The sequence below is a fragment of the Brachyhypopomus gauderio genome, chromosome 10 (genome assembly GCF_052324685.1).
Source record: "Brachyhypopomus gauderio isolate BG-103 chromosome 10, BGAUD_0.2, whole genome shotgun sequence".
Taxonomy (NCBI): domain Eukaryota; kingdom Metazoa; phylum Chordata; class Actinopteri; order Gymnotiformes; family Hypopomidae; genus Brachyhypopomus; species Brachyhypopomus gauderio.
The window spans coordinates 6246793-6389292 of NC_135220.1; the positions used below are offsets into that span (position 1 = coordinate 6246793).

Here is a 142500-nt window from a genome sequence, read left to right on the forward strand (position 1 = left end):
TACAAACGCGAGCTGAATATGACAATGATGATAATCAAAACATATGGATGAACAGCATCACAGACAGATACAGATATAGACCAAAAACGGACGAATTTTCCCAGATGTGTTTAGCCAGTTTTGCATCGGAGTACAGAATATTGTCAAAATCTGAAAGTTCAGCTCGTGATGCCATAAAGTTGGAGAAAAGCTTAGGATTCATAAGGAAACGGACACGAACAGATTCTGCTGTTGTGCGATACGCTCGCTTTTCACCCACAAAACATCCAGAGAAGCATTATCAAAGTATTTTGCAATTGTTTTTGCCTCATTATTTGGATTGTCAACTCAAGCCACCAACTTTCAACACTTATGAGGATTTTTATAAGACTGGGTTTATCAAATATTCTGATGAAGAAGTCCAATCAGTCAAAACAATAGTAGACTTAAATATGTCATATTTCGAGAAAGATGCTGACACAATAGATGAAGCCGAGGAACAGTTAAAAAGAAACGGTGCAGTGGAAGATGCTTGGGCGGAAATCTGTCCAGAGAATGAACGTGAACGTTTAGAATGTCTTCACAGAAAAGAAAATCCTACTGATGAAACAGAGCAAAATATTTCTGCTGCTGACATACCTGATTTATTACCAGCTGAACCACGCTGTGCTATAGGAAAAGAGAAAGGTATGCGAAAAGAGGAAGCAATGTATGTGCTTCGTTCACTAAACGAACAACAGTCTGAAATATTTTACAAAATTCGACATTGGTGTTTAGAAAAGACACTTGCTAAAAACCCGCAGCCATTTCATGTGTTTATATCTGGTCCAGGTGGTGTTGGAAAATCCATGTTAATCAAAGCAATATACTACGAATCATGTCGCATCCTGTCCCGATTGTCAGATAATCCAGATGAGACGCATGTGTTAATAACAGCTCCAACTGGTGTAAGTGCATTTAACATCGACGCTGCAACAATACACAACTGTTTCTCTATATCACCAGAGGTAACGCTGCCTTATCAACCGCTCGGAGATGAAAAGATAAATTCACTGAGAGCTAAATTGGGAAATCTACAAATTGTCATTATTGATGAAATCTCAATGGTTGATCACAAACTCTTATCGTATATTCATGGCAGATTGAGACAAATTAAACAACAAGGAGATTATTCTGCTTTTGGAAATGTGTCTATAATTGCAGTTGGAGATTTTTATCAACTTTCTCCTGTGAAAGGAAAGTCTCTATACACTGAGCCTAAAGGTGTAAATCTATGGCAGAACCACTTTGCATTGGTTGAGCTGTCACAAATCATGAGACAAAAAAACATGGAGTTTGCTCAGTTACTGAGTCGTTTAAGGAAACACAAAAGACAAGATAATTTGTCAGAACATGATGTGAATATGTTGAAATTATGTGAAACAGGTGGTGAAGGTGATGAACTGGACAGTACTGCTCTGTATATTTATGCAACAAATGCTGAAGTGGATGATCACAATGCAAACATGTTGAAGAAGGTATGTGCAGACATTACTATCATTCATGCACAGGACTTTGAAAAGGTTGCAAAAACAGGTCGGCTGGAAAAAATGCATGGACATCATGTTCATACTACCCACACGTCTTTACCAGAATCTCTTCACATCGCTGTAAATGCTCATGTTATGCTTCTTAAAAACATTGATGTAGCAGACGGACTTGTAAACGGTGCATTTGGTACAGTTGCTGAAGTGTGTTTTGATTCTGAAGATGACTTTCCAGCCAAAATATATGTCACATTTGAAAATGAAAGAATAGGAAATAAATTAAGAGCAAAACATCCTTGTTTAAAACCAGGATTTGAAAAAGCCACTCCTATTTTCCCTGAAGAAGAAAGAGTGACAAAAAGTGGTGGAATGCGACGACAGTTTCCCCTGAAATTAGCTTGGGCTTGCACTGTTCACAAAGTACAAGGTCTTACTGTGGAAAAAGCTGTTGTGTCACTAAAAAAGATATTTGCAGCAGGACAAGCATATGTGGCCTTGAGTCGTGTAACATCTTTGGAAGGGCTTAAGATAAAAGATTTCAAAGAGAGTGCTATTTATGCAAAAGAAGACATTGAACAGTCATTACATAACATGCCTCTATTTATTGAACCAGTGACAGAGCTGCCACCTCCCTGTGGGTCATACAAGATTCTTCTGCACAATGTTGAAGGACTAACATGCCATGTGGAAAACCTGAGACATGATACGAGGTACATGGAAGCTGACATTATCTGTGTGACAGAAACTTGGTTACAACCAAATGATTGCAACATTGATATTGAATTATCTGAATTTACATTCTATAGTAAACCCAGATGTTTTTCATATGACACTAGTCAGGTGATGTTTGCTGACTTGAAGGATCGACAACATGGTGGTGTTGGTGTGTATTATAAACGACATACTGGTTGTAGTATTGTTGATTTACCATGCATTAACATTGAATGCCTGCAGTTCATCCTACCTCAGCTGAATACAACAGTGGCAGTTCTGTACAGACCTCCTTCCTACAATCTGGTAATGTTTCAAAATAACCTGATACACTTGATTTCTCATATTGACAGGTTCCCAGGAAGAAAAGTGATCATGGGAGATTTCAATGAAAATCTTTTTGTAACAAGTACAGTCAGTAATACTATGCAACTCCATGGCTTTACTCAGGTTATAAGAGAACCAACAACTGAACATGGCACTTTGATTGATCATGTATATATCAAAGATGTTTCTGCAGAAGATGTCAGTGTTTCTGTTATGCCAACATATTTCAGTTTTCATGAATGTATTGTACTGAATTGTTTTCATTAATCTTCAATTTCAGGTACTTAACGTTTGCTGACGGTTTGCTGACACTTTACTGACAATTTGGTGACACTTTGAACTAAAACTTTTGATTAAGTCAGGCACAAATTGAAGCGTCCACGATGTGGGGGGCTGGGGGATACAGGGGGTAAACTTTCTGGACGGCCTCTTGTGGGAACAGACTAAGGAGCTGAGAGTGCCCTATTAACTGGTTCACAGCATTTTATTTTATTGTATGTATTATTTATTTTATTTTTTTATTTTATTATGAAATATAAAGGTATTAATATAAAATACAGGCCAAATGTTTAACAAAGCAAAACAGTTCTCAAATCATCTGTTAAAGGACTGTTGACAAATATCATACTTCAGGACTGAATCCACAGGTAATACAGTTTCCAAGAAGCAATAAACATGGACATTTAACTTCACATCTAATCCTGCACAAACCAAAATTCCTGATTAAAGGCTGGAGCTATTGGTCAAAGAGTGGTCAGTGCTGCCTACATGTCTGGGAACCTGGTGTCATACAGGAAAGCCAGGAATGTCCTTCTAAAGGCCAGGGACAAGTTGCAGTCAACTATCAAGGATGTGACATCAAGCACATATGGAATCACTTGCATGCTATCACAGATTACAGAGATGGACAGATTTGGTATCTGCTGCGTTCACCAGGTAAGATGTTCTATTGTAATTTGGAGACAAACATATCTTTATGTAAAGTTAAACTACCATTGTACTGTGACAGGTGCACATTAACCATGTCTGTGTCTGATGTGCTCAGATCTTTATGGAGGGTTCCCTTACACAAGGCATGTGGTCTTGATGGCATCAATGGTTCATCAGTGTGCACTGTAGGACCATGTTACAGTCATCTACCAATGATGTCACATCTAGCACATGTGGATTGGCATACACTCTATCACAGAATTAAAAGGTGGACAGGTCTGTGATACAAGTGTTGCTGCAGGTATGCTAAACATATTTCATATTCCTTTAGAGACCAGACAAACACCTTCACTCTAACTGTCACAGCTGCACCTTAACTATCTCTCTATTTGATGTGCTCAGATGATTCTTCAGGAGAATTCAGTCACACAAGTCCTTCCTACCTGAGGCTCAACTTCCATATTGGAGGGACTGTGACTACTAGCTGGGCCGCCCAATGGAGGATGGGTTCCCTTTTGAGTCTTGGTCCTCCCAAGGTTTCTTCCTAATCATGCCAAGGGAGTTTTTCCTTGCCACTGTCGCCCCTGGCTTGCTCATTAGGGATATGGACCCATGCGCTTGTAAAGCTGCTTGCATACTGCACATAGAGATATATAGATATCTACACATATTGTGATTACTAACTACAGGTCTGCTTTGAACTCAATAATGACAAAATTTTAATTTACAGTGGACTGTATTATTATCTGATGTTTCTTTTATTTGCTGTGAACCAGTACAGGGCACCTCAGCTCCTTAGTGAGGGATTATTACAATAGTTATACTATACATTATCATAAATTTTTTTTTATTATATTTATCTAGAGAAATGATCTCAAATAAACAGACTGAATGTCACAGTCCTGCCTCCCTCCTGTCGGTCATGTCTTCCGTTTGTCTTTTATTTTGAAATTCCTCATTGTGTCTGACTTCACTCCCCTGCCTTGTTTTCTGCCCCTCGTTATTGCTTTCTGGTGTGTCTTGTTAAGTACCTTCTTTGGTCAGTGTATTTAAGTCTTGCGTTTAGTCTCTTATGTGGTCTGTTATTGTAAGTACCACTTGCTTGTATGTTATTTGGTATCTTGGTCTTTTGTGTCTATAATACTAGTCTGTGTGTACTCCTTGTATTTTACATTCTCTGTTAGATGTACTTTGTGTGGTTTTGCTTGTTGTATTTTCTTTTCTTTAGCCTTGCCCACCCAGTTATTTCTGTTAGTGTTTGGTTCATATGTTAGATGTTTGATTTATTCTTGGTGTCTGTTCTGTGTGCTGTGTATGTATTCGTTTTGGTATTAAATCATTGGTCAGTCCGCACTTGCATTCAGCCTTCTCTCCTAGTTGTTATACTGAACATGAAAAGTTTTGCATTGTGTTGATTGTCAGTTATAAATAAAATACATTATGTTTATAAAGAGGTTCTCGTGTGTTATTATATTGACAGTTTGCACTGGTCTCAAATAGAGCCCAAATATGAAAATGTTTGTCAATATATAATGTTCTGACAATTTTATGCAAATGAAAATCACATACACTTGTTGTTTTTAGAAAATTGGGATTAGGGTTAGATACAAAGGCCATAGACCAAAGGCCTTAATCACTTTGAGCATGTGAGGTGAAATAATCAGAGGTGGACATTACAGGTTCAGAAAGTAAAAGTCTTCAGCAGGATTTTACTGAAGCTTGCTATATTTTCTAATTAGTGCAATGCAGGTAAAATGTGGAATCAACACAATCCAGGAGGACTGAGCAAAATCCTGCTGGTGACTTTTACTTCCTGAACTTGCAATGCCCACCTCTGGAAATAAGCCTCTTGAATGCAGATACTTAGTGCACATAGCCTGTATAAACAGATCTCCACATATGAGTGATCATGAGAACTTTATGAAAGAGTTTAAAAACTTTGACCTTTAAACAATGCGCTGTATTTTGGAAGGGAAAAGTCTAAAAACTATATGTGCATTTCAAATTTTGTCTCACAGCTCCATCTACTGGCCAAATAATTTGCAACTTTTGACACTTATTGCATGAAAGAGGTTTGTATACCTTTGGTAAATATATACAGTGCAGTGTAGTTAGTGTCACATGTCATCAATGATGAATATAAATCTTTAACAAAGCTGTTAGGACAGATTTGCACATTTTGACCTTTTGGCCAGCAGTGCCTTTTATTTCATATGATCAGAAAAGCAATAATTTACAATACAGGCAAAACGAACACAAGTACTCATGTTATTCTGTCCACAGAAGAATTAGGACATCATAAAAGTTCAGGACTAATCCACAGATCAGCAGATCATCCAACAGGAAGTAGACATGGACACTACTGCATATATAGATGGACCCAATCAAGAAATAACAGGCCATTGAGGCACTAAAGACAAAAATACATTTTATTGGAAAAAAAATTATTCAGATCATAGAACTAAATCGCATACTGAGATTAGCTTTGTGTGTGTATGAGTGTGTTTGTGTGGTGTTTCATGTGAGCAATAGTTTTCAGTCAGTTCCGGAATTTAGTATTACCATACTGATATTATAGTGACAAATAAGACATTTTAGTGAATTAAAAGGTTTATTTATGGTCAGGCAGTGCACTTTTATGAGATGTCATTTCAAAGTTAATTATTTCACTGTTCTGAATCATACAAGCCCCATTACTCGTCTGCATTCTGCATAACAGGATTGCATCACAAGTTTTTATGATTTCTTAGGTTTTTGGGTACTGTAGCGCCCTCGACAGGCCAATTTGAGGCACTAAAGGCCCAAAAGGTTCAAAAGAAATTGTATTGGCAAAATGATTTAGATCACAGAACTAAATCGCATGCTGAGATCAGCTTTGTGTGTCTTTGTGTGGTATTTCATGTGAGCAATAGTTTTAAGTCAGTTCCGGTGTTTGACCACTAGATGGAGCCCAAGTACTATCATACCGATACCTCATTAATCTCAGAAATGAAATAGGACATTTTGGTGAATTAAAAGGTTCATTTCTGGTCAGGCAGTGCACTTTTTGTTATGAGATGTAATTGCAATGTTATAGATCTCATTGATCTGAATCATACAAGACCAATTACTTGTCTGTATTCTTTATAACAAGATTGCAGCCTGAGTTTTTATGATTTTCTAGGTTTTTGGGTACTGTAGTGCCCCCGACAGGCCAATTTGAACCAAACTTGGCATACCTCACAGGGACCTCAGGCTATATAAGCAGTTCAAATTGCGAGTTGATCACTTACATGGTTTATGAGTTATAGCAATAAAGGTCATAAATGGCATGGCCACAATGATATAATGGGAAAATGGACCAATCAGATAAATAAAAATCCAACATTTTTTTAATCACTTTTTACCTACAGAGTCTACTGATTATGCTCATAGCAATTTTTCCATAATTGGATCAAATTCCTATGACTAGTTTGTAAATAGCTATTTTCAAACAACAGATGAATGTGACAAAAGTATGCATTTTTTAATAGGACTTGTAATTGCAAAGTTGTCAGGTCTACTGCAAGGAATAAAAAGAAACAAGTTGCATGTTCCTAAGTGAAAATTTGGAGGAGTTATGCATGATTTTCACAAATAGCGCCACCTAGTGGCCAAATGTTTTAAAACTGCACAGCATGACACATAGTCCTGAGATATGCACAGTGGTGAGGTTTGATGTTGTTTGGCCAATGGTAAGTCTGTCAAATGGCCAATTAATTCAAATAAAAATTAATTGGCTCATGGCGGCCATGTTTTTTGAGTGATGATGTCATCATTGTGTGTCTTGATATCACTTGGGCCCCTGATGATGCCTGTAAAGTTTTGGCTTGATGTGACTAATGGTTTCTGAGATACAGTTTTTCCCATGTTATAGCGCCCCCTATTGGACAATCGAGGCCAGCTTTGACCTATGACCTCGGAGTCATGTGCCCTAACAACTGTTAAAATTTTATGAAGATCCGTCAAAGCGTTGCTGAGATATGGCTGTTTAAGTAAATTTGGCCACGCCTTGGAGCTATTGATTGACATGTGACAACCAGACTGTATGCAAATCTCAAAATGTTTTTAAGCAACTTTGATAATGAGATTCTCCTGAATATTTTGACACCAAGGTTGTGGTGATCCGATGAAAAACCAAGGAGTAGTAGGAAAAAGTAGGTTTTGCATATTATGCAAATTAGCAAAAAATCTAAGTAGGCGGAGCTTAATGGTTCTTGAGGCTTTTTTGTTTGTCTGGAGCCAGGGAATCCACCTGAAGTGGAATTTTGTTTCTAGGACCTAAGGGGTGGGAGATATGGACCAAAACGCAAAAGGCTGCGCTATAGCGCCACCATCAGGCCAATGTGGGTGTCTGTACTTTAGCACGGTCTCGCAAAGAGACTACACCATTCTGCCAAGTTTGGTGTCTCTGGGCCTTACGGTCTAGGCTGCAGTATGCGTTTTATGCGGAGAAAAATAATAATAATAATAATAAATATAGCCGCAAGCGGCGATTGGCGGGTTCACACAAAAAAGGCAAAAAAGCCCAAAAGGTCTTTTAGACTAACAAATTGGCCTCTTGGCCTCAATAGGCAAAAAGAAGCCCATTAGGTCCTTTATACCCAAAAGTGAATAGAAGCTGTTTGAGTGGAAAAAATGCACAAATAAATCAATGTGACAAAACATTCAATTCAACTGAGGCACTAAAGGCCCAAAAGGATCACAATAATGTGTACTGGGAAATTGAGTCAGATCAAAAAGCTAAACCACATGCTGAGATCAGCTTTGTGTGTGTTTGTGTGGTATTTCATGTGAGCAATAGTTTTCAGTCAGTTCTGGAATATGGCCACTAGATGGAGGCCAAGTACTACCATACTGATATCTCATTAATCTCAGTAATGAAATAGGACATTTTGGTGAAATAAAAGGTTCATTTCTGGTCAGGCAGTGCACTTTTTGTTATGAGATGTAATTGCAAAGTTATAGACCTCATTGATCTGAATCATACAAGCCCCATTACTTGTCTGTATTCTGCATAACAACATTCCTGCATGAGTTTTTATGATTTCTTAGGTTTTTGGGTACTGTAGCGCCCCCGACAGGCCAATTTAAACCAACCTTGGCATACCTCAGAAGGACCTCAGGCTATAAAAGGCTGTCAAATTGGGAGTAGATTGCATACATGGTTTATGAGTTATAGCAATATAGGTCATTTATGGCATGGCCAGAAGGATATAATGGAAAAATGGACCTGCCTGAATATTTAAAAATCCAACATTTTTAAAAAAAATTTTTACCTCCAGAGTCTACAGATTATGCTCATATCATTTTTTCCATAATTGCATCAAATTCCTAGGACTAATTCCAAAAGAGCTATTTTCAAACAATTGATGAATGTGACAAAAGTATGCATTTTTTAATAGGACTTGTAATTGCAAAGTTGTCAGGTCTACTGCAAGGACTCAAAAGAATCAAGCGGCATTTTCCTAAGTGAAAATTTGGAGGAGTTATGCATGATTTTCACAAATAGCGCCACCTAGTGGCCAAATGTTTCAAAACTGCACAGCATGACACATAGTCCTGAGAAATGCACAGTGGTGAGGTTTCATGTTGATTGGGCAATGTTAAGTCTGTCAAATGGCCAATTAATTCAAATAAAAATTAATTGGCTCATGGCGGCCATGTTTTTTGAGTGATGATGTCATCATTGTGTGCCTTTATACCAATTAGGCCCCTGATGATGCCTGTAAAGTTTGGGCTTGATGTGACTAATGGTTTCTGAGAAACAAATTTCCCCATGTTATAGCGCCCCCTATTGGACAATCGTGGCCAGCTTTGACCACTGACCTCTGAGTCATGTGCCCTAACAACTGATAAATTTTCATAAAGATAGGTCAAAGCATTGCTGAGATATAGCTGCTGAAGTAAATTTGGCCACGCCTCAGAGCTATTGATTGACATGTGACAACCAGACTGTACACCAATGTCACAGTTTTGTTGATGTTCCTTGATAATGAGATTCTTGTGAATATTTTGACACCAAGATTGTGGTGATCAGATGAAAAACCAGGGACTAGTATAAAAAAGTAGGTTTTGCATATTATGCAAATTAGCAAAAAATCGAAGTAGGCGGAGCTTAATGGTTCTTGAGGCTTTTTTGTTTGTCTGGAGCCAAGGAATGCACCTGAAGTGGAATTTTGTTTCTAGGACCTACGGGGTGAGAGATATGGACCAAAACGCAAAATGCTGCGCTATAGCGCCACCATCAGGCCAATGTGGGTCTCTGTACTTTAGCACGGTCCCGCAAACAGACTACACCATTCTGCCAAGTTTGGTCTCCCTGGGCCTTACGGTCTAGGCTGCAGTATGCGTTTTATGCGGAGAAAAATAATAATAATAAATATAGCCGCAAGCGGCAATTACGGGGTCCAAGCGCAGGGTATAGGCACCATCTGGCACGCCTGAGATGCGTAAGCATGTGTGTGTAATCACTGGGTAGGTATGGGTGAAGCAATGTGTATATGAAACCTATAGGTAGGCCATTGCATGTGTGTGCATGTGTAAGAAAGATGTAGGGGTAATTCAGGAAATTCTAGTATAGCGCCACCTAGTGGTGCAATTCCCGTCATACTTGAGTATGTCTTAGAGGGTGTGTAGATGAACATAATATGTGAGTTTCATGTTGATTGGCATATGATAAGCTTGTGAAATGTGAACTGAAAGCTGATTGGTCGATAGCGGCGGCCATATTGGACATATGATGGTGCAGGTCAAGTACCTGTGTCATAGGTGCATATAGATGATGCGTACCAAGTTTGGAGTTATTTGGCCAATCGGTGTGGGCAGGAGAGTTTTTTGGCCGTTATAGCGCCACCTAGGTGTGCATGTCTGCCAAAATGTATGTACCGGTCTAGACACCCAATAGGTACATGTGTGTGAAATTTGGAGTGAATTCATGAAAGTATGCCTGAGATACAGCAGAATATGTGGATTTTTGGCGAAGGAATTTTCTACGCTTGACTTGTGATGCATGTGGCCACGCCCATGTGCAGAAATGTGCACTTTGGCTCCATAACAATTAAAGTTCAGACTCTTGTGAGCGCCTGGATACCACATATGTGCATGTATGTGAAAAATCCAGGGACTAGTACGCGCTCAAAAATGTGTGCAAATTTGCATATTATGCAAATTAGCTCGACATGTAAGGGGCGGAGCATATAGCTTCAATGGAACTTTTTTTAGATGAGCACATGCCTGATCAGGTGAAGTTTACATTTTGTCTCTAGGACATACGGTTTAGGAGAAACACCAGTTTAAACTTTTTCATGCGTTTTTGTGCGCTATTGCGCCACCTATGGTCGGATCGGGCTGGCGTGTTGCGCCTGAGTAGCGGAGAGGAGTACTACAAGTTGGCCAAAGGAGAAGTCTGTAGGTCTTACGGTTTGGGCTGCACAACGCGTTTTAAGGCAGAAAAAAAATTGGCATATGAAAAGCTTGTGAAAGGTGTACTGAAAGCTGATTGGTCGATAGCGGCGGCCATATTGGACATATGATGGTGCAGGTCAAGGACCTGTGTCATAGGTGCATATAGATGATGCGTACCAAGTTTGGAGTTATTTGGCCAATCGGTGTGGGCAGGAGAGTTTTTTGGCCGTTATAGCGCCACCTAGGTGTGCATGTCTTCCAAAATGTATGTGCCGGTCTAGACACCCAATAGGTACATGTGTGTGAAATTTGGAGTGAATACATGAAAGTATGCCTGAGATACAGCAGAATATGTGCATTTTTGGCGAAGGAATTTTCTACGCTTGACTTGTGATGCATGTGGCCACGCCCATGTGCAGAAATGTGCACTTTGGCTCCATAACAATTAAAGTTCAGACTCTTGTGAGCGCCTGGATACCACATATGTGCATGTATGTGAAAAATCCAGGGACTAGTACGCGCTCAAAAATGTGTGCAAATTTGCATATTATGCAAATTAGCTCGACATGTAAGGGGCGGAGCATATGGCTTCAATGGAACTTTATTTAGATGAGCTCATGCCTGATCATATGCAGTTTACATTTTGTCTCTAGGACATACGGTGTAGGAGAAACACCTGTGTAAACTTTTTCATGCGTTTGTGTGCGCTATAGCGCCACCTAGGGTCGTATCGGGCTGGCGTGTTGCGCCTGAGTAGCGGAGAGGAGTACTACAAGTTGGCCAAAGGAGAAGTCTGTAGGTCTTACGGTTTAGGCTGCACAACGCGTTTTAGCGGAGAAAAAGAATAATAATAATAATAATAATAATAATAATAATAATAATAATAATCGGAACAAATACAATAGGGTTCCAGCACCGGTGGTGCTTGGACCCCTAATAAGAAAGAAAAATCCGAGCAATAACAATAGGTTTCCCACACTGTGTGTGTGAACCCTAATAAGAAAGAAAAAACCCGACAATTACAATAGGTTTCCCACACTACGTGTGTGAACCCTAAATATAGCCGCAAGCGGCGATTGGCGGGTTCACACAAAAAAAGGCAAAAAAGCCCAAAGGGTCTTTTAGACCAACAAATTGGCCTCTTGGCCTCAATAGGCAAAAAGAAGCCCAATAGGTCCTTTAGACCCAAAAGTGAATAGAAGCTGTTTGAGTGGAAAAAATGCATAAGTAAATCAATGTGACAAAACATTCAATTCAACTGAGGCACTAAAGGCCCAAAAGGATCAAAATAATGTGTATTGGCAAAATGATTCAGATCACAGAACTAAATCACATGCTGAGATCAGCTTTGTGTGCGTTTGTGTGGTGTTTCATGTGAGCAATTGTTTTCAGTCAGTTTCGGTGTTTGGCCACTAGATGGAGCCCAAGTACTATCATACTGATATCTCATTAATCTCAGTAATGCAATGACATTTTGGTGAATTAAAAGGTTCATTTCTGGTCAGGCAGTGCACTTTTTGTTATGAGATGTAATTGCAATGTTATAGACCTCATTGATCTGAATCATACAAGCCCCATTACTTGTCTGTATTCTGCATAACAAGATTGCTGCGTGAGTTTTTATGATTTCTCAGGTTTTTGGGTACTGTAGCGCCTCCGACAGGCCAATTTGAACCAAACTTGGCCTACCTCACAAGGACCTCAGTCTATAAAAGCCTTTCAAATTGGGAGTTGATCACTTACATGGTTTATGAGTTATAGCAATAAAGGTCATTTATGGCATGGCCAGAAGGATATAATGGAAAAATTGACCAATCAGACAAATAAAAATGCAACATTTTTTCCATATTTAGTTAACTACAGTGTCTACAGATTATGCCTATGCCATTTTTGCCATCATTGGATCAAATTCCTAGGACTAGTTCTTAAAGAGCTATTTTCAAACAATTGATGAATGTGACAAAAGTATGCATTTTTTAATAGGACTTGTAATTGCAAAGTTGTCAGGTCTACTGCAAGGTATAAAAAGAAACAAGTTGCATGTTCCTAAGTGAAAATTTGGAGGAGTTATGCATGATTTTCACAAATAGCGCCACCTAGTGGCCAAATGTTTCAACACTGCACAGTATGACACATAGTCCTGGGATATGCACAGTGATGAGGTTTCATGTTGATTGGCCAATGGTAAGTCTGTCAAATGGCCAATTAATTCAAATAAAAATTAATTGGCTCATGGCGGCCATGTTTTTTGAGTGATGAGGTCATCATTGTGTGCCTTGATACCACTTGGGCCCCTGATGATGCCTGTAAAGTTTGGGCTTGATGTGACTAATGGTTTCTGAGAAACAAATTTCCCCATGTTATAGCGCCCCCTATTGGACAATCGTGGCCAGCTTTGACCTGTGACCTCTGAGTCATGTGCCCTAACAACTGATAAATTTTCATAAAGATAGGTCAAAGCATTGCTGAGATATAGCTGCTGAAGTCAATTTGGCCACGCCTCAGAGCTATTGATTGACATGTGACAACCAGACTGTATACCAATGTCACAGTTTTGTTGATGTTCCTTGATAATGAGATTCTTGTGAATATTTTGACACCAAGATTGTGGTGATCAGATGAAAAACCAGGGACTAGTATAAAAAAGTAGGTTTTGCATATTATGCAAATTAGCAAAAAATCTAAGTAGGCGGAGCTTAATGGTTCTTGAGGCTTTTTTGTTTGTCTGGAGCCAAGGAATGCACCTGAAGTGGAATTTTGTTTCTACGACCTACGGGGTGGGAGATATGGACCAAAACGCAAAATGCTGCGCTATAGCGCCACCATCAGGCCAATGTGGGTCTCTGTACTTTAGCACGGTCCCGCAAACAGACTACACCAGTCTGCCAAGTTTGGTCTCCCTGGGCCTTACGGTTTAGGCTGCAGTATGCGTTTTATGCGGAGAAAAATAATAATAATAAATATAGCCGCAAGCGGCAATTACGGGGTCCAAGCGCAGGGTATGGGCACCATCTGGCACGCCTGAGATGCGTAAGCATGTGTGTGTAATCACTGGGTAGGTATGGGTGAAGCAATGTGTATATGAAACCTATAGGTAGGCCATTGCATGTGTGTGCATGTGTAAGAAAGATGTAGGGGTAATTCAGGAAATTCTAGTATAGCGCCACCTAGTGGTGCAATTCCCGTCATACTTGAGCATGTCTTAGAGAGTGTGTAGATGAACATAATATGTGAGTTTCATGTTGATTGGCATATGATAAGCTTGTGAAATGTGAACTGAAAGCTGATTGGTCGATAGCGGCGGCCATATTGGACATATGATGGTGCAGGTCAAGGACCTGTGTCATAGGTGCATATAGATGATGCGTACCAAGTTTGGAGTTATTTGGCCAATCGGTGTGGGCAGGAGAGTTTTTTGGCCGTTATAGCGCCACCTAGGTGTGCATGTCTGCCAAAATGTATGTACCGGTCTAGACACCTAATAGGTACATGTGTGTGAAATTTGGAGTGAATACATGAAAGTATGCCTGAGATACAGCAGAATATGTGGATTTTTGGCGAAGAAATTTTCTACGCTTGACTTGTGATGCATGTGGCCACGCCCATGTGCAGAAATGTGCACTTTGGCTCCATAACAATTAAAGTTCAGACTCTTGTGAGCGCCTGGATACCACATATGTGCATGTATGTGAAAAATCCAGGGACTAGTACGCGCTCAAAAATGTGTGCAAATTTGCATATTATGCAAATTAGCTCGACATGTAAGGGGCGGAGCATATGGCTTCAATGGAACTTTTTTTAGATGAGCACATGCCTGATCAGGTGAAGTTTACATTTTGTCTCTAGGACATACGGTTTAGGAGAAACACCAGTTTAAACTTTTTCATGTGTTTTTGTGCGCTATAGCGCCACCTATGGTCGGATCGGGCTGGCGTGTTGCGCCTGAGTAGCGGAGAGGAGTACTACAAGTTGGCCAAAGGAGAAGTCTGTAGGTCTTACGGTTTAGGCTGCACAACGAGTTTTAAGGCAGAAAAAAAATTGGCATATGAAAAGCTTGTGAAAGGTGTACTGAAAGCTTATTGGTCGATAGCGGCGGCCATATTGGACATATGATGGTGCAGGTCAAGGACCTGTGTCATAGGTGCATATAGATGATGCGTACCAAGTTTGGAGTTATTTGGCCAATCGGTGTGGGCAGGAGAGTTTTTTGGCCGTTATAGCGCCACCTAGATGTGCATGTCTGCCAAAATGCATGTGCAGGTCTAGACACCCAGTAGGTACATGTGTGTGAAATTTGGTATGAATACGTGAAAGAATGCCTGAGATATAGCAGAATATGTGGATTTTTGGCGAAGGAATTTTCTACGCTTGACTTGTGATGCATGTGGCCACGCCCATGTGCAGAAATGTGCACTTTGGCTCCATAACAATTAAAGTTCAGACTCTTCTGAGCGCCTGGATATCACATATGTGCATGTATGTGAAAAATCCAGGGACTAGTACGCGCTCAAAAATGTGTGCAAATTTGCATATTATGCAAATTAGCTCGACATGTAAGGGGCGGAGCATATGGCTTCAATGGAACTTTTTTTAGATGAGCACATGCCTGATCAGATGAAGTTTACATTTTGTCTCTAGGACATACGGTTTAGGAGAAACACCAGTTTAAACTTTTTCATGCGTTTTTGTGCGCTATAGCGCCACCTAGGGTCGTATCGGGCTGGCGTGTTGCGCCTGAGTAGCGGAGAGGAGTACTACAAGTTGGCCAAAGGAGAAGTCTGTAGGTCTTACGGTTTAGGCTGCACAACGCGTTTTAGCGGAGAAAAAGAATAATAATAATAATAATAATAATAATAATAATAATCGGAACAAATACAATAGGGTTCCAGCACCTTCAGTGCTTGGACCCCTAAATATAGCCGCAAGCGGCAATTGGCGGGTTCACACACGAATAGGCCACTTGGCTTCAATAGGCAATAGACCCAATAGGTCCTTTAGACCCAAAAGAAGCTGTTTGAGTGGAAAAAATGCACAAATAAATCAATGTGCAAAAAAATGTTCAATTGGGGCACTAAAGGCCCAAAAGGATCAAAATAATGTGTATTGGCAAAATGATTCAAATCACAAAACTAAATCACATGCTGAGATTAGCTTTGTGTGTGTGTTTGTGTGGTATTTCATGTGAGAAATAGTTTTCAGTCCGTTCCGATGTTTGGCCACTAGATGGAGCCCAAGTACTACCATACTGATATCTCATTAATCTCAGTAATGCAATATGACATTTTGGTGAATTAAAAGGTTCATTTCTGGTCAGGCAGTGCACTTTTTGTTATAAGATGCAATTGCAATGTTATAGAACTTATTGATCTGGACAATACAAGACCAATTACTTGTCTGTATTCTGCATAACAAGATTGCAGCATGAGTTTTTATGTTTTCTTAGGTTTTTGGGTACTGTAGCGCCCCCGACAGGCCAATTTGAACCAAACTTGGCATACCTCACAGGGACCTCAGTCTATAAAAGCCTTTCAAATTGGGAGTTGATCACTTACATGGTTTATGAGTTATAGCAATAAAGGTCATTTATGGCATGGCCAGAAGGATATAATGGGAAAATGGACCAATCAGAAAAATAAAAATCCAACATTTTTTTACTCAGTTTTTACCTACAGAGTCTACTGATTATGCTCATAGCAATTTTTCCATAATTGGATCAAATTCCTATGACTAGTTTGTAAATAGCTATTTTCAAACAATAGATGAATGTGACAAAAGTATGCATTTTTTAATAGGACTTGTAATTGCAAAGTTGTCAGGTCTACTGCAAGGAATAAAATGAAACAAGCTGCATGTTCGTAAGTGAAAATTTGGAGGAGTTATGCATGATTTTCACAAATAGCGCCACCTAGTGGCCATATGTTTTAAAACTGCACAGCATGACACATAGTCCTGAGATATGCACAGTGGTGAGGTTTCATGTTGTTTGGCCAATGGTAAGTCTGTCAAATGGCAAATTATTTCAAATAAAAATTAATTGGCTCATGGCGGCCATGTTTTTTGAGTGATGATGTCATCATTGTGTGTCTTGATATCACTTGGGCCCCTGATGATGCCTGTAAAGTTTTGGCTTGATGTGACTAATGGTTTCTGAGATACAGTTTTTCCCATGTTATAGCGCCCCCTATTGGACAATCGAGGCCAGCTTTGACCTATGACCTCGGAGTCATGTGCCCTAACAACTGTTAAAATTTTATGAAGATCCGTCAAAGCGTTGCTGAGATATGGCTGTTTAAGTAAATTTGGCCACGCCTTGGAGCCATTGATTGACATGTGACAACCAGACTGTATGCAAATCTCAAAATGTTTTTAAGCAACTTTGATAATGAGATTCTCCTGAATATTTTGACACCAAGGTTGTGGTGATCCGATGAAAAACCAAGGAGTAGTAGGAAAAAGTAGGTTTTGCATATTATGCAAATTAGCAAAAAATCTAAGTAGGCGGAGCTTAATGGTTCTTGAGGCTTTTTTGTTTGGCCTGAGCCAAGGAATCCAACAGAAGTGGAATTTTGTTTCTAGGCCCTACGGTTTGGGAGATATGGACCAAAACGCAAAAAGGTGCGCTATAGCGCCACCATCAGGCCAATGTGGGTCTCTGTGCTTTAGCACGGTCTCGCAAAGAGACTACACCATCCTGCCAAGTTTGGTCTCCCTGGGCCTTACGGTCTAGGCTGCAGTATGCGTTTTATCAGTAGAAAAATAATAATAATAATAAGAAGAAAGAAAAAACCCGACAATTACAATAGGTTTCCCACACTACGTGTGTGAACCCTAATAATAAGAAGAAAGAAAAAACCCGACAATTACAATAGGTTTCCCACACTACGTGTGTGAACCCTAATAATCGGAACAAAACCAATAGGGTTCCAGCACCGCTGGTGCTTGGACCCCTAATAATAATAATAATCAGAACAATTACAATAGGGTTCCAGCACCGCTGGTGCTTGGACCCCTAATAATAATAATAATAATAATAAAAATCGGAACAAAAACAATAGGGTTCCAGCACCGGTGGTGCTTGGACCCCTAATAAAAATCGGAACAATTACAATAGGGTTCCAGCACCGGTGGTGCTTGGACCCCTAATAATAATAATCGGAACAAATACAATAGGGTTCCAGCACCACTGGTGCTTGGACCCCTAAATAGCCGCAAGCGGCAATTACGGGGTCCAAGCACAGGGTATGGGCACCATCTGGCACGCCTGAGATGCGTAAGCATGTGTGTGTAATCACTGGGTAGGTATGGGTGAAGCAATGTGTATATGAAACCTATAGGTAGGCCATTGCATGTGTGTGCATGTGTAAGAAAGATGTAGGGGTAATTCAGGAAATTCTAGTATAGCGCCACCTCGTGGTGCAATTCCCGTCATACTTGAGTATGTCTTAGAGGGTGTGTAGATGAACATAATATGTGAGTTTCATGTTGATTGGCTTATGATAAGCTTGTGAAATGTGAACTGAAAGCTGATTGGTCGATAGCGGCGGCCATATTGGACATATGATGGTGCAGGTCAAGGACCTGTGTCATAGGTGCATATAGATGATGCGTACCAAGTTTGGAGTTATTTGGCCAATCGGTGTGGGCAGGAGAGTTTTTTGGCCGTTATAGCGCCACCTAGGTGTGCATGTCTGCCAAAATGTATGTACCGGTCTAGACACCCAATAGGTACATGTGTGTGAAATTTGGAGTGAATACATGAAAGTATGCCTGAGATACAGCAGAATATGTGGATTTTTGGCGAAGGAATTTTCTACGCTTGACTTGTGATGCATGTGGCCACACCCATGTGCAGAAATGTGCACTTTGGCTCCATAACAATTAAAGTTCAGACTCTTGTGAGCGCCTGGATACCACATATGTGCATGTATGTGAAAAATCCAGGGACTAGTACGCGCTCAAAAATGTGTGCAAATTTGCATATTATGCAAATTAGCTCGACATGTAAGGGGCGGAGCATATGGCTTCAATGGAACTTTTTTTAGATGAGCACATGCCTGATCAGGTGAAGTTTACATTTTGTCTCTAGGACATACGGTTTAGGAGAAACACCAGTTTAAACTTTTTCATGCGTTTTTGTGCGCTATAGCGCCACCTATGGTCGGATCGGGCTGGCGTGTTGGGCCTGAGTAGCGGAGAGGAGTACTACAAGTTGGCCAAAGGAGAAGTCTGTAGGTCTTACGGTTTAGGCTGCACAACGCGTTTTAAGGCAGAAAAAAAATTGGCATATGAAAAGCTTGTGAAAGGTGTACTGAAAGCTGATTGGTCGATAGCGGCGGCCATATTGGACATATGATGGTGCAGGTCAAGGACCTGTGCCATAGGTGCATATAGATGATGCGTACCAAGTTTGGAGTTATTTGGCCAATCGGTGTGGGCAGGAGAGTTTTTTGGCCGTTATAGCGCCACCTAGGTGTGCATGTCTGCCAAAATGTATGTGCAGGTCTAGACACTCAATAGGTGCATGTATGTGAAATTTGGTATGAATACATGAAAGAATGCCTGAGATATAGCAGAATATGTGGATTTTTGGCGAAGGAATTTTCTACGCTTGACTTGTCATGCATGTGGCCACGCCCATGTGCAGAAATGTGCACTTTGGCTCCATAACAATTAAAGTTCAGACTCTTGTGAGCGCCTGGATACCACAAATATGCATGTATGTGAAAAATCCAGGGACTAGTACGCGCTCAAAAATGTATGCAAATTTGCATATTATGCAAATTAGCTCGACATGTAAGAGGCGGAGCATATGGCTTCAATGGAACTTTTTTTAGATGAGCTCATGCCTGATCAGATGCAGTTTGAATTTTGTCTCTAGGACATATGGTGTAGGAGAAACACCTGTGTAAACTTTTTCATGCGTTTGTGTGAGCTATAGCGCCACCTATGGTCGTATCGGGTTGGCGTGTTGCGCCTGAGTAGCGGAGAGGAGTACTATAAGTTGGCCAAAGGAGAAGTCTGTAGGTCTTACGGTTTAGGCTGCACAACGCGTTTTAAGGCAGAAAAAAAATTGGCATATGAAAAGCTTGTGAAAGATGTACTGAAAGCTGATTGGTCGATAGCGGCGGCCATATTGGACATATGATGGTGCAGATCAAGGACCTGTGTCATAGGTGCATATAGATGATGCGTACCAAGTTTGGAGTTATTTGGCCAATCGGTGTGGGCAGGAGAGTTTTTTGGCCGTTATAGCGCCACCTAGGTGTGCATGTCTGCCAAAATGCATGTGCAGGTCTAGACACCCAATAGGTACATGTGTGTGAAATTTGGAGTGAATACATGAAAGTATGCCTGAGATACAGCAGAATATGTGTATTTTTGGCGAAGGAATTTTCGACGCATGACTTGTGATGCATGTGGCCACGCCCATGTGCAGAAATGTGCACTTTGGCTCCATAACTTTTAAAGTTCAGACTCTTCTGAACGTTTTGATACCACATATGTGCATGTATGTGAAAAATCCAGGGACTAGTACGCGTTCAAAAATGTGTGCAAATTTGCATATTATGCAAATTAGCTCGACATGTAAGGGGCGGAGCTTATGGGTTCAAATGTATTTTTTGTAGAATGGAAGATGACTGATCAGATGCAATTGGAATTTTTTGTTTATGACATACGGTGTAGGCGTGACAATTTTTTGCGCTCTATAGCGCCACCTATGGTCGGATCGGGCTGGCGTGTTGCGCCTGAGTAGCGGAGAGGAGTACTACAAGTTGGCCAAAGGAGAAGTCTGTAGGTGTTACGGTTTGGTCTGCACAACGCGTTTTAGGGCAGAAAAAGAAGAATAATAATAATAATCGGAACAATTACAATAGGGTTCCAGCACCTTCAGTGCTTGGACCCCTAAATATAGCCGCAAGCGGCAATTACGGGGTCCAAGCACAGGGTATGGGCACCATCTGGCACGCCTGAGATGCGTAAGCATGTGTGTGTAATCACTTGGTAGGTATGGGTGAAGCAATGTGTATATGAAACCTATAGGTAGGCCATTGCATGTGTGTGCATGTGTAAGAAAGATGTAGGGGTAATTCAGGAAATTCTAGTATAGCGCCACCTAGTGGTGCAATTCCCGTCATACTTGAGTATGTCTTAGAGGGTGTGTAGATGAACATAATATGTGAGTTTCATGTTGATTGGCATATGATAAGCTTGTGAAATGTGAACTGAAAGCTGATTGGTCGATAGCGGCGGCCATATTGGACATATGATGGTGCAGGTCAAGGACCTGTGTCATAGGTGCATATAGATGATGCGTACCAAGTTTGGAGTTATTTGGCCAATCGGTGTGGGCAGGAGAGTTTTTTGGCCGTTATAGCGCCACCTAGGTGTGCATGTCTGCCAAAATGTATGTACCGGTCTAGACACCCAATAGGTACATGTGTGTGAAATTTGGAGTGAATACATAAAAGTATGCCTGAGATACAGCAGAATATGTGGATTTTTGGCGAAGGAATTTTCGACGCTTGACTTGTGATGCATGTGGCCACGCCCATGTGCAGAAATGTGCACTTTGGCTCCATAACAATTAAAGTTCAGACTCTTGTGAGCGCCTGGATACCACATATGTGCATGTATGTGAAAAATCCAGGGACTAGTACGCGCTCAAAAATGTGTGCAAATTTGCATATTATGCAAATTAGCTCGACATGTAAGGGGCGGAGCTTATGGGTTCAAATGTATTTTTTGTAGAATGGAAGATGACTGATCAGATGCAATTGGAATTTTTTGTTTATGACATACGGTGTAGGCGTGACAATTTTTTGCGCTCTATAGCGCCACCTATGGTCGGATCGGGCTGGCGTGTTGCGCCTGAGTAGCGGAGAGGAGTACTACAAGTTGGCCAAAGGAGAAGTCTGTAGGTGTTACGGTTTGGTCTGCACAACGCGTTTTAGGGCAGAAAAAGAAGAATAATAATAATAATCGGAACAATTACAATAGGGTTCCAGCACCTTCAGTGCTTGGACCCCTAATAATAAGAAAGAAGAAAAAACCTAACAATAACAATAGGTTTCCCACACTACGTGTGTGAACCCTAAATATAGCCGCAAGCGGCGATTGGCGGGTTCACACAAAAAAAGGCAAAAAAGCCCAAAGGGTCTTTTAGACCAACAAATTGGCCTCTTGGCCTCAATAGACAAAAAGAAGCCCAATAGGTCCTTTAGACCCAAAAGTGAATAGAAGCTGTTTGAGTGGAAAAAATGCATAAGTAAATCAATGTGACAAAACATTCAATTCAACTGAGGCACTAAAGGCCCAAAAGGATCAAAATAATGTGTATTGGCAAAATGATTCAGATCACAGAACTAAATCACATGCTGAGATCAGCTTTGTGTGCGTTTGTGTGGTGTTTCATGTGAGCAATTGTTTTCAGTCAGTTTCGGTGTTTGGCCACTAGATGGAGCCCAAGTACCATCATACTGATATCTCATTAATCTCAGTAATGCAATGACATTTTGGTGAATTAAAAGGTTCATTTCTGGTCAGGCAGTGCACTTTTTGTTATGAGATGTAATTGCAATGTTATAGACCTCATTGATCTGAATCATACAAGCCCCATTACTTGTCTGTATTCTGCATAACAAGATTGCTGCGTGAGTTTTTATGATTTCTCAGGTTTTTGGGTACTGTAGCGCCTCCGACAGGCCAATTTGAACCAAACTTGGCCTACCTCACAAGGACCTCAGTGTATAAAAGCCTTTCAAATTGGGAGTTGATCACTTACATGGTTTATGAGTTATAGCAATAAAGGTCATTTATGGCATGGCCAGAAGGATATAATGGAAAAATTGACCAATCAGACAAATAAAAATGCAACATTTTTTCCATATTTAGTTAACTACAGTGTCTACAGATTATGCCTATGCCATTTTTGCCATCATTGGATCAAATTCCTAGGACTAGTTCTTAAAGAGCTATTTTCAAACAATTGATGAATGTGACAAAAGTATGCATTTTTTAATAGGACTTGTAATTGCAAAGTTGTCAGGTCTACTGCAAGGTATAAAAAGAAACAAGCTGCATGTTCCTAGGTGAAAATTTGGAGGAGTTATGCATGATTTTCACAAATAGCGCCACCTAGTGGCCAAATGTTTCAACACTGCACAGTATGACACATAGTCCTGGGATATGCACAGTGATGAGGTTTCATGTTGATTGGCCAATGGTAAGTCTGTCAAATGGCCAATTAATTCAAATAAAAATTAATTGGCTCATGGCGGCCATGTTTTTTGAGTGATGAGGTCATCATTGTGTGCCTTGATACAACTTGGGCCCCTGATGATGCCTGTAAAGTTTGGGCTTGATGTGACTAATGGTTTCTGAGAAACAAATTTCCCCATGTTATAGCGCCCCCTATTGGACAATCGTGGCCAGCTTTGACCTGTGACCTCTGAGTCATGTGCCCTAACAACTGATAAATTTTCATAAAGATAGGTCAAAGCATTGCTGAGATATAGCTGCTGAAGTAAATTTGGCCACGCCTCAGAGCTATTGATTGACATGTGACAACCAGACTGTATACCAATGTCACAGTTTTGTTGATGTTCCTTGATAATGAGATTCTTGTGAATATTTTGACACCAAGATTGTGGTGATCAGATGAAAAACCAGGGACTAGTATAAAAAAGTAGGTTTTGCATATTATGCAAATTAGCAAAAAATCTAAGTAGGCGGAGCTTAATAATTTTTGTACCATTGTTTTTGGCTTGAGCCAAGGAATCCATCAGAAGTGGAATTTTCTTTCTAGGACCTACGGTGTGGGAGATATGGGCCAAAATGCAAAAAACTGCGCTATAGCGCCACCATCAGGCCAATTTAGGCCTCTGTACTTAAGCGTGGTCCTGCAAAGAGACTACACCATTCTGCCAACTTTGGTGTTTCTGGGCCTTACGGTCTAGGCTGCAGTATGCGTTTTATGCGGAGAAAAATAATAATAATAAGAAAAACCCGAGCAATTACAATAGGTTTCCCACACTACGTGTGTGAACCCTAAATATAGCCGCAAGCGGCAATTACGGGGTCCAAGCTGAGGTTTGGCAAGATTTTGCACCCACTGGCACAACATTATGTAAAGCTTTATGAAATGTACATGAAAGTATATGAAGCACGTTCGTGAATGAAGTACCTGCTCAAAAAACAGAATCTAAATGGCAGCTTTTTAAACTTATGGTGGAATACTGCCCAACGTTGGATTCGAACCCCCGTTGTCCACGTGCATTGTGGCTGGGAGCACATTGCTCTACCCATTGAGCTAATGGGTCTGACTGGATTACAGGCTCAACTCTAACTCTTTTGAGGAAAAGAATGACCTTTGATCTGCATGCATGTTCAGCATAGAAAATGAAAATATTCACAGTACAACCATTTGTGGATGGATTTGGCACAAACTTGGCAGATATCACCTCAGTGGTCTTCTGAATGTGTCTGTCCAGTTTCATAACAATCAGACATTATATAGGGGAGTTTTTGAAATATGCAGTTCATATGTCATGACGGTACCATTGTGATGCATATGAAAAATATTAAATTGCAAGAATCTTAGAATTTGTTCCACCAGTTTTGTATTTCACATGCTGCTGGATATTATAATATGTGATTTGAGGTGATGGAGTGAAAATCCTAGGACTAGTATGAAAAGTGTAAATTATATGTATTGGATTATACACAAAAATCTGTACTTTTTTGCAAAGCACTTGCAATTACAAAGTTGTTAGTGATTTTGCATAGAATCATATGAGATCATGATTGTCCTTCTACATGAAAGCATGTAGGAGTAATTCAGGAATTTCTAGTATAGCGCCACCTAGTGGTGCAATTCCCGTCATACTTTGATATGTATTAGAGGGTGTGTAGATGAACATAATATGTGAGTTTCATGTTGATTGGCATATGATAAGCTTGTGAAAGGTGTACTGAAAGCTGATTGGTCGATAGCGGCGGCCATATTGGACATATGATGGTGCAGGTCAAGGACCTGTGTCATAGGTGCATATAGATGATGCGTACCAAGTTTGGAGTTATTTGGCCAATCGGTGTGGGCAGGAGAGTTTTTTGGCCGTTATAGCGCCACCTAGGTGTGCATGTCTGCCAAAATGTATGTGCCGGTCTAGACACCCAATAGGTACATGTGTGTGAAATTTGGAGTGAATACATGAAAGTATGCCTGAGATACAGCAGAATATGTGGATTTTTGGCGAAGGAATTTTCGACGCTTGACTTCTGATGCATGTGGCCACGCCCATGTGCAGAAATGTGCACTTTGGCTCCATAACTATTAAAGTTCAGACTCTTCTGAACACCTAGATACCACATATGTGCATGTATGTGAAAAATCCATGGACTAGTACGCGCTCAAAAATGTGTGCGTATTTGCATATTATGCAAATTAGCTCGACATGTAAGGGGCGGAGCATATAGCTTCAATGGAACTTTTTTTAGATGAGCTCATGCCTGATCAGATGCAGTTTGAATTTTATCTCTAGGACATACGGTGTAGGAGAAACACCTGTGTAAACTTTTTCATGCGTTTTTGTGCGCTATAGCGCCACCTATGGTCGGATCGGGCTGGCGTGTTGCGCCTGAGTAGCGGAGGGGAGTACTACAAGTTGGCCAAAGGAGAAGTCTGTAGGTCTTACGGTTTAGGCTGCACGACGCGTTTTAGCGGAGAAAAAGAATAATAATAATAATAATAATAATAATAATAATAATCAGAACAATTACAATAGGGTTCCAGCACCGCTGGTGCTTGGACCCCTAATAAGAAGAAAAAAAAAAAAGAAGAAAAATTCGAGCAATTACAATAGGTTTCCCACACTACGTGTGTGAACCCTAATAATAATAAGAAGAAAATATAGCCGCAAGCGGCAATTACGGGGTCCAAGCACAGGGTATGGGCAGCATCTGGCACGCCTGAGATGCGTAAGCATGTGTGTGTAATCACTGGGTAGGTATGGGTGAAGCAATGTGTATATGAAACCTATAGGTAGGCCATTGCATGTGTGTGCATGTGTAAGAAAGATGTAGGGGTAATTCAGGAAATTCTAGTATAGCGCCACCTAGTGGTGCAATTCCCGTCATACTTGAGTATGTCTTAGAGGGTGTGTAGATGAACATAATATGTGAGTTTCATGTTGATTGGCTTATGATAAGCTTGTGAAATGTGAACTGAAAGCTGATTGGTCGATAGCGGCGGCCATATTGTACATATGATGGTGCAGGTCAAGGACCTGTGTCATAGGTGCATATAGATGATGCGTACCAAGTTTGGAGTTATTTGGCCAATCGGTGTGGGCAGGAGAGTTTTTTGGCCGTTATAGCGCCACCTAGGTGTGCATGTCTGCCAAAATGTATGTACCGGTCTAGACACCCAATAGGTACATGTGTGTGAAATTTGGAGTGAATACATGAAAGTATGCCTGAGATACAGCAGAATATGTGGATTTTTGGCGAAGGAATTTTCTACGCTTGACTTGTGATGCATGTGGCCACACCCATGTGCAGAAATGTGCACTTTGGCTCCATAACAATTAAAGTTCAGACTCTTGTGAGCGCCTGGATACCACATATGTGCATGTATGTGAAAAATCCAGGGACTAGTACGCGCTCAAAAATTTGTGCAAATTTGCATATTATGCAAATTAGCTCGACATGTAAGGGGCGGAGCATATGGCTTCAATGGAACTTTTTTTAGATGAGCACATGCCTGATCAGGTGAAGTTTACATTTTGTCTCTAGGACATACGGTTTAGGAGAAACACCAGTTTAAACTTTTTCATGCGTTTTTGTGCACTATAGCGCCACCTATGGTCGGATCGGGCTGGCGTGTTGCGCCTGAGTAGCGGAGAGGAGTACTACAAGTTGGCCAAAGGAGAAGTATGTAGGTCTTACGGTTTAGGCTGCACAACGCGTTTTAAGGCAGAAAAAAAATTGGCATATGCAAAGCTTGTGAAAGGTGTACTGAAAGCTGATTGGTCGATAGCGGTGGCCATATTGGACATATGATGGTGCAGATCAAGGACCTGTGTCATAGGTGCATATAGATGATGCGTACCAAGTTTGGAGTTATTTGGCCAATCGGTGTGGGCAGGAGAGTTTTTTGGCCGTTATAGCGCCACCTAGGTGTGCATGTCTGCCAAAATGCATGTGCAGGTCTAGACACCCAATAGGTACATGTGTGTGAAATTTGGAGTGAATACATGAAAGTATGCCTGAGATACAGCAGAATATGTGGATTTTTGGCGAAGGAATTTTCGACGCTTGACTTGTGATGCATGTGGCCACGCCCATGTGCAGAAATGTGCACTTTGGCTCCATAACTTTTAAAGTTCAGACTCTTCTGAACGTTTTGATACCACATATGTGCATGTATGTGAAAAATCCAGGGACTAGTACGCGCTCAAAAATGTGTGCAAATTTGCATATTATGCAAATTAGCTCGACATGTAAGGGGCGGAGCATATAGCTTCAATGGAACTTTTTTTAGATGAGCTCATGCCTGATCAGATGCAGTTTGAATTGTATCTCTAGGACATACGGTGTAGGAGAAACACCTGTGTAAACTTTTTCATGCGATTTTGTGCGCTATAGCGCCACCTATGGTCGGATCGGGCTGGCGTGTTGCGCCTGAGTAGCGGAGAGGAGTACTACAAGTTGGCCAAAGGAGAAGTCTGTAGGTCTTACGGTTTAGGCTGCACAACGCGTTTTAGCGGAGAAAAAGAATAATAATAATAATAATAATAATAATAATAATAATCGGAACAAATACAATAGGGTTCCAGCACCTTCAGTGCTTGGACCCCTAAAAACCCGACAATTACAATAGGTTTCCCACACTACGTGTGTGAACCCTAATTAGCAGAAAGCTAAATCATTCAACTCAGAAGACCTTTTAAATAAGGAGCACAGATTTTAGCGAATCACATCAGGTTTAACATGCCTAGGAGCTCTGCTCTTTTTGCACTTTGAAATACTAACACTTATCATGATAACTGTTGTCATGGTGACTATAGATATATATTGTTCTATGATTGTTATTTTCTGTTGACATATCTATCATATATATGACCTCAGTGACCCCTTGTCTCATGCCGCTGTTTGCGTTCCGGCATTGTTTGATTTACAAATTAAGCACTGTATAGCTAATAAGTGTAATGGCAGATTTTGCAGACCGGCCTCAGGGAGGACTTCAGCACAACACTAAGTGCTTGTGGGTTATATTGAACATTTGTTCTTGCTTTTTGTGTTTGTTTTTGGGACTTTTGTGAGGGAAATTAAATGACAGTAATATTAGCTAAAGCATTTAAATCAACTCCAAACACTCAAATAATAAGAGAGATTTCCCACATCCTGTGTGTGTGCCCGCTAATGACACTATATGCAAGAGGACGTGCTGATGCTCCTACCTGAGGCTCACCATCTACACCAAAGAGACTGTGACTACTTGGCCGGGGAACAAGGACCTTAAACATTATCTGTAGAACCATCCTGCGCACCACGGACTTGTGCTAACGGGCCGCCCAATGGAGGATGGGTTCCCTTTTGAGTCTTGGTCCTCCCAAGGTTTCTTCCTAATCCCCACCACCATAGGGAGTTTTTCCTTGCCACTGTCGCCTTGGCTTGCTCATTAGGGACCCATACGATTGTAAAGCTGCTTTGTGACATGTACTGTGAAAGCTATATAAATAAATTTGACTTTGACTATACAACAAAAATAACTTCTATGTTTAATTTACAGTAGAACTATAATCCACATACTTCTTTGAATGGTGTATTTTTAGGCACACTGAAACAGCATATATAATTTACTATAGCTATAAATTATTATACATCTAAGCATTCCTGCTTTTAACCTAGTAATGGTGATTATGTGTATAATTTTATGCAATGTATGATTTTTTAAAAATAGTTTGTCACTTGTACTACATCCCTATCCCACTAGTGGGCAGTATTTGACAGTGAGTTGTGTTGAGACCAGAGTGAGACCGTATGTACTCTCAGAGGGCCTAAAAATATTCTTAAAACATAAATATATATAAAATAATTTATCCAAATTTATTTTATCTACTTACAGTTTGGCAATCGACATCTAAACAATGACAAAAATATAAGGAAATACATTATTCAACCGTGTCTATTCAATCTGTGTTGGAAGGTGAGGGGTTAAGTGGAAGCCTGTGAGCCTGTGTCTCCCCCTATCAGGACTGTGATGCCCGCTGTTCGTTTACAGACAGCAAAATTGACCAATCATGTCTTCCCTCTTAGTGGGCGGGCTTAACTGTATGATAATTTCCGCCCGCTGTTGAAACGCAGCTGTCGTTAGCGTACCACCGCTAGCTAGTTTCAATTCATTCCTTTGATGTATATATATAATATATACGGTCTCTGGTATGAACCCTTTGGGTACAAGCCAGGCGGCATCAGGTTATTGTAGCAGTCTGGCTGATTTGGTGTTTTGGTTAGAAAAACTGGAAATTGTGATATCACGTGCTACTCAACTTTGGAATGTTTGGTTTAGAATGTTTGGTTGGGAAGGTGGAATGTTTGGATTCAGTTTTGATGCTGAAAAGCTCAGAACAAGTCGAAAGACATTTTGCTCTGTGAATTACAATACATACAAATCTAACAAATCTTTCTATTTCTTCTATATCTTTCTGTCTTTCTATTCTTTCTATTTTTCAGGTGGAGAATGAGTTTTTTCCCCAGGAGAACCGACCAGCCTAGGCCTAGGCAGGAACAGAACCACTTCATATACACACCAGGTTTTACCACTCATGGTGAGAAAAATACATTTTCATATATACTGTACATAATTTTATACTTCTATGTAAGACAGTATATTAATTCTTATGAGTATGGATTTCCATAGGCTTATTCATAATAATTAAAAGTTAAATATGTATACACATTTATATAGTAGGTTTCTAAGGTTCAGAAAAATAACCTGTATATTTATTCTACAGATGACTGTCAAGCTCTTTATTTCATGTGTACAGGATAATATAATTAATGGAGCATGGGTTATTTCTTTGATTTCTTTGACTCAGCACAATTTTCACAAATCCCACCATGTTAACATTGTCCATGTGGCCATGGAAAAAGCAAATAAAAATAAACATTTTTAAAAAGAAACAGATTTCTAACATGACCTCACAAATTCTTAAGCATTCTCCCCACATTCTAATGACATCACATGGCACCATAGCCCTTGTTATAATCACTTGTTCATTGGGAAACACTTACAAGACATTTGAGCCTCACTGGGAGGCGTGCTGGGTTTCACTTTACCTGCTGTGGGATTTTCAGGTGTGCCCTACAACCCCCAAGCGACAGTGATCCACACGGATCCCTGTGGACCAGCACCCTTCCCTCACGGAAGTACGGCGGGACCCTCAGATGTCGGCTATGTTAACATGCCTGTAGAAGGACCACTCCTCACTGGTACTGTGTAACACTGAAGATTACATGCGTATTCAACAAATCAAATAACCATGCATGATGAAGTATTTATTACATTTGTTTGTAAGGTCTGGCAGAGGTGCAGAACCATCAGCTTTCTGCACATGACCTGACCAGTAAAACATCAGTTTTATCAGAAAATATGACATCACATATTCTTCAACATTGTAATGAATTCACATGGCACTGTAGCCCTTCTTATAAACCTGATGATCTTAACAGTACATGCTCATGCTTCCTCTGTGCCCTGCGTTGGTGTTTTGCATTTAGGCCCTGACATGGAGAGGCAGAGACACCTTGCTCAGCCCCATGTTCAAGGCAAGGTTCTGAGGCAGATGGATCCAGTCTACCTCCAGCCTGCTGGTGGGTTCTTCATCGATAACTGTCTTCTTTCATATAGACATTGATAAGATATTTTTACTAGGCACGCGGACTGTTTTTACAAACATTTGTGAATGGGTCACTCTCAGGAGCTCAGTGAATTCCAGCGTGGAACTGTGACAGTATGCCACCTGTGCAGTAAATCCAGTCGTGAAATTTCCTCGCTCCTAAAATTCGACAGTCAGCTGTATTATAAGGAAATGGAAGTGTTTGCGATTAACAGCAACTCAGCCACTTGCTTGAATCATATTTCAGTGGCACTTTCAGATAAAGAAACATATGCAACGTAGTACTAAGGCACTGAGAAATGTTATGGTGAGGTCATTTCTGCTAATGGCCTTATTCGCCCATGCAGGTGAAGTTGGCTCCAGCAGGTGTCCCCCACTGCCTGTGCTCACTTCACGCACGACAGTCACCTCGTCAGGACTGATGAGGCCTTCTCCACCCACCTTCACAAGGTTGCCTCCACTCCCCAAACCTGCTGGCCGAGAGCCTCTCCGTGCCTTCAGGCCTGCCAAAGGTGAGCTCACTCTTTTGCTCTCCTGGAAATGGCATCCAAACCATTTGTTGCAGCAACAAAAAAAGTAAAAAAAATATATTTAAAAAGTAAAAACTGCTTTGAAAACCCTATAGGGGAGACCGGGTATAGTTGTAACATGGGGAGAGTTGTAACACCATCAGTTCACTCATCTGCTAGGCGGTTGTGTTTAGTATAAGGTGATAATGCTTCGAATCATTGTTATACCAGCATAGTATAATACTGATAATACATGTATATGGATTACAGATGTCATTTATCACTATTTTAGTACACCCCCAAACAATCTAAACAAAACATTGTCGTGCTGCTTTGCTGGCTTCTGATACCTCATCTGGACTGCTGCTAAAGCGTATATCTATTAATCTTTGTAATCTATATAACATGGCTTCTTTAAGTATTGGGTATCACCTGGCCAGCGTCAAGCAGCAGCAGTCTGTGTGATATAAGGAGTTTGTGCTTTGTACCTACTTCTGTTGGCAAGGGCAATGTGAGCTTACAAGCAAGACTAGACTTGAAAGTTTTATTGCAGTCAGTTGATTGTGCCAGCACCCCACTCCCCAGGCCTGCGCTGTTCCGATCCAGAGCTTTCCAGAACTCTCCCATAGCCACTTTTGCTCCTCACTGCCATCTGCAGATTTGATTATGAATAAAAGTTTTCTTAAATGTTATTCAAATTGCTCCTATTCATTAGCACATTTCATTTATCCACTTAATGCTACTCTTGATATACATTTGAGCCATGCCAAAATATCGATTATTATAATCTACTATTGTTATTTAAAATGCAGTATGATCTGCAGGTCTTAATTTCATATGCTGGTCTGAAGATTGAACGTGTCCTCTACAGTTCTGCCTGTGTTTCATGTCCAGGTTCAGTGGAGCCTCCCCAGCTCCACTCTCCAGGGTGGAAGAGAGAGAGAGTGGGGAGACTTCACCGGAGCGGCAGACATCTTCAACCCTTGCTTCCAGACATATTCGAAGCAGCTAACCCCAGTGATGCTGGCAGAGGTGACTTATTGATGTTGGCTTTACTTTATGTCATTGAAATACCTGTACAAAATGTAGAATTTATAATGTTGCGTAATTTGTTTTGTGTTAAAATATTGCTAAATACGATATTTGGGAACAAGGAGATCAGTTAGTCAGAAACTTCACTCAGGTGTCAAGTGAACGGAGCTAAACTCATGATCATGGATGCCCTTTCCCATGCAGGTTTGCCCAAATCCAGCCGCTTGCTGTCTGGGAACCCCCCCGGGTCTTTCCTACTGCCCTCCTACCCTCTGGCCACTCTTCCGGGAGTGCAGCTCACTCCCACTCTGCATCGTAGACGACACAAGCGAGACACGAGCCCTCGGCGCAGAGACCCGGGTCCGTGGAGGGACAGTACTGGTGAGCGCATGGCTACGTTGCTAAGAACGTGCTAGGCACACACAGTGAGGCATGGCCGGTTATTTGGGTGCCCGGTTAAGTTAAGTTCGTCTTGCACTAAGCTTGTCTTGCACTTGTTCCCACGTCAGTGGTAAAGTGATGAGCAGACCTAATTTTGTGGTGTCATACATACTACATGAATTTTATTTTAACCAAAAAATGTGCATATACTTGGATCATTTATAGTCACCACTTGTCAAATGTACAAAATACTCATACTGATGCTCTTCATCTGACATGATTTCACTCAGTAATGGAACAGTGTCTAGCAGAGGCGACATGTGCTAGCCATTAGCAGAGCTAGGCGGTACTGTAGTTTGGCGCTTCAGTATCTACCAGTATCAGAATTAAAATAATTTTGAATTGTGCCGAAATAATTAAATTGAATCAAATTGTATTTAAATGTAAGACTTCATGATGCAATAAACTAAAAGAATCACAACTAAGCTAAACTAAAACTGGGTCACACATTTACTGAAGCTCTGATAAATGTCTTCCTGCTTCTGGGCTCACGGATGCCCTGCTTTCAGTTCTTCAGTACTAATTCATTGTGCTGCCATTACATGAATTGTAGCAAGATGCATATGAGATGTTGCCGTTCTCGGTCCATCTTGCTTGAATCATATTTCAGTGGCACTTTCAGATAAAGAAACATATGCAACGTAGTACTAAGGCACTGAGAAATGTTATGGTGAGGTAATTTCTGCTAATGGCCTTATTCGCCCATGCAGGTGAAGTTGGCTCCAGCAGGTGTCCCCCACTGCCTGTGCTCGCTTCACGCACGACAGTCACCTCGTCAGGACTGATGAGGCCTTCTCCGCCCACATTCACAAGGTTGCCTCCACTCCCCAAACCTTCTGGCCGAGAGCCTCTCCGTGCCTTCAGGCCTGCCAAAGGTGAGCTCACTCTTTTGCTCTCCTGGAAATTGCATCCAAAATCATTTGCTGCACCAACAACAACAAAAAAAGTAAAAAAAGTATTAAAAGAGTAAAAACTGCTTTGAAAGCCCTATACTACAAACAAAAAGCCCCTGCTGATCCTCTTGTACATTGCTATGCCTGCACCCATGGACATGTTTTTCTGCACCATGAAGAAACCACTATGAAACCAGAAGTTATATTTGGGATTTTTGATGGAGTACGTGTTAATATGTATTGTGCTTTTCAGGATCTCAAGTGCAAAGCACCAGGGCAGTCCCTGCTGACGACATGTGTGAAGGAGTAGTTGGCAGAGGTTGGAATTGCTTTGCTGTTAACACTGCATTACACAACAATGTTTTATATCTAGTTCTCCATGTTGAATAATGTTTTGCAGTCAGTTTTCAAGCTGATTTGAACCAAAGTTGAGCTGGTAGCCCTAAAAGTCCTAGTCAGTTTGTTTGGGTTCTGGTATTCCTCTCTAGATGAACTCAAACCAGGAACTCCCAGGGAGGATCCCCATGAGCATCAGATTTTACAGCCCTTCTACAAACCAGACCTCGCTCTCGCTCAGAGCTTCAGACTGCTTAGCTCTGATGACTGGTAAGTCACACCTGCAAAATTCTGAAGCATTTGGCTAGGGCAGGTTAAACAGCAAGTCATTTATGGTGTTCTGCATATATGGTATGTATGCATGTATTTAGTGAAGTTTTTTCCTCTTTGTCCCTTTTCTTGTAGCATTTTTTACTTTCAGTAGCCGATGGTTACAGTGTGTGTCTATGTCCAATATCTTCATACAGGGAGAAGAAAATTGAAGGATTGATGTCAATCCGTAGATTGGCTCAGTATCACGCTGATGTGCTTGGCAGCAGGCTTCATGATGTCTGCATTGTTCTTATTCAAGAGGTAAGCCACTATATTTGCTGACTGTGTATCTGTCTTCTGAATTCTAAAATTGGCAGCCATCAGCATGTACACATTACAGGTGATGTTGCTGACAAACTCAAGTCAGAGTTAGCATAGTACTTTGAAATTCCTTTTTTATAAAAACATTTCTCATTTAATTGAAATTCAGATGGCATATCTAACTGTAATTAGTGATTAATGTATTTAGGCCTACATAACACATTGCAGTGGTGGATTATACTTATTAAGATGGCGGTGGCAGTGTTGGATGTGGCTGAAACGAGCTGGAACGTCGTCTTTCCTGCAGGTGCTGCACCTGCGCTCTGCAGTGTCCCGCATGGCGGTGGTGTCCTTGAGGGAGTTGTACTCCAGCCTGCAGAAAGGGATGGACCAGGAAGTGGAGGCTACAGCTAAGGTCCTCCTCCACAAAGCAGCGGAGTCCAATGGCTTCATCAGGCAGGACGTGGACACAGCTCTGGACAGCATGGTGCAGAACTGCACCCCCATTCGGAGCATGAACGCCCTTCTTGCTGGAGGACTCTGGTCAGTTAGCATGCAGTGAGCTTTAAACTGTGGCTTTCAGATAGCAACAACAGTAACAAGAAGCTAACACAACACTGATTATGGCTGCTGTTTTTACTTCTCCATTGTTCTTTCAAAATATTGCCACGACCTATATCAATATTTTTAGTTATTTATCCTCTTAAATATTTTTTTTTATTGAGTTCCATCTCCGCTCTGCTGATCCAAACTGCCCTTCACACCACTTAAAGAATAGGCTAGTTAGCTAGCTCACAGAGGACATACAAACATTTTCTGTTTAAAAAATACATATATACACTAACTGTTGCAAACTAAGCCATTGAATAGAATATGATCATTTGATTGTGCACGTAGATCATACATAAGGGTATTAAGTTTCTTTATAGAAGCAAAAAGTTGTACTGTATACATTGATTGGATGGATTAATAGTTATTACCTTCTTTTTTTGAATGCCCTAATTTTTTTCCTTCTGTTTTCCTCAAAAGTCATCTGAATGCTGCAGTAAGAAAGTGTACTGCTCGGCACTTGGCTACTTTGGTAGAGAAGATTGGTGCAGAGCGAATTATTCCTGCAGTCTCCAAGTTGGCACAGGACTCTTCCCAAGAAACCAGGTTAGTATTGTGATCAGAACGAGAATTCTACAAAGCTTATTCAATTTCCCAGATAGTAATAGATGCTGTGAGTCATGGATCCCTCACTCTCGGTTCTCTCCTGTTTTGGGGTCTGTTCCTTGTCTCAGGCGCTTGGGCCGGCGTATGCTGCTGTTCCTGTCCTCCCACCACGACTTTGATAAGATGGTGGAAAAGTACATCCCTGCCAAAGACCTGGCAACCATCAGGGACACTGTCCTCACTCTGAAATCCAAGGTGGCGATTCATGTTTGGATACATGATGAGGATTTTTTATCCCTTTCAGCAACTATGCCCCATGTTTACTCACTAAACAAAGCTTATTCACAAAACTTCTAGGTGAAACAGACTGCAATAAAAAAACATCTAAACTGTCATGGTAGACATATATTGTAAACAAATAATAAAGTACAGGGCAGTGCGTGACACCACACATTGTATTTACAGTAGGACATGCACAGTGGTTGAGCATGGTTCAAAATGAACCGGTTTGAAACCTTTGGGATAGAATCAAAGTATGAAGCAACATGTGGACTTCAATATCATCACTCCATGTTTTGTGGTGATTCGTACGTGTGTATTCCCAGAAGAGGACAAAGGTGTCTAGGATTCCAAGATATAAGATGCGTCAGCCTCGTCTGGAGCAGCAAGAAGCTCCAGCCGCACAGACGGATCGGCAGAACACGCAGCGAATGAAGCGCAGCCTTAGGCACACGGTGAAGGACGTGAGCCCAGACGACGCGGCACCTCTGAAAGGTAACGGCTGACCTCGGCAAACGCTCCCCTCCTGTTTCCTGAGAACTTTACCTTACCGCTTACCTATGAACCTCCTTCTCATCAGACCTGCAGCTGAACAGTAATGTTCCAGCCCAGACTAAGACCGATGTCCTCATGGATGATTTGCCCACGAGCCCCAGCAATGCACGCACCCCCAGAAGTCCCAGCCCCCCCACGGCTGTCCCTACTAAACACTTACTGCCACGACGCAGACGAGCTCCCAGTCTGATCAGAGCACGCCCGTCCCTTTCAAACAGTTCTGGTGAGTGTTGCCTGCTCTTCAGCTTCTTCATGTGTGATCACTGCGCTTGCACGTAAATTGCTTTGCTGTTAACACTGCATTACACAACAATGTTTTAAATCTAGTTCTCCATGTTGAATAATGTTTTGCAGTTACAAGGATGTAACTTTTTTTGTTTCATGTAGTGAGCTTCACTTCACGTTACACTGCGGGACGTCTTCTGGGCACAGGAGGATTCGGCTCAGTGTATGCAGGAGTCCGCAAGGCTGATGGAAAACAGGTGAGCATCAGCACACAATACAAGAATGATTGTGGGACCTAATTTCTATTTTAGATTGTGATTAGAACTTTGAGCTATGAGTTTTCCCTAGAGATCATTTGTTATTCACATGGCAATCAAGTGGTCAAGTCTAATGTACCTTGACCTTTTTCCACTTTTTGAACACAAAGATCCTGATTATACAATGTGATAAGCTTGGCAATCTGTGGATGAGTATTTATCAGACTCCAGATTTATGAGTTACCCGAGAAGCTGTGGCTACCATCTGAAAGCCCTTAGATATGTTAAATATACTGTCTGTTTTGTGTAAACAACTTCACTTCCTGTGTTTTTTATGTGACCAGATCGCCATTAAATTTGTGCCAAAGTATCACGCAGAAAGGTTCATCACTGTTGTAAGTCCAATACCTTTACTTATGTAATATTGCAACAATGTTTGAAACTTTTTAGATGGGTAAAACTGTAAAGGGACTATAAACGCAAAGCTGTTAATTTTCCATTCAGTGACTCCTCACAACACGAATGGAAAACAGTTCACATTTTATATTCAGGTTTCATCTAATGATTGGTACCAATCCAGATCCCTTTCATGTTAACCTGCTAACCATAATTCCACTATAAATCTTCAAACCCATACTAACCAAGTCTTCCTTAATTTTAGCCCGGCAATACTCGCCGTCTCCCCTTAGAGGTGGCTTTAATGGAGATGGTGTGCAAGCCACCTCGTTGTGAGCATATTGTGGAGCTCCTAGAATGGTTTGAGTGCCACAAGTGCTTCATCTTGATTCTGGAGCGACCCGTCCCCTGCATAGACCTGTTTGACTTCTTGAACTTGCACCAACGCCAACTGCCTGAGCCACTGGCACGACGGATCATGCGTCAGGTGGTTCAGGCTGTCCTTCACTGCCATGACCGTGGAGTTCTGCATAGAGACATCAAGGGAAAGAACCTTCTGGTGAACCTGGACACCCTTGACGTCAAGTTGATCGACTTTGGCTGTGGCGATCTGCTTAAGACCGGACCCTACAGGCACTTTAGAGGTTATTCACCATAGGAATGAAATGTGCACCTCAAGTTAAAAAATGGGATCAAATTAGAGACTATTATAAACATTTTATTTTGTTATTGATGATTCTCTCTCGTTGTCTCAGGCACCATGGTATACAGCCCACCTGAATGGCAGGTTGACAGGACGTATGAGGGCCGTCAAGCCACCATCTGGAGTCTGGGTGTGCTCCTCTACAGTATTATCTGTGGACATCTGCCCTTTGAGAAGGTGGAGGACATTGTTGAGGCACACCTGTGCTTCAGTGGAAACCCATCCAGAGGTGAAAAGGCAGAAGCATCTTCAAGATAACTAGAAAGTCTAAATTGCAAAATGATCATTTATGTAATTATTTAATCTGGTAATGTAATACACAACCACAGATTGATAAAATGGACTAATGAAGAATGGAGAATTGGCAATACAACATTTTGTAACCGTCTTAAAATGATAAAAAGTTTTGTTCAGTCTTTTTTGTTAGTGATGGAGGTTTCTGTACAGTTCTGTCATTTATAAACTTTGAATAAGCCATTAGAACAGTCAGATCAGAAGTTTCAGATGGTAATTGATTTTCTTTCTCAACTAATCCCGTTGCTACACACACAGACTGCCGCCATCTGATAACATGGTGTCTTCAAAAGGACCCTGCAAAACGTCCTGTGCTCGAGGATGTTCTTGCACATGAGTGGTTTTTAGAAGGACTTCAGAACTAACTCAGGTTAGACAAGGAGTATAAATGGAACATGTTTGCATACATGATGAGGATTTTTTATCCCATTCAGCCACTATGCCCCATGTTTACTCACTAAACAAAGCTTATTCACAAAACCTTTAGGTGAAACAGACTGCAAAAAAAAACCATCTAAACTGTGATGGTAGACATATATTGTAAAAAAATATTAAAGTACAGGGCAGTGCGTGGCACCATACATTGTATTTACAGTAGGGCATGCACAGTGTAGTCCCAGACCCAGTAGTTAAAGGACAGAGCATGGTTCAAAATGAACCGGCTTGAAACCTTTGGGATATAACCAAAGTATGAAGCAACATGTGGACTTCAATATCATCACTCCATGATGTTGATGTGGCTTTAGGATCTGGGTGAGATGCCTCAGGATACACAGCTCGAGGCAGGCGCTCCATCCCAGCTGTGGAGTCATGCGTACCTCCTCCTCAGTTTGCCAGCAGGTGAATATTTAAAATCAAACAACAACAAAAATCAAAACAACAACAAAAAAGTGCATCCTGATTGGAACTGCTTTGATGTTTGCAATTTTGATGGTTTTGATGTTGGTTTAATTTGATTGCAGCCTTGTTCATTTTGTGTTTCAACACTATAACCCAATCCTTGTGTTTTCTCTCTTGTGTGTGTTCAGCAAAGACAGCAGCAGAGCACACATCCTTAGCATTGCAGACAAGACGGAGTACGTCAAGCAGCTCAAGGCCCTGCTGGGTTCAAAAGACTTCAGGGAGCGCATCAAGTGCATTGATCAGCTGGTGGTCGACTGCGAAGACAACCCATATATGGTCGTGGGCAACATGTTCCCGGTAACTCATTTGAACTGAATTGATTTTTAATGTTTTCAGCAGCTTTCAGAAGTGATCTGTATAGGGGGTCATACGTTGGAGAACATTAAATGCTGGCACATTTTAAATGCTGGCACATCACACTGCTCAGATGTGCCAGCACTGCTCAGAGACAACCTGGCCCAAGTGGTCTAGATCTTAGTCCCAGCTATAGTGGACAATCACCTCAACTCCAAGAATAACGCCATCTACATGGCAACAATAGGTGCCATTCAAGCTCTCATCAATAACCTTGGTGGGTTCATTTCTCTCTTCACAAAACATCTTGAAGAACACATGCCACTGGGCTTTAGAAAAACAACAACAACAATGATTGTGTTCTGTTTTACCTTTGGGGAAAAGGTTCACACAAATCGGTAAAAGAATGTTCCTGCTCTTTGGCTAGATGTTTGTGGTGCAGATCAAATGGAAATTTCCTTTCATATTAAGGCACAGTCCAATATAAAGAGAAAAAAAAGACTGACAGGAGATCTTGCGTTATCTGACAGCAGATTGTTAAATAATGGAGTTTACAGTGGATGTGCTTAGGCTCTTTTGTTCTGCCTAATATGCACTCAAATAATTATGCATATGTGTTCCAAATGACCATTTGCAAACAGAGCTTTGTTCTCCTATCAGATACTGTTCATATATATTTAGTTAAAGTGTAACATTTTATGTGAATAATTAGTTGTTTTGATAAAGCAGGACACGTTTCTAAAAAGAATTACCATACTGTAAATATTGCTGAACTTGACCAACACTGTCCTTGATCTATCTTTTTTCAGATAACACTACTTCTTCAACTGTTTTGCACAAAGGCTCGATTTCTCAGTGGAAAAGCTAAAGTGGATCTTGTTGATAAAGTTGCAGGTAAGTATACAATATACAGTGTCTAATCTTTTGTGGTTGTGTATACAGAAATATTCTACAAATTCAAATACATTTATCAAAAAACAATTATTTCAGAAAGTCATTCCACTGATATGCTAAGAGATGCCAGAGATAAAAAAAAAAGATAAAAGATTTACCAGAAATACTATAATTCCTATATTTATTAATAATATTTATAATATTGATAATAATCATTCCAGAGAGTTACCATAGTTACCAAATACTGTCACTTTAATTGAATTAAATCTTTCTAGGTTAAGAAAATGCTTCTGCAATAACCCAGTACTTTCCAGGGTTGATTTATTTATCTTGTTCTTTTTATAGAGGTGGTTAGGGAACTCTACCCCTGCAAGCCACAACTGGTTGAGCAGAAGGTGCTTCCTCTGCTCTGGTACCTCCTGGGGACCTCCAGCAACAGTGGTACAGTCCACGGGAGGGGTGGAAGCGTAAGGGGGGCCACTGTCCACCTATGCCAAGCCGCAAGAGCCTAAACGAGTTTGTGAAGAACCTCTCGATCAACTGAGAGCTGCCAGCCAGACCTCCAGACCAAAATAAACCCCAACATGGTTTCTACTTGAAGATGGAGATGTTTGTGCATTTCTTATTGTGCCTGCACTTTAAATGAAAGAGAGAGGAAGAAAGTCAAATTAGCAGAAAGCTAAATCATTCAACTCAGAAGTCCTTTTAAATAAGGAGCACAGATTTTAGCGAATCACATCAGGTTTAACATGCCTAGGAGCTCTGCTCTTTTTGCACTTTGAAATACTAACACTTATCATGATAACTGTTGTCATGGTGACTATAGATATATATTGTTCTATGATTGTTATTTTCTGTTGACATATCTATCATATATATGACCTCAGTGACCCCTTGTCTCATGCCGCTGTTTGCGTTCCGGCATTGTTTGATTTACAAATTAAGCACTGTATAGCTAATAAGTGTAATGGCAGATTTTGCAGACCGGCCTCAGGGAGGACTTCAGCACAACACTAAGTGCTTGTGGGTTATATTGAACATTTGTTCTTGCTTTTTGTGTTTGTTTTTGGGACTTTTGTGAGGGAAATTAAATGACAGTAATATTAGCTAAAGCATTTAAATCAACTCCAAACACTCAAATAATAAGAGAGATTTCCCACATCCTGTGTGTGTGCCCGCTAATGACACTATATGCAAGAGGACGTGCTGATGCTCCTACCTGAGGCTCACCATCTACACCAAAGAGACTGTGACTACTTGGCCGGGGAACAAGGACCTTAAACATTATCTGTAGAACCATCCTGCGCACCACGGACTTGTGCTAACGGGCCGCCCAATGGAGGATGGGTTCCCTTTTGAGTCTTGGTCCTCCCAAGGTTTCTTCCTAATCCCCACCACCATAGGGAGTTTTTCCTTGCCACTGTCGCCTTGGCTTGCTCATTAGGGACCCATACGATTGTAAAGCTGCTTTGTGACATGTACTGTGAAAGCTATATAAATAAATTTGACTTTGACTATACAACAAAAATAACTTCTATGTTTAATTTACAGTAGAACTATAATCCACATACTTCTTTGAATGGTGTATTTTTAGGCACACTGAAACAGCATATATAATTTACTATAGCTATAAATTATTATACATCTAAGCATTCCTGCTTTTAACCTAGTAATGGTGATTATGTGTATAATTTTATGCAATGTATGATTTTTTAAAAATAGTTTGTCACTTGTACTACATCCCTATCCCACTAGTGGGCAGTATTTGACAGTGAGTTGTGTTGAGACCAGAGTGAGACCGTATGTACTCTCAGAGGGCCTAAAAATATTCTTAAAACATAAATATATATAAAATAATTTATCCAAATTTATTTTATCTACTTACAGTTTGGCAATCGACATCTAAACAATGACAAAAATATAAGGAAATACATTATTCAACCGTGTCTATTCAATCTGTGTTGGAAGGTGAGGGGTTAAGTGGAAGCCTGTGAGCCTGTGTCTCCCCCTATCAGGACTGTGATGCCCGCTGTTCGTTTACAGACAGCAAAATTGACCAATCATGTCTTCCCTCTTAGTGGGCGGGCTTAACTGTATGATAATTTCCGCCCGCTGTTGAAACGCAGCTGTCGTTAGCGTACCACCGCTAGCTAGTTTCAATTCATTCCTTTGATGTATATATATAATATATACGGTCTCTGGTATGAACCCTTTGGGTACAAGCCAGGCGGCATCAGGTTATTGTAGCAGTCTGGCTGATTTGGTGTTTTGGTTAGAAAAACTGGAAATTGTGATATCACGTGCTACTCAACTTTGGAATGTTTGGTTTAGAATGTTTGGTTGGGAAGGTGGAATGTTTGGATTCAGTTTTGATGCTGAAAAGCTCAGAACAAGTCGAAAGACATTTTGCTCTGTGAATTACAATACATACAAATCTAACAAATCTTTCTATTTCTTCTATATCTTTCTGTCTTTCTATTCTTTCTATTTTTCAGGTGGAGAATGAGTTTTTTCCCCAGGAGAACCGACCAGCCTAGGCCTAGGCAGGAACAGAACCACTTCATATACACACCAGGTTTTACCACTCATGGTGAGAAAAATACATTTTCATATATACTGTACATAATTTTATACTTCTATGTAAGACAGTATATTAATTCTTATGAGTATGGATTTCCATAGGCTTATTCATAATAATTAAAAGTTAAATATGTATACACATTTATATAGTAGGTTTCTAAGGTTCAGAAAAATAACCTGTATATTTATTCTACAGATGACTGTCAAGCTCTTTATTTCATGTGTACAGGATAATATAATTAATGGAGCATGGGTTATTTCTTTGATTTCTTTGACTCAGCACAATTTTCACAAATCCCACCATGTTAACATTGTCCATGTGGCCATGGAAAAAGCAAATAAAAATAAACATTTTTAAAAAGAAACAGATTTCTAACATGACCTCACAAATTCTTAAGCATTCTCCCCACATTCTAATGACATCACATGGCACCATAGCCCTTGTTATAATCACTTGTTCATTGGGAAACACTTACAAGACATTTGAGCCTCACTGGGAGGCGTGCTGGGTTTCACTTTACCTGCTGTGGGATTTTCAGGTGTGCCCTACAACCCCCAAGCGACAGTGATCCACACGGATCCCTGTGGACCAGCACCCTTCCCTCACGGAAGTACGGCGGGACCCTCAGATGTCGGCTATGTTAACATGCCTGTAGAAGGACCACTCCTCACTGGTACTGTGTAACACTGAAGATTACATGCGTATTCAACAAATCAAATAACCATGCATGATGAAGTATTTATTACATTTGTTTGTAAGGTCTGGCAGAGGTGCAGAACCATCAGCTTTCTGCACATGACCTGACCAGTAAAACATCAGTTTTATCAGAAAATATGACATCACATATTCTTCAACATTGTAATGAATTCACATGGCACTGTAGCCCTTCTTATAAACCTGATGATCTTAACAGTACATGCTCATGCTTCCTCTGTGCCCTGCGTTGGTGTTTTGCATTTAGGCCCTGACATGGAGAGGCAGAGACACCTTGCTCAGCCCCATGTTCAAGGCAAGGTTCTGAGGCAGATGGATCCAGTCTACCTCCAGCCTGCTGGTGGGTTCTTCATCGATAACTGTCTTCTTTCATATAGACATTGATAAGATATTTTTACTAGGCACGCGGACTGTTTTTACAAACATTTGTGAATGGGTCACTCTCAGGAGCTCAGTGAATTCCAGCGTGGAACTGTGACAGTATGCCACCTGTGCAGTAAATCCAGTCGTGAAATTTCCTCGCTCCTAAAATTCGACAGTCAGCTGTATTATAAGGAAATGGAAGTGTTTGCGATTAACAGCAACTCAGCCACTTGCTTGAATCATATTTCAGTGGCACTTTCAGATAAAGAAACATATGCAACGTAGTACTAAGGCACTGAGAAATGTTATGGTGAGGTCATTTCTGCTAATGGCCTTATTCGCCCATGCAGGTGAAGTTGGCTCCAGCAGGTGTCCCCCACTGCCTGTGCTCACTTCACGCACGACAGTCACCTCGTCAGGACTGATGAGGCCTTCTCCACCCACCTTCACAAGGTTGCCTCCACTCCCCAAACCTGCTGGCCGAGAGCCTCTCCGTGCCTTCAGGCCTGCCAAAGGTGAGCTCACTCTTTTGCTCTCCTGGAAATGGCATCCAAACCATTTGTTGCAGCAACAAAAAAAGTAAAAAAAATATATTTAAAAAGTAAAAACTGCTTTGAAAACCCTATAGGGGAGACCGGGTATAGTTGTAACATGGGGAGAGTTGTAACACCATCAGTTCACTCATCTGCTAGGCGGTTGTGTTTAGTATAAGGTGATAATGCTTCGAATCATTGTTATACCAGCATAGTATAATACTGATAATACATGTATATGGATTACAGATGTCATTTATCACTATTTTAGTACACCCCCAAACAATCTAAACAAAACATTGTCGTGCTGCTTTGCTGGCTTCTGATACCTCATCTGGACTGCTGCTAAAGCGTATATCTATTAATCTTTGTAATCTATATAACATGGCTTCTTTAAGTATTGGGTATCACCTGGCCAGCGTCAAGCAGCAGCAGTCTGTGTGATATAAGGAGTTTGTGCTTTGTACCTACTTCTGTTGGCAAGGGCAATGTGAGCTTACAAGCAAGACTAGACTTGAAAGTTTTATTGCAGTCAGTTGATTGTGCCAGCACCCCACTCCCCAGGCCTGCGCTGTTCCGATCCAGAGCTTTCCAGAACTCTCCCATAGCCACTTTTGCTCCTCACTGCCATCTGCAGATTTGATTATGAATAAAAGTTTTCTTAAATGTTATTCAAATTGCTCCTATTCATTAGCACATTTCATTTATCCACTTAATGCTACTCTTGATATACATTTGAGCCATGCCAAAATATCGATTATTATAATCTACTATTGTTATTTAAAATGCAGTATGATCTGCAGGTCTTAATTTCATATGCTGGTCTGAAGATTGAACGTGTCCTCTACAGTTCTGCCTGTGTTTCATGTCCAGGTTCAGTGGAGCCTCCCCAGCTCCACTCTCCAGGGTGGAAGAGAGAGAGAGTGGGGAGACTTCACCGGAGCGGCAGACATCTTCAACCCTTGCTTCCAGACATATTCGAAGCAGCTAACCCCAGTGATGCTGGCAGAGGTGACTTATTGATGTTGGCTTTACTTTATGTCATTGAAATACCTGTACAAAATGTAGAATTTATAATGTTGCGTAATTTGTTTTGTGTTAAAATATTGCTAAATACGATATTTGGGAACAAGGAGATCAGTTAGTCAGAAACTTCACTCAGGTGTCAAGTGAACGGAGCTAAACTCATGATCATGGATGCCCTTTCCCATGCAGGTTTGCCCAAATCCAGCCGCTTGCTGTCTGGGAACCCCCCCGGGTCTTTCCTACTGCCCTCCTACCCTCTGGCCACTCTTCCGGGAGTGCAGCTCACTCCCACTCTGCATCGTAGACGACACAAGCGAGACACGAGCCCTCGGCGCAGAGACCCGGGTCCGTGGAGGGACAGTACTGGTGAGCGCATGGCTACGTTGCTAAGAACGTGCTAGGCACACACAGTGAGGCATGGCCGGTTATTTGGGTGCCCGGTTAAGTTAAGTTCGTCTTGCACTAAGCTTGTCTTGCACTTGTTCCCACGTCAGTGGTAAAGTGATGAGCAGACCTAATTTTGTGGTGTCATACATACTACATGAATTTTATTTTAACCAAAAAATGTGCATATACTTGGATCATTTATAGTCACCACTTGTCAAATGTACAAAATACTCATACTGATGCTCTTCATCTGACATGATTTCACTCAGTAATGGAACAGTGTCTAGCAGAGGCGACATGTGCTAGCCATTAGCAGAGCTAGGCGGTACTGTAGTTTGGCGCTTCAGTATCTACCAGTATCAGAATTAAAATAATTTTGAATTGTGCCGAAATAATTAAATTGAATCAAATTGTATTTAAATGTAAGACTTCATGATGCAATAAACTAAAAGAATCACAACTAAGCTAAACTAAAACTGGGTCACACATTTACTGAAGCTCTGATAAATGTCTTCCTGCTTCTGGGCTCACGGATGCCCTGCTTTCAGTTCTTCAGTACTAATTCATTGTGCTGCCATTACATGAATTGTAGCAAGATGCATATGAGATGTTGCCGTTCTCGGTCCATCTTGCTTGAATCATATTTCAGTGGCACTTTCAGATAAAGAAACATATGCAACGTAGTACTAAGGCACTGAGAAATGTTATGGTGAGGAAATTTCTGCTAATGGCCTTATTCGCCCATGCAGGTGAAGTTGGCTCCAGCAGGTGTCCCCCACTGCCTGTGCTCGCTTCACGCACGACAGTCACCTCGTCAGGACTGATGAGGCCTTCTCCGCCCACATTCACAAGGTTGCCTCCACTCCCCAAACCTTCTGGCCGAGAGCCTCTCCGTGCCTTCAGGCCTGCCAAAGGTGAGCTCACTCTTTTGCTCTCCTGGAAATTGCATCCAAAATCATTTGCTGCACCAACAACAACAAAAAAAGTAAAAAAAGTATTAAAAGAGTAAAAACTGCTTTGAAAGCCCTATACTACAAACAAAAAGCCCCTGCTGATCCTCTTGTACATTGCTATGCCTGCACCCATGGACATGTTTTTCTGCACCATGAAGAAACCACTATGAAACCAGAAGTTATATTTGGGATTTTTGATGGAGTACGTGTTAATATGTATTGTGCTTTTCAGGATCTCAAGTGCAAAGCACCAGGGCAGTCCCTGCTGACGACATGTGTGAAGGAGTAGTTGGCAGAGGTTGGAATTGCTTTGCTGTTAACACTGCATTACACAACAATGTTTTATATCTAGTTCTCCATGTTGAATAATGTTTTGCAGTCAGTTTTCAAGCTGATTTGAACCAAAGTTGAGCTGGTAGCCCTAAAAGTCCTAGTCAGTTTGTTTGGGTTCTGGTATTCCTCTCTAGATGAACTCAAACCAGGAACTCCCAGGGAGGATCCCCATGAGCATCAGATTTTACAGCCCTTCTACAAACCAGACCTCGCTCTCGCTCAGAGCTTCAGACTGCTTAGCTCTGATGACTGGTAAGTCACACCTGCAAAATTCTGAAGCATTTGGCTAGGGCAGGTTAAACAGCAAGTCATTTATGGTGTTCTGCATATATGGTATGTATGCATGTATTTAGTGAAGTTTTTTCCTCTTTGTCCCTTTTCTTGTAGCATTTTTTACTTTCAGTAGCCGATGGTTACAGTGTGTGTCTATGTCCAATATCTTCATACAGGGAGAAGAAAATTGAAGGATTGATGTCAATCCGTAGATTGGCTCGGTATCACGCTGATGTGCTTGGCAGCAGGCTTCATGATGTCTGCATTGTTCTTATTCAAGAGGTAAGCCACTATATTTGCTGACTGTGTATCTGTAAATTCAGATGGCATATCTAACTGTAATTAGTGATTAAGGTATTTAGGCCTACATAACACATTGCAGTGGTGGATTATACTTATTAAGATGGCGGTGGCAGTGTTGGATGTGGCTGAAACGAGCTGGAACGTCGTCTTTCCTGCAGGTGCTGCACCTGCGCTCTGCAGTGTCCCGCATGGCGGTGGTGTCCTTGAGGGAGTTGTACTCCAGCCTGCAGAAAGGGATGGACCAGGAAGTGGAGGCTACAGCTAAGGTCCTCCTCCACAAAGCAGCGGAGGCCAATGGCTTCATCAGGCAGGACGTGGACACAGCTCTGGACAGCATGGTGCAGAACTGCACCCCCATTCGGAGCATGAACGCCCTTCTTGCTGGAGGACTCTGGTCAGTTAGCATGCAGTGAGCTTTAAACTGTGGCTTTCAGATAGCAACAACAGTCACAAGAAGCTAACACAACACTGATTATGGCTGCTGTTTTTACTTCTCCATTGTTCTTTCAAAATATTGCCACGACCTATATCAATATTTTTAGTTATTTATCCTCTTAAATATTTTTTTTATTGAGTTCCATCTCCGCTCTGCTGATCCAAACTGCCCTTCACACCACTTAAAGAATAGGCTAGTTAGCTAGCTCACAGAGGACATACAAACATTTTCTGTTTAAAAAATACATATATACACTAACTGTTGCAAACTAAGCCATTGAATAGAATATGATCATTTGATTGTGCACGTAGATCATACATAAGGGCATTAAGTTTCTTTATAGAAGCAAAAAGTTGTACTGTATACATTGATTGGATGGATTAATAGTTATTACCTTCTTTTTTTGAATGCCCTAATTTTTTTCCTTCTGTTTTCCTCAAAAGTCATCTGAATGCTGCAGTAAGAAAGTGTACTGCTCGGCACTTGGCTACTTTGGTAGAGAAGATTGGTGCAGAGCGAATTATTCCTGCAGTCTCCAAGTTGGCACAGGACTCTTCCCAAGAAACCAGGTTAGTATTGTGATCAGAACGAGAATTCTACAAAGCTTATTCAATTTCCCAGATAGTAATAGATGCTGTGAGTCATGGATCCCTCACTCTCGGTTCTCTCCTGTTTTGGGGTCTGTTCCTCGTCTCAGGCGCTTGGGCCGGCGTATGCTGCTGTTCCTGTCCTCCCACCACGACTTTGATAAGATGGTGGAAAAGTACATCCCTGCCAAAGACCTGGCAACCATCAGGGACACTGTCCTCACTCTGAAATCCAAGGTGGCGATTCATGTTTGGATACATGATGAGGATTTTTTATCCCTTTCAGCAACTATGCCCCATGTTTACTCACTAAACAAAGCTTATTCACAAAACTTCTAGGTGAAACAGACTGCAATAAAAAAACATCTAAACTGTCATGGTAGACATATATTGTAAACAAATAATAAAGTACAGGACAGTGCGTGACACCACACATTGTATTTACAGTAGGACATGCACAGTGGTTGAGCATGGTTCAAAATGAACCGGTTTGAAACCTTTGGGATAGAATCAAAGTATGAAGCAACATGTGGACTTCAATATCATCACTCCATGTTTTGTGGTGATTCGTACGTGTGTATTCCCAGAAGAGGACAAAGGTGTCTAGGATTCCAAGATATAAGATGCGTCAGCCTCGTCTGGAGCAGCAAGAAGCTCCAGCCGCACAGACGGATCGGCAGAACACGCAGCGAATGAAGCGCAGCCTTAGGCACACGGTGAAGGACGTGAGCCCAGACGACGCGGCACCTCTGAAAGGTAACGGCTGACCTCGGCAAACGCTCCCCTCCTGTTTCCTGAGAACTTTACCTTACCGCTTACCTATGAACCTCCTTCTCATCAGACCTGCAGCTGAACAGTAATGTTCCAGCCCAGACTAAGACCGATGTCCTCATGGATGATTTGCCCACGAGCCCCAGCAATGCACGCACCCCCAGAAGTCCCAGCCCCCCCACGGCTGTCCCTACTAAACACTTACTGCCACGACGCAGACGAGCTCCCAGTCTGATCAGAGCACGCCCGTCCCTTTCAAACAGTTCTGGTGAGTGTTGCCTGCTCTTCAGCTTCTTCATGTGTGATCACTGCGCTTGCACGTAAATTGCTTTGCTGTTAACACTGCATTACACAACAATGTTTTAAATCTAGTTCTCCATGTTGAATAATGTTTTGCAGTTACAAGGATGTAACTTTTTTTGTTTCATGTAGTGAGCTTCACTTCACGTTACACTGCGGGACGTCTTCTGGGCACAGGAGGATTCGGCTCAGTGTATGCAGGAGTCCGCAAGGCTGATGGAAAACAGGTGAGCATCAGCACACAATACAAGAATGATTGTGGGACCTAATTTCTATTTTAGATTGTGATTAGAACTTTGAGCTATGAGTTTTCCCTAGAGATCATTTGTTATTCACATGGCAATCAAGTGGTCAAGTCTAATGTACCTTGACCTTTTTCCACTTTTTGAACACAAAGATCCTGATTATACAATGTGATAAGCTTGGCAATCTGTGGATGAGTATTTATCAGACTCCAGATTTATGAGTTACCCGAGAAGCTGTGGCTACCATCTGAAAGCCCTTAGATATGTTAAATATACTGTCTGTTTTGTGTAAACAACTTCACTTCCTGTGTTCTTTATGTGACCAGATCGCCATTAAATTTGTGCCAAAGTATCACGCAGAAAGGTTCATCACTGTTGTAAGTCCAATACCTTTACTTATGTAATATTGCAACAATGTTTGGAACTTTTTAGATGGGTAAAACTGTAAAGGGACTATAAACGCAAAGCTGTTAATTTTCCATTCAGTGACTCCTCACAACACGAATGGAAAACAGTTCACATTTTAGATTCAGGTTTCATCTAATGATTGGTACCAATCCAGATCCCTTTCATGTTAACCTGCTAACCATAATTCCACTATAAATCTTCAAACCCATACTAACCAAGTCTTCCTTAATTTTAGCCCGGCAATACTCGCCGTCTCCCCTTAGAGGTGGCTTTAATGGAGATGGTGTGCAAGCCACCTCGTTGTGAGCATATTGTGGAGCTCCTAGAATGGTTTGAGTGCCACAAGTGCTTCATCTTGATTCTGGAGCGACCCGTCCCCTGCATAGACCTGTTTGACTTCTTGAACTTGCACCAACGCCAACTGCCTGAGCCACTGGCACGACGGATCATGCGTCAGGTGGTTCAGGCTGTCCTTCACTGCCATGACCGTGGAGTTCTGCATAGAGACATCAAGGGAAAGAACCTTCTGGTGAACCTGGACACCCTTGACGTCAAGTTGATCGACTTTGGCTGTGGCGATCTGCTTAAGACCGGACCCTACAGGCACTTTAGAGGTTATTCACCATAGGAATGAAATGTGCACCTCAAGTTAAAAAATGGGATCAAATTAGAGACTATTATAAACATTTTATTTTGTTATTGATGATTCTCTCTCGTTGTCTCAGGCACCATGGTATACAGCCCACCTGAATGGCAGGTTGACAGGACGTATGAGGGCCGTCAAGCCACCATCTGGAGTCTGGGTGTGCTCCTCTACAGTATTATCTGTGGACATCTGCCCTTTGAGAAGGTGGAGGACATTGTTGAGGCACACCTGTGCTTCAGTGGAAACCCATCCAGAGGTGAAAAGGCAGAAGCATCTTCAAGATAACTAGAAAGTCTAAATTGCAAAATGATCATTTATGTAATTATTTAATCTGGTAATGTAATACACAACCACAGATTGATAAAATGGACTAATGAAGAATGGAGAATTGGCAATACAACATTTTGTAACCGTCTTAAAATGATAAAAAGTTTTGTTCAGTCTTTTTTGTTAGTGATGGAGGTTTCTGTACAGTTCTGTCATTTATAAACTTTGAATAAGCCATTAGAACAGTCAGATCAGAAGTTTCAGATGGTAATTGATTTTCTTTCTCAACTAATCTCGTTGCTACACACACAGACTGCCGCCATCTGATAACATGGTGTCTTCAAAAGGACCCTGCAAAACGTCCTGTGCTCGAGGATGTTCTTGCACATGAGTGGTTTTTAGAAGGACTTCAGAACTAACTCAGGTTAGACAAGGAGTATAAATGGAACATGTTTGCATACATGATGAGGATTTTTTATCCCATTCAGCCACTATGCCCCATGTTTACTCACTAAACAAAGCTTATTCACAAAACCTTAAGGTGAAACAGACTGCAAAAAAAAACCATCTAAACTGTGATGGTAGACATATATTGTAAAAAAATATTAAAGTACAGGGCAGTGCGTGGCACCATACATTGTATTTACAGTAGGGCATGCACAGTGTAGTCCCAGACCCAGTAGTTAAAGGACAGAGCATGGTTCAAAATGAACCGGCTTGAAACCTTTGGGATAGAACCAAAGTATGAAGCAACATGTGGACTTCAATATCATCACTCCATGATGTTGATGTGGCTTTAGGATCTGGGTGAGATGCCTCAGGATACACAGCTCGAGGCAGGCGCTCCATCCCAGCTGTGGAGTCATGCGTACCTCCTCCTCAGTTTGCCAGCAGGTGAATATTTAAAATCAAACAACAACAAAAATCAAAACAACAACAAAAAAGTGCATCCTGATTGGAACTGCTTTGATGTTTGCAATTTTGATGGTTTTGATGTTGGTTTTGATTTGATTGCAGCCTTGTTCATTTTGTGTTTCAACACTATAACCCAATCCTTGTGTTTTCTCTCTTGTGTGTGTTCAGCAAAGACAGCAGCAGAGCACACATCCTTAGCATTGCAGACAAGACGGAGTACGTCAAGCAGCTCAAGGCCCTGCTGGGTTCAAAAGACTTCAGGGAGCGCATCAAGTGCATTGATCAGCTGGTGGTCGACTGCGAAGACAACCCATATATGGTCGTGGGCAACATGTTCCCGGTAACTCATTTGAACTGAATTGATTTTTAATGTTTTCAGCAGCTTTCAGAAGTGATCTGTATAGGGGGTCATACGTTGGAGAACATTAAATGCTGGCACATTTTAAATGCTGGCACATCACACTGCTCAGATGTGCCAGCACTGCTCAGAGACAACCTGGCCCAAGTGGTCTAGATCTTAGTCCCAGCTATAGTGGACAATCACCTCAACTCCAAGAATAACGCCATCTACATGGCAACAATAGGTGCCATTCAAGCTCTCATCAATAACCTTGGTGGGTTCATTTCTCTCTTCACAAAACATCTTGAAGAACACATGCCACTGGGCTTTAGAAAAACAACAACAACAATGATTGTGTTCTGTTTTACCTTTGGGGAAAAGGTTCACACAAATCGGTAAAAGAATGTTCCTGCTCTTTGGCTAGATGTTTGTGGTGCAGATCAAATGGAAATTTCCTTTCATATTAAGGCACAGTCCAATATAAAGAGAAAAAAAAAGACTGACAGGAGATCTTGCGTTATCTGACAGCAGATTGTTAAATAATGGAGTTTACAGTGGATGTGCTTAGGCTCTTTTGTTCTGCCTAATATGCACTCAAATAATTATGCATATGTGTTCCAAATGACCATTTGCAAACAGAGCTTTGTTCTCCTATCAGATACTGTTCATATATATTTAGTTAAAGTGTAACATTTTATGTGAATAATTAGTTGTTTTGATAAAGCAGGACAAGTTTCTAAAAAGAATTACCATACTGTAAATATTGCTGAACTTGACCAACACTGTCCTTGATCTATCTTTGTTCAGATAACACTACTTCTTCAACTGTTTTGCACAAAGGCTCGATTTCTCAGTGGAAAAGCTAAAGTGGATCTTGTTGATAAAGTTGCAGGTAAGTATACAATATACAGTGTCTAATCTTTTGTGGTTGTGTATACAGAAATATTCTACAAATTCAAATACATTTATCAAAAAACAATTATTTCAGAAAGTCATTCCACTGATATGCTAAGAGATGCCAGAGATAAAAAAAAAGATAAAAGATTTACCAGAAATACTATAATTCCTATATTTATTAATAATATTTATAATATTGATAATAATCATTCCAGAGAGTTACCATAGTTACCAAATACTGTCACTTTAATTGAATTAAATCTTTCTAGGTTAAGAAAATGCTTCTGCAATAACCCAGTACTTTCCAGGGTTGATTTATTTATCTTGTTCTTTTTATAGAGCTGGTTAGGGAACTCTACCCCTGCAAGCCACAACTGGTTGAGCAGAAGGTGCTTCCTCTGCTCTGGTACCTCCTGGGGACCTCCAGCAACAGTGGTACAGTCCACGGGAGGGGTGGAAGCGTAAGGGGGGCCACTGTCCACCTATGCCAAGCCGCAAGAGCCTAAACGAGTTTGTGAAGAACCTCTCGATCAACTGAGAGCTGCCAGCCAGACCTCCAGACCAAAATAAACCCCAACATGGTTTCTACTTGAAGATGGAGATGTTTGTGCATTTCTTATTGTGCCTGCACTTTAAATGAAAGAGAGAGGAAGAAAGTCAAATTAGCAGAAAGCTAAATCATTAAACTCAGAAGTCCTTTTAAATAAGGAGCACAGATTTTAGCGAATCACATCAGGTTTAACATGCCTAGGAGCTCTGCTCTTTTTGCACTTTGAAATACTAACACTTATCATGATAACTGTTGTCATGGTGACTATAGATATATATTGTTCTATGATTGTTATTTTCTGTTGACATATCTATCATATATATGACCTCAGTGACCCCTTGTCTCATGCCGCTGTTTGCGTTCCGGCATTGTTTGATTTACAAATTAAGCACTGTATAGCTAATAAGTGTAATGGCAGATTTTGCAGACCGGCCTCAGGGAGGACTTCAGCACAACACTAAGTGCTTGTGGGTTATATTGAACATTTGTTCTTGCTTTTTGTGTTTGTTTTTGGGACTTTTGTGAGGGAAATTAAATGACAGTAATATTAGCTAAAGCATTTAAATCAACTCCAAACACTCAAATAATAAGAGAGATTTCCCACATCCTGTGTGTGTGCCCGCTAATGACACTATATGCCAGAGGTGGGACCAAGTCAGTGTTTTGCAAGTCTCAAGTAAGTCCAAGTCTTTATACCTCAAGTCCCGAGTCAAGTCTCAAGCAAAGACACTCAAGTCAAGTCAAGTCTCGAGTCAAGACAGGCAACAGTCAAGTCAAGTCTCAAGTCTGAAACTTAGAATTTCAAGTCCTTTCGAGTCTTTTTTTTTTTTTTTTTACCAATGTTGCAGGTATATTTTAAATGTAAATAGTAGACATGCGTTCTTTTTTAAATCTGTATTCTCCTCAAATCTTGATAAAACGTGCAACTGAAAACACGAAGTATAAAAAAATTAAAATTACACCTCTTTATTGCACAGTTCAATTTGTTAAACTTAGCTGCAAAAATATTCAATTTTCCAGAAATAAATATTATGTGAAAAAGTCATAAGTAGAACTCCATGTTCAAATAAAAAGTGCTGATATTTTCACAGTACAATACAACGAACCATAACAGCATTTTCCCTCTCTTCTCTTATCTGGTTTCTTGGAGAACATGTGTGAGTGACACAAGACAAACAAATATAAGAACTGAACAATTAACAGGAATCTGCAACTTTAGACATTTCAGTAAACTATTCTGCATTGCATTTGCTGGCCAAAAGTCTGTATGTCATTTGTGCACGATGAATGATGTCCCCATAGCTGAAAACTCGCTCCACTTTTGTCAATATATTTTTTTCTCGACGTAGATGTCTTCAAATACACAATCCATGCTGAGATAGAACTGGATATTATGATGGTGACAGAGAGAGGCTCTCTTCCCCGAGTTCAGATACAGAACCCAGGGTTGCCAACTCTCACGCATTGAGCGTGAGACACACGCATTTGACCGTCTTCACACGCTCTCACGCCACACATCCGATTTCTCACGCCGGAAAAAAATCTAGTTTATTTACCTCTGATCCACATCTATGATTCAATGAGTTACTAGTTCGCTCTGGCACCAACCACTGGCGATCGATCGATCGCGATATAATACTTAATTTGTGTCCATTTTACACCCCGCCCGGTAAAAATTTACGTTCGCCAACCCCCCATTTGATTGGTTGTGCTGCAGCTCATGCACACACACACGTACAGAGTGTGGAAAAGCAGAGGACTGGTCTGCGTCAGAAGGACGGAAATGAAATTAATGGGGCGCACTTTATAAATATTAATATGCGTTTTAAAATTTAGATTTGGGGTAAAAAAAATGAAGTCTTTGCAAGTAAACAGGTTCAAGTCCAATTCAAGTCCCAAGTTATTGGTGTAAAAGTCCAAGTCAAGTCTAAGTCTCTGAATATTTTTTCAAGTCAAGTCAAAAGTCTTAATATTAATGACTCGAGTCTGACTCGAGTCCAAGTCATGTGACTCGAGTCCCCACCTCTGCTATATGCAAGAGGACGTGCTGATGCTCCTACCTGAGGCTCACCATCTACACCAAAGAGACTGTGACTACTTGGCCGGGGAACAAGGACCTTAAACATTATCTGTAGAACCATCCTGCGCACCACGGACTTGTGCTAACGGGCCGCCCAATGGAGGATGGGTTCCCTTTTGAGTCTTGGTCCTCCCAAGGTTTCTTCCTAATCCCCACCCCCATAGGGAGTTTTTCCTTGCCACTGTCGCCTTGGCTTGCTCATTAGGGACCCATACGATTGTAAAGCTGCTTTGTGACATGTACTGTGAAAGCTATATAAATAAATTTGACTTTGACTATACAACAAAAATAACTTCTATGTTTAATTTACAGTAGAACTATAATCCACATACTTCTTTGAATGGTGTATTTTTAGGCACACTGAAACAGCATATATAATTTACTATAGCTATAAATTATTATACATCTAAGCATTCCTGCTTTTAACCTAGTAATGGTGATTATGTGTATAATTTTATGCAATGTATGATTTTTTAAAAATAGTTTGTCACTTGTACTACATCCCTATCCCACTAGTGGGCAGTATTTGACAGTGAGTTGTGTTGAGACCAGAGTGAGACCGTATGTACTCTCAGAGGGCCTAAAAATATTCTTAAAACATAAATATATATAAAATAATTTATCCAAATTTATTTTATCTACTTACAGTTTGGCAATCGACATCTAAACAATGACAAAAATATAAGGAAATACATTATTCAACCGTGTCTATTCAATCTGTGTTGGAAGGTGAGGGGTTAAGTGGAAGCCTGTGAGCCTGTGTCTCCCCCTATCAGGACTGTGATGCCCGCTGTTCGTTTACAGACAGCAAAATTGACCAATCATGTCTTCCCTCTTAGTGGGCGGGCTTAACTGTATGATAATTTCCGCCCGCTGTTGAAACGCAGCTGTCGTTAGCGTACCACCGCTAGCTAGTTTCAATTCATTCCTTTGATGTATATATATAATATATACGGTCTCTGGTATGAACCCTTTGGGTACAAGCCAGGCGGCATCAGGTTATTGTAGCAGTCTGGCTGATTTGGTGTTTTGGTTAGAAAAACTGGAAATTGTGATATCACGTGCTACTCAACTTTGGAATGTTTGGTTTAGAATGTTTGGTTGGGAAGGTGGAATGTTTGGATTCAGTTTTGATGCTGAAAAGCTCAGAACAAGTCGAAAGACATTTTGCTCTGTGAATTACAATACATACAAATCTAACAAATCTTTCTATTTCTTCTATATCTTTCTGTCTTTCTATTCTTTCTATTTTTCAGGTGGAGAATGAGTTTTTTCCCCAGGAGAACCGACCAGCCTAGGCCTAGGCAGGAACAGAACCACTTCATATACACACCAGGTTTTACCACTCATGGTGAGAAAAATACATTTTCATATATACTGTACATAATTTTATACTTCTATGTAAGACAGTATATTAATTCTTATGAGTATGGATTTCCATAGGCTTATTCATAATAATTAAAAGTTAAATATGTATACACATTTATATAGTAGGTTTCTAAGGTTCAGAAAAATAACCTGTATATTTATTCTACAGATGACTGTCAAGCTCTTTATTTCATGTGTACAGGATAATATAATTAATGGAGCATGGGTTATTTCTTTGATTTCTTTGACTCAGCACAATTTTCATAAATCCCACCATGTTAACATTGTCCATGTGGCCATGGAAAAAGCAAATAAAAATAAACATTTTTAAAAAGAAACAGATTTCTAACATGACCTCACAAATTCTTAAGCATTCTCCCCACATTCTAATGACATCACATGGCACCATAGCCCTTGTTATAATCACTTGTTCATTGGGAAACACTTACAAGGCATTTGAGCCTCACTGGGAGGCGTGCTGGGTTTCACTTTACCTGCTGTGGGATTTTCAGGTGTGCCCTACAACCCCCAAGCGACAGTGATCCACACGGATCCCTGTGGACCAGCACCCTTCCCTCACAGAAGTACGGCGGGACCCTCAGATGTCGGCTATGTTAACATGCCTGTAGAAGGACCACTCCTCACTGGTACTGTGTAACACTGAAGATTACATGCGTATTCAACAAACCAAATAACCATGCATGATGAAGTATTTATTACATTTGTTTGTAAGGTCTGGCAGAGGTGCAGAACCATCAGCTTTCTGCACATGACCTGACCAGTAAAACATCAGTTTTATCAGAAAATATGACATCACATATTCTTCAACATTGTAATGAATTCACATGGCACTGTAGCCCTTCTTATAAACCTGATGATCTTAACAGTACATGCTCATGCTTCCTCTGTGCCCTGCGTTGGTGTTTTGCATTTAGGCCCTGACATGGAGAGGCAGAGACACCTTGCTCAGCCCCATGTTCAAGGCAAGGTTCTGAGGCAGATGGATCCAGTCTACCTCCAGCCTGCTGGTGGGTTCTTCATCGATAACTGTCTTCTTTCATATAGACATTGATAAGATATTTTTACTAGGCACGCGGACTGTTTTTACAAACATTTGTGAATGGGTCACTCTCAGGAGCTCAGTGAATTCCAGCGTGGAACTGTGACAGTATGCCACCTGTGCAATAAATCCAGTCGTGAAATTTCCTCGCTCCTAAAATTCGACAGTCAGCTGTATTATAAGGAAATGGAAGTGTTTGCGATTAACAGCAACTCAGCCACTTGCTTGAATCATATTTCAGTGGCACTTTCAGATAAAGAAACATATGCAACGTAATACTAAGGCACTGAGAAATGTTATGGTGAGGTCATTTCTGCTAATGGCCTTATTCGCCCATGCAGGTGAAGTTGGCTCCAGCAGGTGTCCCCCACTGCCTGTGCTCACTTCACGCACGACAGTCACCTCGTCAGGACTGATGAGGCCTTCTCCACCCACCTTCACAAGGTTGCCTCCACTCCCCAAACCTGCTGGCCGAGAGCCTCTCCGTGCCTTCAGGCCTGCCAAAGGTGAGCTCACTCTTTTGCTCTCCTGGAAATGGCATCCAAACCGTTTGTTGCAGCAACAAAAAAAGTAAAAAAAAAATATTTAAAAAGAAAAAACTGCTTTGAAAACCCTATAGGGGAGACCGGGTATGGTTGTAACATGGGGAGAGTTGTAACACCATCAGTTCACTCATCTGCTAGGCGGTTGTGTTTAGTATAAGGTGATAATGCTTCGAATCATTGTTATACCAGCATAGTATAATACTAATAATACATGTATATGGATTACAGATGTCATTTATCACTATTTTAGTACACCCCCAAACAATCTAAACAAAACATTGTCATGCTGCTTTGCTAGCTTCTGATACCTCATCTGGACTGCTGCTAAAGCATATATCTATTAATCTTTGTAATCTATATAACATGGCTTCTTTAAGTATTGGGTATCACCTGGCCAGCGTCAAGCAGCAGCAGTCTGTGTGATCTAAGGAGTTTGTGCTTTGTACCTACTTCTGTTGGCAAGGGCAATGTGAGCTTACAAGCAAGACTAGATTTGAAAGTTTTATTGCAGTCAGTTGATTGTGCCAGCACCCCACTCCCCAGGCCTGCGCTGTTCCGATCCAGAGCTTTCCAGAGCTCTCCCATAGCCACTTTTGCTCCTCACTGCCATCTGCAGATTTGATTATGAATAAAAGTTTTCTTAAATGTTATTCAAATTGCTCCTATTCATTAGCACATTTCGTTTATCCACTTAATGCTACTCTTGATATACATTTGAGCCATGCCAAAATATCGATTATCATAATCTATTATTGTTATTTAAAATGCAGTATGATCTGCAGGTCTTAATTTCATATGCTGGTCTGAAGATTGAACGTGTCCTCTACAGTTCTGCCTGTGTTTCATGTCCAGGTTCAGTGGAGCCTCCCCAGCTCCACTCTCCAGGGTGGAAGAGAGAGAGAGTGGGGAGACTTCACCGGAGCGGCAGACATCTTCAACCCTTGCTTCCAGACATATTCGAAGCAGCTAACCCCAGTGATGCTGGCAGAGGTGACTTATTGATGTTGGCTTTACTTTATATGTCATTGAAATACCTGTACAAAATGTAGAATTTATAATGTTGCGTAATTTGTTTTGTGTTAAAATATTGCTAAATACGATATTTGGGAACAAGGAGATCAGTTAGTCAGAAACTTCACTCAGGTGTCAAGTGAACGGAGCTAAACTCATGATCATGGATGCCCTTTCCCATGCAGGTTTGCCCAAATCCAGCCGCTTGCTGTCTGGGAACCCCCCCGGGTCTTTCCTACTGCCCTCCTACCCTCTGGCCACTCTTCCGGGAGTGCAGCTCACTCCCACTCTGCATCGTAGACGACACAAGCGAGACACGAGCCCTCGGCGCAGAGACCCGGGCCCGTGGAGGGACAGTACTGGTGAGCGCATGGCTACGTTGCTAAGAACGTGCTAGGCACACACAGTGAGGCATGGCCGGTTATTTGGGTGCCCGGTTAAGTTAAGTTCGTCTTGCACTAAGCTTGTCTTGCACTTGTTCCCACGTCAGTGGTAAAGTGATGAGCAGACCTAATTTTGTGGTGTCATACATACTACATGAATTTTATTTTAACCAAAAAATGTGCATATACTTGGATCATTTATAGTCACCACTTGTCAAATGTACAAAATACTCATACTGATGCTCTTCATCTGACATGATTTCACTCAGTAATGGAACAGTGTCTAGCAGAGGCGACATGTGCTAGCCATTAGCAGAGCTAGGCGGTACTGTAGTTTGGCGCTTCAGTATCTACCAGTATCAGAATTAAAATAATTTTGAATTGTGCCGAAATAATTAAATTGAATCAAATTGTATTTAAATGTAAGACTTCATGATGCAATAAACTAAAAGAATCACAACTAAGCTAAACTAAAACTGGGTCACACATTTACTGAAGCTCTGATAAATGTCTTCCTGCTTCTGGGCTCACGGATGCCCTGCTTTCAGTTCCTTAGTACTAATTCATTGTGCTGCCATTACATGAATTGTAGCAAGATGCATATGAGATGTTGCCGTTCTCGGTCCATCTTGCTTGAATCATATTTCAGTGGCACTTTCAGATAAAGAAACATATGCAACGTAGTACTAAGGCACTGAGAAATGTTATGGTGAGGTAATTTCTGCTAATGGCCTTATTCGCCCATGCAGGTGAAGTTGGCTCCAGCAGGTGTCCCCCACTGCCTGTGCTCGCTTCACGCACGACAGTCACCTCGTCAGGACTGATGAGGCCTTCTCCGCCCACATTCACAAGGTTGCCTCCACTCCCCAAACCTTCTGGCCGAGAGCCTCTCCGTGCCTTCAGGCCTGCCAAAGGTGAGCTCACTCTTTTGCTCTCCTGGAAATTGCATCCAAAATCATTTGCTGCACCAACAACAACAAAAAAAGTTAAAAAAGTATTAAAAGAGTAAAAACTGCTTTGAAAGCCCTATACTACAAACAAAAAGCCCCTGCTGATCCTCTTGTACATTGCTATGCCTGCACCCATGGACATGTTTTTCTGCACCATGAAGAAACCACTATGAAACCAGAAGTTATATTTGGGATTTTTGATGGAGTACGTGTTAATATGTATTGTGCTTTTCAGGATCTCAAGTGCAAAGCACCAGGGCAGTCCCTGCTGACGACATGTGTGAAGGAGTAGTTGGCAGAGGTTGGAATTGCTTTGCTGTTAACACTGCATTACACAACAATGTTTTATATCTAGTTCTCCATGTTGAATAATGTTTTGCAGTCAGTTTTCAAGCTGATTTGAACCAAAGTTGAGCTGGTAGCCCTAAAAGTCCTAGTCAGTTTGTTTGGGTTCTGGTATTCCTCTCTAGATGAACTCAAACCAGGAACTCCCAGGGAGGATCCCCATGAGCATCAGATTTTACAGCCCTTCTACAAACCAGACCTCGCTCTCGCTCAGAGCTTCAGACTGCTTAGCTCTGATGACTGGTAAGTCACACCTGCAAAATTCTGAAGCATTTGGCTAGGGCAGGTTAAACAGCAAGTCATTTATGGTGTTCTGCATATATGGTATGTATGCATGTATTTAGTGAAGTTTTTTCCTCTTTGTCCCTTTTCTTGTAGCATTTTTTACTTTCAGTAGCCGATGGTTACAGTGTGTGTCTATGTCCAATATCTTCATACAGGGAGAAGAAAATTGAAGGATTGATGTCAATCCGTAGATTGGCTCGGTATCACGCTGATGTGCTTGGCAGCAGGCTTCATGATGTCTGCATTGTTCTTATTCAAGAGGTAAGCCACTATATTTGCTGACTGTGTATCTGTAAATTCAGATGGCATATCTAACTGTAATTAGTGATTAAGGTATTTAGGCCTACATAACACATTGCAGTGGTGGATTATACTTATTAAGATGGCGGTGGCAGTGTTGGATGTGGCTGAAACGAGCTGGAACGTCGTCTTTCCTGCAGGTGCTGCACCTGCGCTCTGCAGTGTCCCGCATGGCGGTGGTGTCCTTGAGGGAGTTGTACTCCAGCCTGCAGAAAGGGATGGACCAGGAAGTGGAGGCTACAGCTAAGGTCCTCCTCCACAAAGCAGCGGAGGCCAATGGCTTCATCAGGCAGGACGTGGACACAGCTCTGGACAGCATGGTGCAGAACTGCACCCCCATTCGGAGCATGAACGCCCTTCTTGCTGGAGGACTCTGGTCAGTTAGCATGCAGTGAGCTTTAAACTGTGGCTTTCAGATAGCAACAACAGTCACAAGAAGCTAACACAACACTGATTATGGCTGCTGTTTTTACTTCTCCATTGTTCTTTCAAAATATTGCCACGACCTATATCAATATTTTTAGTTATTTATCCTCTTAAATATTTTTTTTTATTGAGTTCCATCTCCGCTCTGCTGATCCAAACTGCCCTTCACACCACTTAAAGAATAGGCTAGTTAGCTAGCTCACAGAGGACATACAAACATTTTCTGTTTAAAAAATACATATATACACTAACTGTTGCAAACTAAGCCATTGAATAGAATATGATCATTTGATTGTGCACGTAGATCATACATAAGGGCATTAAGTTTCTTTATAGAAGCAAAAAGTTGTACTGTATACATTGATTGGATGGATTAATAGTTATTACCTTCTTTTTTTGAATGCCCTAATTTTTTTCCTTCTGTTTTCCTCAAAAGTCATCTGAATGCTGCAGTAAGAAAGTGTACTGCTCGGCACTTGGCTACTTTGGTAGAGAAGATTGGTGCAGAGCGAATTATTCCTGCAGTCTCCAAGTTGGCACAGGACTCTTCCCAAGAAACCAGGTTAGTATTGTGATCAGAACGAGAATTCTACAAAGCTTATTCAATTTCCCAGATAGTAATAGATGCTGTGAGTCATGGATCCCTCACTCTCGGTTCTCTCCTGTTTTGGGGTCTGTTCCTCGTCTCAGGCGCTTGGGCCGGCGTATGCTGCTGTTCCTGTCCTCCCACCATGACTTTGATAAGATGGTGGAAAAGTACATCCCTGCCAAAGACCTGGCAACCATCAGGGACACTGTCCACACTCTGAAATCCAAGGTGGCGATTCATGTTTGGATACATGATGAGGATTTTTTATCCCTTTCAGCAACTATGCCCCATGTTTACTCACTAAACAAAGCTTATTCACAAAACTTCTAGGTGAAACAGACTGCAATAAAAAAACATCTAAACTGTCATGGTAGACATATATTGTAAACAAATAATAAAGTACAGGACAGTGCGTGACACCACACATTGTATTTACAGTAGGACATGCACAGTGGTTGAGCATGGTTCAAAATGAACCGGTTTGAAACCTTTGGGATAGAATCAAAGTATGAAGCAACATGTGGACTTCAATATCATCACTCCATGTTTTGTGGTGATTCGTACGTGTGTATTCCCAGAAGAGGACAAAGGTGTCTAGGATTCCAAGATATAAGATGCGTCAGCCTCGTCTGGAGCAGCAAGAAGCTCCAGCCGCACAGACGGATCGGCAGAACACGCAGCGAATGAAGCGCAGCCTTAGGCACACGGTGAAGGACGTGAGCCCAGACGACGCGGCACCTCTGAAAGGTAACGGCTGACCTCGGCAAACGCTCCCCTCCTGTTTCCTGAGAACTTTACCTTACCGCTTACCTATGAACCTCCTTCTCATCAGACCTGCAGCTGAACAGTAATGTTCCAGCCCAGACTAAGACCGATGTCCTCATGGATGATTTGCCCACGAGCCCCAGCAATGCACGCACCCCCAGAAGTCCCGTCAAAAGTTTGATTCCCCCGCTTCATCCCAGCCCCCCCACGGCTGTCCCTACTAAACACTTACTGCCACGACGCAGACGAGCTCCCAGTCTGATCAGAGCACGCCCGTCCCTTTCAAACAGTTCTGGTGAGTGTTGCCTGCTCTTCAGCTTCTACATGTGTGATCACTGCGCTTGCACGTAAATTGCTTTGCTGTTAACACTGCATTACACAACAATGTTTTAAATCTAGTTCTCCATGTTGAATAATGTTTTGCAGTTACAAGGATGTAACTTTTTTTGTTTCATGTAGTGAGCTTCACTTCACGTTACACTGCGGGACGTCTTCTGGGCACAGGAGGATTCGGCTCAGTGTATGCAGGAGTCCGCAAGGCTGATGGAAAACAGGTGAGCATCAGCACACAATACAAGAATGATTGTGGGACCTAATTTCTATTTTAGATTGTGATTTCCCTAGAGATCCTTTGTTATTCACATGGCAATCAAGTGGTCAAGTCTAATGTACCTTGACCTTTTTCCACTTTTTGAACACAAAGATCCTGATTATACAATGTGATAAGCTTGGTAATCTGTGGATGAGTATTTATCAGACTCCAGATTTATGAGTTACCCGAGAAGCTGTGGCTACCATCTGAAAGCCCTTAGATATGTTAAATATACTGTCTGTTTTGTGTAAATAACTTCACTTCCTGTGTTTTTTATGTGACCAGATCGCCATTAAATTTGTGCCAAAGTATCACGCAGAAAGGTTCATCACTGTTGTAAGTCCAATACCTTTACTTATGTAATATTGCAACAATGTTTGGAACTTTTTAGATGGGTAAAACTGTAAAGGGACTATAAACGCAAAGCTGTTAATTTTCCATTCAGTGACTCACAACACGAATGGAAAACAGTTCACATTTTAGATTCAGGTTTCATCTAATGATTGGTACCAATCCAGATCCCTTTCATGTTAACCTGCTAACCATAATTCCACTATAAAACTTCAAACCCATACTAACCAAGTCTTCCTTAATTTTAGCCCGGCAATACTCGCCGTCTCCCCTTAGAGGTGGCTTTAATGGAGATGGTGTGCAAGCCACCTCGTTGTGAGCATATTGTGGAGCTCCTAGAATGGTTTGAGTGCCACAAGTGCTTCATCTTGATTCTGGAGCGACCCGTCCCCTGCATAGACCTGTTTGACTTCTTGAACTTGCACCAACGCCAACTGCCTGAGCCACTGGCACGACGGATCATGCGTCAGGTGGTTCAGGCTGTCCTTCACTGCCATGACCGTGGAGTTCTGCATAGAGACATCAAGGGAAAGAACCTTCTGGTGAACCTGGACACCCTTGACGTCAAGTTGATCGACTTTGGCTGTGGCGATCTGCTTAAGACCGGACCCTACAGGCACTTTAGAGGTTATTCACCATAGGAATGAAATGTGCACCTCAAGTTAAAAAATGCGATCAAATTAGAGACTATTATAAACATTTTATTTTGTTATTGATGATTCTCTCTCGTTGTCTCAGGCACCATGGTATACAGCCCACCTGAATGGCAGGTTGACAGGACGTATGAGGGCCGTCAAGCCACCATCTGGAGTCTGGGTGTGCTCCTCTACAGTATTATCTGTGGACATCTGCCCTTTGAGAAGGTGGAGGACATTGTTGAGGCACACCTGTGCTTCAGTGGAAACCCATCCAGAGGTGAAAAGGCAGAAGCATCTTCAAGATAACTAGAAAGTCTAAATTGCAAAATGATCATTTATGTAATTATTTAATCTGGTAATGTAATACACAACCACAGATTGATAAAATGGACTAATGAAGAATGGAGAATTGGCAATACAACATTTTGTAACCGTCTTAAAATGATAAAAAGTTTTGTTCAGTCTTTTTTGTTAGTGATGGAGGTTTCTGTACAGTTCTGTCATTTATAAACTTTGAATAAGCCATTAGAACAGTCAGATCAGAAGTTTCAGATGGTAATTGATTTTCTTTCTCAACTAATCCCGTTGCTACACACACAGACTGCCGCCATCTGATAACATGGTGTCTTCAAAAGGACCCTGCAAAACGTCCTGTGCTCGAGGATGTTCTTGCACATGAGTGGTTTTTAGAAGGACTTCAGAACTAACTCAGGTTAGACAAGGAGTATAAATGGAACATGTTTGCATACATGATGAGGATTTTTTATCCCATTCAGCCACTATGCCCCATGTTTACTCACTAAACAAAGCTTATTCACAAAACCTTTAGGTGAAACAGACTGCAAAAAAAAACCATCTAAACTGTGATGGTAGACATATATTGTAAAAAAATATTAAAGTACAGGGCAGTGCGTGGCACCATACATTGTATTTACAGTAGGGCATGCACAGTGTAGTCCCAGACCCAGTAGTTAAAGGACAGAGCATGGTTCAAAATGAACCGGCTTGAAACCTTTGGGATAGAACCAAAGTATGAAGCAACATGTGGACTTCAATATCATCACTCCATGATGTTGATGTGGCTTTAGGATCTGGGTGAGATGCCTCAGGATACACAGCTCGAGGCAGGCGCTCCATCCCAGCTGTGGAGTCATGCGTACCTCCTCCTCAGTTTGCCAGCAGGTGAATATTTAAAATCAAACAACAACAAAAATCAAAACAACAACAAAAAAGTGCATCCTGATTGGAACTGCTTTGATGTTTGCAATTTTGATGGTTTTGATGTTGGTTTTGATTTGATTGCAGCCTTGTTCATTTTGTGTTTCAACACTATAACCCAATCCTTGTGTTTTCTCTCTTGTGTGTGTTCAGCAAAGACAGCAGCAGAGCACACATCCTTAGCATTGCAGACAAGACGGAGTACGTCAAGCAGCTCAAGGCCCTGCTGGGTTCAAAAGACTTCAGGGAGCGCATCAAGTGCATTGATCAGCTGGTGGTCGACTGCGAAGACAACCCATATATGGTCGTGGGCAACATGTTCCCGGTAACTCATTTGAACTGAATTGATTTTTAATGTTTTCAGCAGCTTTCAGAAGTGATCTGTATAGGGGATCATACGTTGGAGAACATTAAATGCTGGCACATTTTAAATGCTGGCACATCACACTGCTCAGATGTGCCAGCACTGCTCAGAGACAACCTGGCCCAAGTGGTCTAGATCTTAGTCCCAGCTATAGTGGACAATCACCTCAACTCCAAGAATAACGCCATCTACATGGCAACAATAGGTGCCATTCAAGCTCTCGTCAATAACCTTGGTGGGTTCATTTCTCTCTTCACAAAACATCTTGAAGAACACATGCCACTGGGCTTTAGAAAAACAACAACAACAATGATTGTGTTCTGTTTTACCTTTGGGGAAAAGGTTCACACAAATCGGTAAAAGAATGTTCCTGCTCTTTGGCTAGATGTTTGTGGTGCAGATCAAATGGAAATTTCCTTTCATATTAAGGCACAGTCCAATATAAAGAGAAAAAAAAAGACTGACAGGAGATCTTGCGTTATCTGACAGCAGATTGTTAAATAATGGAGTTTACAGTGGATGTGCTTAGGCTCTTTTGTTCTGCCTAATATGCACTCAAATAATTATGCATATGTGTTCCAAATGACCATTTGCAAACAGAGCTTTGTTCTCCTATCAGATACTGTTCATATATATTTAGTTAAAGTGTAACATTTTATGTGAATAATTAGTTGTTTTGATAAAGCAGGACACGTTTCTAAAAAGAATGACCATACTGTAAATATTGCTGAACTTGACCAACACTGTCCTTGATCTATCTTTTTTCAGATAACACTACTTCTTCAACTGTTTTGCACAAAGGCTCGATTTCTCAGTGGAAAAGCTAAAGTGGATCTTGTTGATAAAGTTGCAGGTAAGTATACAATATACAGTGTCTAATCTTTTGTGGTTGTGTATACAGAAATATTCTACAAATTCAAATACATTTATCAAAAAACAATTATTTCAGAAAGTCATTCCACTGATATGCTAAGAGATGCCAGAGATAAAAAAAAAGATAAAAGATTTACCAGAAATACTATAATTCCTATATTTATTAATAATATTTATAATATTGATAATAATCATTCCAGAGAGTTACCATAGTTACCAAATACTGTCACTTTAATTGAATTAAATCTTTCTAGGTTAAGAAAATGCTTCTGCAATAACCCAGTACTTTCCAGGGTTGATTTATTTATCTTGTTCTTTTTATAGAGCTGGTTAGGGAACTCTACCCCTGCAAGCCACAACTGGTTGAGCAGAAGGTGCTTCCTCTGCTCTGGTACCTCCTGGGGACCTCCAGCAACAGTGGTACAGTCCACGGGAGGGGTGGAAGCGTAAGGGGGGCCACTGTCCACCTATGCCAAGCCGCAAGAGCCTAAACGAGTTTGTGAAGAACCTCTCGATCAACTGAGAGCTGCCAGCCAGACCTCCAGACCAAAATAAACCCCAACATGGTTTCTACTTGAAGATGGAGATGTTTGTGCATTTCTTATTGTGCCTGCACTTTAAATGAAAGAGAGAGGAAGAAAGTCAAATTAGCAGAAAGCTAAATCATTCAACTCAGAAGTCCTTTTAAATAAGGAGCACAGATTTTAGCGAATCACATCAGGTTTAACATGCCTAGGAGCTCTGCTCTTTTTGCACTTTGAAATACTAACACTTATCATGATAACTGTTGTCATGGTGACTATAGATATATATTGTTCTATGATTGTTATTTTCTGTTGACATATCTATCATATATATGACCTCAGTGACCCCTTGTCTCATGCCGCTGTTTGCGTTCCGGCATTGTTTGATTTACAAATTAAGCACTGTATAGCTAATAAGTGTAATGGCAGATTTTGCAGACCGGCCTCAGGGAGGACTTCAGCACAACACTAAGTGCTTGTGGGTTATATTGAACATTTGTTCTTGCTTTTTGTGTTTGTTTTTGGGACTTTTGTGAGGGAAATTAAATGACAGTAATATTAGCTAAAGCATTTAAATCAACTCCAAACACTCAAATAATAAGAGAGATTTCCCACATCCTGTGTGTGTGCCCGCTAATGACACTATATGCAAGAGGACGTGCTGATGCTCCTACCTGAGGCTCACCATCTACACCAAAGAGACTGTGACTACTTGGCCGGGGAACAAGGACCTTAAACATTATCTGTAGAACCATCCTGCGCACCACGGACTTGTGCTAACGGGCCGCCCAATGGAGGATGGGTTCCCTTTTGAGTCTTGGTCCTCCCAAGGTTTCTTCCTAATCCCCACCACCATAGGGAGTTTTTCCTTGCCACTGTCGCCTTGGCTTGCTCATTAGGGACCCATACGATTGTAAAGCTGCTTTGTGACATGTACTGTGAAAGCTATATAAATAAATTTGACTTTGACTATACAACAAAAATAACTTCTATGTTTAATTTACAGTAGAACTATAATCCACATACTTCTTTGAATGGTGTATTTTTAGGCACACTGAAACAGCATATATAATTTACTATAGCTATAAATTATTATACATCTAAGCATTCCTGCTTTTAACCTAGTAATGGTGATTATGTGTATAATTTTATGCAATGTATGATTTTTTAAAAATAGTTTGTCACTTGTACTACATCCCTATCCCACTAGTGGGCAGTATTTGACAGTGAGTTGTGTTGAGACCAGAGTGAGACCGTATGTACTCTCAGAGGGCCTAAAAATATTCTTAAAACACAAATATATATAAAATAATTTATCCAAATTTATTTTATCTACTTACAGTTTGGCAATCGACATCTAAACAATGACAAAAATATAAGGAAATACATTATTCAACCGTGTCTATTCAATCTGTGTTGGAAGGTGAGGGGTTAAGTGGAAGCCTGTGAGCCTGTGTCTCCCCCTATCAGGACTGTGATGCCCGCTGTTCGTTTACAGACAGCAAAATTGACCAATCATGTCTTCCCTCTTAGTGGGCGGGCTTAACTGTATGATAATTTCCGCCCGCTGTTGAAACGCAGCTGTCGTTAGCGTACCACCGCTAGCTAGTTTCAATTCATTCCTTTGATGTATATATATAATATATACGGTCTCTGGTATGAACCCTTTGGGTACAAGCCAGGCGGCATCAGGTTATTGTAGCAGTCTGGCTGATTTGGTGTTTTGGTTAGAAAAACTGGAAATTGTGATATCACGTGCTACTCAACTTTGGAATGTTTGGTTTAGAATGTTTGGTTGGGAAGGTGGAATGTTTGGATTCAGTTTTGATGCTGAAAAGCTCAGAACAAGTCGAAAGACATTTTGCTCTGTGAATTACAATACATACAAATCTAACAAATCTTTCTATTTCTTCTATATCTTTCTGTCTTTCTATTCTTTCTATTTTTCAGGTGGAGAATGAGTTTTTTCCCCAGGAGAACCGACCAGCCTAGGCCTAGGCAGGAACAGAACCACTTCATATACACACCAGGTTTTACCACTCATGGTGAGAAAAATACATTTTCATATATACTGTACATAATTTTATACTTCTATGTAAGACAGTATATTAATTCTTATGAGTATGGATTTCCATAGGCTTATTCATAATAATTAAAAGTTAAATATGTATACACATTTATATAGTAGGTTTCTAAGGTTCAGAAAAATAACCTGTATATTTATTCTACAGATGACTGTCAAGCTCTTTATTTCATGTGTACAGGATAATATAATTAATGGAGCATGGGTTATTTCTTTGATTTCTTTGACTCAGCACAATTTTCACAAATCCCACCATGTTAACATTGTCCATGTGGCCATGGAAAAAGCAAATAAAAATAAACATTTTTAAAAAGAAACAGATTTCTAACATGACCTCACAAATTCTTAAGCATTCTCCCCACATTCTAATGACATCACATGGCACCATAGCCCTTGTTATAATCACTTGTTCATTGGGAAACACTTACAAGGCATTTGAGCCTCACTGGGAGGCGTGCTGGGTTTCACTTTACCTGCTGTGGGATTTTCAGGTGTGCCCTACAACCCCCAAGCGACAGTGATCCACACGGATCCCTGTGGACCAGCACCCTTCCCTCACGGAAGTACGGCGGGACCCTCAGATGTCGGCTATGTTAACATGCCTGTAGAAGGACCACTCCTCACTGGTACTGTGTAACACTGAAGATTACATGCGTATTCAACAAACCAAATAACCATGCATGATGAAGTATTTATTACATTTGTTTGTAAGGTCTGGCAGAGGTGCAGAACCATCAGCTTTCTGCACATGACCTGACCAGTAAAACATCAGTTTTATCAGAAAATATGACATCACATATTCTTCAACATTGTAATGAATTCACATGGCACTGTAGCCCTTCTTATAAACCTGATGATCTTAACAGTACATGCTCATGCTTCCTCTGTGCCCTGCGTTGGTGTTTTGCATTTAGGCCCTGACATGGAGAGGCAGAGACACCTTGCTCAGCCCCATGTTCAAGGCAAGGTTCTGAGGCAGATGGATCCAGTCTACCTCCAGCCTGCTGGTGGGTTCTTCATCGATAACTGTCTTCTTTCATATAGACATTGATAAGATATTTTTACTAGGCACGCGGACTGTTTTTACAAACATTTGTGAATGGGTCACTCTCAGGAGCTCAGTGAATTCCAGCGTGGAACTGTGACAGTATGCCACCTGTGCAGTAAATCCAGTCGTGAAATTTCCTCGCTCCTAAAATTCGACAGTCAGCTGTATTATAAGGAAATGGAAGTGTTTGCGATTAACAGCAACTCAGCCACTTGCTTGAATCATATTTCAGTGGCACTTTCAGATAAAGAAACATATGCAACGTAGTACTAAGGCACTGAGAAATGTTATGGTGAGGTCATTTCTGCTAATGGCCTTATTCGCCCATGCAGGTGAAGTTGGCTCCAGCAGGTGTCCCCCACTGCCTGTGCTCACTTCACGCACGACAGTCACCTCGTCAGGACTGATGAGGCCTTCTCCACCCACCTTCACAAGGTTGCCTCCACTCCCCAAACCTGCTGGCCGAGAGCCTCTCCGTGCCTTCAGGCCTGCCAAAGGTGAGCTCACTCTTTTGCTCTCCTGGAAATGGCATCCAAACCATTTGTTGCAGCAACAAAAAAAGTAAAAAAAAAATATTTAAAAAGTAAAAACTGCTTTGAAAACCCTATAGGGGAGACCGGGTATAGTTGTAACATGGGGAGAGTTGTAACACCATCAGTTCACTCATCTGCTAGGCGGTTGTGTTTAGTATAAGGTGATAATGCTTCGAATCATTGTTATACCAGCATAGTATAATACTGATAATACATGTATATGGATTACAGATGTCATTTATCACTATTTTAGTACACCCCCAAACAATCTAAACAAAACATTGTCATGCTGCTTTGCTGGCTTCTGATACCTCATCTGGACTGCTGCTAAAGCGTATATCTATTCATCTTTGTAATCTATATAACATGGCTTCTTTAAGTATTGGGTATCACCTGGCCAGCGTCAAGCAGCAGCAGTCTGTGTGATATAAGGAGTTTGTGCTTTGTACCTACTTCTGTTGGCAAGGGCAATGTGAGCTTACAAGCAAGACTAGATTTGAAAGTTTTATTGCAGTCAGTTGATTGTGCCAGCACCCCACTCCCCAGGCCTGCGCTGTTCCGATCCAGAGCTTTCCAGAGCTCTCCCATAGCCACTTTTGCTCCTCACTGCCATCTGCAGATTTGATTATGAATAAAAGTTTTCTTAAATGTTATTCAAATTGCTCCTATTCATTAGCACATTTCATTTATCCACTTAATGCTACTCTTGATATACATTTGAGCCATGCCAAAATATCGATTATTATAATCTACTATTGTTATTTAAAATGCAGTATGATCTGCAGGTCTTAATTTCATATGCTGGTCTGAAGATTGAACGTGTCCTCTACAGTTCTGCCTGTGTTTCATGTCCAGGTTCAGTGGAGCCTCCCCAGCTCCACTCTCCAGGGTGGAAGAGAGAGAGAGTGGGGAGACTTCACCGGAGCGGCAGACATCTTCAACCCTTGCTTCCAGACATATTCGAAGCAGCTAACCCCAGTGATGCTGGCAGAGGTGACTTATTGATGTTGGCTTTACTTTATGTCATTGAAATACCTGTACAAAATGTAGAATTTATAATGTTGCGTAATTTGTTTTGTGTTAAAATATTGCTAAATACGATATTTGGGAACAAGGAGATCAGTTAGTCAGAAACTTCACTCAGGTGTCAAGTGAACGGAGCTAAACTCATGATCATGGATGCCCTTTCCCATGCAGGTTTGCCCAAATCCAGCCGCTTGCTGTCTGGGAACCCCCCCGGGTCTTTCCTACTGCCCTCCTACCCTCTGGCCACTCTTCCGGGAGTGCAGCTCACTCCCACTCTGCATCGTAGACGACACAAGCGAGACACGAGCCCTCTGCGCAGAGACCCGGGTCCGTGGAGGGACAGTACTGGTGAGCGCATGGCTACGTTGCTAAGAACGTGCTAGGCACACACAGTGAGGCATGGCCGGTTATTTGGGTGCCCGGTTAAGTTAAGTTCGTCTTGCACTAAGCTTGTCTTGCACTTGTTCCCACGTCAGTGGTAAAGTGATGAGCAGACCTAATTTTGTGGTGTCATACATACTACATGAATTTTATTTTAACCAAAAAATGTGCATATACTTGGATCATTTATAGTCACCACTTGTCAAATGTACAAAATACTCATACTGATGCTCTTCATCTGACATGATTTCACTCAGTAATGGAACAGTGTCTAGCAGAGGCGACATGTGCTAGCCATTAGCAGAGCTAGGCGGTACTGTAGTTTGGCGCTTCAGTATCTACCAGTATCAGAATTAAAATAATTTTGAATTGTGCCGAAATAATTAAATTGAATCAAATTGTATTTAAATGTAAGACTTCATGATGCAATAAACTAAAAGAATCACAACTAAGCTAAACTAAAACTGGGTCACACATTTACTGAAGCTCTGATAAATGTCTTCCTGCTTCTGGGCTCACGGATGCCCTGCTTTCAGTTCTTCAGTACTAATTCATTGTGCTGCCATTACATGAATTGTAGCAAGATGCATATGAGATGTTGCCGTTCTCGGTCCATCTTGCTTGAATCATATTTCAGTGGCACTTTCAGATAAAGAAACATATGCAACGTAGTACTAAGGCACTGAGAAATGTTATGGTGAGGTAATTTCTGCTAATGGCCTTATTCGCCCATGCAGGTGAAGTTGGCTCCAGCAGGTGTCCCCCACTGCCTGTGCTCGCTTCACGCACGACAGTCACCTCGTCAGGACTGATGAGGCCTTCTCCGCCCACATTCACAAGGTTGCCTCCACTCCCCAAACCTTCTGGCCGAGAGCCTCTCCGTGCCTTCAGGCCTGCCAAAGGTGAGCTCACTCTTTTGCTCTCCTGGAAATTGCATCCAAAATCATTTGCTGCACCAACAACAACAACAACAACAAAAAAGTAAAAAAAGTATTAAAAGAGTAAAAACTGCTTTGAAAGCCCTATACTACAAACAAAAAGCCCCTGCTGATCCTCTTGTACATTGCTATGCCTGCACCCATGGACATGTTTTTCTGCACCATGAAGAAACCACTATGAAACCAGAAGTTATATTTGGGATTTTTGATGGAGTACGTGTTAATATGTATTGTGCTTTTCAGGATCTCAAGTGCAAAGCACCAGGGCAGTCCCTGCTGACGACATGTGTGAAGGAGTAGTTGGCAGAGGTTGGAATTGCTTTGCTGTTAACACTGCATTACACAACAATGTTTTATATCTAGTTCTCCATGTTGAATAATGTTTTGCAGTCAGTTTTCAAGCTGATTTGAACCAAAGTTGAGCTGGTAGCCCTAAAAGTCCTAGTCAGTTTGTTTGGGTTCTGGTATTCCTCTCTAGATGAACTCAAACCAGGAACTCCCAGGAAGGATCCCCATGAGCATCAGATTTTACAGCCCTTCTACAAACCAGACCTCGCTCTCGCTCAGAGCTTCAGACTGCTTAGCTCTGATGACTGGTAAGTCACACCTGCAAAATTCTGAAGCATATGGCTAGGGCAGGTTAAACAGCAAGTCATTTATGGTGTTCTGCATATATGGTATGTATGCATGTATTTAGTGAAGTTTTTTCCTCTTTGTCCCTTTTCTTGTAGCATTTTTTACTTTCAGTAGCCGATGGTTACAGTGTGTGTCTATGTCCAATATCTTCATACAGGGAGAAGAAAATTGAAGGATTGATGTCAATCCGTAGATTGGCTCGGTATCACGCTGATGTGCTTGGCAGCAGGCTTCATGATGTCTGCATTGTTCTTATTCAAGAGGTAAGCCACTATATTTGCTGACTGTGTATCTGTCTTCTGAATTCTAAAATTGGCAGCCATCAGCATGTACACATTACAGGTGATGTTGCTGACAAACTCAAGTCAGAGTTAGCATAGTACTGTGAAATTCCTTTTTTATAAAAACATTTCTCATTTAATTGAAATTCAGATGGCATATCTAACTGTAATTAGTGATTAATGTATTTAGGCCTACATAACACATTGCAGTGGTGGATTATACTTATTAAGATGGCGGTGGCAGTGTTGGATGTGGCTGAAATGAGCTGGAACGTCGTCTTTCCTGCAGGTGCTGCACCTGCGCTCTGCAGTGTCCCGCATGGCGGTGGTGTCCTTGAGGGAGTTGTACTCCAGCCTGCAGAAAGGGATGGACCAGGAAGTGGAGGCTACAGCTAAGGTCCTCCTCCACAAAGCAGCGGAGTCCAATGGCTTCATCAGGCAGGACGTGGACACAGCTCTGGACAGCATGGTGCAGAACTGCACCCCCATTCGGAGCATGAACGCCCTTCTTGCTGGAGGACTCTGGTCAGTTAGCATGCAGTGAGCTTTAAACTGTGGCTTTCAGATAGCAACAACAGTAACAAGAAGCTAACACAACACTGATTATGGCTGCTGTTTTTACTTCTCCATTGTTCTTTCAAAATATTGCCACGACCTATATCAATATTTTTAGTTATTTATCCTCTTAAATATTTTTTTTTATTGAGTTCCATCTCCGCTCTGCTGATCCAAACTGCCCTTCACACCACTTAAAGAATAGGCTAGTTAGCTAGCTCACAGAGGACATACAAACATTTTCTGTTTAAAAAATACATATATACACTAACTGTTGCAAACTAAGCCATTGAATAGAATATGATCATTTGATTGTGCACGTAGATCATACATAAGGGTATTAAGTTTCTTTATAGAAGCAAAAAGTTGTACTGTATACATTGATTGGATGGATTAATAGTTATTACCTTCTTTTTTTGAATGCCCTAATTTTTTTCCTTCTGTTTTCCTCAAAAGTCATCTGAATGCTGCAGTAAGAAAGTGTACTGCTCGGCACTTGGCTACTTTGGTAGAGAAGATTGGTGCAGAGCGAATTATTCCTGCAGTCTCCAAGTTGGCACAGGACTCTTCCCAAGAAACCAGGTTAGTATTGTGATCAGAACGAGAATTCTACAAAGCTTATTCAATTTCCCAGATAGTAATAGATGCTGTGAGTCATGGATCCCTCACTCTCGGTTCTCTCCTGTTTTGGGGTCTGTTCCTTGTCTCAGGCGCTTGGGCCGGCGTATGCTGCTGTTCCTGTCCTCCCACCACGACTTTGATAAGATGGTGGAAAAGTACATCCCTGCCAAAGACCTGGCAACCATCAGGGACACTGTCCTCACTCTGAAATCCAAGGTGGCGATTCATGTTTGGATACATGATGAGGATTTTTTATCCCTTTCAGCAACTATGCCCCATGTTTACTCACTAAACAAAGCTTATTCACAAAACTTCTAGGTGAAACAGACTGCAATAAAAAAACATCTAAACTGTCATGGTAGACATATATTGTAAACAAATAATAAAGTACAGGACAGTGCGTGACACCACACATTGTATTTACAGTAGGACATGCACAGTGGTTGAGCATGGTTCAAAATGAACCGGTTTGAAACCTTTGGGATAGAATCAAAGTATGAAGCAACATGTGGACTTCAATATCATCACTCCATGTTTTGTGGTGATTCGTACGTGTGTATTCCCAGAAGAGGACAAAGGTGTCTAGGATTCCAAGATATAAGATGCGTCAGCCTCGTCTGGAGCAGCAAGAAGCTCCAGCCGCACAGACGGATCGGCAGAACACGCAGCGAATGAAGCGCAGCCTTAGGCACACGGTGAAGGACGTGAGCCCAGACGACGCGGCACCTCTGAAAGGTAACGGCTGACCTCGGCAAACGCTCCCCTCCTGTTTCCTGAGAACTTTACCTTACCGCTTACCTATGAACCTCCTTCTCATCAGACCTGCAGCTGAACAGTAATGTTCCAGCCCAGACTAAGACCGATGTCCTCATGGATGATTTGCCCACGAGCCCCAGCAATGCACGCACCCCCAGAAGTCCCAGCCCCCCCACGGCTGTCCCTACTAAACACTTACTGCCACGACGCAGACGAGCTCCCAGTCTGATCAGAGCACGCCCGTCCCTTTCAAACAGTTCTGGTGAGTGTTGCCTGCTCTTCAGCTTCTTCATGTGTGATCACTGCGCTTGCACGTAAATTGCTTTGCTGTTAACACTGCATTACACAACAATGTTTTAAATCTAGTTCTCCATGTTGAATAATGTTTTGCAGTTACAAGGATGTAACTTTTTTTGTTTCATGTAGTGAGCTTCACTTCACGTTACACTGCGGGACGTCTTCTGGGCACAGGAGGATTCGGCTCAGTGTATGCAGGAGTCCGCAAGGCTGATGGAAAACAGGTGAGCATCAGCACACAATACAAGAATGATTGTGGGACCTAATTTCTATTTTAGATTGTGATTAGAACTTTGAGCTATGAGTTTTCCCTAGAGATCATTTGTTATTCACATGGCAATCAAGTGGTCAAGTCTAATGTACCTTGACCTTTTTCCACTTTTTGAACACAAAGATCCTGATTATACAATGTGATAAGCTTGGCAATCTGTGGATGAGTATTTATCAGACTCCAGATTTATGAGTTACCCGAGAAGCTGTGGCTACCATCTGAAAGCCCTTAGATATGTTAAATATACTGTCTGTTTTGTGTAAACAACTTCACTTCCTGTGTTCTTTATGTGACCAGATCGCCATTAAATTTGTGCCAAAGTATCACGCAGAAAGGTTCATCACTGTTGTAAGTCCAATACCTTTACTTATGTAATATTGCAACAATGTTTGGAACTTTTTAGATGGGTAAAACTGTAAAGGGACTATAAACGCAAAGCTGTTAATTTTCCATTCAGTGACTCCTCACAACACGAATGGAAAACAGTTCACATTTTAGATTCAGGTTTCATCTAATGATTGGTACCAATCCAGATCCCTTTCATGTTAACCTGCTAACCATAATTCCACTATAAATCTTCAAACCCATACTAACCAAGTCTTCCTTAATTTTAGCCCGGCAATACTCGCCGTCTCCCCTTAGAGGTGGCTTTAATGGAGATGGTGTGCAAGCCACCTCGTTGTGAGCATATTGTGGAGCTCCTAGAATGGTTTGAGTGCCACAAGTGCTTCATCTTGATTCTGGAGCGACCCGTCCCCTGCATAGACCTGTTTGACTTCTTGAACTTGCACCAACGCCAACTGCCTGAGCCACTGGCACGACGGATCATGCGTCAGGTGGTTCAGGCTGTCCTTCACTGCCATGACCGTGGAGTTCTGCATAGAGACATCAAGGGAAAGAACCTTCTGGTGAACCTGGACACCCTTGACGTCAAGTTGATCGACTTTGGCTGTGGCGATCTGCTTAAGACCGGACCCTACAGGCACTTTAGAGGTTATTCACCATAGGAATGAAATGTGCACCTCAAGTTAAAAAATGGGATCAAATTAGAGACTATTATAAACATTTTATTTTGTTATTGATGATTCTCTCTCGTTGTCTCAGGCACCATGGTATACAGCCCACCTGAATGGCAGATTGACAGGACGTATGAGGGCCGTCAAGCCACCATCTGGAGTCTGGGTGTGCTCCTCTACAGTATTATCTGTGGACATCTGCCCTTTGAGAAGGTGGAGGACATTGTTGAGGCACACCTGTGCTTCAGTGGAAACCCATCCAGAGGTGAAAAGGCAGAAGCATCTTCAAGATAACTAGAAAGTCTAAATTGCAAAATGATCATTTATGTAATTATTTAATCTGGTAATGTAATACACAACCACAGATTGATAAAATGGACTAATGAAGAATGGAGAATTGGCAATACAACATTTTGTAACCGTCTTAAAATGATAAAAAGTTTTGTTCAGTCTTTTTTGTTAGTGATGGAGGTTTCTGTACAGTTCTGTCATTTATAAACTTTGAATAAGCCATTAGAACAGTCAGATCAGAAGTTTCAGATGGTAATTGATTTTCTTTCTCAACTAATCCCGTTGCTACACACACAGACTGCCGCCATCTGATAACATGGTGTCTTCAAAAGGACCCTGCAAAACGTCCTGTGCTCGAGGATGTTCTTGCACATGAGTGGTTTTTAGAAGGACTTCAGAACTAACTCAGGTTAGACAAGGAGTATAAATGGAACATGTTTGCATACATGATGAGGATTTTTTATCCCATTCAGCCACTATGCCCCATGTTTACTCACTAAACAAAGCTTATTCACAAAACCTTTAGGTGAAACAGACTGCAAAAAAAAACCATCTAAACTGTGATGGTAGACATATATTGTAAAAAAATATTAAAGTACAGGGCAGTGCGTGGCACCATACATTGTATTTACAGTAGGGCATGCACAGTGTAGTCCCAGACCCAGTAGTTAAAGGACAGAGCATGGTTCAAAATGAACCGGCTTGAAACCTTTGGGATAGAACCAAAGTATGAAGCAACATGTGGACTTCAATATCATCACTCCATGATGTTGATGTGGCTTTAGGATCTGGGTGAGATGCCTCAGGATACACAGCTCGAGGCAGGCGCTCCATCCCAGCTGTGGAGTCATGCGTACCTCCTCCTCAGTTTGCCAGCAGGTGAATATTTAAAATCAAACAACAACAAAAATCAAAACAACAACAAAAAAGTGCATCCTGATTGGAACTGCTTTGATGTTTGCAATTTTGATGGTTTTGATGTTGGTTTAATTTGATTGCAGCCTTGTTCATTTTGTGTTTCAACACTATAACCCAATCCTTGTGTTTTCTCTCTTGTGTGTGTTCAGCAAAGACAGCAGCAGAGCACACATCCTTAGCATTGCAGACAAGACGGAGTACGTCAAGCAGCTCAAGGCCCTGCTGGGTTCAAAAGACTTCAGGGAGCGCATCAAGTGCATTGATCAGCTGGTGGTCGACTGCGAAGACAACCCATATATGGTCGTGGGCAACATGTTCCCGGTAACTCATTTGAACTGAATTGATTTTTAATGTTTTCAGCAGCTTTCAGAAGTGATCTGTATAGGGGGTCATACGTTGGAGAACATTAAATGCTGGCACATTTTAAATGCTGGCACATCACACTGCTCAGATGTGCCAGCACTGCTCAGAGACAACCTGGCCCAAGTGGTCTAGATCTTAGTCCCAGCTATAGTGGACAATCACCTCAACTCCAAGAATAACGCCATCTACATGGCAACAATAGGTGCCATTCAAGCTCTCATCAATAACCTTGGTGGGTTCATTTCTCTCTTCACAAAACATCTTGAAGAACACATGCCACTAGGCTTTAGAAAAACAACAACAACAATGATTGTGTTCTGTTTTACCTTTGGGGAAAAGGTTCACACAAATCGGTAAAAGAATGTTCCTGCTCTTTGGCTAGATGTTTGTGGTGCAGATCAAATGGAAATTTCCTTTCATATTAAGGCACAGTCCAATATAAAGAGAAAAAAAAAGACTGACAGGAGATCTTGCGTTATCTGACAGCAGATTGTTAAATAATGGAGTTTACAGTGGATGTGCTTAGGCTCTTTTGTTCTGCCTAATATGCACTCAAATAATTATGCATATGTGTTCCAAATGACCATTTGCAAACAGAGCTTTGTTCTCCTATCAGATACTGTTCATATATATTTAGTTAAAGTGTAACATTTTATGTGAATAATTAGTTGTTTTGATAAAGCAGGACAAGTTTCTAAAAAGAATTACCATACTGTAAATATTGCTGAACTTGACCAACACTGTCCTTGATCTATCTTTTTTCAGATAACACTACTTCTTCAACTGTTTTGCACAAAGGCTCGATTTCTCAGTGGAAAAGCTAAAGTGGATCTTGTTGATAAAGTTGCAGGTAAGTATACAATATACAGTGTCTAATCTTTTGTGGTTGTGTATACAGAAATATTCTACAAATTCAAATACATTTATCAAAAAACAATTATTTCAGAAAGTCATTCCACTGATATGCTAAGAGATGCCAGAGATAAAAAAAAAGATAAAAGATTTACCAGAAATACTATAATTCCTATATTTATTAATAATATTTATAATATTGATAATAATCATTCCAGAGAGTTACCATAGTTACCAAATACTGTCACTTTAATTGAATTAAATCTTTCTAGGTTAAGAAAATGCTTCTGCAATAACCCAGTACTTTCCAGGGTTGATTTATTTATCTTGTTCTTTTTATAGAGCTGGTTAGGGAACTCTACCCCTGCAAGCCACAACTGGTTGAGCAGAAGGTGCTTCCTCTGCTCTGGTACCTCCTGGGGACCTCCAGCAACAGTGGTACAGTCCACGGGAGGGGTGGAAGCGTAAGGGGGGCCACTGTCCACCTATGCCAAGCCGCAAGAGCCTAAACGAGTTTGTGAAGAACCTCTCGATCAACTGAGAGCTGCCAGCCAGACCTCCAGACCAAAATAAACCCCAACATGGTTTCTACTTGAAGATGGAGATGTTTGTGCATTTCTTATTGTGCCTGCACTTTAAATGAAAGAGAGAGGAAGAAAGTCAAATTAGCAGAAAGCTAAATCATTCAACTCAGAAGTCCTTTTAAATAAGGAGCACAGATTTTAGCGAATCACATCAGGTTTAACATGCCTAGGAGCTCTGCTCTTTTTGCACTTTGAAATACTAACACTTATCATGATAACTGTTGTCATGGTGACTATAGATATATATTGTTCTATGATTGTTATTTTCTGTTGACATATCTATCATATATATGACCTCAGTGACCCCTTGTCTCATGCCGCTGTTTGCGTTCCGGCATTGTTTGATTTACAAATTAAGCACTGTATAGCTAATAAGTGTAATGGCAGATTTTGCAGACCGGCCTCAGGGAGGACTTCAGCACAACACTAAGTGCTTGTGGGTTATATTGAACATTTGTTCTTGCTTTTTGTGTTTGTTTTTGGGACTTTTGTGAGGGAAATTAAATGACAGTAATATTAGCTAAAGCATTTAAATCAACTCCAAACACTCAAATAATAAGAGAGATTTCCCACATCCTGTGTGTGTGCCCGCTAATGACACTATATGCAAGAGGACGTGCTGATGCTCCTACCTGAGGCTCACCATCTACACCAAAGAGACTGTGACTACTTGGCCGGGGAACAAGGACCTTAAACATTATCTGTAGAACCATCCTGCGCACCACGGACTTGTGCTAACGGGCCGCCCAATGGAGGATGGGTTCCCTTTTGAGTCTTGGTCCTCCCAAGGTTTCTTCCTAATCCCCACCACCATAGGGAGTTTTTCCTTGCCACTGTCGCCTTGGCTTGCTCATTAGGGACCCATACGATTGTAAAGCTGCTTTGTGACATGTACTGTGAAAGCTATATAAATAAATTTGACTTTGACTATACAACAAAAATAACTTCTATGTTTAATTTACAGTAGAACTATAATCCACATACTTCTTTGAATGGTGTATTTTTAGGCACACTGAAACAGCATATATAATTTACTATAGCTATAAATTATTATACATCTAAGCATTCCTGCTTTTAACCTAGTAATGGTGATTATGTGTATAATTTTATGCAATGTATGATTTTTTAAAAATAGTTTGTCACTTGTACTACATCCCTATCCCACTAGTGGGCAGTATTTGACAGTGAGTTGTGTTGAGACCAGAGTGAGACCGTATGTACTCTCAGAGGGCCTAAAAATATTCTTAAAACATAAATATATATAAAATATTTTATCCAAATTTATTTGATCTACTTACAGTTTGGCAATCGACATCTAAACAATGACAAAAATATAAGGAAATACATTATTCAACCGTGTCTATTCAATCTGTGTTGGAAGGTGAGGGGTTAAGTGGAAGCCTGTGAGCCTGTGTCTCCCCCTATCAGGACTGTGATGCCCGCTGTTCGTTTACAGACAGCAAAATTGACCAATCATGTCTTCCCTCTTAGTGGGCGGGCTTAACTGTATGATAATTTCCGCCCGCTGTTGAAACGCAGCTGTCGTTAGCGTACCACCGCTAGCTAGTTTCAATTCATTCCTTTGATGTATATATATAATATATACGGTCTCTGGTATGAACCCTTTGGGTACAAGCCAGGCGGCATCAGGTTATTGTAGCAGTCTGGCTGATTTGGTGTTTTGGTTAGAAAAACTGGAAATTGTGATATCACGTGCTACTCAACTTTGGAATGTTTGGTTTAGAATGTTTGGTTGGGAAGGTGGAATGTTTGGATTCAGTTTTGATGCTGAAAAGCTCAGAACAAGTCGAAAGACATTTTGCTCTGTGAATTACAATACATACAAATCTAACAAATCTTTCTATTTCTTCTATATCTTTCTGTCTTTCTATTCTTTCTATTTTTCAGGTGGAGAATGAGTTTTTTCCCCAGGAGAACCGACCAGCCTAGGCCTAGGCAGGAACAGAACCACTTCATATACACACCAGGTTTTACCACTCATGGTGAGAAAAATACATTTTCATATATACTGTACATAATTTTATACTTCTATGTAAGACAGTATATTAATTCTTATGAGTATGGATTTCCATAGGCTTATTCATAATAATTAAAAGTTAAATATGTATACACATTTATATAGTAGGTTTCTAAGGTTCAGAAAAATAACCTGTATATTTATTCTACAGATGACTGTCAAGCTCTTTATTTCATGTGTACAGGATAATATAATTAATGGAGCATGGGTTATTTCTTTGATTTCTTTGACTCAGCACAATTTTCACAAATCCCACCATGTTAACATTGTCCATGTGGCCATGGAAAAAGCAAATAAAAATAAACATTTTTAAAAAGAAACAGATTTCTAACATGACCTCACAAATTCTTAAGCATTCTCCCCACATTCTAATGACATCACATGGCACCATAGCCCTTGTTATAATCACTTGTTCATTGGGAAACACTTACAAGGCATTTGAGCCTCACTGGGAGGCGTGCTGGGTTTCACTTTACCTGCTGTGGGATTTTCAGGTGTGCCCTACAACCCCCAAGCGACAGTGATCCACACGGATCCCTGTGGACCAGCACCCTTCCCTCACGGAAGTACGGCGGGACCCTCAGATGTCGGCTATGTTAACATGCCTGTAGAAGGACCACTCCTCACTGGTACTGTGTAACACTGAAGATTACATGCGTATTCAACAAACCAAATAACCATGCATGATGAAGTATTTATTACATTTGTTTGTAAGGTCTGGCAGAGGTGCAGAACCATCAGCTTTCTGCACATGACCTGACCAGTAAAACATCAGTTTTATCAGAAAATATGACATCACATATTCTTCAACATTGTAATGAATTCACATGGCACTGTAGCCCTTCTTATAAACCTGATGATCTTAACAGTACATGCTCATGCTTCCTCTGTGCCCTGCGTTGGTGTTTTGCATTTAGGCCCTGACATGGAGAGGCAGAGACACCTTGCTCAGCCCCATGTTCAAGGCAAGGTTCTGAGGCAGATGGATCCAGTCTACCTCCAGCCTGCTGGTGGGTTCTTCATCGATAACTGTCTTCTTTCATATAGACATTGATAAGATATTTTTACTAGGCACGCGGACTGTTTTTACAAACATTTGTGAATGGGTCACTCTCAGGAGCTCAGTGAATTCCAGCGTGGAACTGTGACAGTATGCCACCTGTGCAGTAAATCCAGTCGTGAAATTTCCTCGCTCCTAAAATTCGACAGTCAGCTGTATTATAAGGAAATGGAAGTGTTTGCGATTAACAGCAACTCAGCCACTTGCTTGAATCATATTTCAGTGGCACTTTCAGATAAAGAAACATATGCAACGTAGTACTAAGGCACTGAGAAATGTTATGGTGAGGTCATTTCTGCTAATGGCCTTATTCGCCCATGCAGGTGAAGTTGGCTCCAGCAGGTGTCCCCCACTGCCTGTGCTCACTTCACGCACGACAGTCACCTCGTCAGGACTGATGAGGCCTTCTCCACCCACCTTCACAAGGTTGCCTCCACTCCCCAAACCTGCTGGCCGAGAGCCTCTCCGTGCCTTCAGGCCTGCCAAAGGTGAGCTCACTCTTTTGCTCTCCTGGAAATGGCATCCAAACCATTTGTTGCAGCAACAAAAAAAGTAAAAAAAATATATTTAAAAAGTAAAAACTGCTTTGAAAACCCTATAGGGGAGACCGGGTATAGTTGTAACATGGGGAGAGTTGTAACACCATCAGTTCACTCATCTGCTAGGCGGTTGTGTTTAGTATAAGGTGATAATGCTTCGAATCATTGTTATACCAGCATAGTATAATACTGATAATACATGTATATGGATTACAGATGTCATTTATCACTATTTTAGTACACCCCCAAACAATCTAAACAAAACATTGTCGTGCTGCTTTGCTGGCTTCTGATACCTCATCTGGACTGCTGCTAAAGCGTATATCTATTAATCTTTGTAATCTATATAACATGGCTTCTTTAAGTATTGGGTATCACCTGGCCAGCGTCAAGCAGCAGCAGTCTGTGTGATATAAGGAGTTTGTGCTTTGTACCTACTTCTGTTGGCAAGGGCAATGTGAGCTTACAAGCAAGACTAGACTTGAAAGTTTTATTGCAGTCAGTTGATTGTGCCAGCACCCCACTCCCCAGGCCTGCGCTGTTCCGATCCAGAGCTTTCCAGAACTCTCCCATAGCCACTTTTGCTCCTCACTGCCATCTGCAGATTTGATTATGAATAAAAGTTTTCTTAAATGTTATTCAAATTGCTCCTATTCATTAGCACATTTCATTTATCCACTTAATGCTACTGTTGATATACATTTGAGCCATGCCAAAATATCGATTATTATAATCTACTATTGTTATTTAAAATGCAGTATGATCTGCAGGTCTTAATTTCATATGCTGGTCTGAAGATTGAACGTGTCCTCTACAGTTCTGCCTGTGTTTCATGTCCAGGTTCAGTGGAGCCTCCCCAGCTCCACTCTCCAGGGTGGAAGAGAGAGAGAGTGGGGAGACTTCACCGGAGCGGCAGACATCTTCAACCCTTGCTTCCAGACATATTCGAAGCAGCTAACCCCAGTGATGCTGGCAGAGGTGACTTATTGATGTTGGCTTTACTTTATGTCATTGAAATACCTGTACAAAATGTAGAATTTATAATGTTGCGTAATTTGTTTTGTGTTAAAATATTGCTAAATACGATATTTGGGAACAAGGAGATCAGTTAGTCAGAAACTTCACTCAGGTGTCAAGTGAACGGAGCTAAACTCATGATCATGGATGCCCTTTCCCATGCAGGTTTGCCCAAATCCAGCCGCTTGCTGTCTGGGAACCCCCCTGGGTCTTTCCTACTGCCCTCCTACCCTCTGGCCACTCTTCCGGCAGTGCAGCTCACTCCCACTCTGCATCGTAGACGACACAAGCGAGACACGAGCCCTCTGCGCAGAGACCCGGGTCCGTGGAGGGACGGTACTGGTGAGCGCATGGCTACGTTGCTAAGAACGTGCTAGGCACACACAGTGAGGCATGGCCGGTTATTTGGGTGCCCGGTTAAGTTAAGTTCGTCTTGCTCTAAGCTTGTCTTGCACTTGTTCCCACGTCAGTGGTAAAGTGATGAGCAGACCTAATTTTGTGGTGTCATACATACTACATGAATTTTATTTTAACCAAAAAATGTGCATATACTTGGATCATTTATAGTCACCACTTGTCAAATGTACAAAATACTCATACTGATGCTCTTCATCTGACATGATTTCACTCAGTAATGGAACAGTGTCTAGCAGAGGCGACATGTGCTAGCCATTAGCAGAGCTAGGCGGTACTGTAGTTTGGCGCTTCAGTATCTACCAGTATCAGAATTAAAATATTTTGAATTGTGCCGAAATAATTAAATTGAATCAAATTGTATTTAAATGTAAGACTTCATGATGCAATAAACTAAAAGAATCACAACTAAGCTAAACTAAAACTGGGTCATACATTTACTGAAGCTCTGATAAATGTCTTCCTGCTTCTGGGCTCACGGATGCCCTGCTTTCAGTTCTTCAGTACTAATTCATTGTGCTGCCATTACATGAATTGTAGCAAGATGCATATGAGATGTTGCCGTTCTCGGTCCATCTTGCTTGAATCATATTTCAGTGGCACTTTCAGATAAAGAAACATATGCAACGTAGTACTAAGGCACTGAGAAATGTTATGGTGAGGTAATTTCTGCTAATGGCCTTATTCGCCCATGCAGGTGAAGTTGGCTCCAGCAGGTGTCCCCCACTGCCTGTGCTCGCTTCACGCACGACAGTCACCTCGTCAGGACTGATGAGGCCTTCTCCGCCCACATTCACAAGGTTGCCTCCACTCCCCAAACCTTCTGGCCGAGAGCCTCTCCGTGCCTTCAGGCCTGCCAAAGGTGAGCTCACTCTTTTGCTCTCCTGGAAATTGCATCCAAAATCATTTGCTGCACCAACAACAACAACAAAAAAGTAAAAAAAGTATTAAAAGAGTAAAAACTGCTTTGAAAGCCCTATACTACAAACAAAAAGCCCCTGCTGATCCTCTTGTACATTGCTATGCCTGCACCCATGGACATGTTTTTCTGCACCATGAAGAAACCACTATGAAACCAGAAGTTATATTTGGGATTTTTGATGGAGTACGTGTTAATATGTATTGTGCTTTTCAGGATCTCAAGTGCAAAGCACCAGGGCAGTCCCTGCTGACGACATGTGTGAAGGAGTAGTTGGCAGAGGTTGGAATTGCTTTGCTGTTAACACTGCATTACACAACAATGTTTTATATCTAGTTCTCCATGTTGAATAATGTTTTGCAGTCAGTTTTCAAGCTGATTTGAACCAAAGTTGAGCTGGTAGCCCTAAAAGTCCTAGTCAGTTTGTTTGGGTTCTGGTATTCCTCTCTAGATGAACTCAAACCAGGAACTCCCAGGAAGGATCCCCATGAGCATCAGATTTTACAGCCCTTCTACAAACCAGACCTCGCTCTCGCTCAGAGCTTCAGACTGCTTAGCTCTGATGACTGGTAAGTCACACCTGCAAAATTCTGAAGCATATGGCTAGGGCAGGTTAAACAGCAAGTCATTTATGGTGTTCTGCATATATGGTATGTATGCATGTATTTAGTGAAGTTTTTTCCTCTTTGTCCCTTTTCTTGTAGCATTTTTTACTTTCAGTAGCCGATGGTTACAGTGTGTGTCTATGTCCAATATCTTCATACAGGGAGAAGAAAATTGAAGGATTGATGTCAATCCGTAGATTGGCTCAGTATCACGCTGATGTGCTTGGCAGCAGGCTTCATGATGTCTGCATTGTTCTTATTCAAGAGGTAAGCCACTATATTTGCTGACTGTGTATCTGTCTTCTGAATTCTAAAATTGGCAGCCATCAGCATGTACACATTACAGGTGATGTTGCTGACAAACTCAAGTCAGAGTTAGCATAGTACTGTGAAATTCCTTTTTTATAAAAACATTTCTCATTTAATTGAAATTCAGATGGCATATCTAACTGTAATTAGTGATTAATGTATTTAGGCCTACATAACACATTGCAGTGGTGGATTATACTTATTAAGATGGCGGTGGCAGTGTTGGATGTGGCTGAAACGAGCTGGAACGTCGTCTTTCCTGCAGGTGCTGCACCTGCGCTCTGCAGTGTCCCGCATGGCGGTGGTGTCCTTGAGGGAGTTGTACTCCAGCCTGCAGAAAGGGATGGACCAGGAAGTGGAGGCTACAGCTAAGGTCCTCCTCCACAAAGCAGCGGAGTCCAATGGCTTCATCAGGCAGGACGTGGACACAGCTCTGGACAGCATGGTGCAGAACTGCACCCCCATTCGGAGCATGAACGCCCTTCTTGCTGGAGGACTCTGGTCAGTTAGCATGCAGTGAGCTTTAAACTGTGGCTTTCAGATAGCAACAACAGTAACAAGAAGCTAACACAACACTGATTATGGCTGCTGTTTTTACTTCTCCATTGTTCTTTCAAAATATTGCCACGACCTATATCAATATTTTTAGTTATTTATCCTCTTAAATATTTTTTTTTATTGAGTTCCATCTCCGCTCTGCTGGTCCAAACTGCCCTTCACACCACTTAAAGAATAGGCTAGTTAGCTAGCTCACAGAGGACATACAAACATTTTCTGTTTAAAAAATACATATATACACTAACTGTTGCAAACTAAGCCATTGAATAGAATATGATCATTTGATTGTGCACGTAGATCATACATAAGGGTATTAAGTTTCTTTATAGAAGCAAAAAGTTGTACTGTATACATTGATTGGATGGATTAATAGTTATTACCTTCTTTTTTTGAATGCCCTAATTTTTTTCCTTCTGTTTTCCTCAAAAGTCATCTGAATGCTGCAGTAAGAAAGTGTACTGCTCGGCACTTGGCTACTTTGGTAGAGAAGATTGGTGCAGAGCGAATTATTCCTGCAGTCTCCAAGTTGGCACAGGACTCTTCCCAAGAAACCAGGTTAGTATTGTGATCAGAACGAGAATTCTACAAAGCTTATTCAATTTCCCAGATAGTAATAGATGCTGTGAGTCATGGATCCCTCACTCTCGGTTCTCTCCTGTTTTGGGGTCTGTTCCTTGTCTCAGGCGCTTGGGCCGGCGTATGCTGCTGTTCCTGTCCTCCCACCACGACTTTGATAAGATGGTGGAAAAGTACATCCCTGCCAAAGACCTGGCAACCATCAGGGACACTGTCCTCACTCTGAAATCCAAGGTGGCGATTCATGTTTGGATACATGATGAGGATTTTTTATCCCTTTCAGCAACTATGCCCCATGTTTACTCACTAAACAAAGCTTATTCACAAAACTTCTAGGTGAAACAGACTGCAATAAAAAAACATCTAAACTGTCATGGTAGACATATATTGTAAACAAATAATAAAGTACAGGACAGTGCGTGACACCACACATTGTATTTACAGTAGGACATGCACAGTGGTTGAGCATGGTTCAAAATGAACCGGTTTGAAACCTTTGGGATAGAATCAAAGTATGAAGCAACATGTGGACTTCAATATCATCACTCCATGTTTTGTGGTGATTCGTACGTGTGTATTCCCAGAAGAGGACAAAGGTGTCTAGGATTCCAAGATATAAGATGCGTCAGCCTCGTCTGGAGCAGCAAGAAGCTCCAGCCGCACAGACGGATCGGCAGAACACGCAGCGAATGAAGCGCAGCCTTAGGCACACGGTGAAGGACGTGAGCCCAGACGACGCGGCACCTCTGAAAGGTAACGGCTGACCTCGGCAAACGCTCCCCTCCTGTTTCCTGAGAACTTTACCTTACCGCTTACCTATGAACCTCCTTCTCATCAGACCTGCAGCTGAACAGTAATGTTCCAGCCCAGACTAAGACCGATGTCCTCATGGATGATTTGCCCACGAGCCCCAGCAATGCACGCACCCCCAGAAGTCCCAGCCCCCCCACGGCTGTCCCTACTAAACACTTACTGCCACGACGCAGACGAGCTCCCAGTCTGATCAGAGCACGCCCGTCCCTTTCAAACAGTTCTGGTGAGTGTTGCCTGCTCTTCAGCTTCTTCATGTGTGATCACTGCGCTTGCACGTAAATTGCTTTGCTGTTAACACTGCATTACACAACAATGTTTTAAATCTAGTTCTCCATGTTGAATAATGTTTTGCAGTTACAAGGATGTAACTTTTTTTGTTTCATGTAGTGAGCTTCACTTCACGTTACACTGCGGGACGTCTTCTGGGCACAGGAGGATTCGGCTCAGTGTATGCAGGAGTCCGCAAGGCTGATGGAAAACAGGTGAGCATCAGCACACAATACAAGAATGATTGTGGGACCTAATTTCTATTTTAGATTGTGATTAGAACTTTGAGCTATGAGTTTTCCCTAGAGATCATTTGTTATTCACATGGCAATCAAATGGTCAAGTCTAATGTACCTTGACCTTTTTCCACTTTTTGAACACAAAGATCCTGATTATACAATGTGATAAGCTTGGCAATCTGTGGATGAGTATTTATCAGACTCCAGATTTATGAGTTACCCGAGAAGCTGTGGCTACCATCTGAAAGCCCTTAGATATGTTAAATATACTGTCTGTTTTGTGTAAACAACTTCACTTCCTGTGTTTTTTATGTGACCAGATCGCCATTAAATTTGTGCCAAAGTATCACGCAGAAAGGTTCATCACTGTTGTAAGTCCAATACCTTTACTTATGTAATATTGCAACAATGTTTGGAACTTTTTAGATGGGTAAAACTGTAAAGGGACTATAAACGCAAAGCTGTTAATTTTCCATTCAGTGACTCCTCACAACACGAATGGAAAACAGTTCACATTTTAGATTCAGGTTTCATCTAATGATTGGTACCAATCCAGATCCCTTTCATGTTAACCTGCTAACCATAATTCCACTATAAATCTTCAAACCCATACTAACCAAGTCTTCCTTAATTTTAGCCCGGCAATACTCGCCGTCTCCCCTTAGAGGTGGCTTTAATGGAGATGGTGTGCAAGCCACCTCGTTGTGAGCATATTGTGGAGCTCCTAGAATGGTTTGAGTGCCACAAGTGCTTCATCTTGATTCTGGAGCGACCCGTCCCCTGCATAGACCTGTTTGACTTCTTGAACTTGCACCAACGCCAACTGCCTGAGCCACTGGCACGACGGATCATGCGTCAGGTGGTTCAGGCTGTCCTTCACTGCCATGACCGTGGAGTTCTGCATAGAGACATCAAGGGAAAGAACCTTCTGGTGAACCTGGACACCTTTGACGTCAAGTTGATCGACTTTGGCTGTGGCGATCTGCTTAAGACCGGACCCTACAGGCACTTTAGAGGTTATTCACCATAGGAATGAAATGTGCACCTCAAGTTAAAAAATGGGATCAAATTAGAGACTATTATAAACATTTTATTTTGTTATTGATGATTCTCTCTCGTTGTCTCAGGCACCATGGTATACAGCCCACCTGAATGGCAGGTTGACAGGACGTATGAGGGCCGTCAAGCCACCATCTGGAGTCTGGGTGTGCTCCTCTACAGTATTATCTGTGGACATCTGCCCTTTGAGAAGGTGGAGGACATTGTTGAGGCACACCTGTGCTTCAGTGGAAACCCATCCAGAGGTGAAAAGGCAGAAGCATCTTCAAGATAACTAGAAAGTCTAAATTGCAAAATGATCATTTATGTAATTATTTAATCTGGTAATGTAATACACAACCACAGATTGATAAAATGGACTAATGAAGAATGGAGAATTGGCAATACAACATTTTGTAACCGTCTTAAAATGATAAAAAGTTTTGTTCAGTCTTTTTTGTTAGTGATGGAGGTTTCTGTACAGTTCTGTCATTTATAAACTTTGAATAAGCCATTAGAACAGTCAGATCAGAAGTTTCAGATGGTAATTGATTTTCTTTCTCAACTAATCCCGTTGCTACACACACAGACTGCCGCCATCTGATAACATGGTGTCTTCAAAAGGACCCTGCAAAACGTCCTGTGCTCGAGGATGTTCTTGCACATGAGTGGTTTTTAGAAGGACTTCAGAACTAACTCAGGTTAGACAAGGAGTATAAATGGAACATGTTTGCATACATGATGAGGATTTTTTATCCCATTCAGCCACTATGCCCCATGTTTACTCACTAAACAAAGCTTATTCACAAAACCTTTAGGTGAAACAGACTGCAAAAAAAAAACCATCTAAACTGTGATGGTAGACATATATTGTAAAAAAATATTAAAGTACAGGGCAGTGCGTGGCACCATACATTGTATTTACAGTAGGGCATGCACAGTGTAGTCCCAGACCCAGTAGTTAAAGGACAGAGCATGGTTCAAAATGAACCGGCTTGAAACCTTTGGGATAGAACCAAAGTATGAAGCAACATGTGGACTTCAATATCATCACTCCATGATGTTGATGTGGCTTTAGGATCTGGGTGAGATGCCTCAGGATACACAGCTCGAGGCAGGCGCTCCATCCCAGCTGTGGAGTCATGCGTACCTCCTCCTCAGTTTGCCAGCAGGTGAATATTTAAAATCAAACAACAACAAAAATCAAAACAACAACAAAAAAGTGCATCCTGATTGGAACTGCTTTGATGTTTGCAATTTTGATGGTTTTGATGTTGGTTTAATTTGATTGCAGCCTTGTTCATTTTGTGTTTCAACACTATAACCCAATCCTTGTGTTTTCTCTCTTGTGTGTGTTCAGCAAAGACAGCAGCAGAGCACACATCCTTAGCATTGCAGACAAGACGGAGTACGTCAAGCAGCTCAAGGCCCTGCTGGGTTCAAAAGACTTCAGGGAGCGCATCAAGTGCATTGATCAGCTGGTGGTCGACTGCGAAGACAACCCATATATGGTCGTGGGCAACATGTTCCCGGTAACTCATTTGAACTGAATTGATTTTTAATGTTTTCAGCAGCTTTCAGAAGTGATCTGTATAGGGGGTCATACGTTGGAGAACATTAAATGCTGGCACATTTTAAATGCTGGCACATCACACTGCTCAGATGTGCCAGCACTGCTCAGAGACAACCTGGCCCAAGTGGTCTAGATCTTAGTCCCAGCTATAGTGGACAATCACCTCAACTCCAAGAATAACGCCATCTACATGGCAACAATAGGTGCCATTCAAGCTCTCATCAATAACCTTGGTGGGTTCATTTCTCTCTTCACAAAACATCTTGAAGAACACATGCCACTAGGCTTTAGAAAAACAACAACAACAATGATTGTGTTCTGTTTTACCTTTGGGGAAAAGGTTCACACAAATCGGTAAAAGAATGTTCCTGCTCTTTGGCTAGATGTTTGTGGTGCAGATCAAATGGAAATTTCCTTTCATATTAAGGCACAGTCCAATATAAAGAGAAAAAAAAAGACTGACAGGAGATCTTGCGTTATCTGACAGCAGATTGTTAAATAATGGAGTTTACAGTGGATGTGCTTAGGCTCTTTTGTTCTGCCTAATATGCACTCAAATAATTATGCATATGTGTTCCAAATGACCATTTGCAAACAGAGCTTTGTTCTCCTATCAGATACTGTTCATATATATTTAGTTAAAGTGTAACATTTTATGTGAATAATTAGTTGTTTTGATAAAGCAGGACACGTTTCTAAAAAGAATTACCATACTGTAAATATTGCTGAACTTGACCAACACTGTCCTTGATCTATCTTTTTTCAGATAACACTACTTCTTCAACTGTTTTGCACAAAGGCTCGATTTCTCAGTGGAAAAGCTAAAGTGGATCTTGTTGATAAAGTTGCAGGTAAGTATACAATATACAGTGTCTAATCTTTTGTGGTTGTGTATACAGAAATATTCTACAAATTCAAATACATTTATCAAAAAACAATTATTTCAGAAAGTCATTCCACTGATATGCTAAGAGATGCCAGAGATAAAAAAAGATAAAAGATTTACCAGAAATACTATAATTCCTATATTTATTAATAATATTTATAATATTGATAATAATCATTCCAGAGAGTTACCATAGTTACCAAATACTGTCACTTTAATTGAATTAAATCTTTCTAGGTTAAGAAAATGCTTCTGCAATAACCCAGTGCTGTCCAGGGTTGATTTGTTTATCTTGTTCTTTTTATAGAGCTGGTTAGGGAACTCTACCCCTGCAAGCCACAACTGGTTGAGCAGAAGGTGCTTCCTCTGCTCTGGGACCTCCAGCAACAGTGGTACAGTCCACGGGAGGGGTGGAAGCGTGAGGGGGGCCACTGTCCACCTATGCCAAGCCGCAAGAGCCTAAACGAGTTTTTGAAGAACCTCTCGATCAACTGAGAGCTGCCAGCCAGACCTCCAGACCAAAATAAACCCCAACATGGTTTCTACTTGAAGATGGAGATGTTTGTGTATTTCTTACTGTGCCTGCACTTTAAATGAGAGAGGAAGAAAGTCAAATTAGCAGAAAGCTAAATCATTAAACTCAGAAGTCCTTTTAAATAAGGAGCACAGATTTTAGCGAATCACATCAGGTTTAACATGCCTAGGAGCTCTGCTCTTTTTGCACTTTGAAATACTAACACTTATCATGATAACTGTTGTCATGGTGACTATAGATATATATTGTTCTATGATTGTTATTTTCTGTTGACATATCCTGAGGTAACTGTGCAGAATGTAATTTATCACATGCACAAGGAACAAGGATCTATAGTCTTTTTGTTGTTTGGTATGTGTAGTGTGCCTTTTCGATTAGGAGTCTTAAATGCTTGTTTTAAAAAATTAAAAAGCTATGATTCACAAAATTACTTTTGTACTGTATAGCCAGGGCTTAATTTGAGCCGGATCCTGCCGGAACAGGATCCGGGAACTCTTGCATTTTGAAGGGTGCGTTCCGGGAACTGTCTGCCTCGATCCAGTAATTTTCAAGCCTACTAATTATAAGTTATGAAAAAATCTGTCTGCGTTGAACCAATTAATTGAACAAATAATTCTATAAAAGACATTTTTTAAACACAAGATCCACATTCAGGCTTCCTAAATCACATAAGAGCTCTCCCTTTTAGCGATGGCTTTCCGTGTCGATCCTATAAAGCTAGTTATACTTTCACGAGTGACCGTAGTGCGCGACTTCGCACACCTCGCGCGAACGGCGGAGGCGTTTATACTAGCCGCGTCACATGCAGTGTTGTCTGAAACGATATGATGTAGTATAAAGAAACACCCCTCAAAATAGGGGAAGGAACATTTACCTGATGAATTTTAATGTTGCTTTGTGTTTCAGATTTGAAAAGTGCTGGAATTTAGGCTATAGTACTTGGTAATGCACTTAAAATGCACTTCTGCACTTAAAACACACGTAAATAATTGAAAAGTAATTTATATATACGAATTGGCTTGTTATTTTGACATTTGTGCGCCTAAACGTTGCGTTTTGTGTGCGATCCGGTGACATTGTTGACTTCAGTGACCCCTTGTCTCATGCCGCTGTTTGCGTTCTGGCATTGTTTGTAAATTTGTAAATTAAGCACTGTATAGCTAATAAGTGTAATGGCACAGTATTAACTTAATATATGCTCTATGATGTGTGTATATATATATATATATATATATACGTGTGTGTGTGTGTGTGTGTGTGTGTGTGTGTGTGTGTGTGTGTGTGTGTGTATATAGTGTATATATACACTGCTCAAAAAAATAAAGGGAACACTTAAACAACACAATATGATGATGATGATGATGATAATACTTTATTATCAGATCAGATCTGAAATTTGTCTTGCATACAAACAGTAGCTCCATTAACACATAAGCAACACATAGGACACAAACATTGTACAGTACGTATACCATTTACTCATATTTTAACACCTTTTAAAGTTATAGATTAAGTTCTTTGTTTAAATTAAGGATTGACTGATGTACAAAAGAATTCTTCAGTCTAACCTTATTGAACCTTGGAACACTATAACGCCGCCCCGATGGGAGAAGTACATATTCGCTCTTCAAAACATGATTAGTACCAAAAATTATGTTTTTAGCCAGCCGCATTGTGTTGGTATGATAAGTGGTCTCATATAATCTTTCTAGAGGCTGACCCACATATTTGAACATATCTTAATCAAATATTTCAATCCTGACTTTACAGATATGGACAAGCAATTATACCACACAGCATTGCAATACTGCAGAACACTCAAAATAACAGCAGTATAGAACAACAGGAGTATCTGTCGAGTAGCTCCAAAAGATCGGAGGCGACGGAGAAAATAAAGTCTCTGTCTGGTTTTTTTACAGATGTAGTCGATGTGGTGTTTCCATGATAAGCTAGCATCAATCATTACACCAAGATATTTATAGGACTCCACCTGTTGAATTATCTTATTATTGATAATAGTGGAGTTAACAGATATTGGTTTCTGGCTGAATACTGTTTCCTTTCTTTGTGTTTATTTCCAGAGTATTATATTTGCTCCATGTCACTACTTAGTTAACACCTTGTTGGTGTAGATCATGGTTGTCCGAGTCATGTAATAATGTTAACAAAACAGTGTCATCTGAGTATTTTAGCACATACTGATTATTTGAAGACGAGCGACAGTCATCTGTGTATAGAGTAAAGAGAACAGCAGAACTCACACAGCCCTGAGGTGCACCAACATTAGTTGAAATAGCCGAAGAAAGTCTTGTTCACTTTGACTAGCTGGACTCTGTTTGTAAGGAACGAGGCATACCAGTGGATCAAATAAGGGTTCACACCCAGGTGGGACATTTTGGAAAGTAAAATACTGGGATGTATTGTATTGAAGGCTGATGAATAATCTAGAAAGAGTGCTCTTGCATAGTTACGAGGTTTATCTAAATGCTTAGTGATTATATGAACCAATGTGGCAACAGCATCTTATGTGCCACAACCTATTTTATATGCAAACTGAAATGGATCCAATTTATCATTAATACAAATAATTTGTAGATGCCTGTGCATGAGTCTCTCTAGAGCCTTCATAATTACTGAAGTCAAAGCTATAGGTCTAAAATCGTTATGTTCCCTTCATAATTACTGAAGTCAAAGCTATAGGTCTAAAATCTTTATGTTCCCTTCATAATTACTGAAGTCAAAGCTATAGGTCTAAAATCGTTATGTTCCCTTCATAATCACTGAAGTCAAAGCTATAGGTCTAAAATCGTTATGTTCCCTTCATAATCACTGAAGTCAAAGCTATAGGTCTAAAATCTTTATGTTCTTTTGGATGTTGCGTTTTAGGCAGTGGTTTTATATATGATGTTTTCCATGCTGTTGGAACTGTGCATGTATCAACTGAAAGTTGAAACACTGCTTGCCAAGCTGGTGTCAGCTCTGTCGCGAAGGTTTTTAAAATAAAAGGGCTACACTTATTAGTATTAGTGGCTTTAAAAACTTTCCTAACTTCATCACCACCAATTATAATTCTGTCTGTTGGCAGAGGTTGAATATTTCTAAGAATTTGATTACATTTTGCAAGACTGTCAGGTAATTAAAATCTTGTAAAGTAATTATTTAAGTCATTGGCAAACTTGTAATCATTATCTGTTACAATGTGTTTATTTGGAGATATCATTCCTGTCATGGATTTCATGGTGTCCCACACCTTTTTTGAGTTATTAGTTTTGAATGCGTTTTCTAAATCTTGCCTATGTTTTAGTTTTGCTTCTCTTAATTTAATTCTTAGTTCTTTTTCTGTCTGTCTAAGTATTATTGTATCTTTTTTGTTAAAAGCTAGATTCCTCTTGTTTATAACTCCTTTAATATCCTTAGTCACATATACTTTATTATTGGGGTAAATTTTAATCTCTTTAGTAGGAATTACCAACTGTACACAGAAATTGATATAATCATTAATTGCAGTTATTCTTGCCTCCAAGGAGCCCTCATGAAAGATGCTCAAATCAGTCCAGTCAAAACACGCTCTAAGCTGTTCCTTACTCTCATTTGTCCACAATCTTATAACTTTCTTTTCAGGCTTGCTTCTCTTAAACTTTGTCTTATAGATTGGAATCATATAAATGGTATTATGATCCGAATTTAAAATAGGAGGCCTACATTTTGAAATATATTTGCCCTGGTTTGGTTTTTAACATATTGCTCAAAACCAGGCAACACAGAGTCCAGGTGACACCGATTTATATCTCCAACTACTATTGCTGGGGCATCAGGGTATTTAAGTTGTAACTCATGGTCGCTGTCAGCAATGGTATTTGCTGCTTTAGTAGCTCTTCCATCGGGAGAGGCGTATACCACAAAAAGTAAAATGCATCCAAACTCTAGGTAAATAAAACGGTCTTAAAGTCATTCCCAGTATTTCCACGTTTGGGTCACATATCTGGTATTTCACAGAGTGCTGTCTGCACCAGAGATCGTTAATGTACACACAGATGCCTCCTGTAACGTACTGATTAGGCAGACAAGGATCCAAGTGCGGATAATAGCCGCTTTTATTGAAACAGCGATTACAGAGTGATCAAACAGGCGAGTAACTCTGTTCAGGGTGTGTGGTGCAGGAGTGCTGTGATCGTAGTCAGGAAAGTCCAGGGTCACGCCGGTGAGAAAGAAGCCAGAAGGTACAAAGGGACTAGGCAGGGGACGAGGTCTAGGAGGAGAGCAGAGGTTGGTACACGGGAAAGCAGTAACACTGAGAAAACGCTTGGTATGTGGCATGGCAACAATACTTCGCAACCTGGGGGGTGTTCCAAGAAGCGGGTTAAGCGAGAAAACCCGGGTAAGTTAACTCAGAGTTCACGGAAACTCGAGGTTTTCCGTTCCAGAAACCGAGCTTAGAGAGAACCTGAGTCAGTTACTATAGCAACTTACGCTCTGAAGCTAACCTGCTCGCTGGCAGGTTAACTTGGACCTGACCCAGAGTTACAAACACGTCATCATGACGTGTCCTTTCCTCGAAGATCATGTGGATATTGAAACTCAGTTTATGACGCTGACTCTGAGTTCTTCGTCGGTAACGCCTTATAAAATCCCGAATAGACATAGGCCTACTATCATTTTCGGATTATTTTTTTAATGAACGTTATCGTTTTCAGCACAATCCATTACTTACATCAATAACTTTATTATTATAATAACATTTCAAATATTACACATCGCGGATCAGCCCTAAATTCTCTCCAGGTTGTTATATATCGGTCTTCGTTTTTTGCTAGTGGAAGTTTTCTTTATAGTGTAGGAGATGCGGAATCTGTCAGCAAAGCTACTGTATGTCGGTCTGTCCGAAAACTATGTCCGGTATCAAAATGACTAGTGCCCGGTTTTGTGGTGTTTCCTGGGCTTAAGCCAGTTATGGACATCAAAGAGGAATTCCACAGCATCATTGGTTTGTCTTTAATTCACACGGACAATAAAGAAATTAAGCAAAGGAGAGGCAATATATAACGAACTTCATTCCATTTACATTTTTAAGGATTTCCTAGAGTGATTGGCTGTATTGATGGAACCTACATATGCTACCTATTCCAGCACCATTAGAACATGAAAATTCATCCATAGCATTAATGTACAGGTACTAACCTTTATAATCCTTAATCAATACTTATCTTTAATGGTAACAAAAATAACGTAGCTATTGTAACTGACAGTTCTTCCCATCAAGATCATATGTGATGCTTCCCACCTCATTACAAATGTTGAAGCCAGATGGCCAGGATCTGTGCATGATTCCACACTGTACAACAAATCTGAACAGAGTAGGCCTGAGGTAGTTATGCTAGTGGTTCACATGCAGTGTAATAGTTAAATCATTGCAAACCCTAGTGTGATACATAGGGCATGACGGCCTCCTTCATGGAGACAGAGGGTATCCCTGCCTGTCCTATAGGCCTACCTTATGACTCCCTATTCAGATCCTGCACCTGGACCACAGTCCCGCTACAATCAGACCCACAGCAAAACCAGGGCAAGAATTTAAATGACCCTAGGAATCCTTGAGGCCAGGTTCCAGTGCCTGAAGGGGCTCAGAGTAACCCCTGATAGGGCGTGCCACATAATAATGGCATATGTGGTATTACACAACATTGCAACCATCCAGGAAGAGCGACAGCCTACCATCTCTGACATGCCCACAGACGAGGAACCTTACATGCATGTGGGTGACAACAGAGATGGTGGAGTTGTCAGAGACTCCATCTGCAATCACTGCTTTCCACATTAAATCATGCACCACCACCCACCCCACCATCCACCCTGTAGCCTTTTAATATACATTACAGTCAAATTCACTGTTATGTTTCATTCTTTCATTTTTCCTGTAAATAAATATATTTTATAATATATTTTAAGAATAAGATATAGTTATGTACAGCCATACCACTTACAATATTCTGTACAATATTCTTATACTTCATTTTTATCTGATGCCATGTGTGTTTCACACCACTCAGATTAGACCTGGAATTAGTAAGTGTTCAATAAAATAAATATTTAAAAACTCAATACAGTATTATAAAGGTGGAGAAAATAATAATATAATCGCACCCTTCTGCTAAATATAAAAATATCATTTTCACTCACGCATTAACTCTGTTGGCAATTTTTTGACATGCTGACTGCCTTTCTCTAGCAGCTACCGCAGTATTACATTTACGTTTAATAATATCTAAATATTCTGCATACGCAGTCATTAATACTTCAAGCTACAGTGGTGTGAAATACGATGTTCGGCTGATTTTCGCGTTTAAGTCCATGATAAATCCTATTTATCTGCGTTCCATTAAGAATGCCTTTCATAGTTACGCGTGAACGCGCTTCTGTCTGGGTCAACCTACTCAGATTTGAGTGACCCTGATTACTTTAACTCCGATCTGCCGTTTTGGAACCGAAAACTCTGAGTATGTCAGATCGGGGTAAGACAACTCCGAGTTCAGGGTTAAGTTTAGAGTTTGTTAAATCCGCTTCTTGGAATATCCCCCTGGAAGAGAGAGGAGGAAGCTTAAATAGTTTTGAAAGGGGAGGGGCGATGAGCGGCAGGTGTATCGCATCACACGGTGATCATGTGCTGTTCCTGACACCTCCTCCCCGTGTCTTTCCCGAGTCTGTTCCTATCTGCTCGTACTAGCGTAAAACCCGAAATTTCGAAGAGCGAATCAGACATCGTCGGCTGTAACCAACTTTCAGCATACATAACAAGGACGCTTCGTGGAATTCATTGGTACACTGGTTACACACCTGGAATCTTCTTGTGTATGCATGTGTTAAAATGTAATCATTAGAGCTTACAGAAATAAACATATTATATATCAGGTATCACCAAATGGCGGACCGCGGTCCGGATCCGGACCCGAACGCCGTCCTGTCCGGACCCAATTACATTCCTGATTAACTGGATACGGACCCAAATGCCAAAAAATTTTGGCTCAACAACTTTCGTTCGCCACCGCGGACCCGGACCTAAGGTCTGAGCTATCTGCCAAAAATGGACCGCGGAAAGATTTAATTGATTACCCCTGTTATATATATATATATATATATATATATTAGGGCTGCACGATTAATCGTATTTTTATCGTTATCGCGATGTGAAGTTTCACGATAAACACATCGAAAGAGCCACGATAACTCCTTGAATAACAGCAAACTCAAATTGCATTATCCTCGTCCAGCAATAGAGGGAGCTATTCGCGCTGCAGACTATGATCATGTGACGTAAGTAGGCAAGAGGCAGAGTGAGGCAGAGTTGCCAGGTTCGCGGTTTTCACGCCAAATTGGGCTTGTTTGAAAATCCAGCCGCGGGTAAAAATTCTGGGGCCACGGGGTGCGGTTTTTTGGGCTACTTTTGAGTTGGGCTACTGTGGAAGTTACAAGTCAACACTAAGAATCGATCGCGATATAATACATAATTTGTCTCCATTTCACACTCGCCACCCCCCCCCCCCCCCCCCCCCCCCCCCCCCCCGGCCGACAACTTACACTCGCAGATTTTGTGCGGAAAATTTTTGTAGGACCTGGCAACCCTGGGGTGAGGTGAACACGCTCATCAGACACGTGATTTGGTTTAAGCCTGGTTTACACTTGATGCGGCGCGAGGGTCCGGGAGGCGAAAATAACGTAATCGCGGTGGCTTCGCCCGTGTGCAATGGCCTCGCACGCTGTCGATTCACGAGACATGAATCCAAAACTTGAGAGCTCTGATAATTAGGTTAGTTAGCTAAGATATCTAACCTAATTAGCGCTTACGGACAGCTAAAGCTGGTGTGTCTTCTGTGCGTTATATTTACAACTTACATTGATGTGTTTCTTCAAGTTCGAAGGTGAATTTTTGAAGGCCAATATTTCACCCTCTTTAGAGAGGCAGAGATGGCACGTCATCCTATAGGAATTTACTCTCACTCCAGCAAACGCAAACACTGTCTCTAGGTAGGTAGGGTGACCAAACATCCGTATTTCCCGGGACATGTCCGTATTTCACGTCCGGCGTCCCGGATTTTTTTTTTTTTATGAGGAAATTTAATCAACAACTTACGTTCGCCACCCCCCCCCCCCCCCATACATATTTATTTGTATACATATGTAAATTAAGTTGAATGTGCTGGAAAATACTGAAAATGGACCTTCACAGTTCCGTACAAGTGCATGAATTCCACCTTGTAACTTCGCACGCACAAAAATCGAGAGATGCACGACCTCGCAACGCGACCACGCGCATGGCCAACGCGATTACGTCATTTTTGCCGCGCGGACTCTTGCGGCAGTCACGACGTGTCAAGTGAACCTAGATTACGAAGCTCAAGTGTTCAGTGAAGGCAGCAGCAGAGTAAACGAGACGCGACCGGAGTACGCGCAGTTTTCTCATAAGACAGCCTGATCGCTTGACCCGGTGACAGCGCCAGCTAACATGTTTATAATTGTAACGAATACAGCACGTAACAAATGTATCGGAGTAAAAGTATTCAACTGATGGAAAATATGTAGTGAAGTAAAAGTGGAAGTAGGAGAAAAAAATAATACTCCAGTAAAAGTACAGATACAGTGCTGTGCTCATTTTAGTACTTAAGTACAGTAGTGAAGTAGTTATCTGCTTGGAAGGCATATGTTTTTGTCATGGTATGCTGTTACAACACTGGCTAGAGAACATGTTGGCTAATCATAACCAGCTCAGTAGCTAACATGTAAAAATAGAGCCCTCATTACCTTCTGAATGGTGCCAATAGTGATTTCAAAGGCAGACATAAGGAATACTTCTTACTGCTAGCCACCTGTATCGGCTGGTGCAGTTTCTGCAATATGTGTGAAGCCATTTTCCCCCAAATCTCCTGTGTATATTTGTCCTTAAAGTTTTAGATCTTATACATGAGGAGCATGCCACCATAGTATAAGAATGTTATAGAATTTATTAATGTCCTGCATCCTGAATCAGTACAACAATAAAACCATTAAAAAAAAAAAAAAATATATATATATATATATATATATATATATATATATATATATATATATATATATATATATATATAAATATATATATATATATATATCCATCATGTGGTGCGCGTGTAATGGTTTGCTGTCAGGGCGCGTGTCAGGTTCACTGGGTTATAAATAAACACGTTGCTCTCAAGTCGCTACTACCAGCCGTCTACACAGCAGCAGTCTGGACTACAACTTGTACCTTCTGTGCATACATGTATATGTAGTTCATAGTCAAGTGGCCCATGCTGAGAAGCGTTATAGCGTGCTCCATATGTAACTTCATTACCCAGAAATCATCACTGTCGGCTGCTGGCTGACCGGGGAGTGTTTCTCATTTAAACAAACACAGTACCGAAGATGGCGGAGAGAGAATTGTAAAAATAATAATAATAATAATAAAAAAAATTAAAATAGTAAAAAAGCCATAATTACCCTAAAATTAAATTAGATTATGAAGACGAAAGAAAAACTCGATAAACAGTAGAAGAAGTAGAAGAGATGTATGTCCTCGGAATAAGAGTAAAGAGGTAAGTTAGGTGCGCTACTTTCTTAGTGAACCTTTGTCTTACGTGGTCCGCCAGTTAGTCTCACGCACAACATTGTGCTTGTGCTGATGTTTCGGAAATACTCGGGCTTCGTTTGTCACTGGGATTCTGGCTGACCGGCACCCGAATCACAACGATTGAGCTGCACATGCTCGTTTATTTGGACGGTAAGCGTGTTTCAGTCACCTGTAATGCATTGAGTTAACTTGCTTTAAATGAACCGAACGGTTTATTTGCTTATTTTGGCTTTTGATTGCATTGCTGTGGTTCTGAAATTGGTAAAGTTTTGGCAAGGTACTAGCAACTTATTAAATGCTATGTATCACACCCCAATAATTAAATGATCCTTCTCCAAGTTTCACCATTAATCCTAACGGAACGCGACTTACATTCCACCGATTTAAAATATTATACATGTTGCGTTTATTGTAGCGGTTGTTGCAACGATTGGCGAAGGCAGATTTGAAATGTCCTCAATTCAGTTCAAACAGTCAGCCAGCTAGACAGATTCCGTTTTCACGTACATACGTTTGCCCTATGCCATTCACTGCACATGCTAGAGAGACCATAAATCCAGATGCAACGTTAGGTGAATGCTGAGCTCTGTACAGGTTGGGGATATACAATCAGAATAATGTCTTTGCCCACAAATAACACTGCAGTTAAACGAAACCGGGGACGTTTAGACGAAAATAATAATGTTCCAAAATCGTGATTCTGTCTTTGGAGCTTACACGTCTGTAGGATTGTAGCTAACGTAAATGTAAAACAACAACAATATATATAATATAAAAAAAAAAACTATGCAAGCTCGGTGGTCAATCGTCTCTTGCACTTTCTGATAGACTAGTTTTGCGCGCTGTATCGGACCATTCTAATATGTGGGAGGGTACCGGATAGAATGCTGTCCTACCAGCTGTCTCAGTTTGGGCAAAAATATTACAGCAGCAGTCTGGATAAGGACGGTGCTTACGACTAATATATTTTGTAACCAAACTGACAGAACAGTAAAATGTCTCATATTAACGTCACTGAACTGCAGAGAGAAAATTTGCAGACGCTTCACCTAAGGGTTGATGGGTTGTTGAAAACCAGAGTCAGTTCACCTAAGGGCTGTTGAAAGTTAGGCTTATACTTGTCAGCTGTACACTTCCTATTGACTGCATATCAGCAAGTTTCTATGTTCCAGTGTTGTCAGTGTTAAAAAGTGAGGGTAAATGTGTAGTGAATCACATGTGTTCTCTTTGCACAACCAGACTTACTTGTGCTTGTATATTTTTCTGTTTTTTTTCTTGGTTTGTTTAAAATAAATTGTTTTCATGGAGACATATAGCACAAATATGTGAACAGCCAGATAACCATCCATCTAACTGTCTACTTTGTAGCATCTGCAATTGCTAATAGCCAACCTTACCTGCTTAACCCTAGTTCAGTTCTGGTTAGTGTGAAGTGGCACATTAAACTACATGCTCAGTCATTCTCAACCACATTGCTCATATGTAAAGTTTGATTCATTTTCACCCATGTAATCTACTTTTCTAAAACCTGTTGTCTGTCTTGACCAGAGGTTTTGGCTGGTTGTTAAATGCAGGTAAGGTCTAGACTGTGGGCAATTGTATCTGCAAATGGTCAGTGTGATTGCATGTTCTTGCAACCCAGCAGGAGCTCAGATGATGACCTTTTAAATCAGACAAAACCAACTGAGACCACAATTGAGAACAGTCAAGACCAGCTGATTAAATAAGTGCAGACAGGTGAAGCTCTATCCAAAGCGAAGGGCAATGTGGAGAACACATGCTGAATCTGAAATGGTATACTTAAGTAGTACGCACTAGATTTCATTCCAGTACATTCTGCTGAACCGTTGAAGCAGTACGTTCTTTCAGTAGGTGACTGTGAAGTATGCATACAACCTCAGACATACTACGTCCGCTGTTTTACCTACGTCATATGACATCACACAATGTTAAATGCTTCAGTTGAATTATGGGATTGGACAGTGTGCTGCAATCACATACTTCAAAATGGCTCCCGATTCAGTAAGCCATCCAGGTACATTTCTCTTACAGTTTAATGTATACTATGTATTCGGACATCACATACTGCTTTGGCGTACCGCCCCCATACTCAAATAGCGGCCCGCGGGCTATCTATTTCTGGCCTGCGAGCTGTTTTGAGCTGCTCACCCCCCCCCGGTAACCGGCCCCTTCAGTAATTGGAAAAAATAAAATGTGGCCCGTCATCATTTCTATTTGAGTACCCCTGGCGTACCGTATAGGAGAGAAATTCAACATTTCAGTCAGAGCCACAGTCTAACTGAAGAGCCCCCAAACACTGCCCCCTGCAGAATGGGACAGGGACTGTTCTCTGCAGAGCACTGCTGATCTTTTGTCAATAATCTCTTTGGGGCTCAAGACAGATGTGCATCCTTCTTCCATTCTCACTTCATTAAAGCTGGCCCTGTCATGCCTGGTAATTGTCTGAACATGGAAGGAGGAAACAATCTCAGCCTCATTATATACAGCATTTTCGTGTTAAACTGCTACATGACCTGCTTGAAGGGCAGCATAAACTCACGAAGCATTATTGGTAGTTTATGTAAGTCTTATTGGTCTCGCTGTTGATGTTTGATTTAAAGTGCAAAAAAGACCATACGCTCTACCACACATGCTCTGTCATGAGCATTTTACTTGATGGTTGTTATTCTAGATCTGTACACCTAGAGTTTTCCACCAAGAAAGTGCTAGGGTTAGGGCTAGTGCAAGGGTTAGGGTATTAGGGTTAGGGGTTAGTGTTGTTGCCACTGTTGTCACAGGTTCATATGTTCATATGTTCCAAACCCAAAAATCTGACGGGAATAGACCAGAGAATTAATGCTTTGGCAGTGGAGAAAGCATTCACATGGTTCAAAGTTTGACGCTAGCACTGGTACCATGTAGGAGAAAAAGTGCCACCATAGGACAGCAGGATAAGGAGATATATTGTAGTTACTCAAGGGTTTAGAGTGATCCCAAGGAGAACACCATGTATGATGCATGCCCTGGTCTGATGCAGAGGAGCGAGTCAGTCTGCGGTGTTCTTCCTGCTATCTATAAGTGCTTTACATTAGATTGAACAAAAATGCATGATGAACGAGGTAAGTTATGGATGGTTTCTGCTAAACAAAGGGGAGGGTGCTGGATGATGATTATGGAGCTCTCTGTATATGCTGATGACAGTAAGGCAGTTCTTTCTCTGTGCAGAGCAGATAGGGCTCTTCCTCTGGGCACATGATTCTTCAAGTTACATGATCTTTATTGTTGCACATCACCTCATGCTTCCTACACTCCTAAGTTCCCTTATCTGTCTACATTCTTCCTACTTTACTCTGGATGCCCCTGGCCCATGGTGGCTCCTCCTGTCTGCCTTACACTGCTGCATTTTGCTGTTTCACTGGTAAACATGGCTTCTACTTCAACATGTCAGCAAGTATTTACAGATAAATAGATTTTTATGAACATTGTATTTATTCATACCCAATACGCTGAAGTGAAGAGAGGAATCCTCCATTAATGTCTGTAGTGGTTCTCATAGCTTCACCTCTTTTTGTCGTTTAAAGACAGGCTGCTGGGTAGTTTTTACTAAAAGAGATGAGCTGAAGAACAAATGTACTTATTTTGAAGCATTGTGAAAGCCACCTTTACATAATGGGTTTGTGCATGATGTTACAGTTGTGATCAAATTTATTCAACCCCCAATGCTGCGAAGGGTTTTATGGAATTCAGTGCACATTTGTAATTGTGTTCATAATGAAATCTTACAAGGACTTGTTAAAGAACTAAATGCAACTAAGATAGCATCAATTTTTTTTGTCATAAAGTATTAAATGGCCTTTTTGTGATTTCTTCATTGACACAATTATTCAACCCCTTTACGACTACCACTCCTAAGAACAGAGGTTCATTCCAGTGTTTTCCATCAGGTATTGAAAACATCTGTGGATGTCAACGAGCAGCAATCAAGCATGATAAGCACCAATTAGGCAGATTTAAAAGGACTGATACTCAGCTCCTTCTAGACATCTACTGGTGTGTTTCCAAGCATGGTGAAGGCAAGAGAATGGTCCCAGAAGACAAGAGAAGAGGTTATTGCTCTTCACAAGAATGGCAATGGATATAAAAAGATTGCGAAGTTGTTAAATATTCCAAGAGACACTATCGGAAGTATCATTCGCAAGTTCAAGTTAAAGGGCACAGTGGAAACGTTACCTGGTCGTGGCAGAAAGAAGATCCTGACCGCGACTGCTGTGCGCTACCTGAAGCGTAATGTGGAGAAAAATCCCCGCGTGACTGCTAAGGAACTGAAAAAAGACCTGTCAGATGTGGGCACTGAAGTTTCAGCTCAGACAATAAGGCGCGCACTGCATAACGAAGACCTCCATGCCAGAACGCCCAGACGCACCCCCTTGCTGACTCCAAAGAACAAGAAAAGTCGACTGCAGTATGCCAAATGTCATGTGGACAAGCCACAAAGGTTTTGGAACAGTGTACTGTGGTCAGATGAAACTAAATTAGAACTGTTTGGGACAATGGACCAGCGCTATGTTTGGAGAAGGAAGAACCAGGCTTATGAACAAAAGAACACCTTGCCTACTGTGAAGCATGGCGGGGGGTCAATTATGCTTTGGGGCTGTTTTGCTTCTAATGGTACAGGAAAGCTTCAACGTGTGCAGGGTACCATGAATTCCCTTCAGTACCGGGAGATCTTGGAGGAAAATGTGATGGAGTCAGTCACAAACCTGCGGCTTGGGAGACGTTGGACCTTCCAACAGGACAATGATCCGAAGCACACATCCAAGTCCACTAGAGCATGGTTGAACATGAAAGGCTGGAACATTCTAGTGGCCATCGCAATCACCAGACTTAAATCCAATTGAGAACCTCTGGTGGGACCTAAAGAAGGCAGTTGCAGTGCGCAAGCCTAAGAATGTGACTGAACTGGAGGCTTTTGCCCATGAAGAATGGGCTAAGATACCCATAGGTCGCTGCAAGACACTTGTGTCAAGCTATGCTTCACGCTTGAAAGCTGTCATAACTGGAAAAGGATGTTGTACTAAGTACTAAAAAATAATGTCACTAGGGGGTTGAATAAAACTGATAATGATGTGAGCACAGTAAAGACATTTGTGGTTATTCCATCATAAATATTATGTTATGTTTGTCTAATTTATAAGTGCCTCTTTGATATAATTGTAAATAAGATGACTGAAATGATCAAAATCAATGTCAAATTGGCCAAAACACTTTATTTCAGTGGGGGTTGAATAAATTTGATCACAACTGTATATAAAGTTCAGATCTCCCAGCAGACTCTGTCAGGCTCAGGCCATGCTGTGGCTAACCACACTGTTCCTGTTTGCCTTAAATGCTCTGTTTCATTAAACCAGGCTGCTATGAGTGCTAGTGCTAGATCTGAACACATGAAGAATGTTTCAGGCTGTACAATGACTTCAGCCAGTCATAGCCACAGTATCTTGTATAGGTTTTGGTTTATAAGCATGCAAATAACAGAATACAGACCTTTGTTCAACTGTTAATTTTAAAAGTTTTCATACCTCAACTCATGTTTGCAGGTGCACTGTGTTATTCATATGTCACCTTTGCTGGTAGTGACATATTGTTTCAGTAAAAATAAAAATTAATTATAAATGACACCTAACTAAAAAAGAGTAGTTTGGTCAGTAATTCAGTTTGGCTGGTGCTGAGTTAGGGGCGAGTTGTGCACGCTGGTGCTGAGTTAGGGGTGAGTTGTGCACGCTGGTGCTGAGTTAGGGGTGGGTTGTGCACGCTGGTGCTGAGTTAGGGGTGAGTTAGAGCACGCTGGTGCTGAGTTAGGGGTGAGTTGTTCACACTGGTGCCGAGTTAGGGGTGAGTTAGAGCACGCTGGTGCCGAGTTAGGGGTGAGTTAGAGCACACTGGTGCCGAGTTAGGGGTGAGTTAGAGCACGCTGGTGCTGAGTTAGGGGTGAGTTAGAGCACGCTGGTGCTGAGTTAGGGGTGAGTTGTGCACGCTGGTGCTGAAGTAGGGGTGAGTTGTTCACACTGGTGCCGAGTTAGGGGTGAGTTAGAGCACGCTGGTGCCGAGTTAGGGGTGAGTTAGAGCACGCTGGTGCCGAGTTAGGGGTGAGTTAGAGCACGCTGGTGCTGAGTTAGGGGTGAGTTAGAGCACGCTGGTGCTGAGTTAGGGGTGAGTTAGAGCACGCTGGTGCTGAGTTAGGGGTGAGTTGTGCACGCTGGTGCTGAATTAGGGGTGAGTTAGTGCACGCTGGTGCTGAGTTAGGGGTGAGTTAGTGCACGCTGGTGCTGAGTTAGGGGTGAGTTAGAGCTGGTGCTGGTACTGAGTTTCCAGATGACTCTTGTATTACAATTATTTTAACTTGTAATGGAAAACTTGACAATAGCTTTTGAATGTAACCAGTTTTTGCCCTTTTGACTAGGGTTAGGTTTTGGGATTACAGTTGGCTAGGGTTAGGATTGGGGTTAGCTGGAGTTGGGAGTTAGGGTTGGGCTCCACTAGGGTTAGTGTTAGTTAGCCCTAACCTTTTGTCTATTGAAGCGTGAGTTGAAACAGCTCCTTATGCCTTCAGGCATATGTGGAAGTGGCATTTATTCATCTTAATTAAATAAACAAAATGGCCTAATACACCCTAGTTAGCAATTTGACATTGATAATAAGACTTACTAGTTTTCTATATTTCAAAAGGCTAAGATATATTTCATTGTGGTATGAACATAAGGTGAAAAAGTATTGGGTTGGGTTAGGGTTAGGTTTGCACAAATAACAACTGTCTCTTATGTCTCTTATATTTTATGTCTCTTAGGTCTTATCATTCATGTCTTATGTCTTTTATGTCCTCCTGCTGCAGTGTATCCTTCTAAAATTCTCGAAGAGTGTTGCATCCAGCTGTTACTGGTTGTGTGAAACACCGTTGCCATGGTAACACAACCTGCATGCTGGCTCAAGGTCATTCGTTGCAGTAATGCTGTGAAACTGGGTGTGCTTAATACACCATACGAACACAGCCAGGACAGGGGGTAGGCAGACTGCTCGTAGAACAGATATGAAGACATGATATGAAGGGTTAGAGAGTGAGACAGGGAGAGATGGAATGAGACAGGAGAACATTCAGAAAAAAGACAATAGAGAGAACAACATAGTCAAATTTATTCACATCAGACTGAAGTCTGTTGAGCCCATGATGGATTACAGGAGGCCATGAGTGGCTAACTGACAAAAAGAGAAGTTCCAGATCTTTGAAAGTCTTTTACCATCTGATAACATAGACTTGGTCTGAGGTCTAACTGCTAAATGTTTAACTGCTGTTTCAGGGTCAGCATAGGTTTTGTGTTCTGCTTGGTATGAAACAATAAATGTTGCTCTGGGATGAGTTAGGGTGCTGAACCTTATGGCAACTCGGAGGGTGTTTACCTTGGAGAGCCTCTGTAATCAATAACTATAGAGCCCAGGACCAAACTCATTAGTATATTTACCCTAAACTGAGATGATCTTTAGATTCTTAGACCTTACTAATAAAGTTTGTTTTTCTGTCAAATTAGTCATTGTGGAAGGATCAATATGGAAAGAAAGGATGTGTATAAAATTATGTTGCTGGGGTATTTGGAGCTTCAGAAGTGATGGCTTGCAGGGTTCGATTACCCTAGATTACCCTACTTCATTTGCCTCTCCACTGGCATGAAATCTCTATAAGTAGCCTACTTTAACAGTAAATGTTCCCAGATGTATCTTCAGCTCTGTCCGAACTCTTGTGCAGTGAGAGCATCTTGGGCTGCCTCTCATGTGACAAAGTTTGCAGACCCCGAATACAATGTTTTTAAAGTGACATCTCTCATAACAGTAACCTCATAGCTTATTTTCTATTGGTTGCTGCAATTTTCTAATTTTATTGCATTTATGTGGCATTTTCTATCTTTGTTTTCAAGAGATGCCTTGAAGACCAAACATCGTAATAATGTTTTGTTTGGGTGCTACCCTTTGCATTGTGGGATACAGTCAAAAGATGAAAAGATGCCTCAGAATATAGAAAGTACAGCAATGCAGGTTAAGAGTACCAGGTTGTTTGACATGCTAGGTTGTTGAATTGCAGGTTTTCCTAAGGCAGTATTCCAGGACTGGGGCTCACGTGTCACGTCTGCAGAGTGATGGAATGGTCATTTCCCTAACCCTAACACTAACACCAACAGTGGAGAGGAAACCTGGACCTCAAATCCAATACAGGGCAGGATTTAGTAATCTTGCGTAGTTGATTAAATGATTCATATAACTGGTTGGCCACATTATCATCACACCTGACTTCTGGATAAAGGGAGGGTGGAAATTCAGCAGGACCTGTCTTGTGTCTAGTTTTGTGTCTGCATAGTAGGATCACTTTCCCCTCCAGGACCACACAGGGTAGCTTGAGATGAGGTGCAGTGGGGATTAACATAACCTACTGCTTTAAATAAAGCCTTCTCTTGGGGTGGAGCCAAACATGAAAACTTGATGTCCATTAATCATTCACAAGTCTGTGAAACTTCTGGGGCTAGGTTAAGGTTAGTTTTAGGATTGCTAACCCTAGGGTTAGGGTTATTGTTGCTAATCCTAGAGATGGTCCTTGTGTCTGGATTGCAGAAGTTCTCAAACATGAGCATGGAGCTCTCAGGCAGGATGCTGAGGTGGTCAGCTGGACATGAGAGCAGCACACAACTGTGCTGGACTGATTTTAAAGACATTTGTTTGTATTCCTACTTGTTCTGCATCATTTTAAGATAACCAGAAAAGACCTGAAACCAAACCAGCATACTCAATGCTTGGTAGGAAAAGTATTTTACTTTTTTAATAAAAAAAAAAAAACTCTCAAAAGGAAGGGGCACGTCCACTTCCCTAACCCTAAACCTAACCCTAACTCTAGACAATCTAGACACCCAAGCCTGATCATCCCTACACTACCACAATATCCAGGGACTCCAATTAAATTACATTCTAACTTGGGCAGATTTGCCATTTCTCTATGTTAATGGTAAATGTATAGATTTTTTCTTGTTCATTTTTAAAAAGCTGCTTAAACTAAGTTACTAAGGTGGGCATGACATTGGTAAACTGTTCTTCAATGGACAGTTAACGGAGAGCAGTAGAAGCAGAAGCTGGAGCCCCTGTTCATTCCTGATCACTCCAGATCACTCCTGTTCATGTTCACTCCCTGTTCTTCCCAAGGGGTTGGGCTCAGGAGCTCCATAGCTCAATAACTATTTCTTTCTTTCTTTTGCTGTGTGTGTGTGTGTGTGAGAGAGAGATAAACTAAACTATATAAACTAAATATTCATCTGGATTTCAATTGTTTTGGCCCTAATGCAGTTTCTTTTGGCGCATTGCAATTTGCTGGAATTACTAAGCAAATCTACAAACCTGTGTAGTAATCATCACATGCTCATCATGTTCCAGTGCACATAACCCTAACCCAACCCTAACCGAATACTAACCTAACCCTAACCCTATCCCAACCCTAACCCCAACTGTAACTCTTTGTCTTTGTCCCCTCCCTGATTCTCTTTCTCTTTCAGATGTAAACATAAAGGTAAACTTTAGTCAATTTCTTTGTTTGCTTTATTAAGAAAGTCTTACCAAAAATTAACCTCATTACAGCTGTACAGCTCAGAATTCATTCCCACTGAAGTACACCTTTGGTAATACATACACTACCGTTCAAAAGTTTGGGGTCACCTAGACAATGTTGTGTTTTCCCTGAAATCTCATACTTTTATTTATCAAATGTGTTGCAAAATGAATAGAAATATAGTCCAGTCACTGACAAGGTAGAAATAATGTTTTTTTTTTTATTTGAAATAATTTTCTACTTTAAACTTTGCTTTCGTCAAAGAATGCTCCCTTAGCAGCAATTACAGCATTGCAGACCTTGGGCATTCTAGCTGTTAATTTGCTGAGGTAATCTGGAGAAATTTCACTCCATGCTTCCAGAAGCCGCTCCCACAAGTTTGATTGGGTTGATGGGCACTTTTTTCGTACCATATGGTCAAGCTGCTCCCACAACAGCTCAATGGGGTTGAGATCTGGTGACTGCACTGGCCACTCCATTACCGATAAAACACCAGCTGCCTGCTTCTTCTCTAAATAGTTTGTGCATAATTTGGAGGTGTGCTTTGGGTCATTGTCCTGTTGCAGGATGAAATTGGCTCCAATCAAGCGCTGTCCATAGGGTGTGGCATGGTGTTGCAAAATGGAGTGATAGCCTTCCTTATTCAAAATCCCTTTTACCTTGTACAATTTTACCAACTTTACCAGCACCAAAGCAACCCCAGACCATCACATTACCTCCACCATGTTTGACAGATGGTGTCAGGCACTCATCCAGCATCTTTTCAGTTGTTCTGCGTCTCACAAATGTTCGTCTGTGTGATCCAAACACCTCAAACTTTGATTCGTCTGTCCATAACACTTTTTTCCAATCTTCCTCTGTCCAATGTCTGTGTTCTTTTGCCCATATTAATCTTTTTCTTTTATTAGCCAGATATGGCTTTTTCTTTGCCACTCTGCCCTGAAGGCCAGCATCCCGGAGTCGGCTCTTCACTGTAGACGTTGACACTGGCGTTTTGCGGGTACTATTTAATGAAGCTGCCAGTTGAGGACCTGTGAGGCGTCGATTTCTCAATCTGGAGACTCTAATGTACTTGTCTTCTTGCTCAGTTGTGCAGCGGGGCCTTCCACTTCTCCTTCTACTCTGGTTAGAACCTGTCTGTGCTCTCCTCTGAAGGGAGTAGTACACACCATTGTAGGAAATCTTCAGTTTCTTGGCAATGTCTCGCATGGAATAGCCTTCATTTCTCAAAACAAGAATAGACTGTCGAGTTTCAATTGAAAGTTGTCTTTTTCTGGCCATTTTGTGAGTTTAATCGAACCAACAATTGTAATGCTCCAGATTCTCAACTAGCTTAAAGGAAGGTCAGTTTTATAGCTTCTCTAATCAGCAAAACTGTTTTCAGCAGTGCTAACCTACTTGCACAAGGGTTTTCAAGGGTTTTCTAAATATCCAATAGCCTCCTTACACAGTTAGCAAACACAATGTACCATTAGGACACTGGAGTGATGGTTGTTGGAAATGGATCTCCATACATCTATGTAGATATTGCATTAAAAACCAGACGTTTACAGCTAGAATAGTCATTTACCACATTAACAATGTATAGAGTGTATTTTTGATGCATTTATTGTTAGCTAAATTGAAAAAAAAAAACTGCTTTTCTTTCAAAAATATGAACATTTCTAAGTGACCCCAAACTTTTGAACGGTAGTGTATTCCTATTCTGCAATAGACAGGGCTGGATAATCTCCTGGGATTTGTTTTCCTTCCTGAGTGTCTGACTCGCTCTTCTGTCGCTGGGGGCAGATCTGCTGCTGTATAATGACCAGCTCTGTTCAAGGTGAAATATTCAGGTTGGAGGAGAAAAATAGTTGGCCATAGAAACTGATGCAAAATCCACACGCATTACCACTGCCGTATGGTACAAGCATTACCACTACCCAATGGTACACCACAAGACTAGTCCATAATAAAGGACTCTATTAAGCCCTCTATAATGGACTCTATAATAAGGGACTCTATAACAAAGGATTATATAAAGCCCCTATAAGGGACTCTAATAAAGGACTCTATAATAAAGAACTCTTATAAAAGACAGTACTGCAAACTCTTTGCTGTAATGGTGCTGTGTGTGTTGAGGGGGAGCTGACAGAGGGAGTTTACTAATCCCAGACAGCTGTCTAGAAGCAAGACTGTGATGTTATGCAAATAATAGAGGACTTTCATGTGGTGTCTCTACTTCTCTCTCCCTCTCCCTCTCCCTCACTCTTTCCCTCTCTCTTTCTCTCTGCACTGATAGAGGGGGAATGAGAAACAGTTAACAGAGGGTGAGTTGGAGTATGCTGCTCTTGCCAGCCAGGGAATCAAAAGGATTGTCTGTCTGTCTGTCTGTCTGTCTGTCTGTCTGTCTGTCTGTCTGTCGGAGACGACTCCATTCCCTCGTCTCGTTAACTCACCCACATCCTGGTAAATTGCCAGAATCTGAGTGCTGTTTGATCACAAATGAAGGAAAACATGAGTGGTTGAAATGGCAGTCTCACCATTGCGGGGTTGAGATTTGATCTGAGAATCTTGAACCAACCCCTCCCCCAGCACTCATCTCTCTTTTATCCTGTGTACAGGAGAGCAAGTAATTATGGCACCTTGTTGGAAAAAAATCGCTCCATTCCTTGTCAGGCTCTCTCTCTGTCTCCATCTATCTCTATCTCTATCTCTTCCTTTCTATCTATCTGCTGTGCCACTCCCCTCTCCTTTCTGTGTCTCTCCCTTCTCCATTGCCCCACATCTCATCCCCTCCCCCATCTTCCTATCTCTCTCTTTCTCTCTCTCTCTCTGGCACTCTGTCTCTCTTGTGCTCTCTCTCTTCCTCTCTCTCCTCATAACAGGGCTGCATACACCCCTGACACTAGAGAGAGAGAGAGAGAGAGAGAGAGAGAGAGAGAGAGAGAGAGAGAGAGAGAGAGAGAGAGAGAGAGAGCGATGTGTAGCAGTGTGGAGTGCGAGGCCACAGATGGGCGTTCCAGTCCCACCATCTCTTTCCTCCTGTGGGGTCAAAAGTTTACCGTGGTTTTAATTTCACCTTTTCACAGCCAATCAGAGCACGGCAACGGCTACAGGCGAACTTTAGCCCACTGGCACGTTAGATGCCAAAGCTCCTCTGTTTCTCCTCCATCAATCCCTGCATACATTCTCATCTTTTCATTTTCGCATGTCCTTTGCAGCAAGAAAAATCTGAATAATGGTGTTATTTTTATTATTTTTTTTTAATCTGCTTTTTTTCTCTGCATTGTTTTTATTAACAATGAGTAATGATGAGAGACACACAGAGAGAGACAGACAGAGGTGGGGAGAGACATGGTGTTCGGGAGAGACACAGTGTTTGTGAGAGACAAAGAATGAGACAGATAGTGATTGGCACAGACAGAGGTGGGGAGACACAGAGAGTGAGACAGATGTGGTCAAGGGTGAAGCCAAAAAACCCTTCCCTTGTCAAAAGATTGCAGGACCCCAATCTGTGTTTATCTGCACTGTGTTGTTGTGCATAACTGCACACATAACTGCCTAACTGCAACATAACATAACTGCAGCTGTTAATCAATATCCTCTCCACTACCCATACCCCCCCCCCCCCCCCCAACCAACGCACACACCCTGCACTGCAAAAGGCATAGGTAAATTAATCATTGATTACAGAGGAATCTGGGAGAGAGAGAAAGACAGACAGAAAGAGAAATTACCACATTTAGGCACACTTAGCTAAACACAGTATTGCTCCACTAGGTTAACTCTAGCTTATTGGTTCACTTGCTTTTATGTACCAGTTATTTCACATATGCAGGGTTAGCATTTGAGTTAGGGTTAGAGTTAGGGGTGGGATAGGGTTATGGAAATGTGTTATTGAAATGTCAAATAGGGTAGATGGATGGAGAGGAAGAAGGACAGAGAAGGAAAGAGGTAGAGAGAGGGAGGAGTGCGAGATAGAGAATGGAGTGTGTGAGATGGTGTGACAGAAAGGGTGGTGTGTGAAAAGGTGGAGAGAGAGGGTGGTGTGTGAAAAGGTGGAGAGAGAGGGTGGTGTGTGTGAGAGTGTTGCCATGCAGTTTTCTGTCATTCTACTGTGCCTTTGTCTGCAGGAATGATGGATGACGGGCAGTGAGGAAATGTGGTTTGGATGCTCCACCAGGAGTGTGTGCGTGTGTGCTGGTCTGTGCATGCGTGCGTGCGTGCATGCATGCATGTGTGTGTCTGTGAGAGAGAGAGAGAGAGAGAGAGAGAGAGAGAGAGAGAGAGAGAGAGACGATTGTGGAAATGTGAGGATTGTGGGAATATTGTGAGAATTATGGGGATTGGGGACAGTATAAAGATTATGGGGACGTTGAGATTGTATGGGACCAACAGGAGAGTGCGTATTTGTGCACAACCAAAATGTGTGTGAGAATTTTTGAATGTGTTTTTTTTTGTGTCAGTGGTGAACTCATCGAACCCTCTTCTTCTGTGTGTGTGTTCTCATCTGCTCTACTGGAGGTCTCTTAGATGCTGTCTTAAAAATAGAACTGTTTTACTCTGACCCAGCTAAAACCCCATCCCTCTCTGTTTGTCTCAGTATTTCTCTCTGTCTACCTCTCACCCCTTTTTCTTTCTGTCTTGCTCTTGTCTCTCTCCAGCTGTCTCTTTTGATCTCTCTCTCTCTCTCTCTCTCTCCCTCTCACTCTGCCTTTCACTCTTTCTCCTCCACTTTTGCTCGTCCATTTTGTATGCCTCTATTTGCTTCAGTTATTGATGAGTGCATGTACACACGTGCCTGTGTTTATAGAGCAGTGCAACACTTGCATGATTTTGATTGGTCTGGTGATACGTGTCTAGTGGATAAATTACATTAAGTTTTATGTTCATGATGGAAAATGTTTAGAATGGGTTATGCTGATGTAACACTAACTCTGCTTGGGAGAAGGGGGGAGGTGTGTCTGATTTGGGGAGGTGTGTCAGTTTGAGTGTGGATCTGGGTATTGGTGACAATCCTGTGGAGAACTGCACGATGCAAGCTCAGGTGCACAGTTTATTCTAGTGTCACTGTACTGTACCTTTAGTTAGTGTTTAGTGTTCTACTCTAGTGTCACTCTAGTGTTGCTCTAGTGCAGGGGTGCACAATATGTCGATCGCGATCTACTGGTCGATCGCGAAGGAACTGAGGGTAGATCGCATGACATTTAAAAAGTAGGGGATGAATGACAGGCCATCTGCACTGAGAGTTGTCTTTTGATTGACATACAGGGTAGCTAATCTGACGTCTGAACTTCTGACAAACTATGCAAGGTTCAGTTACCTTACTGCATAGCTAGCCTCCAATTTATTTAAACTAAATACAACAAAGGGTATAAAAATGAGTGCCATAGCTGGTCCGACTAAGAACCCTAAAACCTACCACTTCCATACAGAATGGGAGGAGGATTTTTTTTACTATGTCATATTCTATGTGCATTTGCCTCATCTGTCAGTGTGCCGGTGCTATTCCAAACAAGGGAAATATGTAGCTGCATTTTTGGACTGTTGACATTGACTTTCCTTCGAAAAGTGAGCTGAGAAGGAGAAAAGTGAAAGAACTAAAACCCCAGTTGTCCGGACAGCAGCCTTTTCTCTCACATCTGACCACAAAAGTGAAGGCAGCCACAGAAGCATCATTTCGGGTGAGTCACTTAATTGTTAAGCCCAAGAAGTCCTTCCAAGATGGAGAGATGATGAAAGAGGAAATTGTGGAAGCCGCTAATTCCTTGCTCCAAGACTTTAAAAACAAATCTGAAATATTATCTTCAATCAAACTCTCCAGCTATCGAGGAATACAGTCACACGTCGCTCTAAAGCCATCGCCGAGGATTTGACCCAGCAGTTTTGGAAGGATATTACAGATGCGAGTGTTTCTCGCTACAATTAGCGATACTTTAAAATACTTTATAAATATAAATTAAAATAAATAAAAGGAGAAAAGGAAAGAAAGAATATGCAATATTAAATAGTTGTCACGTTGAGGACCCCGGCCCCTCCCTTTTGGGCATATGTTTACTTCGTCTGCGTCTACTAGTCTGCGTCTGTGGATCTCCGTGGGTGTGGTTGTGTCTTGTGCTGATTCGTCTCACCTGTGGCTCGTCTCGTAATCACGTTGGACTTATGTGGTTTGTCTACTTAATGTGCGTTCGTGCAGTGTCCTGTGCTCGTTGTTGTCTGAGTCTACACGTTTACGTGTGCGTTTCATGTTTCTCCTGTTAAACGTAATAAAAGTGACGTCTGCTGCCACAAGGGATTCCGTGTCTCATCCTTCGTTTTGCCCGCACGTCGCAATAGTAATAATAATAACTTAAATAATGATAATAACAGTGGTCGAATACTGGGGATATCACATCTCTTTTAATGTGATAAGAAGTTAATTATTTCAAATCATTTTGACCATATGTGTATTTGTATAAATATCATTAAAGAAGAAATTAATTTGTTTTGCATTATTATTCCAGGTAGATCATTTTGACTTGGTCATCTTATAAGTAGCTCGCAAGCTGAAAAGATGTGGGCACCCCTGCTGTAGTGTTACTCTAGTGTTGCTCTAGTGCTACTCTTCTGTTACTTTAGTGTTACTGTACTCTAGTGTTACTCTACCGTTAATCTCCTGTTACTGTACAAGGTTTTGCCATCAGATGTCTTTGAAGTTTTCAGTGTTTCCTTGAGGTCAGTTTAGTGCTGGGCGATATGACCAAAATTATATCGGTTTCATGGTATTTGACGTTTTTGGGAAATTTAAATATAAGAAACTTCCAGATGGAAGTACAAACAAAAATAGTGTTATTTGCACTTTATGAAGGAAGGAGTTCAACGCAAAACATGTTGGGGCTAACGCACAGGTCACTAATGATAACTTAGCTGCTTAATGTATTCCTAGTACGATAGGGTGACCAAACGTCCGTATTTCCCGGGACATGTTCGTATTTCACATCCTGTCCCGGGGTTTTTTAAAGTTAGGAAATGTCCTGGTTTTTAAATTATCTTCATTGGACCATTAAGACTGGATTAAACTTTCGCGAGTGACCGTAGTGCGCGACTCCGCACACCTCGAGCAAGTGGCGGAGGCGTTTAAACTTGACGCGTCACATTATTTGCAGTGTTGTTCGCTCTCTTTGGTCGAAGATAAAGGCTTACAATAAGCGCTGCAAATTGCGTCAACTGATGCAAATTACGAACTGCCTTCCAGAAAGACAATGTCGAAGAAAATCCAGCAGCTGTATGATGAGGAAAGGGAGCCAACATCACTTCAACTTGTTACACAGTTTGAAGTAATGGTGAAGAGTTAAACCTATGTCTGGAAGCATGGCATTACAGTATTTCTCATTTCGCCCCTGTGAATCCTGGCTTTTGGCTCTTGCAAACACAAACATCATATGAAAGTGTCTTTGTCTTTGGAATTTGGTCATCCAGGGTAGGTTAAGGCTGGGATTTGTAGTCAAATGTGAATATGCTGGTTAAAGTAAATATGCTGGTTAAAATATTGTGCAACCTGTACAATCACCAAAAAGTCTGGCAAATGACATGAATTTATTTGCTCTGTGTATAGATTTAGGGGAGACTGGGTATGGTTGTAACACTTTTTGCTTCAGCACCTGTAACTCACTGAATATTTGAGCTATACTTCTCAATAGAGATATACTTCTTTTATACAAAGTTTACTACAAATGGCACAAATTCAAACTTCAATTGAAATATCACAGCTGTTGTGAGTTGATGTCAAATACAAGGTGTTCCTTCTGTCTAATTGTTACAACTTACCCCAGCATGTGTTACAACCTACCCCGGTAGTGGGGTAGGTTGTAACACATGCTGGGGTAAGTTGTAACAATTAGACCAAAGAAGCAAAAACAGAGGCCACACCATGCAATATGCTTCAAAAATAACAAAAATAAAATAACAATCCAGAACAATGTATCTCTCTCTGTGACTGACCTTAACTCATATCCACTTTCTATTTTACTCAGAAGTGTGTGTGTGTGTGTGGGTGTGTAAATTAGTGTACTAGAACAAACGTATTTAACAATATGTATGCTTAATGAACACTAATACAATGTACCTGTGTAAAGAACAGGTAGGTCAAATAATAAACAACGTCAATGTGTGTGTGTGTGTTACATACCATGTGCCTTTGCAACTGATCTGACTGACTTGTCCTTCTTTGTGACCTCATCAGATGCTTCTTTTAAAAACATTTGCAGGCACACCTCTGTCTTTCTTTAAAATTATAAAAAAATCAAGAAAGTTTTCCTAGTTGTATGTAAGGTGATGGTTGTAAAACTGTTTAAAGCTGTGTTACAACTAGGGATGTCCCGATCCAGCTTTTTGAACTTCCGATCCGATACCGATATTTATTCGCACTTCCGATCCGATACCGATATCGGCCGATACCAATCTATCCGAGCATGTATTAAAGTTTAAAGTTATTTAGCCAACTTACTTTGTTGTCAAACTCATGTTGAAAAGCGTTTTACTCTTGATAACAAGTAGCCAGCTGAATTAGGTGTGTTTGAATAATACACAATGGTTGGTAAGGAGAAACTGACCTGTTTATTTAGCAATTAATAAACTCAAAATAGACAAAATATTAAATAACAAACAGAAATAGCATCAGTAAACCAAGGATTAAAAGCCACAAGTGCAAATAATATTGTAAATTATATTAAAAAAGCAAAACACACAACCTGATTGGAAAATAGTCTATTAACAAATAGTCTATTAACATTAACATCCATCAGTGCTCTTGAACAAGTGTAAACCAAAGCTTAAAAAACCTCACGGACAGACCGCAGACTGTCAGAGTTGGCAGCCGCACATCAGGCACAAAAATAATGAACACAGGGGTTCCCCAGGGCTGTGTGCTAAGCCCCCTTCTGTACACCCTCTTCTCATATGACTGTGTGGCCTCCCAGAACAACACCAGCATCATAAAGTTTGCTGATGATACGACAGTCATTGGACTGATCACTGGAGGGGAAGAAACGGCTTACAGGAGGGAAGTGGCTGACCTGGTGACCTGGTGTCACAACAACAACCTTTCCCTGAATACTGACAAGACCAAAGAAATGGTTATTGATCCCAGGAGAAAGCAGGAGCCACACTCACCCCTGTACATCGGTGAGACTGAGGTCGAGAGGGTGAAAACCTTCAAGTTCCTTGGTATCCACATCAGCGAGGATCTCACCTGGTCTCACAACACACACACCATTATCAGGAAGTCCCAGCAGCGCCTGTATTTTCTGAGAAGGCTGAGGAAGTTTGGCATGCCATCTACAATTCTCAGCACCTTCTACAGAAGCACCATCCAGAGTGTCCTTAGCAGCTCCATCACGGTCTGGTATGGAAACTGCACTATGCAGGACAGGAAGGCTCTCCAGCGGGTAATCAAAACTGCACAGTCCATTTCAGGAACTACTTTCACACCCTTACAGGACATCTATCACTCCAGAGTAATCAAAAGATCACGCAACATAATCAAGGACAGTACACACCCACAGCACTCACTCTTTACACTCCTCCCTTCAGGCAGACGATACAGGAGTGTGAAGTCCAGGACTAAAAGACTGACAAACAGTTTTTACGCACAAGCAATCAGGCTCGTTAATGCCTCTCAAGCCCCCCTCAACGCTCCACATGTTCCTGCACCTTACCACATTTAAATGCCCTTAATGTGAAATGTTTACACACACATCTCAAATATTTTACGTCAGTAACTCCCAATGTTCACATGTCCACAGTCTCTTTGCACAGAACTTGCACACACTTTGCACAAAACACTTTAAATATTTCGCCATCGTGCGAAATACTCAAATTCACTTTATTTTCTGTATTTAATTACTTATTTACTCTTGTATTATTTCTTACTATTGTATTGTTAAATATTTTAATTTTTTAATGGTGAATGGAGGAACACCAAAGTAAGAATTTCATTGCACAGTGTAACTGCCTGTTTCTGCTGGGCACATGACAATAAATCTCTTGAATCTTGAATCTCTTGAATCTTGAATCTTGAATTTCTTTGAACACTTTTATATCCAATGTCTGTTCTAGACGCTCAAATCTGAGAGCTGATTCCATGACATGCACTTGTTTTTCATAAGGAGTTTGAATAATTTTGTCTTATGTGTAAATTGCGACTGTGTTATCTGTTTGCTGCCCTTTTGGCCAGGTCTCCCTTGAAAAAGAGATTTTCAATCTCAGTGGGATATTTCCTGGTAAAATAAAGTTAAAATAAACAATAAAATAAAATAATAAAGAATCTTTTTAGCATTCTAAACTCTGAATTATGACAATTAAGATTGACAGGGATGACAGGGATGATTGTCCTTGCTTGGAATTAAGTGTCAATTAAAGTGTTATGGCTTTATGACTATATTACTGTCTTTAGACATGCTGGAGTTGCAAAGGGCCTGTTTTGTATGAGGATGACACTGTAAAAGGGTTGAAGTACAACATTAAGAAAAACTATTTTTAAGAGTTTTTATTTAGTCTGGGTGTCTGGAATCTTTTCATACTGCTAATCTTATAAGGTATACATATTAGCTCTCATAAAGACTTTGGTTAACCCTGTGTTTAGAGATGCAAGTAGGTTCTACAACTGCAGTAGGTTCATATTGGTGCATAAGAGGGTTTAGTTAGAGATGACACCAACTGGACTGGCTGTTACTGCCACAGTAACAGATGATGTATGGTTGGGGTAAGGATTAGAGTTAGGGTTTGGATTATGGGTATGGTTAGGAGTAGGGTTGGGATTAGGGTTTGGGTTAATGCATGTCCAATAGTGGATCATATACAGCGTGCTGGACATGAGAGAGAGAGCTCCCTGTCAGGCCCAGTGATTTGTCAGTTGTGTTTCTACCCCATTGGATAAAGGTTGAGACACAATGTGTGGCAAACCCTAACCCTAACCCTTTATCTTATCTTATTACCTCTTCTGTTTGTCTATTTGTCCAGGTGCTGATATGTACAAAAGATGAGTGGCGTAACCGAGAACTCCATGGTGTCACTGTGCTCCGACCGCAAGCGCAAGCACTCCACATGTGACATGCCAGGGTTGGGGTAAGATGGGACAAAATTAAATCTTGGTTGGGTGGTTGGGTAGATGGAAGGTAGATTGAGTATAGAGAGTATTGAGTGGTTAGGGATATGGAAGGTAGATTGGGTATAGAGAGTATTGAGTGGTTGGGGATATGGAAGGTAGATTGGGTATAGAGAGTATTGAGTGGTTGGGGATATGGAAGGTAGATTGGGTATAGAGAGTATTGAGTGGTTGGGGATATGGAAGGTAGATTGGGTATAGAGAGTATTGAGTGGTTGGGGATATGGAAGGTAGATTGGGTATAGAGAGTATTGAGTGGTTGGGGATATGGAAGGTAGATTGGGTATAGAGAGTATTGAGTGGTTGGGGATATGGAAGGTAGATTGGGTATAGAGAGTATTGAGTGGTTGGGGATATGGAAGGTAGATTGGGTATAGAGAGTATTGAGTGGTTGGGGATATGGAAGGTAGATTGGGTATAGAGAGTATTGAGTGGTTGGGGATATGGAAGGTAGATTGGGTATAGAGAGTATTGAGTGGTTGGGGATATGGAAGGTAGATTGGGTATAGAGAGTATTGAGTGGTTGGGGATATGGAAGGTAAATTGGGTATAGAGAGTATTGAGTGGTTGGGGATATGGAAGGTAGATTTGGTATAGAGAGTATTGAGTGGTTGGGGATATGGAAGGTAGATTGGGTATAGAGAGTATTGAGTGGTTGGGGATATGGAAGGTAGATTGGGTATAGAGAGTATTGAGTGGTTGGGGATATGGAAGGTAGATTGGGTATAGAGAGTATTGACTGGTTGGGGATATGGAAGGTAGATTGGGTATAGAGAGTATTGAGTGGTTAAGGATATGGAAGGTAGATTGGGTATAGAGAGTATTGAGTGGTTGGGGATATGGAAGGTAGATTGGGTATAGAGAGTATTGAGTGGTTGGGGATATGGAAGGTAGATTGGGTATAGAGAGTATTGAGTGGTTGGGGATATGGAAGGTAGATTGGGTATAGAGAGTATTGAGTGGTTGGGGATATGGAAGGTAGATTGGGTATAGAGAGTATTGAGTGGTTGGGGATATGGAAGGTAGATTGGGTATAGAGAGTATTGAGTGGTTGGGGATATGGAAGGTAGATTTGGTATAGAGAGTATTGAGTGGTTGGGGATATGGAAGGTAGATTGGGTATAGAGAGTATTGAGTGGTTGGGGATATGGAAGGTAGATTGGGTATAGAGAGTATTGAGTGGTTGGGGATATGGAAGGTAGATTGGGTATAGAGAGTATTGAGTGGTTGGGGATATGGAAGGTAGATTGGGTATAGAGAGTATTGAGTGGTTGGGGATATGGAAGGTAGATTGGGTATAGAGAGTATTGAGTGGTTGGAGATATGGAAGGTAGATTGGGTATAGAGAGTATTGAGTGGTTGGGGATATGGAAGGTAGATTGGGTATAGAGAGTATTGAGTGGTTGGGGATATGGAAGGTAGATTGGGTATAGAGAGTATTGAGTGGTTGGGGATATGGAAGGTAGATTGGGTATAGAGAGTATTGAGTGGTTGGGGATATGGAAGGTAGATTGGGTATAGAGAGTATTGAGTGGTTGGGGATATGGAAGGTAGATTGGGTATAGGGGAAGTTGAGGTATAGGAAGCAGAAGGATTCCCCACACAGGACATAATGAAAATTATAGGAATAATGGCATAATGACAGACATAATGACAATCACATAAAGAAAGGCATAATGACCAGCATAATGACCGACATAATAACATAATGGCAGGTACAATGATATAATGACTGGCATAATGACAGGTATAATGACATAATGACTGGCATAATGATATAATGACAGGCATAATGACAGGTATAATGGCATAATGACATAATTAAAGGCATAATGACAGGTATAATGGCATAATGACATGTATAATGGCATAATGAAAGGTATAATGACAGACATAATGACCAGCATAATAACAGACATAATGACAATCACATAATCAATCAATCAATCAAAGTTTATTTGTATAGCGCTTTTCACAACACGTTGTCACAAAGCGCTTTACAGGATTTAAAAGGTTAACAATACTATGGGTCCAGAACCCTAATGAGCAAGCCAAAGGCGACAGTGGCGAGGAAAAACTCCCTATGATGGTGGGGAATAGGAAGAAATTTTGGGAGGACCAAGACTCAAAAGGGAACCCATCCTCCATTGGGCGGCCCGTTAACACACATAATGAAAGGCATAATGACATAATGACCAGCGTAATGACAGACATAATAACATAATGACAGTTATAATGACATAATGACTGGCATAATGATATAATGACAGTAATAATGGCATAATGACTTGCATAATGGCATAATGACATAATGAAAGGTATAATGACCAGCATAATGACATAATGACAGACATAATGATATAATGACTGACATGACAACATGACAGGCATAATGAGCAGCATAATGACAAGTATGACATAACGACATGGCATAATGACATAATGAAGGCATAATGACAGGTATAATGACATAATTACTGGCATGACATAATGAAGGCATAGTGACCGACATAATGACCAGCATAATAACAGGTATAATGGCATAATGAAAGCATAATGACAGGTATAATAACATAATGACAGGTATAATGACATAATGACTGGGATGCCATAATGACTGGCATGACATAATGACCGGTACAATGACATAGTGACGGATATAATGACATAGTGATATAATGAAGGCATATATGCTCCTGGCAGGTGTGACAAGCGGAGACGAGAGCAGGAGAGTAAGTACATCGAGGAGCTGGCAGAGCTGATCTCGGCGAACCTCAGCGACATCGACAGCTTTAACGTCAAGCCTGACAAGTGTGCCATTCTCAAGGAGACGGTGCGCCAGATTCGACAGATTAAAGAACAAGGTGAGATTCTCTGCCTTGCTGCAATTTTAATGCTATTAGTGTGCTCTATACCGCAGTATCAATTGCTGTGCCTTTGGCTTTTGTTTAGAGTTTATATATACACACACGTATACAGTATACATACATCAAATTGCCACTTCATTAGAGACACCCATCTCACGTGTAACGACAGGGGCATCAGTGAGCGAAAAGGCGGACGCATGTGCTGCGAATAGCAAGTTTTATTAAGGGCATATCCATAATCAGAGTTGGGGTCATGGTCCAGGTTCATATAGCCAACACGGAGATCCATATTAACACAAAACAAAATGATGACAGACTGAAAGATAACCTAATATCAACAATAAGGGGATATCCAGAGTCCAGATAAGCACAAAGACAAAACAGCCACTAAGAGCACACCAACAATAACTTGAAACAGACCTCACAACCAGAAACTCACGAAACACAACCAAGAACAATGTTCACACATTCAATAACCAGCCCTGAACAAGACAAATAACAGGGTTTAAATACACTGGACTAACAAGGGAAACAATTAGAAACAGGTGTGAATGATAATCATGGGATGGGGTTACTAATGTCATGGGAGTGGCAGGAGAAACACATGGGAAACCAAAACATAGACACATGGCTATAAAAACAAAAGGTACACTTGACAGGTGGGGGTGGGGCTAGCCGTGACAGCACTTTAGATCTCCTTTGGCCTTCAGAGCTGCAGCTGTTCATAGAGGCCTAGATTCCAGTAGTTCCATAGATAGTTTCTCACAGTAGCTTAAATTAAATGGAGGTTCTGACATGCACTTAACAGCTTGTTGTACTTTGTCCCAGAGATGAAAAAGATTGTGTGGAGGCCAAAAAAGCAAAGAATCCATGACTATATGACCCTTGTATGACCAATCGATGACTATACGGCCCTTGTATGACCATCCATAACTATATGGTCCTTGTATGTCCAGTCCATGTCTATACGACTCTTGTTGCATGACAGCTTGTCCTTCTGCCATAGGGTAAACAGCTATCATGCAGGGATGTATTTGGTTGGCCACAATGCTTAAGCCCTACTGTCCACAGTAGGGTTTGCCAAGAAAATATTTCCCACATCATTACTCCACCTCCACCAGTCTGAATTATTGACAGCTGACGGGAAGAACTCATTGCTTCATACTTCTCATGCCAAATTCGTTCCCTTAAACATGGTGCAACAGAAATCAGGATTTATCTGACCATGGGCTGCGTCTCCACTGCTCAGTAATGCAGGTGTTGTGAACTTTTGCTCACTGGACTCTTACCATTCTACTGTATTTCCCTTAGACACCAGTGGCACATGAATTGTTGTTATAGCTCATCCATGCTAAGGAATGATGAGTTGTGTATTCAGACACCAGTGTTTTATTTGGATGCAGCTTGCTTGACTGTTCACTTGTTCTTTAGAACAATTCTTCACATCCTCCTCTGACCCCTTTGGTCAAATATTTGTTCACATCCATTGGATCCCCTTTTGCTCAGTGCTTTTCTTAAACCACAAAATAACCAAAAGAGAAAACAACCCCCAAACAAATCCACAATACACGTAACACGCTCACCCCAAAGGGCTAACATCTCGATTGTTGAATAATTAATCTGATGCTTATAAAATTTACGTGAGATGTAACATACTGGATGATCTATATCAAAAGTCTTCCTGAAGTATTACAGCACCAACTCCCACGGCGCTAGCATGCAGTTAAAAGATCTCTAAAGATCTAGAGCCGCTAGAACGGGAGTGCTGCAAAGAAGAGCCTTAACATCGTCATATGCATGTTGACAATCCAAACTCCAATCAAATAATTTTAGCAGACTAAGCAACGAATTAAGAGGACTTACCACTCTAGAGAAATTCTTACACAAATCTCTATAATAACTGGACATACTTTAAAAAATCGTCGTAACTCATGACACATAGAAGGCAAGGGAAAATTAATAATGACTGAAATTTGGGCATCCACAGATTTAACCTGTCCACAACCAACTGTTCTTCCCAAAGTCAATGTTGCCTAAGTGAACTCACATTTAGCCAGATGAAGAGTTAAAGAAGCTTGTTCTAGACCAGGGAGGGGCAAACTTTTTGACTTGCGGGCCACAATGTGTCCTAAAATTTGACAGAGGGGGCGGGTCAGGAGCACTTGGACACACACTTTAATTTATTATTTTTTATACATTTCAGTTGAAGGTGCAAAGTTAATGAAATCAACATTTACTGGAAAAAAGATCAATGGAACACTTCCAACATTCAAAACACATCATTACCTAACGAAATACTCAGTAATTCAGAGCTCAGTAATTTCTAATTGTTTTAAACCCCGCAAAATTATGGACAGATTGTCCTGAGAGATAGACTTTATTAAATATCCTGCATACAGCAGAAACTAGAAAGGGGTCGTGTGGCATGTTAATTTAGCTACTGTACCCCTGCTGTGCATAAATGCACACATTGCGCTTAATTAAAAGACGCTCCTCCAAACTTCCCATATGCATTTTTTCATAACAGAGTAGAGAAACTGCCAAGTTCTGAGCAGTAGCCACTCATCCTTCCAGGGTGGCCGCAGGTCCTTAAAAAGTCTTAAATTGTATTAAATTTCATTTTGTCAAATAAGGCCTTGAAAAGTCTTATTTTGTCTTAACTTTTCAACCGAAATGTCTTAAATTTGCAGAGCTAAATTTAGGGAGGAATAATTCCGTTCTGTGTTGAACCTCAGGGGTGGAAATCGGTAGCCATGCAGTGCACAACCTTCGCAGTATTGCTCGGTATGGTTGTTGGACTGGCGGGATGTGTGTACTGTATGTTCGGAGAGATGGGGAAATGCAAATTTAGCCAGAAATGGTTGGAAGACCATATATTCTTGGTGGCTCAGAGCTGTCAGATACCATCGAGGCTCGTCAGCAGCAGCCTGCAATATCAACGTTTTGCCCTGCTGCTGGCGTAGCCTGGTTTATACTTTCGCGAGTGACAGTGGCCGACTCCGCCCACCTCGCGCGAACGGCGGAAGTGTTCATACTTGACGCGTCATGTTCTGTGCAGTGTTGTCCGTAACGATATGTGTTAGTATAAAGAAACACCCATCAAAAACAGGGGAAGGAATATTTACCTGACCAGTTTTAATGTTGCTTTGTGTTCCAGGTTTGAAAAGTGCTGTAATTTAAAGAGCTAAAGTAGCCTACTTGAAAATGCTTGAAATTGTAACTACTTCGTTTCACATCAAATATCTATCTGACTGAACAGTTCTCTTGTATTACATTAACAAATACGAGCCTCTTGTAATTTCAGGACGAAACATGAGAGAACGTGAAGACGTTAAGATTGGGCGTTTTGAAAATAAACAAACATTAAATAATGTGATGAAAAAGCGAATCATTTCGAGTATATGTATAAATATTTAACTTAATTAAGTTTAACGTGCTGGGAAATATAGAAATGGACCTTGAAAGTGACGTACAAGTGCTTTAATTCCACCTTGTAAAGGTGCATAAACCCTGCAAATATCGTTATAAGTGTTCAAGCAGCTAGATAAATAATGTAAATATTCAGTTGGTTTTTGTGCTTTATTTTAATGTGTATGATCGTCCGAGTTGGTCTTAATTTTATTTGGAAAAGGGTATTAAAAAGTCTTAAAATGTCTTAATTTTCACTTGGTCAAACCTGTAGACACCCTGTCCTTCTGTTGACTGCTTGCTAGCGTAGTTTGCATGCTTCGTAGCAAAGTGACGGGTGAAATTGTACTCTTTGAAAACTGCAACCGTTTCTTGGCATATCAGACATGGTGAAAAAGACCTCAGTGAAAAAATATTTCGTTTCCACTCCTTTATAAACACTCGGCATGTAGTGTCCAGTTTTCTTTTCTTTGGTCCACTCATCTTTGGTCCACATCGAAGAGCAAAAATGGCAGCGGGAAAGTTACACTCAGTGTTTCTGGACTAGTGCCATCTATTGGGGAAACTAGGGTATTGCAGGGGAAATGGTGAAAAGGGGAAATTAATGAGGTTTTTACTATAATTTGGACAAGTTCGGCGGGCTGGATTAGTTTGTCCATGTCTGTTCTAGATGCTCAAAAATGTCTTAATGTTTCCATATGAGTAGACCAATCAGATGTATAAATCACAAATGAAATTTGTTTGTCAGCAAGACACTCCACACTACTTACATTCAAGAAATATTTCTCCAGTTCAACATCTGCTTTTTGAAATTCGATAAGCTGTTCACGACTAACAGTTGCCCTAGCAATATCTACCCCCTCATTATCCTCAGTATGCTTTGGTTGAAGTACTGGAGAAGGTGATTCAGCGGGATGTAACGAACACTCATTAACTAAAAATATCTCAGACAAATCAATCTTCCAACTTTCGAGCTTTAGTGCAAATCACCACACAAGCTGGAAACACTGAATGATCATCCAATACAGGGTTTTCACTCCCCTCAGATAATCGACAACCTCCAACACTGGAAGCACTTTACCTCCCCCAATGTCATTTCATCAAGGTCATCATGGTCAAAATAACTAAAAGAGAATGACAACCCCAAACAAATCCACAATACACATACCAGAGCATATCTCCAAAGTGCCAAGCCTTTATCTAAATGTGCCACACCCTTATCCAAGACGTTGACCACTATACTATACAGCAGGGGTACTCAACTGGCGGACCGCGGTCCGGATCCGGACCCGAATGCAGTCCTGTCCGGACCCAATCTCATTCCTGATTAACTGGATACGGATTTAAAAAAAACCGGAGCATTTATTTCAGGGCTATTGAAAAAACTCCCCGCTCAACAACTTAGGTTCGCCACCCCCGCCGCACCGGACCTCAGGTCACAGGTATCTGCCAAAATTGGACTGCGGACAAATTTAGTTGAGTACCCCTGCTATACAGTTTAGCATTCTACCCAAACAATTTGACATAAACTCCAGTTAAAGTAAACATTTTCTGTTTCTATGATGTTCAAATGTATATGCAATCAAAATATTCACTAACAAAATCTACGACTGCTTCAGTTTTGGCAGAGTCAATTCATTTGATAGTTAATGAATTTTAGATGACAAAACATGGTCATCTTACTTTGTTGACTTTTTAAAAGGACAGTTAAAAGGTAGTGGTGGACAGTTAACAAAGTAAATTTACGGCATTTAGCATGTAAATGTAATAATGTAAATGTAATAAATGTAATTCATTATTGTACTTGTACTTAATTATATTTTTTTAGGTTTTTTTTACTTTACTCAGATATTTCCCTTTTTTGTAACTTTGTAACTACATTTGAAAGTGAAATATCTTACTTTTTACTCCACTACATTATGCGAAAGCTGTTGTTACTTCAGGCTTCATATGTTCAACAAAGTAACGTCAAAGCAAAAGAAGCACAAAGCATGTGCACCAATCAGCGTACAGTTCAACAATAATGCAACAGCATACAAGTTTGAAAGAAAATATACCTACTTAAATTGGAAGAATCTACTGATTGCAATGCACCACACAAACCATGACCTTTTTTTGAAGTAGTCAAGGAAAATAGTCTCATTCGTTATCATACGATTTCTTCCGCCAAAAATTTCCCATCCAATTTAAGGAAGCATGTAGAAGTAAGAATTTCATAGGCCTACTGGTCATTTATCTTAATGAGAAATCTAACAATATCTTGCAGCAAACCGTTTCTATGTGTATGTTAAAATAAGTCTGACGTTATCATTGTATTTATAGTTAGTTAGCTAGCTAGCTAAGTAGGCTATTGCTAGTACTCAACCGAAAACTGCCTTAGCAATGCACTTGGCATGTAGGTAGTTAGCTAGCTAGTTATTTGTTTTACCATGGTTCATAGTATTTGGAGCTTCCAGCTAAATGCATTGATATTGAAAAATAATAAACATTTGAACATAGCACTTTACGTTAGAAAACAAATTATGTTTAGTAGGTTTTACATGCAGAGCATGGTGCTAAAACAGACAGCTAGCTCTAGCTAGTTGATATTTTGGCAGCTGCTAGTTGATATTTTGTCTTAAAGTTTGTGCTTTTGCATATATTAAAACTATCTAAAGTATTCTGCATTCACTAAATTATTCTGTATCCTATTTGGATGGTGCAGTAAAATACAGGAAATTTATTTTATTCATCAAATAGAATGGGATTGATATCTGGATTTGCAAATAAATCTTTAACCAAAATATTGCTTGTTCCCAAAAAGTTACTTCATAGCCACTTGGTCCTACCGAATAGAAATTGTCACGTTACAGCCCCTGACCCCTCCCCTTTGGGCGTGTGTTTGTCATCTACGTCTAGTCGTCTGCGTCTGTGGATCTTCGTGGGTGTGGTTGTGTCCGAGCGTGTTCATCAGTCTCACCTGTGGCTCGTCTCGTCATCACTCTGGGATTATGTGGTCTGTCTATTTAATGTGCGTTCGCGCAGTGTCCCGTGCTCGTTTTTGTCTCACATGTGAATGTAACAGTTCAGATTTTGAGTTACAAAGATCTCTGAAATATTTGCATCTTCAGTTCTGGATTTTAACAAAGGATTTCCAATGGGTTGTAAATTGGGGTTAAACCCTGGGGAATCAGATAGGGCTGTAATTTAGGTTTATGATTGCAGATCCTTCCTGAGTTGTGAGCCCTGTGTCCTTCGGAGGAGGGTTGATCTTGACCAGACCACTTTAATGGTATTTGTCTTCACTCAGACGATCAGATAAGGTTAGTCTTTTAAGCTTTGGAGAAGAAAGCCATTGTGAGTGTGAATTCCTTGGAGCCTAGTGATGGTGAAGAGCCAATGTCAGTCTCTCACACTGAGTGGAGGAGAAGTCCTCTTTAGGTGTGATAGTAAAAATGGCCTTGGCTGTCTCCACTACGTCCGTGTTTGACTTTTGTGGAGACAGGTTGCCAGGAAGTGATTAAGGAAGTGACACTCTTTCTCTCTCTCATTCCTCCTCTCTCTCACTCTCTCATTCTTTTATTCCCTCACTAGCTGTCTCACTCTCACAATGTCTCTCTTTCATTGTGGTTTCTCTTTCTCTTTTGCAGTCACTTTTCTGTATAAACTTCTTGTTTATTTTTTGTTCATTTCTAATTTGTATTTTTGGTTTTACCTCAAGTAAATAACTGCAGCTAGGGTTAAGGTTAAAGTTAGACTCTGCAAGGTGTAACGCAATGACCAGGCAGAGAAGGATGCAAATGCAGAATAATGCCACTAGTCCAGGGTCACACTGGGAGAGCAGAGTCCGGGAGGTACAGGAGAGACAGGTCCGCGCTATCCACTTGAACCACTCATCTAGGGCAGGCACCTCGGAGGTGCGTGCATCCCAAGAGAAGAATGCTAGTTGGTAGCCGTACACACACTGGAAGAGAGTCAGCTTAGTGGAAGAATGAATCAAGGAGTTACGAGCAATATCCTTGGGCAGCCCATATATGCGGAATACGAATGAAAAGAGTTTGTGTCTCCATAGCCGTAGGAAGTTTAGAAAATGGGATTAGATGGCACATTTTAGAAAATCAATCTACCACTACCATGATGACAGTATTCCCTTGAGCTGGGGGTAGGTCAGTGATAAAATCTATGGCTATGCTGGTCCATGGACGACTGTAAGAGGTAGTTGTAAGATACAACCTCTGAGCGATACTGGTACGTATTGCTTAATGTCAGGGCAGTCAGCAGGACCCGGATCCTCTCAAAGTGCTTCTTCCATTTCCCCTTGAAGATTCCATCGAATGGCTCCCAGGAAACGGGTGCGTGGGATAATATTTTCTGGTTTATTTTCGTATGATCTTGTTCTTGTATTCGAGAGAAAGCATCTGCCTTTTGGTTCTTTGAGCTGGGCCTGTAGGACACAGAGAGAATGCAGTAATTCTTCTTCTCTACAAAAAAGGACCCTGCATCTACAAGCAATGTGGAAGGACAAATGAACCCATTTTGCAGTGTTCCTTCTACATATAACTCCATCGCCTGATCCTCAGGACGGGACAGCGGATTAGGCTTCGTTTTCTTAGGAAGTGGAGCTCTTGGCAGGAGGTCGATGGCACAAATCCCAAGATCTATGAGGCGGTAAATGACTGGCCCTCACTTTATTGAAGACATCAGAGAAGCTTCAGTACTGCTCTGGGATTTCATATGAGAGAGGGGAGTTGGGGCTCTCTATTGAGGAGGATCTAAGCGGTAAGTGTAGACAGTTGGCTAGACAGTGTGGACTCTCTCTTTCCAGGAAATTATGGGGTCGTGTGTGGAGAGCCAGGGAAAGCTGGATCACGGGGTGTGGATAAGAACACGAACTGTATCACCTCACTGTGAAGCAGCCCTATTTTAAGGGTAACAGGTACAGTCTGGAGTTTAACTAAGTCGTCGCCGAGGTGTTGCTTGTTGAGAGAGTTTACTCGCAATGGCAGGGAGTGGACTAGATGTGCTAAGTGATGGGCTAGATCTAGATCCAGAAAATTACCAGCCGCCCCGAGACTGGAAGACGTGCAGTGGCGGCAGCTGTGAAACCTCTCCGGAAAGCAGGACGGTGTGAGCAGCAGCTTATCCATGTTCACTGCGATTTGAGTGAACTCTGACATGCAAGTTTCACCTGTAAATCAGTTCTCAGATCCCCGCGTCACTCCATCTGCTCCCCATGGCTAGGGTATGGAATTTTCGGGCATAATCGTTAACGCTGCGTTGTATTTGACGGATCTCGCATAGCATGGTCCCTACGTCTCTACCAGCAGCAGGGTGATTGAACACGGCTTTAAACAGCATGGAGAATTGTGCTTTTAACTTTTTGCTTTTCTGTCTGGAACTGGGCTGTTTGGTAGAAGTACATCGTACACTGCATGAGAAAATTCGTGAGAACCGTCATACCATTCTGCAACTGCTACGGGAACACAAACGGGCGAGATGTTCGCTGCAAAAGCAGTAGCCTCCTGGTGTTGTGCTGCCTCGGTAAGCTGTCTGCCGATTTCCCGGAGTGTGGCGATAGTAGCCTCTTGTTGAGCCAGGAGTACTCCGCTTGGCAAAACATCTCCGCTTGGATACATGTTGAGGGAGAGAAGGATCCAAATGTGGAATAATGCTGCTTTTATTGATAATGAAACGATCGCCAGGGGCGAGTAGCACCCAGTGTAAACAATGGCACAGAACACCGGGCCGGTCCAGGGTCACTCTGGGAAAGCAGAGTCCGGGAGGTACAGTAGAGGTAGGCTGATAACGAGGTCTATGAGGGAAGCAGAACTTCTGCCTTAAATAGCAGAGGTGGAGGGTGTTGCTGAAGAGAGGTGCAAGATTAATTATTTGTAGCGAGGGGGTGTGTGTTGTTCCTGAAACAGGGTTAGGGTTAAAAGAAGACTCTGTAGGGTTAGACTCAGAAGGTTGTGAAATTCCCCATTGCGGGACTAATAAAGGTTTATCTTATCTTGTTAGGTTTAGGTTTTAGGGTTAGGGTTAGACTCTGCAGGGTTTGGTTTTTAGTGTTAGGATTAGACTCCGCAAGGGTTAGAGTTATAAAGTTAGACTCTGAGCTCTCACTTATTTCCCCGTTTCCCTCTTTTTTGTGTGCCTGTCTCAAAACATATTTTATTGACCTGACAGGATAAAACAAATACCTGTTTTGCCAAAGCAATAACAGTACAGTACAAACATATTTATTATATAATAATTATATTAGTGTTTATTGAATTAGTCATTTTTTTTTTAGAACATCAGACATTTCAAAGTCTGACCGAAAATGGGATACAATGTAATTGTAACAGTAGCATTAGATCATAAATACTCTAAATGCTTGTGAATGGATGTTAGTGTTTCTCTATCTTCTGGCAGTTCTGTATAAATTATCCTACTACCTGTCTACAGTTTCTATCTAACCCTAACACAGTAGTAGTTTGTTTTTCTGTATCAGTCTCTCTCTCTCAATCACCCTCTCTCACCGTTTCCTTTTCTCTCTCTCTCTCGTTCCCCCTGTCTGTCTGTCTGTCTGTCTGTCTGTCTGTTTGTCTCCTGTCTGCCAGCTGTACCCAAACTAGTGGTTTTGTAGACCCACCTCCAGGGAGCTAATCAAATGGAATCATTCTTTTAACTCTGATTTGTTCAGTTCTCCTTTAATGCTCCTTCTCACTATTTCTCCTTCTGAATATAAAAGCAGCACAAACGGCAAATGCCTGAACTGCCAGCCCTCCTCTTCCACCTACCGGTCAATAAAAGGCACTAAGATTTGGAGTAGTAATACGTATCATGCATCATCAGTTTAACTGGAGCAGGCAGCCCCCTGGTGGTCATCAGGATGTTTAACACCCTGTTTCTGAATCATAAAATATTTTTCAAAAACAATCCTGTTAAATAAAGGGTTGTGTTCCAGCTTATGACTAACCCTAACAATCTAGATACAGCTTATGATTAACCCTAACCACCCAGATACAGATACACAGTCCAGAATTGTGGTGTGTGTGTGTGTGTGTGTGTGTGTGTGTGTGTGTGTGTGTGTGTGTGTGTGTGTGTGTGTGTGTGTGTGTGTGTGTGTGTGTGTGTGTGTGTGTGTGTGTGTGTGTGTGTGACAGACTGTGTGTGTTGCTTTCTTGGCTTTCATCCATTACTAACATTGTATTACTACTGTAATTAATACATTACTTCTGGATCTGAACAGGAAAGGCCTCATCCAATGATGAAGATGTTCAAAAGGCAGACGTGTCCTCAACAGGTCAGGGAGTCATCGACAAGGATCATCTGGGGCCACTGTTACTCCAGGTAAGCAGGAGGTCACATTGCATCAAGTGTTTTTGATAGGCTTAGGAGTGCTTCGCTTTAATGTGTTTTACTGATTGACAATGGATTTTACAACAGGAGGTGGTCCATAAATTAAGGATATGGCAACTTGTGTGACGTGTAAATTGCACATTGTATTTAGGGTTCTAAGTGCCAAATCGATTGAGTGATGTTTTTGTGACTGATAGGGAGGCTGCAGTAAATTAATAGTGAAATGCTGGTTAAGAGGAGCTCTGACATAATCTGACATGATGCCCCATGGTTCTTTAGGCCCTTGATGGCTTCCTGTTTGTGGTTAACCGAGAGGGCAGCATTGTTTTTGTGTCGGACAACGTCACCCAGTATCTGCAGTACAAGCAGGAGGAACTCATTAACACCAGTGTGTACAACATTCTACACACAGAGGACAGGGGGGAGTTTCATAAGAACCTGCCCAGGAACAGTGGTTAGTCACACGCACACGCACACACACACACACACACACACACACACACACACACACACACACACTTGACAAACATACTGAACACATATCCATGTTCTGTCACCACATGTCATCATAGAGAATTGGTTGATTTGCAAAATTTTCACTGGAACACCAGTGGAACACTTGTGTATACACACAGAAAACATGCATTGTATATGCCCAACCCACCCACTCACAAACACTGGTCCAACCTCATTAGGTGGAGCAGAGCTGTAAGCCCCCTTGCCCCTGGATTGCTGCCACAATATTGCGTTTTAGTAGTGTTTCTAATCCTAGTTAATTCCTGTAACCCTTTAAAACATCTACACATACACACATACCATCCCAAGTGTCCTAATCACCTCCCAGTGTCCTAAACCTAACCCTCTCCTCACCCTCACTATTCTCACAATGACCCTTTTCTCCACCCCCTCTGTCCTAACCCTAACCGTCTCCTCTTTCCCCCAGTGAATGGCGTTTTGTGGGCAGGCGAGGTCTCTCGCCAGAAGAGTCACACCTTCAACTGTCGCATGCTGGTGAGGTTCGGTCCTGAGGAGGCCTGCGGGGGCCCACACTATGTGACAATGCAGTGTTTTGCTCTCACACAGCCCAAGGCCATGATGGAAGAGGGAGAAGGTGTGGCTATGTTACCAGTTCCTTTAGCATAATCTCCAGACACCTACCATAGTGTTTCTATGAATAACACTGCTGTAATAAGTCTTGTTTAAAGAAATCACATATTAAGGATAAATATTTGGAGATTAGAATTAGACTAGAGTTTTTTTTTTTTTTTGTTCTGAACCCAGGTCAACTAGCTCTGAGACTTCAGTATGTTTGATCAAATGCAAATGGGAGAGCGATTCAGAGAACTGATCTCTGGTCCACTAGAAATCAGTGGTCTGGGGATCAATTCAAGAGAGCTGCTATGCATATGGAAGTTGTACACATTCAGCACTCCATGTGGGGTGGTGTGATTAATTAATTTTATAATAAGAATCAGCTTTTTGTGTCACTTCCCTTTTTGGGTTTCATGATGGTGGGAAAAGACTGCAGTGTATTTTATGTAGGCTGGACATACGATAGTCCCAAGTTACTACTGTTATTTATCAGGATCTTCTTAATAAAATGTTCATAGTTCTGGAGCAAGATTACTGTAATAAGTTTACCTTTGTGGAGTGGATGCATGTACTGAGAGCACTGTGAAAAACACTCCTCGTGTTGCATCTTTGAGTTGGGGAATGGGCTGTGCTGTTTGTTCTTATGCATCAAACAGCAGAGTGGAGTAAGCTTTCTTATTGGCATCCTCTGAATGGAAAGTTCCCCTTCTTTGGACTCCATTTTTTACTGGAGGATTTCAATGTACATGTGGGCAACGATGGTAGGACATAGCACAATGTGACTGGGAAGAACAGCATATATGACCTGAGCCTGCGTTCTAGATCTAGATTTTTGTGTTTGTCTATAACAAACACTATATTTGAGCACTGAGAACTAAGGGCAGAGAAGTAAACAAAGGGATGTGGAAACCAATGCTAAAACAAAGAAGCCTATGGCAAATGACTGGATAGATGGGTAGGGGCTAATCATGACATCACTAAGAGACATTCTGAATGACAATGGAAGGAACGGATGCTTTAGTCTTGTGGAGAGTTTGTGTTTTTTTATTTATTTATTTGTATTACTTTATATTTGTCATATCCATGTATGATGCCTGTAAAATATAGATACATACATTATATTGCCAAAAGTATTCGCTCATCCATCCAAATTATCGGAAACAGGTGTTCCAATGACTTCCATGGCCACAGGTGTATAAAATGCAATGCAAAGCGTCAGATGCAGCAGTGTAAAGCATGCCACCACTCTGGAAGAATGGTCAAAAATCCCCATAAACACACTCCTAAAACCTTGTGGACAGCCTTCTGAGAAGAGTTGAAGCTGTTCTATCTGCAAAGGGTGGACCAACGTCATATTGAACCCTATGGATTAGGAGTGGGATGTCACTTAAGCTCATATGTGAGTCAAGGAAGGTGAGCGAATACTTTTGGTAATATGATACAATGGTACATCAATGATACATTAATAGGTGGCAATAATGTTAATAATAGCTGTATGATTTACTTGTGTGATTATAATGGAGTTATGTGGGTGTGTGTGTGTGTATGGTT

The 142500-nt window shown here is 41.2% G+C and overlaps 6 protein-coding genes and 1 long non-coding RNA gene across 18 annotated transcripts in view; all 7 read left to right on the plus strand.

Moving 5' to 3' along the window:
- Positions 1 to 6: 6 nt before the first annotated feature.
- On the plus strand, positions 7 to 4924 carry LOC143525289 (uncharacterized). Of its 3 annotated transcripts, XR_013133609.1 has the most exons (7): positions 7 to 666; positions 811 to 926; positions 1405 to 1496; positions 2119 to 2522; positions 2824 to 3479; positions 3589 to 3774; positions 3876 to 4924. It is a non-coding gene; the product is annotated as an uncharacterized LOC143525289 (long non-coding RNA). The 3 variants fall into 3 exon arrangements; XR_013133608.1 differs by having other exon boundaries at positions 783 to 926; positions 2119 to 3479; XR_013133607.1 differs by having other exon boundaries at positions 2119 to 3479.
- A 24334-nt stretch (positions 4925 to 29258) lies between these two features.
- On the plus strand, positions 29259 to 41699 carry LOC143525291 (uncharacterized). 2 transcript variants are annotated; one of them, XM_077019018.1, is made up of 25 exons: positions 29259 to 29728; positions 30258 to 30392; positions 30479 to 30577; positions 30681 to 30773; positions 31147 to 31311; positions 32203 to 32340; positions 32545 to 32721; positions 33492 to 33656; positions 33928 to 33993; positions 34163 to 34280; positions 34478 to 34583; positions 34891 to 35126; positions 35613 to 35738; positions 35867 to 35993; positions 36344 to 36512; positions 36598 to 36795; positions 36960 to 37054; positions 37399 to 37449; positions 37716 to 38094; positions 38206 to 38382; positions 38706 to 38817; positions 39194 to 39287; positions 39476 to 39647; positions 40454 to 40538; positions 40884 to 41699. In XM_077019018.1, exons 1-21 carry the CDS (start codon positions 29641 to 29643, stop codon positions 38810 to 38812), a joined length of 3015 nt encoding a protein of 1004 aa, XP_076875133.1. In that variant the 5' UTR covers positions 29259 to 29640; the 3' UTR covers positions 38813 to 38817; positions 39194 to 39287; positions 39476 to 39647; positions 40454 to 40538; positions 40884 to 41699. The 2 variants fall into 2 exon arrangements, with proteins under 2 accessions (XP_076875133.1, XP_076875134.1); XM_077019019.1 differs by lacking the exon at positions 30479 to 30577.
- A 959-nt stretch (positions 41700 to 42658) lies between these two features.
- LOC143525292 (uncharacterized) lies at positions 42659 to 54971 on the plus strand. 2 transcript variants are annotated; one of them, XM_077019020.1, is made up of 25 exons: positions 42659 to 43128; positions 43658 to 43792; positions 43879 to 43977; positions 44081 to 44173; positions 44547 to 44711; positions 45603 to 45740; positions 45945 to 46121; positions 46892 to 47056; positions 47328 to 47393; positions 47563 to 47680; positions 47878 to 47983; positions 48163 to 48398; positions 48884 to 49009; positions 49138 to 49264; positions 49615 to 49783; positions 49869 to 50066; positions 50231 to 50325; positions 50670 to 50720; positions 50987 to 51365; positions 51477 to 51653; positions 51977 to 52088; positions 52465 to 52558; positions 52748 to 52919; positions 53727 to 53811; positions 54156 to 54971. In XM_077019020.1, exons 1-21 carry the CDS (start codon positions 43041 to 43043, stop codon positions 52081 to 52083), a joined length of 3015 nt encoding a protein of 1004 aa, XP_076875135.1. In that variant the 5' UTR covers positions 42659 to 43040; the 3' UTR covers positions 52084 to 52088; positions 52465 to 52558; positions 52748 to 52919; positions 53727 to 53811; positions 54156 to 54971. The 2 variants fall into 2 exon arrangements, with proteins under 2 accessions (XP_076875135.1, XP_076875136.1); XM_077019021.1 differs by lacking the exon at positions 43879 to 43977.
- Positions 54972 to 57327: 2356 nt separating this feature from the next.
- LOC143525293 (uncharacterized) lies at positions 57328 to 69649 on the plus strand. Of its 2 annotated transcripts, XM_077019022.1 has the most exons (24): positions 57328 to 57797; positions 58327 to 58461; positions 58750 to 58842; positions 59216 to 59380; positions 60272 to 60409; positions 60616 to 60792; positions 61563 to 61727; positions 61999 to 62064; positions 62234 to 62351; positions 62549 to 62654; positions 62834 to 63069; positions 63556 to 63681; positions 63810 to 63936; positions 64287 to 64455; positions 64541 to 64768; positions 64933 to 65027; positions 65351 to 65401; positions 65665 to 66043; positions 66155 to 66331; positions 66655 to 66766; positions 67143 to 67236; positions 67426 to 67597; positions 68405 to 68489; positions 68834 to 69649. In XM_077019022.1, exons 1-20 carry the CDS (start codon positions 57710 to 57712, stop codon positions 66759 to 66761), a joined length of 2946 nt encoding a protein of 981 aa, XP_076875137.1. In that variant the 5' UTR covers positions 57328 to 57709; the 3' UTR covers positions 66762 to 66766; positions 67143 to 67236; positions 67426 to 67597; positions 68405 to 68489; positions 68834 to 69649. The 2 variants fall into 2 exon arrangements, with proteins under 2 accessions (XP_076875137.1, XP_076875138.1); XM_077019023.1 differs by lacking the exon at positions 57328 to 57797 and having other exon boundaries at positions 58343 to 58646.
- Positions 69650 to 70608: 959 nt separating this feature from the next.
- LOC143525294 (uncharacterized) lies at positions 70609 to 83057 on the plus strand. 2 transcript variants are annotated; one of them, XM_077019025.1, is made up of 24 exons: positions 70609 to 71078; positions 71608 to 71742; positions 72031 to 72123; positions 72497 to 72661; positions 73553 to 73690; positions 73895 to 74071; positions 74842 to 75006; positions 75286 to 75351; positions 75521 to 75638; positions 75836 to 75941; positions 76249 to 76484; positions 76971 to 77096; positions 77225 to 77351; positions 77702 to 77870; positions 77956 to 78153; positions 78318 to 78412; positions 78757 to 78807; positions 79074 to 79452; positions 79564 to 79740; positions 80064 to 80175; positions 80552 to 80645; positions 80834 to 81005; positions 81813 to 81897; positions 82242 to 83057. In XM_077019025.1, the coding sequence occupies exons 1-20, from the start codon at positions 70991 to 70993 to the stop codon at positions 80168 to 80170; spliced, it is 2916 nt and encodes a 971-aa protein (XP_076875140.1). In that variant the 5' UTR covers positions 70609 to 70990; the 3' UTR covers positions 80171 to 80175; positions 80552 to 80645; positions 80834 to 81005; positions 81813 to 81897; positions 82242 to 83057. The 2 variants fall into 2 exon arrangements, with proteins under 2 accessions (XP_076875140.1, XP_076875141.1); XM_077019026.1 differs by lacking the exon at positions 70609 to 71078 and having other exon boundaries at positions 71613 to 71927.
- A 959-nt stretch (positions 83058 to 84016) lies between these two features.
- LOC143525295 (uncharacterized) lies at positions 84017 to 95952 on the plus strand. Of its 2 annotated transcripts, XM_077019027.1 has the most exons (24): positions 84017 to 84486; positions 85016 to 85150; positions 85439 to 85531; positions 85905 to 86069; positions 86961 to 87098; positions 87303 to 87479; positions 88249 to 88413; positions 88687 to 88752; positions 88922 to 89039; positions 89237 to 89342; positions 89650 to 89885; positions 90372 to 90497; positions 90626 to 90752; positions 91103 to 91271; positions 91357 to 91554; positions 91719 to 91813; positions 92158 to 92208; positions 92475 to 92853; positions 92965 to 93141; positions 93465 to 93576; positions 93954 to 94047; positions 94236 to 94407; positions 95215 to 95299; positions 95642 to 95951. In XM_077019027.1, exons 1-20 carry the CDS (start codon positions 84399 to 84401, stop codon positions 93569 to 93571), a joined length of 2916 nt encoding a protein of 971 aa, XP_076875142.1. In that variant the 5' UTR covers positions 84017 to 84398; the 3' UTR covers positions 93572 to 93576; positions 93954 to 94047; positions 94236 to 94407; positions 95215 to 95299; positions 95642 to 95951. The 2 variants fall into 2 exon arrangements, with proteins under 2 accessions (XP_076875142.1, XP_076875143.1); XM_077019028.1 differs by lacking the exon at positions 84017 to 84486 and having other exon boundaries at positions 85021 to 85335; positions 95642 to 95952.
- A 9347-nt stretch (positions 95953 to 105299) lies between these two features.
- LOC143525296 (nuclear receptor coactivator 3-like) overlaps positions 105300 to 142500 on the plus strand; it is a 59751-nt gene continuing 22550 nt past the window's right edge. For 4 of the 5 annotated variants that reach the window (XM_077019029.1, XM_077019032.1, XM_077019031.1 and 1 more), the window contains exons 1-6: positions 105300 to 105468; positions 126115 to 126219; positions 128963 to 129123; positions 139748 to 139848; positions 140137 to 140311; positions 140801 to 140968. In XM_077019029.1, the coding sequence (XP_076875144.1) occupies positions 126134 to 126219; positions 128963 to 129123; positions 139748 to 139848; positions 140137 to 140311; positions 140801 to 140968 (691 nt within the window). In that variant the 5' untranslated portion in view covers positions 105300 to 105468; positions 126115 to 126133. The other variant, XM_077019030.1, reaches the window with a different exon arrangement.

What these genes read in the sequence shown, in the direction of transcription:
- LOC143525291 (XM_077019018.1), top strand. Translation starts at nt 29,641, where the DNA reads ATGAGTTTTTTCCCCAGGAGAACCGACCAGCCTAGGCCTAGGCAGGAA. An exon ending in CTTCTTGCTGGAGGACTCTG is followed by an intron (nt 35,127 to 35,612) that starts GTCAGTTAGCAT and finishes TTTCCTCAAAAG; the next exon opens with TCATCTGAATGCTGCAGTAA. An exon ending in TCCTCACTCTGAAATCCAAG is followed by an intron (nt 35,994 to 36,343) that starts GTGGCGATTCAT and finishes GTGTATTCCCAG; the next exon opens with AAGAGGACAAAGGTGTCTAG.
- LOC143525292 (XM_077019020.1), top strand. Translation starts at nt 43,041, where the DNA reads ATGAGTTTTTTCCCCAGGAGAACCGACCAGCCTAGGCCTAGGCAGGAA. An exon ending in TGCCTTCAGGCCTGCCAAAG is followed by an intron (nt 47,057 to 47,327) that starts GTGAGCTCACTC and finishes TGTGCTTTTCAG; the next exon opens with GATCTCAAGTGCAAAGCACC. An exon ending in ACCCTACAGGCACTTTAGAG is followed by an intron (nt 51,366 to 51,476) that starts GTTATTCACCAT and finishes TCGTTGTCTCAG; the next exon opens with GCACCATGGTATACAGCCCA.
- LOC143525293 (XM_077019022.1), top strand. Translation starts at nt 57,710, where the DNA reads ATGAGTTTTTTCCCCAGGAGAACCGACCAGCCTAGGCCTAGGCAGGAA. An exon ending in TGAAGGAGTAGTTGGCAGAG is followed by an intron (nt 62,065 to 62,233) that starts GTTGGAATTGCT and finishes ATTCCTCTCTAG; the next exon opens with ATGAACTCAAACCAGGAACT. An exon ending in GCATTGTTCTTATTCAAGAG is followed by an intron (nt 62,655 to 62,833) that starts GTAAGCCACTAT and finishes TCTTTCCTGCAG; the next exon opens with GTGCTGCACCTGCGCTCTGC.
- LOC143525294 (XM_077019025.1), top strand. Translation starts at nt 70,991, where the DNA reads ATGAGTTTTTTCCCCAGGAGAACCGACCAGCCTAGGCCTAGGCAGGAA. An exon ending in TGCCTTCAGGCCTGCCAAAG is followed by an intron (nt 72,662 to 73,552) that starts GTGAGCTCACTC and finishes TTTCATGTCCAG; the next exon opens with GTTCAGTGGAGCCTCCCCAG. An exon ending in CCCCAGTGATGCTGGCAGAG is followed by an intron (nt 73,691 to 73,894) that starts GTGACTTATTGA and finishes TTTCCCATGCAG; the next exon opens with GTTTGCCCAAATCCAGCCGC.
- LOC143525295 (XM_077019027.1), top strand. Translation starts at nt 84,399, where the DNA reads ATGAGTTTTTTCCCCAGGAGAACCGACCAGCCTAGGCCTAGGCAGGAA. An exon ending in CGACGCGGCACCTCTGAAAG is followed by an intron (nt 91,272 to 91,356) that starts GTAACGGCTGAC and finishes CCTTCTCATCAG; the next exon opens with ACCTGCAGCTGAACAGTAAT. An exon ending in GTCCCTTTCAAACAGTTCTG is followed by an intron (nt 91,555 to 91,718) that starts GTGAGTGTTGCC and finishes TGTTTCATGTAG; the next exon opens with TGAGCTTCACTTCACGTTAC.